This window comes from Equus quagga, chromosome 2, assembly GCF_021613505.1.
Source record: "Equus quagga isolate Etosha38 chromosome 2, UCLA_HA_Equagga_1.0, whole genome shotgun sequence".
Classification (NCBI taxonomy): domain Eukaryota; kingdom Metazoa; phylum Chordata; class Mammalia; order Perissodactyla; family Equidae; genus Equus; species Equus quagga.
The window spans coordinates 167,388,445-167,532,623 of NC_060268.1; the positions used below are offsets into that span (position 1 = coordinate 167,388,445).

The 144,179-nt window shown below is 39.2% G+C and overlaps 2 protein-coding genes across 2 annotated transcripts in view; one reads left to right on the forward strand and one right to left on the reverse strand.

Annotated features, from left to right (window-relative positions):
* Nucleotides 1-43,000: 43,000 nt before the first annotated feature.
* Nucleotides 43,001-97,255, reverse strand: CCDC186 (coiled-coil domain containing 186). Its single transcript, XM_046653581.1, has 16 exons — nt 97,042-97,255; nt 86,653-87,348; nt 84,441-84,567; nt 77,597-77,725; nt 72,473-72,685; nt 71,158-71,277; nt 65,875-65,979; nt 65,314-65,412; nt 65,056-65,142; nt 64,030-64,172; nt 54,565-54,820; nt 53,460-53,649; nt 51,969-52,049; nt 49,984-50,194; nt 47,864-48,083; nt 43,001-47,184 (listed from the first exon to the last, which is right to left on the reverse strand). Exons 2-16 carry the CDS (start codon nt 87,312-87,314, stop codon nt 47,101-47,103), a joined length of 2,727 nt encoding a protein of 908 aa, XP_046509537.1. The 5' UTR covers nt 87,315-87,348; nt 97,042-97,255; the 3' UTR covers nt 43,001-47,100.
* Nucleotides 97,256-100,458: 3,203 nt separating this feature from the next.
* TDRD1 (tudor domain containing 1) overlaps nt 100,459-144,179 on the forward strand; it is a 43,937-nt gene continuing 216 nt past the window's right edge. Inside the window, exons 1-25 of the mRNA XM_046653830.1 lie at nt 100,459-100,530; nt 106,995-107,325; nt 109,389-109,447; nt 116,698-116,842; nt 118,935-119,040; nt 119,757-119,820; nt 120,873-120,974; nt 121,207-121,389; nt 121,915-122,058; nt 122,866-123,037; nt 124,127-124,213; nt 125,752-125,919; nt 126,041-126,148; nt 127,294-127,464; nt 128,867-129,109; nt 129,509-129,646; nt 132,652-132,762; nt 133,567-133,737; nt 135,923-136,210; nt 136,747-136,866; nt 138,112-138,228; nt 141,091-141,258; nt 142,051-142,278; nt 142,877-142,923; nt 143,004-144,179. The exon at nt 143,004-144,179 is cut by the window's right edge and continues 216 nt beyond it. Coding sequence (XP_046509786.1) covers nt 107,025-107,325; nt 109,389-109,447; nt 116,698-116,842; nt 118,935-119,040; nt 119,757-119,820; nt 120,873-120,974; nt 121,207-121,389; nt 121,915-122,058; nt 122,866-123,037; nt 124,127-124,213; nt 125,752-125,919; nt 126,041-126,148; nt 127,294-127,464; nt 128,867-129,109; nt 129,509-129,646; nt 132,652-132,762; nt 133,567-133,737; nt 135,923-136,210; nt 136,747-136,866; nt 138,112-138,228; nt 141,091-141,258; nt 142,051-142,278; nt 142,877-142,923; nt 143,004-143,096 — 3,534 coding nt within the window. The 5' untranslated portion in view covers nt 100,459-100,530; nt 106,995-107,024 and the 3' untranslated portion in view covers nt 143,097-144,179. The remainder of the gene's footprint in view (nt 100,531-106,994; nt 107,326-109,388; nt 109,448-116,697; nt 116,843-118,934; nt 119,041-119,756; nt 119,821-120,872; nt 120,975-121,206; nt 121,390-121,914; nt 122,059-122,865; nt 123,038-124,126; nt 124,214-125,751; nt 125,920-126,040; nt 126,149-127,293; nt 127,465-128,866; nt 129,110-129,508; nt 129,647-132,651; nt 132,763-133,566; nt 133,738-135,922; nt 136,211-136,746; nt 136,867-138,111; nt 138,229-141,090; nt 141,259-142,050; nt 142,279-142,876; nt 142,924-143,003) is intronic.

Consider the following 144,179-nt stretch of genomic DNA (forward strand, 5'->3'; position numbering starts at 1 on the left):
AAGAAAAAGCTCACGTAAGCAACCTCAAACGACACCTAACAGAACTAGAAAAAGAAGAACAAACAAAGCCCAGAGTCAGTAGAAGGAGGGAAATAATAAAAATAAGAGCAGAAATAAACGATATTGAAACAAAAAAGACAATAGAAAGGATCAATGAAACAAAGAGTTGGTTCTTCGAAAGAATTAACAAAATTGACAAACCCCTAGCCAGACTCACCAAGAAAAGAAGAGAGAAAGCGCAAATTAACAAAATCAGGAATGACAGAGGAGAAATCACAACAGATACCAATGAAATACAAGAGATCATAAGAGAATACTATGAAAAACTATATGCCAACAAATTGAACAACTTGGAAGAAATGGACAAATTCCTAGACTCCTACAATCTCCCCAAACTGAATCAGGAAGAAATGGAGAATCTGAATAGACCAATCACAAGTAAGGAAATAGAAACGGTAATCAAAAACCTCCCCAAAAACAAGAGTCCAGGACCAGACGGCTTCTCTGGAGAATTCTACCAAACATTCAAAGAAGACTTAATACCTATTCTCCTCAAACTGTTCCAGAAAATTGAGAAAGATGGAGAACTCCCTAACACATTCTATGAAGCCAACATCACTCTGATCCCCAAACCTGACAAGGACAACACAAAGAAGGAGAACTACAGGCCGATATCACTGATGAACATAGATGCAAAAATCCTCAACAAAATTCTGGCAAACCGAATACAGCAATACATCAAAAAGATTATACACCATGATCAAGTGGGATTTATACCAGGGACACAGGGATGGTTCAACATCCGCAAGTCAATCAACGTGATACACTACATCAACAAAATGAAAAACAAAAACCACATGATCATCTCAATAGACGCAGAGAAAGCATTCGACAAGATCCAACACCCATTTATGATAAAAACCCTCAGTAAAATGGGTATAGAAGGAAAGTACCTCAACATAATAAAGGCCATATATGATAGACCCACAGCCAACATCATACTCAATGGACAAAAGCTGAAAGCCATCCCTCTGAGGACAGGAACAAGACAAGGGTGCCCACTTTCACCACTCCTATTCAACATAGTACTGGAGGTGCTGGCCAGAGCAATTCGGCAGGAAAAAAAAATAAAAGGAATCCAAATAGGTAACGAAGAAGTAAAACTCGCGTTGTTTGCAGATGACATGATCTTATACATAGAAAACCCCAAAGAATCCACAGAAAAACTATTAGAAATAATCAACAACTACAGCAAAGTAGCAGGGTATAAAATTAACGTGCATAAATCAGTAGCATTTCTATACACTAACAATAAACTAACAGAAAAAGAACTCAAGAACTCTATCCCATTCACAATCGCAACGAAAAGAATAAAATACCTTGGGATAAACTTAACCAAGGAAGTGAAGGATCTATACAATGAAAACTACAAGACTTTCTTGAAAGAAATTGACGATGACATAAAGAGATGGAAAGACATTCCTTGCACATGGATTGGAAGAATAAACATAGTTAAAATGTCCATACTACCTAAAGCAATATACAGATTCAATGCTATCCCAATCAGAATCCCCAGAACATTCTTCACAGAAATTGAACAAACAATCCTAAAATTCATATGGGGGAACAAAAGACCACGAATTGCTAAAGCAATCTTGAGCAAGAAAAACAAAGCCGGCGGAATCACAATCCCCGATTTCAAAACATACTACAAAGCTACAGTGATCAAAACAGCATGGTACTGGTACAAAAACAGGTCCACAGATCAATGGAACAGAATTGAAAGCCCAGAGATAAAACCACACATCTATGGACAGCTAATCTTCGACAAAGGAGCAGAGGGCCTACAATGGAGAAAAGAAAGTCTCTTCAACAAATGGTGCTGGGAAAACTGGACAGCCACATGCAAAAGACTGAAAATCGACCATTCTTTTTCACCACACACCAAAATAAACTCAAAATGGATCAAAGACCTAAAGATTAGGCCTGAGACAATAAGTCTTTTGGAAGAGAATATAGGCAGTACACTCTTTGACATCAGTTTCAAAAGAATCTTTTCGGACACTGTAACTCCTCAGTTGAGGGAAACAATAGAAAGAATAAACAAATGGGACTTCATCAGACTAAAGAGCTTCTTCAAGGCAAGGGAAAACAGAATTGAAACAAAAAAACAGCTCACTAATTGGGAAAAAATATTTACAAGCCACTTATCCGACAAAGGGTTAATCTCCATAATATACAAAGAACTCACACTGCTTAACAACAAAAAAACAAACAACCCGATCAAAAAATGGGCAGAGGACATGAACAGACATTTCTCAAAAGAAGATATGAATATGGCCAATAGACACATGAAAAGATGTTCATCATCGCTAATCATCAGGGAAATGCAAATCAAAACTACACTAAGATATCACCTTACCCCCGTTAGATTGGCAAAAACATCCAAAACCAAGAACGACAAATGTTGGAGAGGTTGTGGAGAAAGAGGAACCCTCATACACTGTTGGTGGGAATGCAAACTGGTACAGCCACTATGGAAAACAGTATGGAGATTTCTCAAAAAGTTAAAAATAGAAATACCCTATGACCCAGCCATCCCATTACTGGGTATCTATCCTAAGAACCTGATATCAGATATCTCAAGAGTCCGTTGCACCCCTATGTTCATCGCAGCATTATTTACAATAGCCAAGACGTGGAACCAGCCTACATGCCCAGAAACTGATGATTGGATAAAGAAGATGTGGTATATATACACAATGGAATACTACTCAGCCATAAAAAAAGACGAAATTGGCCCATTCACAACAATGTGGATGGACCTCGAGGGCATTATGTTAAGCGAAATAAGTCAGTCAGAGAAAGACGAACTCTATATGACTCCACTCATAGGTGGAAATTAGTATATTGAGAAGGAGATCTGATCGGTGGTTACCAGGGAAAAGGGGGGGTGGGGGGAGGGTACGGAGGGGGAAGTGGTGTACCCACAACATGACTAACAAAAATGTACAACTGAAATTTCACAAGCTTGTAATCCATCATAACATTAATAAAAAAAAAAAAACAAAACAAAAAAAAAAAATGCAATGAGTCCTAATCAGCCTGGATATTTATGTTTTTATTTCATGGAGCTATTTTATTCAAATGAAAGCGCTTTAAAGATGAAAGCACGTTTTTTTCCTCCCAAAATTAAATCATCCCATCCTTCATCCCACAAAGTTCGTTAAAGTAGAAAAAAGTAAATACTACGTTCTTCCCTTTTTATGGAGGTTCAGCTTACTTATGTTAGGGCTTGCTTCAATTTTATTTCCTCATTTCTTATCACAGCTTGTAATTCCCCTACAGTGAAAGTTATTCTTTTTTCCATCTTTTAAATTATGCAAAGTAGTGGTCTGGAGGGAGGGCTCATTAACTCTATTTTTTGTGTGTGGTTTTCTCTCACTATTTCATTGCAAGGCTATGTTTTTTAAAAGACCTCACGCTGGTGAATGCAAGCTGACATAATAGAGCATAACACTGTTTTTTGGAGTCTGAAGATCTGTGATGTAAATACCCAAGTTTGTTTTTAAAACGTTTTCATAATCCACTGTATAAATATACATATTTACATAATTTCCAAAACATGTACTTTGAAGTGACAATCCTTCCAGCATTATCTATCAGTAACCAGTAAATGTGGGATCTGCAAGCTTGAATTCCAACGTATCACTTTATCATTTTCAAAGTTTCTGAGAGTTCAAACTCAGAGGACAGACTTGCCCCCCCATCTTGCTTCAAGAAAACATCTTCAGCGTGTCATCCACTCTGGAGGGAAGAAGATGCCCGAGTTTTGATAAACTTGACCTCTGTGGAGTCATACCAGAGGGAGCTGAAGTGAAATCAATGTCTGTAGGCATTGAACTTTAAACTTGTCCTTCTAGGCAACATTTTGCAATTCCTTCTGTGATCCCCTTTTTATTTTGCCCCCTAACTTCTGATCAGGGCCAAGGGGGTTTCAGTGGAAGTCAGCAAAGACAACACACACTCCCCTTCGGAAATGTGGAGGGATTTCCTGTGTCTGAGTGGTTTCCTCTGGGCTTGATCTACCCTGGCTTGGAGCAGGGGAGCTCAGACAGAGAGGGAGAGGGCTGATAACAGTTTCAGTGGAGTTTTACTTATCTTTGCTTGCCAGGGAAAGCACCTGAATGTGACCTCTCTGGGTATTTCCAGCCTCAGATGCCCACCTGTGGCTGAAACCAAAGAACAAAGATAGCCAGAGACACCTTGGACCAAGCCCTCCGCTAGGTCTTCACTAAAGCTTTTACCTGGCCCTCTATAAGTTTCTCCCAAGAAGAATTCTTTTTGATCATTTGCTTCAACAGCCTAGGTCACATGTTGGTATATTCTAGGCTTTCCAATTCAACAGAAGGGCCTTCTCTTGACCCGTGATGGACTTTCATTTTTTACTACATTGAAAATTTTTTTGGTTTGTTATCTTTTATTATAGCTTCACTTATTGAAGTTTGTTTTACTAATGTTTTCTCTGCATTTTCATCTTTAAAAAGTAAACTGGAAACAGTAAAAATAAGTGGAAGAGATTCAAAGGAGGCCAAACGCCAACTGTCCCCCAATGTGCTCCGCCTTGCTCAACCCTTCCCGCCTGTCAATGGATCTCTCATTTCAGTTCCAGATGGTCTTCTGGACCTTGAAGACAGCTTTCTGGGAGAAGTTTCAAGTCTCACACCTAAAATCATTATTCTTGGCAGCTCAGTGGAGGATACAGGCTAAAATATTCTCTCTGGGGAACTGTAATCTCAGCCCTAAAGATGGGTTAGTGGGGCCTGAAGCACACTCTCTTATCTCAAGATGAGTAATCTTACCAATTAAAATTCTTGATTTCTCATCTGCATAACTTTCTCACACTGAGGTGGTTGAGAGGAATGTTGGCTATCCAACATTCTGTCCCTCTAGATCACTTTCCGTCTTCTTCCATCCAAATCTCGCCTTCTTAAACACTCAATGTAAGCAAAACCAGAAAAGGACCAGAGCATCCAGTGTCTTGATACCATCATCATCATGATCATCATGAAACACTTACATAACACCTGTTCTTCGCGGGACCCTTACAGTACACAGACGTGTAAGAAGCACTTCCTGCCCCGGAGGTGTCCCTAATAGTGTGTGACTATAGGGCACACATATATTGGCATAAAAGGAAAAAATAAATAGATTTCAGGAGAATGTTATGAGAGGTGTCCTCTCAACGAAGCAGGCAATAAATACTGCAGGAGTTCAGGAAAGAGAGACACCGCAGAGCCTGGGGAATCCAAAAATGATCTCAGTAAAGAGGTGAGACTTGGGAGATGGCAGGAGTGAGATTAAGAGAGAGAAGGACATTCATTCTTCCAAGCAGAAGCATGTGAACAAAGATGGAAAGAGGAAGGAACTCGACCTGTCTGAGGCCACTCAATGGACCAGAGCTTGATGCCCAAGGTTTGTTTCACCTGCAGGGCAAGGACTGCCTTCTTTCTACTCGTGCTGTATAGCGTCCAGGCCATTTGGTGTCTCTGGGGAATATTGAATCACGATGTCTGGGCCTCTGTTATGGAAACAAAATTTTACCATTTGTCTCCTGCCCAGTTTCTAACAACAGTGTGAGTTTACAGCTTGGAAAAGATTGAGAACTGTATTTATTTTAACTTACTTAATTCTGATAACACTAGCACATATTTTTCATCATTTAAAATTAATACATACAGTGGTATGTATGTATTACATACATGAAAACTCACTCTTTTCAGCAGACAGCCCTGCAAGTTTTAACAAATGCATACAGCCGTGTAACCACAACCACCATCAAGATATCAAACAGTTCTATCAGCCAGAACATTTCCCTGTGCCCTTAGCAGGAAACCCTTCTCCCTCACCTCCAGCTTCTGGTAGCTACAGATCTGTTTTCTGTCCCTACAATTTTGCCTTTCCTCGGATGTCATATAAATGGAATCACACATCCTTTTGAGCCTGGCTTCTTTCACTTAATGTATTTGAGATTCATCTCTGTTGTTGCATTTATCGGTAGTTGATTATTGTTTGTTGCTGGGTAGTATTCCATCGTATAGATGTACCAGAGTGTTTATCCATACAAAAGCTGAAGGACATTTGACTTGTTCCTACTTTTTGGGCAATTACAAATAAAACTGCTATAAACATTCACATACAGGTATTTGTGGGAATGTAGTTTTCACTTCACTTGCATAAATACTTAGGAATGGGACTGCTGAGTCATATAGTAGCATATGTTTAGTGTTATAAGAAACTGCCAAACTTTTCCAAAGTGGCTGTACTATTTTGCATTCCCACCAGCAGTGTATAAGACTTCCAGTTTCTCTGCATCCTTGTCAACACTTGATACTGTGATTTTTTTTTTAACACAGCCATTCTTATAGATGCGGGGCAATATCTCATTTTAGCTTTAGCTTGCATTTCTCTAATTACTAATGATATTGTGCATCTTTCCAGCACACTGGTAGGTTTTTTGTTTTTTTGTGTGTTTTTTGAGGAAGATTAGCCCTGAGCTAACATCTGCTGCCAATCCTTCTCTTTTTGCTGAGGAAGACTGGCCCCCACAACAATGAGTTATCCATCCCAAAATGTCAACAGTGCTGAGGTTGAGAAATTGTACTAGAGTGTTGTCAGAAAGATTCCAACATAGGCCACCCTGGAGATTATGGGAGCTCTTTATGCTATATTACATTTCACTAAATAAAAATGAACTTAGAAAACCATTTTCCAGTTGATCTTAAACCTTGTTTTAACTGCCAGTCTGCCCTGGGGGTCATGTTTCACGGCCCTCGGCTTGTTACTTCCCATGGCAAGCTTTCTCTCAGGTTTAGACGCACGCTCTGCTAACTTATGTGTCTGCCCTTCCTCTGACCTGAATAAACGTCAAATCATTGAGGTTTTCCTTTGCGATGGAGTTCATTTTAGTGGTGAGACTTTGTATTATCAAACTTTGGCCCAAAGTAAGTTACGTTTGCCTTGTAAATCCTTGAAAATGGTTATAATTTATTACCAAAAAGGCAAGTCACTTACTCTTTCTGCGTGTCAGTTCCTCTGCCGTGAAATAAGAGAACCAGAGAGGCAGCTCATTGCCGAGGGCCCTTCGAGCTCTCCTGTGCTTTGATTCCTATCGGAGACTCTTGGGTGCCACTGCCATCCAGCAGCACCATGAAATCATTCATGTACCATTTGTAGGCACCAAAGGTATACATTGATTTGACAACCCTTGCCTCCAAGCACCTCCCAAAAGATAATTAACAGATATACAAGACTACGTGATTGGTCCAGCACGAGTTTGGCTTCCTTTAAAGACTCCTTGTAGATCCTAGTCGTTTTCAGATTTGGGTTTTTATTTAAGTTCAGAAGCAGAGCCGTTTCCAGTCCGTGTTTGCGATCCCGGAAGTTCATATGGTATAGAACGGGTATAGAAAGATCAGAGAGGCAGAAAGGCAAAGACCGGCAACTGCTATCGCCAAATACTGCTCTCAAATTTTTATCTCATTTTTCTTACCACTAATGCAAAACAATAACTTCCTTCAACAGGTACATATTGTGTGTCTACTCTGTTCTCAGCACTGTGCCAGAGAGTTAAGTAGACACTAAAGAAGATTAAGATATGGCACCTTTCCTTCCACAATCTGTCTTGACACAGGGAAAGACTGGACCATCACCCTCAAATCATTAGCAGGAAATACCAAGCCTGGACTGTCAGCTCCTCGGAGATTTGTGTCCCCAGAGCTGACAGCGGCCCGGACCAGGCCCTAAGGAAATATTTCATTGATGAAGTGATGGAGTACCAAGCAGTCCTTCTCAAATTATCTCTGGTAAAGGACCATTTTTTAAATTTCCAATCCATTAGAGACCATTGCATTAGTAAAATGTGATAAAAATGTGCTTGATGTCACAACAATGCCAAGTTGTTACGCAAGTTTTTAAATGCTTTATCGTAATCCTAATCCTGTGAAAACCACAGAAACAAAGCACCCCATAGACCAGCACTGGTCCCCAGACCACACTTTGGCAATAAGAGGAAGAGAGAAAAGAGTGACTGAATGATCGAGGGTGCGTGAACCCACAGTTCACATTGATTTCATCCACTAAGTCTGGGATTTGATGCAAGTAAGAAATTGAAACGATCAGAATGACTTCCCATCCTCAAAACCCACCCAGACTTGAATTGTTTCCCCAAATCCTCCTTCTCCCAAATCTGTCTTCTCTTTGGGCATTGGATAGGGGCAGAAATAAAAGTAAAAAAGGAAGAGAGGCAGATGTGGGACTCTGGGGTGGCGATCCCCATTCAGAGTCAGTTGACAGAGAGGTGTTCCCAGGCCCACCCAGGCTCTCCCTCACCTCAGCTCACTCAGGCTACCTTGCATTTATTCAGTTCGTGGACTTCAATCACACTCAGCTGTGAGCTGAGATTTGTAGACTGTAGCTTCTCACGCCTCCCAGATTAGTCACTGGGCAGGACCCGTCGTACAACATCATGGTCAAGCCACTCTCTAAAGACATTCCAGCCACTGACCTACAACCTAATGCTTCTCTAATTAGTGTTTCTAGCTCACTGAAGCATCCAGTTACGGCGATCAAAGACGCCTCTCCTTCCCTTCCATCTCGCCCACGGCCCCTGCCAGCCGCAGTCACCATAAGGTGGCTGTGACTTTCCTTTCCTCTCAGTCTGGCCAACTGCAAACCAGTGACCTAGAGAGGAGTCCCCGCCTCCCATTAGCAGCCCCGGGCATTCAGCTCTCTGCGGAAAGCTTTTTATTTTAAGAACTGGAGCAAACTGTCATTGTAATAACTCTTCCACAACTCAGGATGAAACTTCATCACAAAACCAAGCGCCTGCTGGAAAAGGAAAGCAACAAGAGGTCAGTGTTCTGAACTTTACGGCCGCCCAGCTTTGGATTCGGCCATCTCCACCCAGCTGCTGAGAAAAAATGACGTGTGAAAAGTCTTCTGTCTGTCCCAATACTTTTGTGGATGGTGCCGAATATTTTGCAGGACATGGTAACAGAAACACATTCTGCTGCTAAGTGAGGCGTCATCGAAACTGCTGTCATGAAAGGATACAAAAAAGAAATATGCATCAGACTTAGCTCATCGGGGGGATGTTCAGAGTGATCCTATCAGCACTGCATCTTTTCAATTACTCAAGAAGTCAGGAAATTAATTTGACCTGGAAACAACCAGAAGCAACCAAACTTCGTGCTTCCTGACACTTTGACATAAAACTTTGAGTAAACAATATTAAAGTTGAATGATATTATTTTGAGAAACAGTTACTGGAATTGCCTCTCAGCTGTTCTTCCCACCTTCAGTCTCTTCTGACGTCTATCTACCCTGCATATTAAATTAATCTTCCCCAATACTCCCCTCATATTCCTCTTTTGCTCATGAATCTACAATGGCAGCCAATCACTTATCTCAAAGAGCCATTGCCTTGTAGAGCAGAAGGAATCTCAACCATTTCATCCAGTTTCCTTATTTGCAAGGTGGTGAAGTGAACGTCCAGAAAAGGTGATTTACTCATAGTCACTCAGCTAGTAATTGACAGAAATAAGAACTGAAACTTCAAATCCAGGGCATGGCGGTATTTTTTTTTTTTTTTTTTTGCCTTAATTCCTTTGAAAAACTTTCAAAGCACAATTTGACCCCACGTTCCTAGAGAGTTCCCAGCTCAGCCTCACTGCTGTGCACAGACCTTACTCTTTGCTTAGGCTGGACCTTCAGCCAGAAGGTGCCCTCCCTCCATCCCTGTGCTCTTTCCACCACGCTTCTCCATGAAGCCCAGCCCCAGGTCTCTACTCCTCCTTTCTGGCTCCTCTCGTACTCATTGGCTATACTTTGTGGTTTAGCACTCAATCACATACCATTTTGTTCATTAAGTGTTCCTTGGATCTTTTCTTCTTAATTAACATCACAGAGTCTTGGGAAATTAGAGATGAAAAGTATCTAAAAGTCATCCAATTGGACACCATACCTGTACCGCATTGCTGACCAACTCTTTCGGAACACTGCGAAGAAGGAGAAAATTAATACCTGACCCCAAACTGCTCATTTCAAGTTAGACAATTCTATTTGTCAGAAAGCCCCTCCTTATGCTGAGACAAAAATCTCCTTCCCACCCATCTCCACCAAAATTGACCCTATTTCTGTTCCCCGGGATGACACAAAGTAAATATAACCCCTCTTCCATATAGCATCTTGTCAGATATTTAAAGACAATTTTTATGCATCCTCTCTTCTCCTAGCCCTCTCCCTTCCCCAGGGGTCTCTCTTCCAGTCCAAATAACCCCATTCATCCCATTCTGCCCATGACGTGGTCTTGAGCATGCTGCTCACAATGCTCTTAAATTGTCATCAAAAAGATTTGAACACAATATCAGAAAATAGGAAGTTAGAAAATAGTCTTTTGATGGCCTAATAGAGTGGCCCAATCACCACCTTTGTTCTGAAAAGCTACACCTCTACTAATGTGTCCTGCAACCTCACCAGCTTTCTGAAGCCCACATCACACTGTGGCTCCACAGTGAGCTTGTGAAAACTATGATTTAGGGGCTGGCCCGGTGGCACAGCGGTTAAGTTTGCACGTTCCACTTCGGCAGCAGGGGGTTCACCGATTCAGATCCCAGGTATGGACCTATGCACCGCTTGTCAAGCCATGCTGCGGCAGGCATCTCACATATCAAGGAGAGGAAGACAGGCACGGGTGTTAGCTCAGGGCCAGCTTTCCTCAGCAAAAAGAGGAGGAATGGCAGCAGATGTTAGCTCAGGGGTAATCTTCCTCAAAACAGAAACAAAAACAAAAACTATGATTTATTATCAGGGCACATCTTCTCTCTTTAGTATACGTGCAGGTAGATTTTCAGATTTTTGCAGACTGTTGCATTTATTCTTGTTAAAATCATCTCTTCCTTCTTTCGTTGAATAAGTCATTATTGAATTTCTTGGCATCCTGTGAGAAACAAAGGATCAGACACTGGTCCTTCATCAAAAGGTATTTATAGTAGGTAAGGTAAGACACCCATAAATAACTTTATTCTAAGATAAACAATAATGTACTTTTAATGAATTTCAGTTATGGAACCATGGGAGTTCAGAGAAGAGGAAACTGCTCCCATCCAGGGGGAGAGAAGACAGAAGGCTTTGTGGAGCTTTGACTATGCCAAAGTGTTGGGAAGGAAATTCTCTGTGACTGGAACAGGATGGACAGAGATACAGAGGCAAGAGATCAAAGAATAGAAATGTAAACACAGAGGGTAAGAGTAGAAATCGTGAGTTTCACTGACACCTCTGATTCCAGACCCATCTCACAGGGCGCTTCCTTGCTTTCCCCCATTCTATCTTTGCACATCTCTTCCTCACAGTGAGGACTTTGGCTCCCAAAATATTGACACATTTACTCATATGCTCATTTCTACAACATTCATCGCCACACCTATGTCACTACAAAAAACAAATCTACCAAAAAGAATTCAAGATTTGTTGACAGTTCTTTTTTTTTCCCCCTAGACTGAGGGTACATGGTCAAAGAACTATATTCAAAAATTGCCCTGATAATTCTCGCCCTCCCCCACCTCTATTCAGCATGGCTGTGCTAGTCCTTTGAAATACAGATGGTTCCTTGGTTTCTATTTGCGTTCAGTTTCGGGTTTTTTCCTCTTATTTTTCTTGATTTGACTTTATTTTCCTAACATAGTGCTTGACCAGTACTCATGTGCTTGACCAGAGACTTTATTTTATGCCTGTATTCTCTGGTAGCTTACCACACCTGGCAAACTAGACCATTCATAATAAGCAGTTGTTTTTTGATTCACTCATTACTGAATAGATAGTTAGAAATTGTGTATAAATCAGAGATACCCAGTGTTGAAGGGGGTCTTAAATTGAACCTTCAGAGCTCATGTAAGCTCAAGCCTTTGATGTCCAATTATGGTAAAGTCTGATATGCCCAAAAAGTCTCAAGCTAACCAAGGGGGTACACCCAGATGGCAGCCCTTGGATGCCCCAAAGGAAGGTACTCCATCTGGGATGCCATTCAGTGGTACCCTGGGGAAACATGTCCTGGGGCTTTGTCCTTGATGTCATAGTAGCTGTTGAAAGATTTTTAGAAGCAGCACCTGCTGAATAAACGACCCCAAATGAGTGCTGCTTCTTCCACTATGGGCAAGGCTGCAGGAAAGAAGAAAAGCTTAATCTTCCTCGGAGGTTTGGACAGATCTGTGAACACGCTGCATTTCTTGGGTGCAAATAGGGCACCTGTTTTTGAGAAACCTGGCAAATGAATTGCAGCCAGACTGGCCTCTCCCGGGAGAAGAGATAAGAAAGATGTGATCCTTTAAATAAATCATTATGAAAAAAAGGGCTCTAGTTAACAGGGATCTATTTGTTTCATTTTAAAATTATACTTATCAATCACTATAAATGTGATGATTAACCAATTATTTCAATAATTGGCTCTAACATGCAACACAGGACCAAAAGACAAACTACTTGTGTGAGTGCTGCCAAAGACTAACTTCAAAATTACAAAGCTCTTTTTTTCCCACGAAATTCAGTGGCAGGTTCATACATTAAGCATGATTTTCCTCCTTTCCTCTCCACGGGAAGGGGGAAAACATGTGCAGGTTTATTGGTAGCATCTAGAAGTGTGCTTTGCTGAGTGCCTCATACCAGCAGTGCCTGGTGGGAACCCACAGACCGACTCAGCCCAGCAGCCTGGAGGCTCCTGTGACATGAATCCTTTGGTAATTCAGCTGGTAGCCAGGCTTTTCCCCAAAGCCCTCAAACCATCTCACTGGAGAGCAGAATGCAGGAAGGGACCTGAGTAAACTTCTCTCGTTTGAAGGTTGAAAACACATTTCTGACCATGGGATGCAATTAGAGGGAAAACAGAACTCGTCAATATCATCCATTTTTACCTAAACCTGGTGATATAAGAGAAGATCTCCGGTCTAGAGATAAACTTGAGTCATAGACAGATTAAATGCCGAGCCCTAACTTTTCCATCCTATTTCTCATTCTGGACCTCCTTCAATAAAAGCTACAGGAGGATTCATTTATTGATCACATAGTATGTGCAGAGCAAAGTGCCATATGCAAACGTAATGAGACATTTGACATAGTGTGTCAGTTACCTGTTGCCACATAATAAACCACCTGAAACTGAGTGGCTAAAAACAACCACCATTTTATTTGCTCTGGATTCTGCGGGTCAGCAGTTTGAGCTAGGCTTAGCCGGTGGCTCTTCAGCTGGTCTGGCCTAGAGTCATTCATGCTGCTGAAGTCATCTATCTGGCATGCAGCTGTGGCTGGGTGGTCTAAGACAGGCTCACACGCGTATCTGGAGGTTGGTGTTGGCTGTCAACTGGGTCACGTGTCTCTAACAGGCGAGCCTGGGTTTCTTCACACGGAGGCAACATTCTGAAAGCGTTGGTACACAAACACTTTTCAAGCTTCTTATGTCATATTTGTTGATATCCCGTTGGCCAAAGCAAGTCCTACAGACAAACCGAGAGTCACTGTGGGAGGAGACCACCAAGGGTGGGGAGGGGGAATTCACTAAGGACCATTACTGGGATAATCTGCCACACGTGGTCATGTAAGGAAAGAGACTATACCCATTAAAATCAAAACCTCAGTACAAGCCTTACTAGGGCTTCTCAAGACTCCAGGCCAGGACTCTTTCTCTACCCTACACCACTGTCCTCACCAGTCTGCCTCCGCTGCCTGATTAATGTGCCAATCCCATCAGGCTCTGGTAGACTCAGGGATCTACAAGACTTCGAGACCTCGTCTCCAAGACTCTTAGTCTCTCAGCCTAGCACCCATTTTGATCCTGGTCAGCCAAATCTCTTTTTTTTATTTTGTTTTAACTAGCTTAAAAATATAGAAAAATAAAATACATACTTAGTTTTTTTTTAAAAAAAAACCTAACTAGCACATAACAATAAAAATGAAAAGGAGTTCTTCAACCCTGTCTACACAATCGTCTCTTCTAGGTTTTTCTTCAGAAGACATGCCAGCATTATCTGAACTCCCAAGTCCTTCTCATTTCCCACTCAGGACTTTCAAGCTACAGGAATTCCTCGGGTCTGCAAAAGCGGGCAGGGGTCAAGTGGGTCTTCCAGCCTCCACAGATGTCCTGCAATCTCCTGGGTACTCCCTCCCGGGCAGCTGTTAAGTCTGCATTTGTTAACCTCAGAACTCTTGAGCAGGGGGTCCCCTCCATCCTCCCGGAGCTTATCCTCGGGGAGCTGGTGACGAGACCTCCCTGCAGGGGCCGGTGCAGCACTGAGCGAGGCTTCCATGCTCGCGTGAGAGCAGGCACGAGTAATTCAGTGGGAGACCCAGAGCTCCAGCAGCCAGGAGGTTTCAAAGGTGTTACACGGGGAGCATCACCGAGTCCCTGTCTCTGCCTCCCAGGCATACATCTTCATCTCAGATTCCAATTAGAAATTTATTTTCTCCAGCAAATACCACAGTTAACGCACTCCATTGGCATAATATACGCACACTATAAAGAGCTAAATGTTGTACCCCAGAGCAGGTAGACACGGGACGGAACACACACCCGGGGCAAGCAACAGGGACAGGCAGGCAGACACAGCGCTGGCCTCGGTGAGAAGACCGTACTTAAAAAGAACTGTGAATAAAGGCATCGGCAGAAACTGAGACTAGTAATGATGACCCTGGTGCTCAGACCAGCATGGGAGCTGCAGAAGAGGAGCAGCCGTGCCTGGACATAGGCAGAAGAGAAACCCAGACCGGAGCAAAATGAGCACTATTCTCTCAGCCACGCAAAGCCCAGAGTTTTCATCAACTCCCCTGTGCTCAGGAAATTAATACAATAATCATCGATATCAGAGTGCAGGCTACATATGCACATGAAATGCATATGCACAGTATAAATTACTCTTCAATTCATTGCATTCAACTGCAATTCGCATTTAATAACAGCGGTTTCCAGTTATTCTTATCAGATCTTTTTTACTGTCTCCCTAAAGCCCCAGATTAGAGAACTCTTGCAACTATTGTTAGAGGAAAACGTGTGGGCTATGCAGACACTCTCTGAATATTGCTGCCAAGGTGCTGATGGCTAGAGGGAGAAAGGCCCAGGCAAGCCTCTCTCTTTTTCGAATCTTGCTTTAATAAGGCTTTTTTTCTGCCAGTTCTTGGGACATGTCGTACTTCCTTGAAAGGTCTGAACTCACCCTTTCTAGGAAGATCCACATTCCCCCTCACCTCTTTTCTTAAACAATAGCAGTTCTGAGCATCTTTTCCCTGTCTCTTTTTGCTTCAATGCCACTTTCTCCTAATCCTCAATCTTGTTTTGAAATAATATTTATTGTTATTAAACTTGCCCCTTAATCTCTTCTTTATTCTTCCTCTGGGTTCTGGGAGAATTTCCCAATCTTATCTTCCCCTCCACTGATTTACGTTTCTGTGGTATCCGATGCCTCCATTGGGGTTTGCAATTTGGCAATCACATTTTCCATCTCCACACCGCCCCTCCTGCTCTCAGATGTCTCCTCCTCAAGATTGCTTTGACTGTTTCCCCAGAAGCAACGTTCTCTCGGATCTTACTGGGAACACAGATTAGACCATCTTTTGCACTGAGTTTATTTCATAGTTTATTTTGCATATTTGCTAGATTCCTCTGCTGGGGTTCCCTTCGTTAGAACTGTGGGGTTCTCTGTGTCTCAAGCATTCCGTCTGAGCTGAGCCTTCCAGAGAGACATGGACGAGCTATTGGGAGTTGAGATACAATCTTTCAAAATGATGGAGCCTGATTGAATTTTTCACAAGTCAAAGGATTCACTCTGGTTTCACCTTGCTAGGTCAGAGGTCAGCAGCTTCCACAGAGAGTGTGGTGGGGATTGGCGAGAAAAGAAGGGAGGAAGGCGGCACCATGGCCCCTTGGGCAGAGGGTTTCTCCTACCTGCCAGAGACCCCTGTTCATGTTTACAGCCACACACGTGCTTTGCCGGATGCAACTGTCCTCCGAGCAGGCAGCCCGGATTCCCCGACTTTGCCTGGCGCCTCTGTCTACTCCAAGTGCTGCAGCTGGAAAGAATTGCTCCCCTAAGATTCTAGGAGCTGGGAGAATCTCAGTGTTTCTCTCCCTCCCTCGCCTGCCCCCACTGCCCCACATGCTCAACTCCAGCCCTGACCCTCAAATTTGGTGGACGTGTGTGAGGATCTAAGACTCTTCCGCTTCCTAGAGAAGTGGTACCTTTACATGCGTGTGTAATGAGATGGAGGTGGGGGGTATCGTAGTTACCAGAATTCCTTTCAGGGAGAGCACTGTATTTGAGAGAGAGAATTCGACAGGCTGCTTGGTAGAGTGGATGAGACTCCAAAGGTATATTCTTATTACTAAAGGTGATTGCTTGACTGTAGACCATGAGACAGGATGGGGAATTTGTTTTGTTCCTGAGAAGTAACAGAGAGCGAAAAAGAGAAAGAAAGAGAGGAAAAGGAGAAAGGGAAGTCATAGAGACAGCAAAACCCCATGCACTGTGTGATGTCGCCAGTGCCCTGATCTTCACATCTTCAGTTAAGGCAGTTTCTCAATGTCAACACCGTTGGCATTTGGGGCTGGATAATTCCTTGCCTTGGGCGCTGTCCTGTGCACTATAGCATCCCTAGCCTGTACTCACTAGATGCCAGTAGCACTTCCCCTCCAGTTGTGACAACCGAAAATGTCTCCAGACACTGCCAGATGTTCCCTGGGAGGCAAAATTGCCCCAGTGAAGAACCGCTGAGTTAAGACCACTAATCTCATTAAGTGCCTGGTCTGAATGAATTTTTTGGGAAAAGCATTGAAGGCTTTGAGTTTCTGACCAGCCTGATATGGGGCCAAGCAGAGACAGCATGAGGGGTAGGGGGCCCAGAAGCAGATGGCTGGTGAGAATAGAAACCACAGGAATTCACACATAGGATGGGTCGGACTTTGAAGTTTTATGGGCTGTGGGCTCTGGGGGTGGTGAGTTTGCCTGATGTCTGTGTTACTGAGTCAGTCCCAGATCAGATCATCCCTTCCTTTAATCTGGTTGGGTCTGAGCTGTAGATGACAGAAATTCCTCTGTGTTCCTGGTGCATGGTAGTCAGTCTTCCTTAGTCTCCAGCTCAAAGACTGGCTGTTCCTGTTTCTTTGGTGGGAATCCGGGAGAGACCTAGGAGTCGTCCCACCCAGAAGTTGTCCTGTTAACCGAGTCTCCATGCCAGTTTTGAGTCTCCTCCAATAGGCGAGACACCAGTGGGCATTTATGTTGACACGAATGGGGAGTGTCTCGTGCAGGAAGATGGGCATGGCTGATAGTCACACTGAAGGACCTCAGGACAGTGTTTTTCAAGCTCAAGTGGAGTAATGTTTTTTGGTGGCTTCCTTCAAGACAGATGTGTCCTGAAATCTTGTGTGGCCAACTGCTTGCTTTTTTTAATTTAAATTAATTTAATTTTTTGTCTGGGCTAATCAATGCCTAACTCCTAGGGATTTAGGGCTTCTGTCCACTTCCCACCAGCCTCTGCTCCCTTTTCCCACGGGAGAATTCCGACTGGTTTGTTCTGCAAGGCGCCCACCTACTTTTCTTCAGTAAGCACCATGATCTCGTTTTCCAAAATTTTCCAAAATCACTTCCTTCTCTTCTGCCAGATTACTATTCTCTACAAGATTCCTACCACATAGGTGGATTACCTGTTAATTTAAATCAAGTCAGCAAATACATGTTGGAGGGTTGGAACAGAATGATGAGGACCTGGAAATCATGACTCCACCATTTATCAAGCAATTATTGTGTGCTCTCCAATACTTTAGGGAATTAATTGAATAGCAAAATCCCATTTTAAAGATTAGGAAACTGAGGATTAGAAAGCTTAAGTAACGTGCCTGTTATCACAGTGTTAGTGACTCTACAATCTGCCTGTAAACCCTTTCTCCTTACTGTATTGTAAAATGACAAAAAAGAGGAGAGAGCATCTGATAAAATTTTGTGGTTTTGGTCCAAGTTAGCATACATTTATTGAAGGAGAGTTCACTTTTTTTTTTTGAGGAAGATTAGCCCTGAGCTAACTACTGCCAATCCTCCTGTTTTTGGGAGGAAGCCTGGCCCTGATCTAATGCCCATCTTCCTCTACTTTATATGTGGGACGCCTACCACAGCATAGCATGCCAAGCAGTGCCATGTCCGCACCCTGGATCAGAACCAGCAAACTCCGGGCCAACGAGAAGCAGAACGTGTGCACTTAACCGCTGCGCCACCAGGCCAGCCCCGGGAGTTCACTTTTAAAAACAGGGTTGTAATCTTTGAAATTCTAGCCTTTAGATAGATTCCTAAAGGTGGAATTTGGGGTCAAAGGTAATGAACATATTTTCAAGGCTCATGTTATATATTACCAAAGTCCCTTCTTTTCAAATCTTTGCCCCTTTGACAGGTGAAAATATGCTATCTTTTCATTTTATTTGCATTCTTTCTTTATCGCTAAGATTGAACATTCTTTTACATTTATTGGGTGACTGCACTTCTCTTCATGTCCTTTGTCTATTTTTTTTTGGTGCACTTTTTGCTTAATATTTTATAAAGTTTGCTTGTAAAGTAAGGCTATTAACCCTTTATCATAGTGCTAAAATATTTTTGCTAAGTTGTCATTTGCCTGTTTATTGTTAGTGTTTCTTTAGACACATAAGAATTTCTTTTATTGTATTGAAACATCTAATTTTTTTCATAGTAACTTATTCTATTGATATGATACTTAGAAAGTGCTGAATTTTGATGTTTTCTTCTGCTTTTTAAAAGGCTTCTTGCCTTCCTTTTATGCTGATCACCTGTAATGTATTTCAATATTTTGGGTGAAGCTGTAATTTCAATCTTTTACAAATGTAAACCAATTTTTCTACCACTATTGGAATAACCCAAATCTTCTGCCATTAATTCCTTTATGACTCTTAAATATTTAAATGTTCTGGAGTCTCTTTCTGGTTACCTATTGCGTTCCGTCTATCCATTTACCAGTTCTTACGCCCAGAGCATTGTGTTTTAAAGTAGCTTTCCAATCTCCTTTAATATTTAAGGCTCCTTTCTCTTCCCATTACCCTTTCCCAAAACTTTCTTAGCTCTGTTGGCATGTTTATTTTTTCAATGAAGTTTAATCATTATGCCTTTTTTTTAAGAGAAGCAAAATCTCGTTGTTATTTCCATGGAGGGTGGTGGGGCTGGTCGCCTGCAGTTCCCCCAGCCTGCCTCTGGGCCTTTTAACCCTCTCTGTCCTTGCCTGGAATGCCCTTCCCTCCCCACCCCACTTCATCTCCTGGGTAACTCAGGCCACCAGATTAATTGTCCAGTTGTTTGTCTGTCCGTCCCACGTCACCCCCTCCCTGCCTCCACGCCCTCTACACTGTAAGCTTCTCAGGAGCAGAGCTAGACTCTTGTTCTGACGTTCTGTACGGCAGTCTGCCTTCCAGCACAAAGTGTTGAATAAAAGAAAAGGTGGAAATAGAGCCAAGTGGAGATGGACGTGGGCGGTGAGCTTCAGCCTTGATCTTGAGGAGGCCTCTGGGTGCTTAGCTGGGCCGTCCTGAACTCAGCACCCCAAGGCCCCTTCCTGATCTCCACAGTCTCTTCAAAAGACTTCCATCAAATCTACACCTCATTCCAGCCTTCTGCAGAACTGCTGGAACACAACCCACGTTGAAGGAATGTCATGACAAGATTTCTGTTAAGAACCCAAGTCAAAGAACCGAATTTTAATTTTGACAGCACAAAGTGTGAATAAACATTACCATGCTTTATTGCTCTAAATCTGTTGCTAAATTCCTTGCTTCTCTACGAGTCAGAAGCCCAATAAACAACTTCTGCAGTGTTCCAATAACTACTTTGTCATTCCAGATACTCTGAATGATTCAGTCTTTCTGCTGATTCCAACCACAGAAGTACTTTCTGTCAAAAGCATTAAACCTGAAAATCCATAACTCCCAGGGTCATTGGAAGCAGTTGGGAAAATAAGAAATGCTTGAAGTGATATCTGGAGCTGAAACTGGCTGCAATAGGACTTGGGAGGTAGCATCTTTCGATTTGGTGAGAACGAACTTGAGCTGGGTGTTGTATTTCCCTATCTATCCTTATGTAGCTTCTGATTTCAAAGACGTAGAGAAGGTCTTGCTCTTGAAATGGAGTGACTGTCTCACTGGGAACACTTTGCACTTGAAATAGAAAGGGTGCTATATTTCTCTCTAACTATGCTCTCAACCAAAGATGCTTAATTTGTCTTGGGTAAGCAACCATCACCCCTTCTAAATCTGCACTCACAACCTGCGTTAGAAAATAAGTGATGGGATAGTCCCTCATTCGTGTGTAGGTGTGTAAAGCTTTCAAATCTGTACCAAGATATTATGAACAGGCTACTCCATGCTCTGGCCCTATATATAGGCAGAGGAGCAGGGCACTGCCTGAGGGGTAGGACTGAGAACGCTGCTTACATTTATCGCCCAAGCCTACACGCCCACACCCAACTGTCACAGAGCCCAAAATTCATACCATTACAGTTACTACTTTTGGTTGAGGCAGAGGGCTTCAAGAAAACCCTTGTTTAAATATAAATGTAACAGGCAAGAATTGTTCCATGACACTCCATTGCAAGTAGCGTCACATTTCTTTATTTTTCTATTGCAAATAAAAAAGGGTTGCATGCCTTATAAAGAAAAGGATAGGGAAAGGGAAATAGTGACTTTACAGTGGTGAGAACTGGCAGCCACCACCTTCACCAAATGATGAGGGCTGACATGATCCATGATGTCACGTGCGTGCCACGGACCTTTGGACAGGATGCGATGTGACGTGATGAGAAGACAATTCACCCTTGTGGTATTCTTCCCCAAATCCGATAACCCCAGTCTAATCATGAGAAAAATACCTGACAAACTCCATTTGAGAGACATTCTACAGGATAGCTAGTGAGTACTCCTTAAGACTGTCAACATCATGAAAAACTAAGAAAGACTGAGAAACCGTCACAGACCAGAGGAGACTGGAGATATGTGATGATTAAATGTAATATAGCACCCTGGATTGAATCCTGGAAGAGAAAGAGGACATTAGGGGAAAAACTCATGACATCCAAGTAACGTTTGGAGTTTAGTTAACATAACATACCAACCAATGATGGTGTCTGAGTTTTGACAAATGTACCATGGAAATGTGACATGTTCACAATGGGGCAAATTGGGAGAAGCGTAGACATGCACTCTCTTTACTACCTTTCAACATTTTGGTAAATCTAAAATTATTCCAAAATAAGTTTTTTTAAGGGTCAGGGAAAAGTCCAATATCCATTATATTCTTTGGGGCTCCCACTCCCATTCCTGGACTGTACAAGAACCCTGGGAACTTAGTCGTGCCCTAAACAATTCTCTAAGTCTGGGGTCAATACTCAGCTGGTTCACCTTACATCGCCTTCGGTACTTGTGCGTTCAGTCCCCTGCTGTCTGTCCAGTACTGAGCCTCACTTGCTCCATGAGCCCAGACCAGCCTGGTCCGGGTACTGGCAGGCAATTAATGCTGAGTGCACCACTCCTTGCATGCCAGGCTCAGTACCAGGGACACTTGTCTTGGCTGTTAGAGGCCTACACTTCAGGATCTGATCCTCACTGGCCTCCAGGGAACTAGCCTTTGTCCAAGGTGTTAGCTTTCACAAGATGGTGCCTGCCAGCTGGGGCAGGTCTTCACCATTTCAGAACCTCACCTCCTTCCATTTGGCCAGCCTTGGGGCTCCACCCCCTTTACCCTCCCCTTCAATCCACAGAGCCCTTGTCATTCCAGTGGGTTGAGTTCTGTCTCCTGCAGGAACCTAGACTGTTAAAAACAAAGGCATCTAATGTTCCCCTGAGAATGGAGAAGTCCAGATATCCAGGACGCAGGATCTGGCTCCTCTCTTGGGAGAAGAAGGAAAAAATACCTCTCATTCTTTCCTGATGAGCTTACAGCTGAGAAAAAAAGTAGGCATAGTTAATTCTCAAGCTAGTTATTCTGCCACATTAAATGTTCAACACATGGCCTTGCACCATTAACACGTGGAGGGTGACACATGACACAGTAATGGGAAGAAGTGGCATCAGGCCCTGTACTGCCTCCATTCCCAAGAGGGAGATGAGAACAAAAGATGGAAGAGTCTTGACCATAAATAGTCAGCCAGGAGCCCTTGCCAAGGACGTCAACTGGAATAGCCAATAGAGGGTCCTTTACTATCTTGAGAGACTCCAAGGAGACCACTCTGCATAAAAATAAAGTTTGCTGTCTCTGCAGGAAAAGAGCCTTGCAATGTATGTGAGAATTTTCTTTCTTGATATGAGTCTAGACTATATTGTCCCTTGAGGCTTAATATTTGTCCCTCCTCTGGAGATATGTGTGAGTGTGCTCTAACTGGTCAAGCAGTCAAAGAATCAGGAGTGCCTGCCATGCTCATGGCAGAAATGGGGACAAGGAGATCTAGCCCAGAGGACTCAGTTACTATGGGGTCTGGACCACCTCTTCTGACATCACTGACCATCGAGCTTCTGAAGTCCAAGGTACCATTCCAGACAGACAACTCCAACCTGAGCACAAGCAACTGGGGCACAGTTTGTGTCTATTTAGGGGGGATAGTTCCAGAGCATGAACCCCCGTGGATAAGGTTGAGTCTCCCAAAAGAGGTGGAGGGAGATTCACAGTGAGATCTTTAGAGAAGGAAAAACAAACCTGAGGACCAGAGGTGCCTGGTTAGGATTTGGGGGCATGCCGGTAAGATGGTGGCCACTGCGGCCAGTTTATAGAGGATGCAGAAGTTTGTCCAATGTGAGAAGAGGTCACAGGGCAAGTGGCAATCTCTTTGTCCAGAAAGAAGGCAGTGGAATATTTCCAAGAACAGTTCTAGAATTGATTTGTGGAATTGTTGCTGGCTGCATAGCCTCCAAGCTTCATTCCCTAGCCCTCCTGGGATTCTAGAAGTCATCTAATTCACTTTAATAAATCCCTTTCTGCTTTATGGGGCCAGACTTGATCTCTGCTATTTGTCATTAAGAACCCTGATGGACACATGTTAACTCCTTTAATCCTGAATTCACATAGATAAATGTCACATGGAAGTGATTCCCTTGCACATGAAACAGTAAATTAAAAGGATGTCATGGAATCAGGCTGCTGTTTAGGGAAAGAGATTAAAAATATGTTTTTGTTTCCTTCTTCCATAACACATATTAAATAACCCCATCTTACATTACTTCTGAGCCTCAGAGACTCAAAAACCACCAATAAGCATACGAGGGTTTGTGAGTTAATTATAACAGCCTTTGCTCGGTTTGGCTTGTGGTTTTCCTCTTATAATGAAATGTTGAGAATGGGGGAGGTGAGCTCTGTCGTGTACTGCTGCTAATGGTTTTAACCAAAGATCTAAGGCTGTTTGATATTTTTGGCTTCCTCATTCCCATTTCCAGTCCCCTTTTAGAAACAAAGCAAGATTGAAGTCCAAAGAAAAGGAGTCTCTCAGCTACAAAAGAGTCTTTTGGTCCAAGGTAAAAAGTTAAATTCCCGAGGTCTGTCTTCTTCCCACTCTTTTGAGTGTGCTTCTTTCATGCAGCAAGCTGTGCTCTCCTGATGCTCTTTTTTTTTCCTTCCTGCCTTCGTACTGGAGGCTAGTTTCTGCTTCAATTATCACAGGATTTGTTTGGAGGCTGTGGTCTTCTCATTCTTGACAATCTTCCTGCATGATGAGACTTCAAACTCGGGACTTGGCACCACAGAGAAATCAAGATGTCACTGCTTTGCTCTTGGATACCCAAGGAGGGGATAGCCGTATTTCCCGTCTTGCCCACACCCTGTCATATGAAGTAGAACCCAACAGACTAGGGGTTCCCATAGCTGAGATTGGAGACTCCAGCTTTGAAGTTTCAAACTTCAAGACAGAGATGAAAGGTGCATGACAATATCTTTCCCCTCTAGGAGCAAAAGGCACCCTTCAGCACAGCTTTTACTAACAGTAAAAAATACCAACACTACTTTCTTTATTCAAGGACAGGTGCAAGCTTTTCTGGCTTCTGTGCACTCCTCTGTGTGTGTGTGTGTGTGTGTGTCTCACTGGTCCTTGTTTTTCATAAACCCAGGTTTGTCTCACTGTATCAGATATTTAGCCTTTAAGAGTGACAAAATCTGAATTTTTTTCCAGCCTGAGTTTACCCCTTGTCACCCCAGTCGCAAACCCAGGGTGACCTCCAGGTTCTTCTAAAACTCCACATCCTCAGTAGCCTTTGGTGACTGATGAAGGAAGAGGCAGGGGGAAGTTGTGGAAGGCAAGAGACATTTTCGGTGAAGTTCCCCATAAGCTGTATAGAAAGACAAATTAGGAGTCTTCTCTTGATTTATGAAATTGCCTATAAAATTCATCCAGCCAACGTGCCAACTTGCATCATCTGTAGATAACGGATCACACTGACCCAGTGCTTGGCAGAGTAGGTGTGAAATCAATGGTGATGAATAAATAGATGAGTAAACGATTTGCATCATCACTCTGGGCTCAAATTCCTAAGAAGACATGATCTTTAGAAGCACATTTGCCACTCTATCTTTTCATGGGGAAGTTGGCCTATAATCTTGGGTGTATACAGAGAACGCGACTTTCACACAGGCCTGTAAGATACATTTTTCTAAGCTGCCTAGCCCACTCCTGTAGGATAACTTGCTTTTGTATAGCATTTGACACCCTCCAAAGTCCCTTTCCTTACTTTATCTCACTTGAGTTCAAAAACAAGGAAGGAGGAAGTTTTATTCCACTCCTACCAGTGAGGATACTGGGGCTCTGTTATGGGCTGAATTGTGTCCCCCAAAATTCACGTGCTGAAGCTCTGCCCCCAGGATGTCAGAATGTGACTGTATTTGGAGATAGGGTCTTTAACTAAGTTCAAACTGGGTCATCAGGGTGGCCCTAATCCAATATGATTAGTGTCATCATACAAAGAGGATATTAGCACAGAGACAGAGAGACATCAGGCACGTGCATGCACAGAGACGACCACATGAGGACACAAGAAGGCAGCTATCTACAAGCCAAGGGGAGAGATCTCAGGAAAAAACCAAACCTTCCGACACCTTGATCGTTGATTTCCAGGCTCCAGGAATGTGAGAAAATAAATTTCTGTTGTTTAAGCTGCCCAGTCTGTGGTGGGTTGCTATGACGGCCCCAGGCAAGGAATGCAGGCTCAAAGAGGTTAACACCCAGGAAGAGGCAGAGGGACGTTTAGCCCATAGGCCCCGATGTGAAAATCCTGTATCAAATAAAACAATTTACTCACAGGGAAAAACCCTTGCTTCCCAGCTGCTAATGCATAATGGGCCTCTGATTTACTTACTACTTCCTCACCCGAGGGGTAATACATACACAGACACAAAACAATATTTCTTTCATTTCAGATGACTTTTTGTTCAATTAGTATGTATAGCAAAATGTCCCTTTAATCCTAGGCAGCACTGGAAAATAATTCAGGGTCCCCTGTCCCCTCCCTTATTCCCCCCACAAGAAAGCTAAAACATCCCTCTTTATCTCTCCTTGTTTGTCCAATATTCATATTTCCTATTTGAGCAACACAGAGAATGACAAAGATTCTGAGAAAAATTAGACTTCTTCAGTTAGTCCTAATTCCAGTTAAAACAGCCCCTTGGCCCTGACGCGTTGTCTTTGGGGATAACTGAAGAGCGCTGCCCCCTGCCCAAGCCAGAAGGGACTGCTCACTTAGAGGGGGCCACTTGCACTTCTCTTGCTGCTTTCCCGGCCTCCCGGCTCCCTCTGAGAGGCTCGAGCAGCGCCCTTTAATGCTCTGCCATTCTGAAACAGAACCGAAACTTGGGCGCCAGCAATGTTTTGCAACAGGACCCGGTTCCTCTTTTCCTCCCTGCCTCCAGAGGAGACCCTCACTGGAGCTTCGACTGGGCCTGGCCTCTGGGGAAATCTCTCAAGGCAGAGGGAACAAGAGCCTCTCAGCCACAAAGGCGGCTCTGGAAAGGGCGGCCCAGGAGCCAAGCTCTATTCTGGGCAGAACACTCCCCTGCTGAAAGGGCTGGAAACGCATCTGTCACTGCTGGGGAGTGAGGGGGGCGGAGGACGGAGGCCGCTGACTTTCCCCACAGGCAGAGATCAGGCACTACCTGGTTAAAATAGTAACTGCGGAAAGTGACAGTGACATAATCCATGTGTGTAGCCACCGCCAGGGCGGTCACATTCCGAGTTCTCCAGCCACGCTCTGGCTAAGGACTGCCCTGGATGATGATTTTGCACACTGCCCAGCCCCAGGACCAAAACCTAAGTGTTTTGAGAATTTGTATTCCTGGTCATTAATTTAAGTACTATATATTAACTGGATTGGTTAAAAATATGCCTTTGTGTTTTCATTATTATCATCTTTGTAGTTTTCAGGATGATCATTAGATCCTTATCAATACATGCACAATTGGCAAGGATTCCAGTTGCGCCAATCAACGCCAACCTCAATCTGTGATCTTCATGCCAAGTGGAGAAGATGGTGTCCCACCCAGACTGCGACACAGGGGCTCGGGGGATGTGTGAATCTTAGACGTGTCAGGCTGTAAGTGATTCAGCTCTTCCCTCTCTTCCAGCCGCCTTTCAAGTAAAGCAAAGTTCAGTCTGCTGATCCTCAAGCATCATAAAATGAGGTGTGGAGACCCCGGGGTGGTGAGTGAGTGACCATCTTCTAAACAGCCATCCCAGAAGGATGCACTCGCTACTGGTTCCCAATATAGCACAACAGCATCCTTAATAGGGAAAACCATGTTTTTCACTCACCATGAAAAGCAAGCTTGCAAATTTCTAGATATGCCCCAGTATTATTATCAAAACCCCAGAAATGCACCTAGCTACAACAGCAACTACCCTACACCAAATGGAAATGGCTCCTTGAGAAAAATTCCCCGAATATTAAACCAGAAACCCTCTGGGACCAGAGAAACAGAAATGAGCGTGGTTTTCCCTGCTAGAGAGAAAACCGCTGAGAAGAGGCGAGGTTCCCAGGGGCAGGCAGAAGCCTGCTCGGCCTCCGCGGGGGCTGCTGGGGGCCCCCGGCCAAAGGGTGAGATGGGGCTTTGCGTCCAGAGAGGCAGGATGGCAGAGGCGCGGACGTTGGGCTCCAGAAGGGAAAAGAAGGGCAAGGCAGTGGTTCGAGCCACGGGGAATTTGCGAGTGATGCTCTGGGAAGAGCGGGGACTGGCAGCCGCGGGCAGAATGAAGTGGCTGGAAACTCCTGAGCTGTTCCCGGCTGGCTGTCTACTTCCATGGCACCTTTCAAAGCCCTGCCTCGACACTTGGACAAAGAGATGAGACGGCTCAGGAACGAGGGTGCGGCTCCTCCTCCGCCTTTGAGCTCTGCACAGCCTTCGCGCTCCGCCTCCGCCGCCCCTGCCCGTGGGCAGGCTCCGCTCGCCCGGCTTTCTTTGATTCATGGATGGCCGCGCTTCCAGTAACTCTTTAGAGGAAGCCAGAGGCGCCGAGCGCTCAGCTCCCGGCTTGCGGGAGTGCAGGGTTTCTTTAAAGAAGGAAATGATTGTGTTGACTTAATTTGGAAGCTCCCGAATTTAATTTGCCCTTAATTTGAAAGCTGGGTTTTCTCTCCCACTTTCTTCCCAAAGCCAAGAAACAGACCCTCTTCTGGAAAGTTCTGCTCACGGAGGAAGCATATGGCCACCGTGGCAAACGCTGACGGAGGGTCTGGATGGATAGAAAATGTTTTGCTAACGTCTCAGCTAACACCCAAGGCTAGTGGCTCATCAGTAAGAGAACGGGCCTGTGTCAGAGATGGAGACCCTGAGGGATCCGGGACACGTGGAGAGCTATTAACTGACAGTGCTTGAGGCACAGGTGGGAGGAAGGGGTCCCCCAAGAGGACACACTCTCGGTTCCCACCTCCCAACCCAGCTCCCTGTCGCCTCGATAAGGTGTCCTTTCAGACTGTAAGGTCCTCATCGTCTCTCTTTACATGAATCCTTTTCAGGCCACACACGCTGCTGTCATCTCAGCTGGCCCTGCTCCAATCTTCAGTCAGCATCTGCCATGTGGGAATAGAAGGGGAGGACTTGATTCTTAAAATGGCCTCAATTAGCTACCTTTGATTTTCCTCCGGAAATTAGAACTAATTGGGTGGTTATAAATGACAGTGGGAAAGTTTTGTTGTTGTTAGCAAATCATACTGAATATAATAAAATTCTAAATCATAAAGCAGAACCTGTTGGATTTCTGCTTCATGAGGTGATGACATGACATGAAAGCAGCTCTTTTTCCAGGAGGCTGTTTCCCCTCTGCTTACAAGGCTGCTTGATCAATCTCATCCTGAACTCCCTCCAGACAGGATGTAGCTGAGCCAGAGCTCAGAAGTAAAAAGAGCTCCTTTCAGCTCTGGCTCAGACCCTTATCTTTTAAATAATGAAAAATAAAACCCATTGATTAAATCACTCAAGTTTAATCCAAACTAGCCTCCCAAATTTTGGAATGTTAGAAACTGTACTCAATATCCAAAAAGAACGATTTCTGAGATTAAGAAGTTGAAGATTTAGAAAGCAACAGAGTTGTTTGCCCCTCCTCAGAGTGGGTAGGCTGAGAAGTGGATCTGCCCGATGTAAGGAAGTGTGATGGCTTCACAGCCAATGGACTCATCTTCTCGAAGAGGTGTCCTGTAAGGCACCTGCAAGGCTTTTGCCCTTTCTCCTGAATGTCTAGCTCTTGGAGACTTGGAAATCAAATTTTCAAAGGTTGGGAAGCTTCTGATATTTTCTGCTGAGGGATTCGGGTAACAGTAGCCTCTCACTCATGATATGCTAGATTATGCTAGCTCCCCCCATGCAGGGGCTGAGGACGTGGAAAGACGAGGACTAAAAGCCCAAGTTACCAGAAGGGCTCTCAGCATCCCACAGCCAGGACGCCCACCAGGGGTGAGAGGGCCAGACAGCTGCACCCCTCCTCGTCTGGGACGACTGGCTGCTTTCATAACATTCCCCTGCCACCTAGTGGCATTTAGAGCCTGAACTTAAGTCCCACAGAACTTTCTAGGAGTTCCTGTGTCAGGGAGGACTAACCTGCGAGACATATGAATGATCTTTATTTTTTACTCAAACACATTTCAAAAAATCCCTCATGAGGCTCATCAGATCAGTGAGAACTGACTTCAGGTCTGTGTTGGTGTGTTGGGGTGATGAGCTGAAACCGCTTTACCATGGCCATTTGGTCTGACAACTTGTAGCAGGTGACAGTTTATTTCTTCATAATAATGTGATCCACAGCACAAAAACTACACACACACACGCGCGTGCGCGCTCAAGTGCACGAATCCTTGTTATCTTTATCACTGGAGACAAGGAGTTCCACAGACACTCCATGAGTACGTCTTTAGTACCTGAGCAGCTTTTGGAATTCTTTCACAAAGATAAGGCCAAGTCTTTCATTACGTCATGCCATTTGCATGACTGCTGTTTTTGGCCTAGTGCCTATGACCCGGAACTGTTCTCAAGCCTGGAAGAGCCATGTTTAAGGCTGGTGTTCTGAACGCTGCCATTATGACAGCTGACACTTATTCAGTGCTCGTATTATGTGATGGAGTACATACCATGCTCTAATGTGCTCCATGTTCTTTATCTCATTTGAATCTCACAACAATAGACACCTGCGATCACCATCATTCTGTATATGAGGAAACTGAGGCACAAAAAATCAAGCAGTTTGATCAAGTGATCAAGCCCAGGTGGTCTGATTCCAGAATGTACCCTCTGCCCTTTGGCCACAGTTTCCTTGAAGTTCGTATCATATCCCCACCATTTGAATTTTGGGTGTTGCAAAAGTTCTTCTGTCTAACTTTTCGGGCAGATCAACTTGCTTGATTAGTAGTCCAAGCTCGTCCCCACGCATAAATACGAGACCTCTCAGCATCGAACTCCAGCCTTGTTCCAGGAGGTGGGTGTCGTATTTGCATTGCGTATCACATGTGTCAAGGACTCCTTAGCACGAAAGCAGGGGCCTGGAAGTGAATTACACAACTCGAAGACTGTAGCACATTCCAGACTAGCAAATCTCAGTTAAGATTTCCCAGAATCATTCCAGGGGAAGAACTCGTCAGTGACAGATGGTGAGAAGAAGTGAAAAGAGCCCAGATCCAAAGTCAGACACTGGGCCCCTTGTATGCAGTCAAACGAATTAGAAACCTAACTTTATTAATGACTATAAATCATTCTTTTGACAAAACTGAAAAATATAGAAATAAACACTGAAACTTAAAATCTTAAGCAAAGTGTGAAAGCATAAAAATAATACTTCAATTTTCAGATTTTCAAGCGAGCATAGAATGGTCTTTTAATGATTTGACATAAACTAAATCATTCGGTTTTGTGCCTTTCCATTTTTAAAGCCACTTGAGGTTTTAAGGCTTAGCGTTGCCAACTCTGTTAGATCTTCTTGTCATTCCGGGGTGCTCTGTAAATCATTTTAAATTAGTTTTCATTTAGAGGAAAGTACACTCTGCTGAGGATAGAGTGATGAGAATGATCAAAATTAATAATATTAAGGGGAACGTACCCCAGAAAAACTTGTACTCATGTCACTTGCGGTTGTTTAAAGTTTTTTTTTCAATTTTCCTTTTTAGTGATTATGTACAAGGCAGTAATTGGTATGCCCATATGATTAATTCTGTAAGTCTCTATGTGACTATTTCTTGGTATCTCCTATGTACCTTTCACAACAGACATTTGATCCACGTCAATTAATTGGACTAGAATAAGAAATGTCAATAAGTGAGTAACTGTACGTGGTCTTGAAATCTTGAGTCTATCTAAGCAATATTTTTTTTTTGACAATATGTAATGGAACTTTAAAATAGTAATCCTTTCCCACCCAATGAATGTGGAAGTTCGAGAGCTTTCTCATTGGTTCTTGGCAAATCCATCCACCAAGGTAGTTAATGCAAAAATCTTTTCTCTATCATTGCATTTTTAGCAAAATTTCTGCCAAGGGAGCTTTTCAGTACAGGCAACAAAAATTTTAAAAATATAGAAATATATTTATAAGCAGAAGATATATTTAAAAAGATAATTTGAAGCAGTCCTCAGACAACATTGCTACTACGTATTAAAACACGATGACAACATTCTGCCGCCTTTCAGCTAAAATGTGGCCCAATATTAAAGGACAGTCCACTGCCAGGACAGTCCTTGTCTTTGCTGAAGGCAGTGTCCACTGCTGTATCCTGCTAGCTGATAAACTGGCAAAGAGCAGAAAGCTTTCCTAGAAAGTCTAACACATTGGCAAGAAATGCATCCCATTTTTGTGTATTATAACAATCCAAGCATGGTATATTCTTTCTCAATAACCTGCAGAGTAAATTGTGTCTTGGGCTGCACAAATTAATCTGAACTACCCAGGGAAAATGTGACCAGTACAGAGATCTGCTGTGATATTGTTTATATGCCCACGTTAATTTTTCTTTGCCACTGTGTAACATGGTCTTGCAACTGCTTAGACAAATAGTTGTTAAGAGAACACTGAACAATTTATAACTCATTCATTTATTGGATAAGTGGTGGCTGTGCCTTCTCTTTGTGTCTGGACTGTGTTAGGGCAGAGGAACCTGGTGACTAGGAATTTGGTGTCCTAGCTGAGAGCATAACCTCTCAAGTCAAATGGCCCGGATACAAATTCTGACTCTGCCACTTACTAGGTGACCTCAAGCACGTTGTTTACCTTGCTTAGCTTGTTGATCTTTAAAATAGGTTTTTTGCAAGAATCAAATGAGTTAACAAACATAAGTCATCTCAAAGAGCACCTGAGTTACAGTCAGCATCTGCCATTGCTATCCATACAGCAATGGACTGGAAGGCTGGACAAGAGGTACTGCCTCTGTCCTTACGTAAGCCAGCAGGAAAGGTAGGTAAGTGTGAAACTGCTAGTAGTCCATTGTCAGGGAGGCATTTGTTTGGTAGTGTTGTCATATTTACTGATTTTATTAAAATTTCGCTGTTCGAGGCCACGATCAATACCACTGAAACTCTGATCTCATGTGGGTCTCAGAGCAGCCCACGTGCCTCAGTGTGATGTGTCCATTGCATTGGCTGCAGTTTGCTCTGCCTGCTAGGAGATGTCTTCTCAAAATGCCTTGCTCTATCTTGCTCCACTCTATGACGTTTCCTCTAAATACAACGCTCGCTAACCACCATGATTTCTCACAACCAGTCTCCATTTAACTCACTTGCTTTCTGGAATCACCTGAACTCTCGTCATTTCCCCCGACGGTCCTGGAGAAAAATATGAGGTGGAAGGATGCTCCAAGGCACATTGTCAGAAGATTGGGATTTGCTAACCAGGCCCTGTCGAGTCTCTTACTGCTCCGTAGGCCCCTGCAGACCAGGCCCCAGGTCACCTTCTCGTCATCTTGTGTGTTACCTTATTTACATTCTGTCCTCACTTTTCCTATCCCCGCTCCCAGCTATGTGCCAGTTAAGCTGTGGAAAAACACTGAGCATGTAGAGCTCACAGTTTCTTGGTACACTCCTCACTAACTGAAAGCAGCTCAACGAAGCTCTCCACTTGACGTGACAACTTGTCGCCAACTAATTTAGAAGAAACAAATTCCTCTCTTTGGGGCAAAATACTTCAAAATAATTTGAGAAATTATTTTTAACCTTTAACCTGAAGTTACTTGCTTTGTGCTAATATTTTAATCTTCATAAAAACGTTCACTGCTGATATTCCCAGCACCTAGCACAGTGCTGGACATGTGCTCAGTAAATATTTGTTGAATGAATTGAAGTACAATGAACACGATTCTAAATATTAGGGTGGTTAGGAAAAGAGATGGAAAATTATATCAAGGGTGTCCTGATGTGAGAGGATACGCTGAACTATATCGAGAGTAGAATTTATTCGTTCATTTGTTCATACATTTATTCATTGAATAACACATACAGCACTTAATATTTGCCAGGCACTATTATAAGTGATTTATACATAGTCGCTAATTTAACTAGCATTTCCTCTCTACAGGGCTGAATAATCAGATCTTAGAAAATGAAATGAAGTTTGAAAAACAAGAAGTATATAGATTTCTACGGGTACGTTGGAAGAAATGTGCAACTGATTGTGTATTTCATAGCAATAACTCACTGCAGCCTTACTCACTCTAGCAGCGCCGTGCTAGATGCTTTATATAGTAAACCCCTTTCATCCTCACAGCAAACATATGTTGTAAGGGTTTTCACAGATATGAAAACTGAGGCTCAGAGACGGTGGATATAGGTCCAAAATCCAAAGCCGCAATGTTAAGAATTTGAACCAAGACATATCAGATTTCAAAGCTCTTGCATACTTGGAAATCATCTTGTTCTCTTATTTACTTTCTGCCCTCTTTCTTCCTCACTCCCCCTCCCACTTAGATTGTAAGCTCAACCTGCTGGCAGATAAAGCCTGTTTTTACACTGCAGTATCTCTGTGTCCAGATCAGCACTTGAGAAATATTTGTTTGATAAATGAATAATTGAATGGACTTCGGACTCCTTGCAGGGGTGCTACGCTGCCTCCCTGAGACCACCAGTTTCCACCGAAGTAATTTATGACGATTTCCAGACTTATTTCTCTAGTTAAATTTTTATTAACTAAAGCATACATTTTGCGTGAGATACTACCTTCAGACTTTCAGGAACCAGTCTTATTAAAAGAACATAGGCTTTGAGAAGACATACAAATGGCCAAAAGGTACCTGAAAAGGTGCCAACATCACTAATCATCAGGGAAATGCAAATCAAAACCACAGTGAGCTATCACCTCACACCTGTTAGAATGGCTATTATCAAAAAGACCAGAGATAAGTGTTGGCAAGGACGTGGAGAAAAGGGAACCCTTGTGCACTGTTGGTGGGAATGTGAATTAGTGCAGCCACTATGGAAAATAGTACGGAGGTTCCTGAAAAAATTAAAAGTAGAGCTGCCATATGATCCAGCAGTCCCACTTCTGGGTATTTATGCAAAAGAAATGAAATTGGGACCCCCATGTTCATTGCAGCATTATTCACAAAACCAGGACATGGAAATAACCTAAATATTCATCAACAGATGAATGGATAAAGAAAATGTGGTATATATATTCAATGGAATGCTATTCATCCTTAAAAAAGAAGGAAATCCTCCCATTTACAACAACATAAATGAATCTGGAAGACATTATGCTAAGTGAAATAGGCCAGACACAGAAAGACAAATAATGCATGATCCCACTTATATGTGGAAACTAAAATAGTCCAACTCATAGAAGCAGAGAGTGGAATGGTGGTTGCTAGGGGTAGAGGGATATTAGATGTTGCTCAAAGGGTACAAAGTTTCAGTTATGCAAGATAAATGAGTTCTGATAAGATAATAGCCATATACAGCATAGCCACAATAGTTAATGATACTATATTGCAATGTGCTGAGAGGATAGATCTTAAGTTAAATCATCTCGGCACAAACACAATGGTAAGTATGTAAGTTATGTTATTTAACTTGATTGTAGTGAGCTTTTCATAATGTGTACATATATGAAAACATTACGTTGTACATCTTAAATACATACAATTTTTATGTTAAAGATAGCTCAATAAAGTTGTTTAAGAAAAATAAAACTGATATATAAGCACTAAAAAAAATAAGGCTTTGAGGACAGGCCGACCTGGACTCAAGTCCTGCGCTATCTTCACAGTGACAAGGCCTCGGTGGGCCCCTGAACCTTGTGGGATTGCTGCTACTTGCTGGGGCCCCGGAGACCTATCTCATTCCTCTTTACCTGGCAACTCTTTAGCTCTCTGGAGATAGTGCTCATATCTCCCCAGAGTCTTCTCTTTTCCGGGCTAAAAAAGACTTTCTTGTTTTCAAGCATTTCTTAAAAACATGGCTTTCAGTCTTCATCCTCCTGGTCACCCATTCTGAATGGTCCACACCTTTTTAGTGTCCCCTTTAAAAAGTAACGTCCATGGAAAATAAGTGTCTACTGGGATATACAGCAACTGGGACTCTTACACGCAACTAGTGGGTATGCAAATTGTACAACTCGCTTTGGAAAATTGTTTGGCAGTATCTACCAAAGCTAAACGTGTACGTATCTTATGATGCAACAATTCCACCGCTAGGCACATGCGCAGTGAAAATAGGTCCACTTGCTTTGCAACAGACGTGTGCAAGAACGTTATAGCAGCTTTCTTCATAGTAGCCCCAAACTGGAAACAAACCCAAAACCCATCAATAGTAGAATGGATGAATTGTGATATATCCACACAGCAGAATACTGTACAGCAAAGGGAATAAATAACCTACAGCTATACTCAACAATATGGCTGATTCTTATACACAAAATGTTGACTCCAAAGAATGCATACTATATGAGTCCTTTTATATCAAGTACCAAAAAATCAGGGAAAATAAATCAATGCTATTAGAAGTCAAGATAATGGTTGCCCTTCAGAGAGGGGTAATTGAGAATATGAGGAGAGTTTTGGGGTCTATTGGTCAGGATCCAATCAGGAGAAAGCAAACACTGGGTGATTATACAGCTGTCTTCATTTGTGGCAATTTATCAAGCTTTATACTTAGGATATGTGCACTTTTCTGAATGGATTACCATACTTCAGTAAAGTTTTTTTTTTAATATCATGACCAGATTGTCAAAATACTAGTGTGCATGGGACCTTGACCTGTGGCCTCCTGTTGAAGCCACTTTTCTGCAAATCCAGTACTCAGTTTATCGTTTGTGACGTTCAAGGCTGTTCACAGCCTGACTGCTGCTAGATAACTTTCTAAGGTCCCTTCCATTCCTACGCATCTTACCGTTGGTTGCTGAACATGTTAAATGTTGGCAATGGCAAAATAGACTCCACCTTTTCGTGCCGAGAACATGATCCAGATCAAGTTCTAGCCAAGCAGAACTACTAGCTATTCCCTCTACATCTTCCCTGTTAGCACCTCTGCAACACCTGTACTGCCCTAGCAAAGGGCATGGAGGGTTCTTCCATCTGGACTTCCCCTCTCATTTTCCTTCCATATGTTCAATTTCTACCCATCTATGAAGACCCTTCTCAAATGATGCTGTCTCTTCTAGGCCAAGTCTGGTCCTCTCCCATCCCCATCAATGCAATCTTAGGGCACTGGTCTCTTCTCACCTTGGTCCAAGGATGGTACTTGTCTTATCTCCCTTCTACATAAATAATGATGCTATATGAATTTGTTAAATAATAGAATGAGAAGAAATGATATTTTTAGCTTTTTAAACATTAAGTTTTTGAATATCAAAGAGCAACCTCTTGTGTTTGTGCCTTTTCAGAAGGTTGTATGAGGTACTTCACTCTCGCCTTCAGTAGCAATCTGGGTCCAATCAGGAGACAGAAATAACACAGCAGGTTAAACAGCGGTTTAATACAAAGAACATTAACTATGATAAAAGAGTAACTACAAGATTTAAAGAAATTCTACATGGACCCTAGACCTGAGGGAGAGGACCCAAGGAAAGACAAACTTGGAAGGTGTTTAGACCTCATTGGAGAAGGCGTGGTTCAGCCCACCGGGTAACAGAGCTGTTAGCTGGTTTGGCCAGGATGGAGCTGGTGGGCAAGCAATAACTAGGCTACTCTCTGGAGTGTCAGCAGGGGAGTAGGCAGACAGCAACCAGTGGTGCGGACGTGCAGTGGCTATTCTGTGTGTGACTGCCTGGACCACAAGCAACGGTGTGTAGCCATATGGAGGCTTTGGTTTCCATGTTGAAAGGACCACGCAAAGGTTATCGCCAAGTAGAGGCTGCAAGCTTGCAGAGGGATGGTTGGGACAGGCTTCACTGCATGTCCTCACAGGCACAAGGCTGACACCAGCCTCTGCCAGAAACTTTTGGAAGCCTCTTTGTCCTGTGATGTGCCTCCGTGCCTTCTACTGAGGAGGTTTAACACCATGTTCACTTTAAAGGAGAAACGGTTAAAGGAGTTCTCTTGTGTATCACAGAGCAGATACTAAAGGGTGCACTGGGAGCTAAGTACTACGTCAACGACCCACACCCTTTCCATCTTCAGAGCATCCTTGATTCATTTGGTTCCAAGGACCTAAAGAACCATAAGAGTGTCAACATTAACTGTGTTTTAGGCACTATCAGAGTCATTAGTGCCTGTAAAGCAAGGAAAATGCTGCTAAGGTGTGACCTCAGGCAAACCACTTCCTCCTCTGGGCCTCTTTCCTCAGCTATATTCAGGGGTTGGAGTAAATCAGTGGTTTTCAAATGCCAGGCTACAGCGAGGTGAGAAAAACAAATATAGTGTTTTATAGAGCTAAACTCATTCAATTTAAAAGCTGAACCTTTCAACCTTTTATTTTAGTGTTAAAACATCCTCTTTTATGATATCATGGTGATAAATGATAATTGTTTTTGATCTTACTTAGCAACATAAAAGTCAGCAAGCTCAGAATTTTGCTTTTGAAATTTTACTAGTTTGTGGAACCTGAAAGTCTGGTCACTCTGGGACTACGTGTTCTCTCTCGAGGCCTTCCTTTATCTCTGAGATCTGTGGTTCTAAAGGGCCTCTTGCTCTTTGCTTCTCTTCATCCAACTCTAAAGCAGGCAGAAGAAAATCGAGAGAAAGTGCGTCGTTCAGCAGCACATGTAGTAAATTTGAGTCCATCGCAGAAGATTAGCGCGGCCCCTGCACAATAATGACTCAAACTACGTGGAGCAGTTCATATTTTCAGATGTTTTGTAAACTAGGGCAACCACTAAAACATTGTGAAAAGAGGCAAAACTCATAAGCCAATAGTAGAAATATAATCGAATCATACAAAATAATCCAAAAGCAGGCAGAAATCCAGAAAAGGGTGGAAAAATTGTTTTGCATGTGTATCTGTCTTGCTTAGCATAATGGCCAAGTCTTAGTGGTGACAAACAGACTGAGTTCCACGAAAACACAAATTATCTGAGTCCACCACAGAAACTAAACAAAATCTTGATGGAGCTTTCTTAAACTTCAGAGAATGAGAGGCAGCCACATGGCAGGGCTGACACGCGGTTAGGGTGCCAGCCACCTGTGCGCCCTCCTATCTTTATCAGCACCCCACTGCCTGTGCGCCAAACAGAGTGTGGCTGGAAACTAACACCATCAGGCCTCCTTCACCCGAGAGGTTACAGGATGCAATTCATGCGACCCCTCCCTTTGTTGGGATGAGTACAATTCCAATCCCTACAGCACTTTTCTCCCTTTTCTTCCTCATTCCTACGAAGGGGTAAAACACTCAGAGTGTTCACAATGGAACTGGGCCCTCAGGACGGAACCTGTGGGAGAATATCAAACAAGTAGTCACTGAAAGGCTGCAGCCATCTCAACACTCCCCCTGCTGACAGCTGGCGGCTGTGCACACAAGGATGGGGCTGGGCTGAAGGAGTGCTAAGTGCACACGGTACTTTCATTCTTCTAGAGTGTTTATTCTCCCGACACAGCTGCAACACCCACTGCTCCATCTTTAGCAATGGCTTTGGGCTGCAGGTGTCTCTAGGTAGCTGCCTGAAAGTAAAAAGAAGGTCTGAAACCAGACTTGGATTATAGGTGTTTTCAGGGGATGCTGCTCGGATGAATGCTGCTCCTTGTTGGCAGTGACCTTCTCCGGCTGCTTTCCAGACTCAGTCTCTTTCAAGAGAATGACAGAACTGAACAATAAGATCTTTGCAGGCGATAAATACGTGCATCTACAAACCACTATCTCCACACCCCGCTCCCTTTTACTGTGCACTCCTATAGCGCCAAGCATGAGATGATTCTTAGAACAAAGTTTTAAAAGTTAACTGGCAAAAAATACTACATACCCATTGAAAAAATTTTAGAAACAGGAGAATATAAAGTGAAATATGAAAGTACACCACTCCTCAGGGGAAACCACTGGTGAGTCTGATACGGATCCATTCAGAACTTTGTCTTTACATAAATGCATAGCAGGTATATATAACAGTATTTTTTCACTTTGCTGTAAAGGTTATTCTACTAAAGCAAGAATTTTTACAATATACATATATATGCATCCTTCAACATTTTTAATAGTATTACTTATCTAAGAAAGAGAAATTCCCCCTTTATTCTGAAAGATTTCCTTTCTATGTCCCTCAGAGCTTTGCAGTTTACAAGGTTATTTCCCATGCATTATCCTACTTAGTCCTCACTACAGCTCTTCGAGTGGGTTTTAGCATCCCCATTTTACAGATGAGAAAACTGAAGCTCGAAGAGGCAAAGTGACGTGTCTAAGGTTTCACAATCGGTGGGCCGGGGTGGTCCCAGTCCAGGTCCAGAGTACTTTACAGCCCTCAGCGTTCTCTGGTGGCCTTAGATGGAGATGGGGCAGGAAAGGGAGGCCCTGCTACAGTTACCAACAGGGCAGCAAGGAAAGGCATACCCGTAGGTAATTCAGAAACTTACGGAACACCTATTTATTACCCAGACTGTCAAGAAAATCATAACATCATCTATCAACTGTGACTCCCCCACCGAACCGTTACTGAGCTTAAGAGGGAACAAAATGACTGATTTTATTTCTGTTCTTCTCTGATTGCAGTTAGAGGATGAGCTTACTCAAAAGACGATCAGAAAGAGGAAGAAAAGAGAGGCACCAAGTCTCCAGCTTAGAGTCTGTTTAATCACACATGTCACATGCCCATCTTCTTTTAACTGACAGATCATCAGTCTTTTGTTTAAACCATGTCAGTGCAAAGAAAAAGAATCTATATATGACTTTAACCCACTCACTAAGGTATTACAACTTTGGCTTTTGGGAGGAAGCAGAAGATAGTGAAAGGCACCCCCAGCCTGGGTTCAAATCCCTGCTCAACAGATCCCTCGCAGGAAAGTCCTGGGAATCAGTTTGGCCTGTTTCCCACCTCAGGGCTGTCTGAGCCTCACTCAAAGAAGTCCCTGAGCATTTGTTCCCCGTCCCTGCCTTGATGTGTTTGTCGTTTAATTCAATTGTGTTCCTTATCATTTCAAAGGGAAAACAAACATTCTTAAAATACAAAAGCAATACAGTACACTGTATTTGCTCTGTTTCTGACCAGAATAGCTCCTGAATGCTACTTTGCTTTCTAAGTAAATATACCATTGGGTAAACTCCTAAAACACATAAGAGCACCTTGGAGGGCCAACTGTGTCCATATACGAAGCTACTTTTCTTATGCTGAGAACAAGTGTCCAGAACCACTCCGAGCGCCTTTTGACTGCATTGTGGGATGGGTCATGTAGACAGCTGTACCAGGAAGTGAGAACTATGGCCCTCGAGCTAAAATACCCACCACTGCAGACTTCACCTCTACCTCAACTTGTTCCTCATCCTCCTCCACCCCCCAAAAAACTGGCAAGGTCTCTGCTTCTCATTTCCACAGACTACAACACCCATGCCACTTATTTCTCTCTTATTGAGCATCTATGGCTTTTTTAACTTTCCTAGAAGTCAACTTCAAATTACATAATACATGAATATATTCTTTAAAAACTGGAACAGCCCTCTAACCACTCCACAAAATTCCCTGCACCCCCACCCCAACCCCCAACACGCATCCACAGAAGGTCACTTCTGCTAGGACTTCAGTGTTTAACTCTCCAGAACACCCCCCCCCCCCCTTAAAAGAATACCTAACAACACATATGTTAAGCTGGTACATCTCCAGTTTGACTTATAATTACAAAAAGGTACAAAGTGACAGCAGGAATCACCATGGGACATAAATAGCCACATGACATCAGTCCTGCTTCCTGTGGCACATAGTCCACAGCATAGGCAAGCCCATGAGATGGAGCACTGTCACTATTGAAATCGGAATTTGACAAATGTAACAAGGAATCTTGCCGAACTTACCTCTTTTCCCTTTCATCTCTTCCTCACTTGACCAATCTGGTAAATAAAAGCCCATCTAATAAGCAGGATGATGAAGGAATTAATGAAGGTTGGAAACCCAGAGACAGCCAAACCAACTCTGGGCAGGTAAAGTGTTCTGGTCATTGTTCTGGGTGTATGTCTGGTGGGTGTGTGTGTGGGTGTGTGTGAGTGTGTGTCTGTGAGGGCCAGGGAGGGGGCAGTAGAGACAAAGGGAAAGATTTTCTTCTGCCCAAGTTGTTGCTGAAATGGGAACTACATCGTACCCGTAGGCAGAGTGTGATTCTTAAAATCATCAGTGACATTTGTGCTTTACGCTTGGGCTCTGACACACAAGTTACTAGTATCAACTACTTAAAAACGCAGAACACCTTCGTGAGATGGTAGGCTTGGCTCATCCAGGTTCTCAGAAGGCACCTTGAACTTGAGCACGTGAACATCAGTAACCACAAACCTGTGCCTCCAGGCCTCTGCTTCAACCTTTTTTTGAAAATTGATGCCTTGGAGCTTAGAAGGCATTTAACCATATAAAAGTAAAGGAAGAGAGTAATCAATGTTTCAGGCAAGCACATAAAGGCTTTTACTCCCACAGATTTTGACTAGACTTAAGTACCCACTATTTAAAGTAGGAGTTCCAGAAGAAAGTCAGTTCTGAAGTCCAATTAAAACACCAGGAACCCTTCCCGCCCTGCTAGTCTCTGCAGGGTCTCCCTCCAATCCCTCCACCCTCATCCCAAATTAACACACAAATGAAACACAATCCAGGAAGAGGCTGCTTCAGAGCCCAATGCAGCATCCTCTTTCAGCACGCACTCCTAGGGACCTAGTTCTTTGAAGAGATGGGATCTATGGGGGCTCCAGTGGATGCAGAACAGACACTCAAAAGTGTTTCTCCCATGTAGGTGGACGGAAACACAGCTTGAGCAAGGGCAGCAGGGGTAGCAGGCATTTGGGGGTGTCTTCCCTAGTCAGAGTTCATAAAGAAGAACTTGCCTAAGAAACATCAGGTAGTGTGGCAGGTTTAACTGACATTTCCTGACACAAGCAAAGTGGGAGCGTGCTGAAAACACACACACACACTACTTCCTGCCCCTGGGCCTTCAGTGATTAAAATCAAACAAAACTACACAGTGAAATGGATGGTGTGGAAAGCCATTCTAGCACTTAATGTATTTCCCAAGTTAATCTAACTAGCAGTTGACTATCAGTAAGCTTAACTTTTTTATTTCAGTGGATCCTAAACTTTTAATAGAACTATCTTTGCACTGAGTTAAATGGTATAGATTCCTCTCTTGAATCTAACATCTATCCCCTTTTTTGAGTGCAATTTGGGGCAGTCTGACTGGCAAAAAGCATGGCCTTTGGGCAATCAAAAAAAAGGCTGAAAATTCCTCAGAAATAGAATACTTCTTAAATGTACGCTTCTCTTAAAAAATAAGAATCAAGTCTCTTAAACGTAACTTAGGAATTAATAGTGCATGTCTATTGCAGGAGCAGGAACATCAAGCCTTGTCACACTGTTCTCAGAGGGAATCAGTAAAATGGCATTAGCACTGATCGGCCAGAAGCATCCTCCCAAGTTGCTGGTCCTGAAGAAGTGTGTTCTCGTTCCACATTCACTGATTACAGCAGACTTTATTAGAAAAAACAGATTTGAATGTAAGTTCACTGGAACAGTCTTTCCGATCTCATGACTGCGGGTCACACTAACCAGTTACGAATCTCAAGCCAGTATCTCTTTTCCCTACTCATCCTCTTCCCATGTATATTCCTTTCTCCAGCAAACAAATCCACAGGCTACCGAAAGCAGACTATTAAGGATGTCAGGAAAGCTTCCACTAGTCTATTAATTTTACCCTTACTCCAAGGCTCCTGACTTCAGGGGATTCTTTCCAACAGTGAACTCACTAAGTTATGTGGCATAATTGGTGTTCCAGAACTGTTTGAGAAATGGAAAACAACACACTGCGTTGTGAAATATCCATCACACAATCAACTTCATGAAATTAATGCCATTTCAATATCCTTTGATTGAACATATTAGATCTTTATTCTGAAGGCCAGATAATTTGGGCAAATAAGTTCCATAGTTTTGTGGAAAATATGAATATATTAGTGGCTCATCAAGTTCAATGAGAAATTTTCACAGAGGCATATGAAAGCTTGCCTTTTGTAAAAGGCCAAATTTTGCTACCACCAATTTAAACAAAAATTTAAAACAACCTGGCATTCAATTTAATCTGCTTACTATTGTTCATTGACTTCTAATGATAATTGGTAGAATAAAGACAAACATGGAAAGCAAAAACTCCTAGTCTGGTTTAAAAAAGAAAATTCAAGTGATTTGAATCAGCCTTGCCAACAGTCTGGAGAATCAGTCTGTTTAGCAAGTAGTGTACGTAAATAAATAATCAAAGATGCCATTAAAATACAACTTGGTAAACAGGCATTACCTATTTAATAAGTACAATATATACATAGAATTCTCTTGAAAAGCTTCATTTTATACAGAAATATATTTACAAAATGAACAGTGTGATAAAATTAAAGATTATCTGTACAGTACACACATATGTGTATATATATATGAACTTTGGAAGATAAGCAAGTTTCATCATTGTAGTCAAAATGGACAGCCATATGCATTTTAGAAAAGGATTCCACTCTAGAAGAAAAATACATCTTTAATATACAGTTATGTTTTTCATTTATTTTCCTGAAAATTCATAATGTTTGATATTTTTTCGATTATTTTCTCTTGTTCAGTCTTGAAAAGCTTCAGGTTTTTAGTTCCACTGACTGGTGTTAAAAATTAACAATCTTAGTGTCAAAAAAGAATTGTTTTGTTTTAAAAAAAGGTTATTGAAAATAGGCTACCGGAGTCAACATTCATAAGGCAAATTAATCACACTGAATAACAACATGATGAATAAAAATATTTCCACCAGGGTAGCATATATAATATTTATAAAATTAATGGTTTCTAATGTTTTTTTCTTCTACCGATAAATCTTGGTCTAAATTATATGGAAAAATCTTTAGAAAATAATATACTGCAAAACAAAGTTTGGAAACACACATGACAACATGATTAGATTCATTTTTATGAGCAGAAAGTAGGCATTAATAATTTAGTAAAATGGCAAAAATCAGATGCCATTTTATCATCTTTGGATTTTCTTTCCTTTTTCTTAAAGAATATTTAAACATCAAACTGTGACAAAAGTTAAGAATGTGCAGAACCGTCATGAAAACAGCAATCTGCTCTCAGTGTACCTCAGGAAGGACTCAGTTCCCGAAGCTACATCTCAGAGTGAGACCTGGGGCCACCTACTTGCACAAGTGGATTAACTCTCCCACAGGGGCTGGCTGTGAGCAGCAGAGGCTCACAGAGCTGCTCCTACTGTCTCCTATTTATCTTCACAAGACCACAAGCTCTGCGAGGACAGGAACTGCCCTGCCTGCTCTGTTCACATATCAGCACAATACCCTGTATGGTTCCTGGCAATAGTAGGTTTTCAATAAATGTGTTTATTAAATGAATAAATAACATGTTGGTAGCTTAATAAAATTTAATTTTAAGATAAATCACTTTAAATGATTATGAAGATAGAAAAAAAATAATAAAACATGAAAGTTCAAACTCGTTGTTCTGCCCAAACCCAACACTTTCAATCCTTAAAACTTAAGCTAAAGTTTGAAGTGGTGTGGGAAAAAGGGAGTCACAGTAAGTATTCACTTTAAAATTAAAACCTGGTAAAGTGTATGCATACATATACATACACATAAAAGTCATTTCCTGCTCAAAGAAATCAAAATAGTGCTAAGAAACCAAAACACCCTTTGATGTGTACAAATAATAATGAATATATAAGACACATTTTCCCCAACATCTCAGGTTTATCCAGACCATTTTCCTTTTCCGGACACCCCAATCTTCTCTCCATGTATTCAACACAGTAAGAGGAGAAGGCCCTCTAAATCCTCACATGAGGAGCTGTTTGTGAATCGGGACAGAGACAGAGATCTGATATACGCACATTTTGGTACATTACTTTGCTCTGTCCTGATCCCCATACAAAAGGATACAGTAGAAACTGAAGAACAAAAGGAAAACAAAGCATTTTCTTCAAAAGTTTTCCATAGTTTCTTACATTTATGGGGGAAAAAAGTAACAAGTCAAAATACGATTTATAATAGCTTTCTTCTAAAATTGTTTCACCATTAAACTCCAAATGATTGGTGGCACAAATGTTAATACTGGAATTTCATTTTTGTATGTAATAAATGTATATATTTTTTAAAAGTGTACAGACATAGGACACTATGGATCTAATCATTATTTGGTTTCCACTAATACATTTTGTGTCTTGGAGGAAAAAAACAAGTATTTTAGTCTATGAATCTGTATCACACAAGAAGCTGTAAAAATTTAGTCAGGGCGACTTGAAGTAGTTTTTCGGAGTACAACAGTATGTCTAGAAACAAATGGGGAAATAATTCAGATTTGATTGCACTTACCCTCTTATTTTCTTTATTTTGATAAATTACTGGTAAAAAGAACATTACAGCAAGACTAATACTTTCTACAGCTATTTTAAAAATAGAACTTTTTGAATTTATATTTCCATTTTGAAGTGAAAAGATTGTGTTTTTGGATGACAACATATAACTCAATATACAGAAAAAATAAGACACTATATTGAATCATCTAATCCTTAGTAAATAATCTTTTTAAACAATGTTAAATTGACCAAAAAATGTTAAAATACATTAAAGGGCCAGTGCCACCACAGGCCCAACTTTGAGAGTCATACAATTCTTTAAAGGCTTTTAATCCATCACCCCCAAAGCTTACTTCTCTTAAGGGATAAAAAAGGATGCGAAAATCCAAAACAGAAATGAAGCTTGCTGCAACATCTGCATATGAGCCAAGGTATCCTATTATAGAAATGATCTGAATATGGTGAAATGTGAAAACCACACAGAGAAATCAGAACATGTGAGAAATTATAAGAGGTGAGAAAAAAAGTCAATGACAGAAATACTAATACTATGGCAACGTTTAAGTGCACATCTTAAATAAAAATTGTAAAAACCCAACAGGATACATAAGGTTTGGCTCTAAAATTTCTTTGGTTACAAAGATGTAATTATTTTGTTTTAAATAAATATACTGAAACATACCATATTTGGGGATAAGATCACTTCACTATAATATACAATTGTATCAATGGTAAAGAATGGTGCTTAAATGAAACGGTGAACAGTGCCATATGCTGCATTCTCTTGGGAACTGGTTCTTTAAAAATATCTTAAACATTTATCTTTATACTTGATGTCAGTAAATCTAAAGTATTTCAGTTTCAAAATTCACTATTCATCTCTCTGTTCTAATGACTAATCCATTTCACATTTTAAAATATAACTGAAGTCCACAGGAATTTTCTAAAGGAGCATGTTATTTAAAATCATATTTTATGTAACCGAAGATTAGAAAAACTAGTTAACTCAAATAATTCGAATCTGAAAAAAAGTACCTAGCACAGATAAGGAAACCTGACAGAGGCACACAACGCCTGAACACTGTCAGTTACCAGGAGCCAGCTTTCCCGTGAGCTCCCACTGAAATGGAAAGATTGAAGGCCTCACCAGCAGCTCTAAAGCACAACCAAAGGTTACACTGGACGTCATAACAAAGATTCTCATCATTTCTTTAGTTTCCTTCACGTTGGAGAAATAGTATTTTTCTGAATGATTAACACCTGTTCTTTCATGGATAACTTTAAAAAGCTGAACCATTTTTGACATTCTGTATTTTAAAGGGAAGAAATATGGAGAAGGGGTTTTCAAAAGCCCTTGTAGTAACATTCAGCACTTTGTATGACTGTTAATAAGTTACATTAAGTTGTTCCGATCCCATGACAGGCTGTCACCATACAAAAACAAACTTCCTCAAAGCTTACACTCTTAGAGCACACACGGCAATGCATTTGTATTGTAAAAGGATACTTTCTTATACAGATAAAGCGAAACAAGTTTTTTACTGGCTGACACAAAATGCAGGGGAAAGTTTCCCAGATCCCGGGGAGTGGCACCTGTTCCTCGCGTGGCTTTTGTCTGTTTACTGAGCAAGAGCTTTGTATTAGGTTTTCTTCGGCCTTTGTTCTAGTTCATGCTGGTGTTTAATAAGACGTTCTATTTCTGTTCCAAGTGTCTGCAGATTTTCCTTTACCAGTTGGAAAAATGGGGAAAAGAAAACAGAACTACTGAGTATAATAGGTAAAAAGATTCAGTTTGAACTATTTTTGCCTAAATTTTGAAACTGAAAGGATGCTGAGCCTTAAATGCTATGTGATCAATTAGGCAGAGTTGTTTTCAGTAAAGCAGTCCTGCATATTTCAGAGTCAGACAATCTTTTTACTGAAAATACAACAAATTTTAGTGCACAAAATTACTGCTTCCTAGATTTAAAAAATTATTTTTTAAATCCCATACTTAACTATCAAGGCCCAACACAACACAGAGAATAGTTGGGTCAGATAATAGATGCAAAAAATAAAATAAACATGGAAAATACATTAGAAAATAAATGCCTCTATGTTAAAAAATGTCTCGGTGATCAATTATAACTAATTATAATATGTCAAAGGTCACCCATTGCAAAGTGAATGACCCATCTTAGTGTCTATCCAATAGCTAAGCTGATTTTTTTCTCTATTTCTTTCTTTCCTTGCTAGTTTAAAAAATTGTACTTTTCAAAAGGGAAAAACACAAAAACATTATCTCTGGGTAAAATGGCTACTTTGCATTAAAGAAACAGTCCATCTACACGCTAGATCAAACTATGAAAAAGGCACCATTGTACCGTGTTTATTAGTTGGTAGATGAATGAGAAATAAAAATACCTTCAAAGTAATATTTTTCAGTAATGTATCCTCCAAAACAGCCTGTAATTTTCGGTTGATCTCCAAGGAGAGTTCCAATGTTAATCCGCTGTCAGCTGGATGGGATGTATATAAAGAAGCCATGATGCCCCCCCGTCTACTTAAATGGACTTTGTTAAAATCAGATGCCTCTGAAGAAAGCGTGCCTGATTCTTCTCGTAAAATATAACTTTGAATTATTCTGCAAAATAAAATGACACTATCAGTTATACACCTCCAGAATTAAAAACATTGGAGTCTGCAAGGGTCAACTAATCATAAGCCTAAAGCTGATTTTGTTGTCAGTGCCATCAAGTCAATTCTGACCCCCAGTGTCCCTGTGGACAGCAGAGTAGAACACTGCCTGGTCTTTTTGCGCCATCCTCTCACCTTCCAGCACTGTATAAGACAATGCTCTGCTGCTATTCGTAGGGTTTTCATGGCCATTTTTCAGAAGTGGGTGGCCAGGTCCTTCCTCCTAGTCTGTCTAGTCTGGAAGCTCTGCTGAAACCTGTCCACCATGGGCGACCCTGCTGGGATTTGAAATATTGGTAACAACTCTCAGCAACACAGCAAAATGCAGCTGCCACAGTATGATGGCTGACAGATGAGCGGTGTGGTTCCCTGACTGGGAAAAGAACCCGGGCCACAGCAGTGAGAGCACTCAATCTTAACTACTAGACTGCCAGGGCTCGCTTAAAGATGATTAGCATAAAACAAATACTTATTAGGTTAATAACAGAACTATATTAGAAAATAAAGGAATTTTCCTTATTCAGATGGTTTCTTAAATGATCCCATTTTTGTTCTAACATGGTATTTAGATTAAAAACATATAAACACTGCTTTTCTATTTCTTTCCTTATTATTTTTTTTGCTAAGGACGATTTCCCCTGAGCTAACATTTGTTGCCATCTTCCTCTTTTTTTTAATATGTGAGCCGCCACCATGGCATGGCCACTGACATACGAGTGGTATAAGTCCGTGCCTAGGGACAGAACCTGGGCAGCCAAAGCAGACCACACTGAACTTAACCACTGGACCAGCAGGGCTGGCCCCTCCCTGTTACTTTAATCAAAACATTTGGGAAATTTCTTTATTGCTCCGATTTCAGTTAATATTTTCTATTTTCCTGTTACTAAACTTAGAACCGTATTTTACTCTTTTTTTTTTTTTAAAGTCATGGGCAAATTTTTCTCTAAGTCTAAAATTCTTTTTTCTTTTTTAAAGATTGCCACCTGAGCCAACAACTTTTGCCAATCTTTTTTTTTTTTCTCCCCAAATCTCCCCAGTACACAGTTGCATATTTTAGTTATGGGTGCTTCTAGTTGTGGCACTTGGGACGCTGCCTAAGCGTGGCCTGATGAGCGGCGCCATGTCTGCGCCCAGGATCCGAACCGGTGAAACCCTGGGCTGCCGCAGTGGAGCACAAGAACTTAACCACTTGGCCACAGGGCCGGCCCCTAAAATTATTTCAAAATAAAAATTAAGAAGTCATGAGGAAAGACCTGTAATATTAAAAAAAAACTCTTAAATGAACATGGTATTTGTAAGAGGAACTTGGAGTCAGTCAGAGCTGGGTGGTCTGTCACTTACACGATGAGTGGACTCCGGAACATTTCATAACTTAACCTGAGCCCCAGTTAACTTATCCACCAAAGTGAGAACTCGCTCTCTCCCTGAGTTTGTAAGAAATCATGAGATATTCGTAAGTCACAGGCACAGTGCCTTGTACTGAGTAGGTGCCCAATAAATTACCTATGTCCTACACAACAGGAAAGATAATACACAACCACATGCATCTCTTAGAATCACTGTCACAAAAATAAAAAGCTAAGCAGCACTATCTTTTTTTAAGTCCAAAGTTATTTTAGTATCTTAAAAAAATTAACATCTACTGAACTCTGTATCACCTTTTGGAAGACCAGTGTTTTCTTTCATCTCTGGGCTCTGTATTCCCCAAACCAGAACACAATAAGTGATCAACAAAAGATTGGGAACTGAATGACAGGCTCTTGATATGATTAATTTTGAAAACAGTAACTTTACCATATGAATAACGGTATTTCAAACACAGATTATGTTACCATAATAATACATACTTTGTTTTTTTCCTAATTTCTTCCACCAATTGTTTGATGTGATCCTCCATAAATTCTATCTTTTCATTTTTCCGAGCGTGTGATTTTTGCAGCCTTACTATCCTCTCAATCAGCATGGCCTTGTCTACTTCTGGAAAGTTATCCACAGCTACTGACGACCCAGCATTTTCTGGAGATCGATCTTCCACACTGCTTCGAGCATTAAGGGATCCTGAAGACAAAAAACCAGTTTAGGTATTGGACTTAGTCTAGAGTCATCGCTAATCTCATATATTATTTCTTCGAGTATCACTTTCAAATATTCCATCTAACAGAGTTGGGCACGGAACACAAGTCACACCTGGACTGACTTCTTGTTTCTGAATATACTGATGACAGAAGTACCAAAAGGGTCTATTATGTCTCTCGTGAACAGGATGAGGAAGTGGCAACAGAGAAACAAGAAACTCAAGAAAAAGTCAGAATAAAAAGTCTGAAGTAGGACCAAAATTAAGCCGAGAGAGAGAGATAGAGAGAGGCAGAGACAGACAGACAGACATAGACAGAGAGAGAAAACAGAATACAGCCAGTGGGTTAAGCTCTGGAGCCAGTCTCCCTGGTTTAAATCCCACTCCTTCCCTTTCTAGCTGTGTGACTTTGGGCAAGTTACTGAACTCTCTGTGCCTTGACCACTTCATCTGAAAATGGTAATAATGTTATTTACCTCAGACGATTGTTGTCCTCATTTAAATGAGTTAATATATGTGAAGTGCTTACAACAATGCATATAATAAGCAATAAATGTTAGCTATTATTTTTACCAACATCAGTTGAGAAGAATTTCTGATACAAAGATATAGTTTGTTTCAACCCCATTTTGAGGATTAAATCTACAAGTAATATATCTTATCCAAGGTCATACACTAATAAATGGCAGAGCTGGAATCTAAATACTTATGTGTAATTTCAAACCCATTTCTTTCTACTACACATTTTTCCCAGTATTGTAACAGTTGATGACATTTCTCCCCTAATGCACAATTCCTGGGAGGCAGTGTAGTGAGTGGCATGCAAGGACTCTAGAGTCTGAGATTTCTGTCACTGTGGAGTTTGAGCAAGTCATGGAACCACTTCAAATCTTAGTTTCCTCATCTGTGAAATGGGAATTATAATACTTACCTCACATGACTATTTGGCAGAGTAAATGATATGTTTAAAGCATTCAGCATGATTCATGGCATTCCCAAAATGATAAATACACTGATACTTTGCTAATTATCATTTTCACAATGCTATCAATCATTTTATAGATCTAATCATTTTTACTTTAGATCACAGGCATATTTACCATGATAAAAGCTAAAAGATTAAAAAATACATGTGTATATATAAGAAATCTGATATATAATGATGAAAATTTCATTAGTTCTCAGGTGCTAAAAGTAACATAAAAGTAAAATAAAAGAGAGAGAGACCACACTACACTAAATCTCTCTATATGGATGAATACAAATCTGAATTAAAAAATGTAAGGGGAGGGGCTGGCCCAGTGGCATGGGGGTTAAGTTTGTGCACTCCACTTCGGTGGCCCAGGGTTCGCCAGTATGGATCCCAGGTGTGGACCTATACATCACTTATCAAGCCACGCTGTGGCAGGTGTCCCACACGTAAAGTAGAGGAAGATGGGCACAGATGTTAGCTCAGGGCCAATCTTCTTCAAAAAGAAAAACAAAAACTGGAAGAGGAAACTGTTGCACAGAATACAGAAGCAGCAGGGAAGAAAAAAGGAAGTAGGAAAAAAATGATACAGAACCACCCGACAAACCTGAAACCTTGGGTAATGATTAGAACTTAAACATTTAACTGGAAATGTTCTTACCATATAATTATGTACAACTACCACTTTTTAGAATTCAAAATGAAAGAAAAAGCATATCAATACTTCTTAAACAGTGCTATTTCTTTTTAAAATCAATCACTAAATAACTAAAACCATTAGATTTTACCTGATGAACTAGAACGACTTCCCATGCTGCTGACTTCTTTATCATAGTTTCCATTCTCAACCTGATCTAATTTTCTTCGTGCTATAGGGACAAGAAATAGATTACTTGTGACAATTATCATGACCATTTGCCCCCACTGTCTCTGATCTTAAATGCTAAAAATCACTTAGGCCAAAATGGCATAAACAACAAGAAATTTCTGGAATACACACTTTAGACAGGAGAACTGTAGGTGTCACTCATATAAAAATGACATCTAGAAATGTGCAGGTCAAATACAAAAGATATAGAAAAAACATTATGATAACAACCGATACTGGTATCATTTAGGTACAGTGAACATAACTTTTGGAGTACTGAAAGATTTAGTAGATCTCTATAGAGTACCAGAAATTTCCCTTCAATCACATCTATAAAAACAAACTGAAATCTTATGGTAAACATCTGAATATACTCCTATTAAATAAATGCTAAGTCTCTTTTATCTTATTACTACATTTCACCCTACTTTAATACACATAAAGCAATGGGGAAGAGTAGAGGATAGGAAGTCAGAATACATATCTTATTTATCTTTGTATCCAAGCACATAGCACAGACTCCCAATAATTGTATGAATTTTTAAATGAATGAAATGTGGGTTCCAGTTCTAGCTGTTAATGATTGTGTTCTGGTAATTTATAACCTTTCTAGGACTCAGTTTCCTATAAAATGAAGTGTTAGGGTTTAAAGATCTCTAAGTTAGAGGTCTACAAGGAGGGGTTCAGGTACTGTAGATACTGCACAAAACTGACAGACATGTATAGGCAGAAAATAGAATTTCTATTTACACTTAGATTTAATTAGATTTTTTTAAATTTCTATTTTCATGTGTTTTCTAATGTACAGAAAACAGAGTAACAGATGTTTAAAATTTATAAATATATATAAATTAAAGAACAATGTTTAGTTTTTACTGATAGAAGTAGGTGATCAAAAAACCTTAGACAGGGGGCTGGCCCCGTGGCCGAGTGGTTAAGTTTGTGCGCTCCACTGCAGGCGGCCCAGTGTTTCGTTGGTTCGAATCCTGGACGCGGACATGGCACTGCTCATCAGACCACGCTGAGGCAGCGTCTCACATGCCGCAACTAGAAGGACCCACAACGAAGAATATACAACTATGTACCGGGGGGCTTTGGGGAGAAAAAGGAAAAAATAAAATCTTTAAAAAAAAAAAAAAAAAACCTTAGACAGTACTGTGCTAAGGTACTTGCCAATTCTTACAGCTTGTGCTTCTGTCAATAAATGTCCTTTAGCATAGAAGATACTATAGACTATTCATGGAACCACAAGAAATTTAGCAATGTGGGTTATAAACACTCACACATTAAAAAGAGCATACAGCTCTCATCAATGTGGTAGAACCTGATGTAAACATATTTTTTTCTATAAATCCTTAATGATTATAAGAAACAAAAACACGGAAGGTCTACACGTGGAAGGATTGTGCACCTTGCTGGAGCTGTTTGGTGAGATCCTTGACACTAGAGGCATGTTTACGTCTCTGCGTCACCAGCTCATCTTTCAATTCTTCAACCTGGGTACTCAATGCTTTAACTTCTGTTTGTCTACAAGTGAGTTCAGCTTGCAGGGTCTGGACTTCCTCTTTTCGCAGTTCTTCCTCTTTCAACAATCTACTTTCCTAAATATTAAATAAAATAAAAAACACCAATTTTAATAACTGACTGTTTGCACTATTGCTCACAGTTTAAAACCTTAAAACTACAAAGTCCCTCAAGACAGCCTTGATAGCCTAGTGGTTAAAGTTCGGCGCGCTCCACTTCAGCGGCCTGGGTTCGGTTCCCAGGCGTGGAACCACACCACTCGTCTGTTAGTAGCCATGCTGTGGTGGCAGCTCACGTAGAAGAACTAGAAGGATTTACAACCAGAATATACAACTGTGTACTGGGGCTTTGGGAGGAGGGGAGAAAAAGAGAGGAAGATTTGCAACAGATGTTAGCTCAGAGCAAATCTTTCCCAGAAAAAAAAAAAAGTAGTTTCCTTATCAAAAAAATATATAAGGTCCTTGATAGTAGATTCTTCTATCATCACTCCTTACCAGGTTTTGTTTACTGGGCTCTGCAAATTCCTCATATAGTAATACAGGGGGATATATTAATGCATTTGCCATTCTATATATGCAAAACAACATGTGATAGAGGTCTCTGTATTTTTTGGACTAAAGTCTCAAATTATTTTTATAAGTAACTTGAAGACACTCTCATAACATGGAAATAATAAACCATATTTAAACTATAAAAATATAGAAATTTAAAGTACTTTAAAAAAATATATAGTAATTCCAGTTAGGAATGACAAAAACCCTGCTTTTCTTATTTTCAAATGTGAAATACTACTTCATAATCATTGTAGGGAGAAATCTTATAAGGAATTGCACAAATTGAAAGGAAAAACTGATACTTCTTACAGCATTTGAAATTACCAGAAAGTTAGTGCCAATAAAAAAAAAAAAAGCTTCAGTCAACTACCACTAGGGAAATTTAATTTGCACTTCTTGCTATATTGCTTTAAAAGTTAAATGTACATTTATACTTACCAAATTAATATTTGTCTGTTTCATTTGTTCACACTGGCTTTGTAACTGACTTTCACTACAGGAAAGTTTATCAAACTGTGACTGCAAAGAATTGGATTCAGATTGAAGTTGTGCATTCTTACTAGTGAGCTTTTCTGTAAATAGTAGTAGCTCAGATTCTCTTTTCCTACTGCCTTCGATGTCTTTTTGTAGGTCATTAATCAAAGAATTAAGACTTTCCACTTCTTCCTTCAAATTTTCAATTTCTTGTTTACCTCTAAAAAACAAAGTTTATATTTAAGAAAAAAATTAAACTATTAAAAGACATTAAATTAATGGTTTGGGAATTTTCATCGAATGAAATGCTTATAAAGCTACTTTTATTCATACATCCAAATATTTGGATTTTTATGAATGCCTAACATACATTAGGAATTAAGAGCTGGGAATATAAGCGAGCAAGACTGACATGGCCTCTGCTTTCAAAAAGCTTTTAGTCAAATAGGGAAATTATATGAGTGGGATAAAACATTTTTGATGATGAAAGCACCAAGCTTGTGTAAGTGATGCTTAAACTAATACTTGAACTAGCAGTTAGCAAACTTCTCCTGTGAAAGACCTAGACAATAAACAATTTAGGCTTCTGGGGCATATGGCCTTTGTTCAACTCTGCCGTTGCAGCATGAAAGCAGCCACAGACAATACATAAAGGAATGAGAATGGCTGTGTTCCAAAAAGTTTTTACTTATAAAAAGAGTCAGGGAGTGACGTCAGCATCATGGCAGAGTAGGTCTCTCAGAAATCTTTCTCCTCCAACATACAATGAAAAAAACATCCATACTCCAACAGACGACATCCAAACTCAACACAAAAAACGTCAGAGAGGTCCATACAGCCATATGACAGAGGGCAGAGAGGCTAGAGCCCCCTTGGAGGTGGAACGGGGTAAGAGAAATCTTTTCTTCCTCCCCTAAAGACTGCAATCCAGGACCACTGGAGGCCTGCGAGAGGGAAGGAATGGGACAGGGGACGGTCATTCACGAGAACATCAAAGATCCCCAGTAGGCCCTTGCAGCCTAGAGGGAAGTCCTCTACCAGGGCAAAAGCTTTCACGGGGTGGGTGGATGGGACACCTCATCAAGCCAACACCCCAGGAAAGCAGAGTGAGAAAGCCCCAAGAGCACGCAGGAGAAAGCGCCCCTTCCACCACCCGCCCACTGGGGACTCCAGCCCCTGGGATTTTGGAAGAAGGCAGAGGACTCAGAATATGGGGGTCTTGACCTGCACCCAGTGGCAATAGGTGGTACCTGCAACCTAGTAATGCCAGGATGAAAAAAAACAGAACCTCTAGCAATATCAAACACTATATTAGATCTCCAGGCCAGAAAGAAAATGACAAGTACCCAGAAATCAGTCCTGAAGATGCAGAAATATGTAATCTAAATGACAAAGAATTCAAAACAGTTGTCATCAAAAAACTCAACAAGGTAAAAGAGAATACAGAGAAACAATTCAACGAGTTCAGGAGCTACTTCACAAGAGAGATTGAAACTATAAAGAAGAATCAAGCAGAAATATTAGAGATGAAAGACACAATGGAAGAAATAAAACAAAATATGGATTCCCTGAATGCTTGAGCAGACACCCTAGAGGAGCGTATCAGCATAATCAAAGATAGACATGTTGAAATGCTCCAGATAGAGGAAGAGAGAGAACTAAGACTAAACGAAGAAAGTCCCCAAGAAATATCCAACTCAATTAGGAAATGCAACATTAGAATCATAGGTATTCCAGAGGGAGAAGAGAAAGAAAATGGAGTAGAAAGCTTGTTCAAAGAAATAACAGCACAGAACTTCCCAAATGTAGGAAAGAAAATCCATGTGGAAGAGGATGGCAGATTTCCCAAATATGTCAATGTAAAAAGACCTACTGCAAGGCATATAGTGGTAAAACTGGCAAAACTGAATGACAGAAAAAGAATACTAAGGGCAGCAAGGCAGAAGAAAATAACCTACAAAGGAACCCCCATCAGACTTTCAGCAGATTTCTCTGCAGAAACCTTACAGGCTAGGAGAGGCTAGAATGACATATTCAAATCACTGAAAGACAAAAACTTTCAGCCAAGAATACTCTATCCAGTGAAAATATCCTTCAGATATGATGGAGAAATAAAAACTTTCCCAGACAAACATAAGCTAAGGGAGTTTGTAGCCATGAGACACACCCCCAACCCCCGCAACAAGAAATCCTCAAGAAGGCCCTCATACCGGGAAAAAAAAGGGAGAAAAGGGTTACAAAGCACCGAGTAAGGAGTTAAATAGATAGAATCAGAGCAGGATAGCAAATACTCAAGTATAGCATTAAAGACAACAGTAAGGAAAACACCAAAAACAAAGATAATCTTGTCATGTTAACCACAAACTCATAACACAAGATGGAATAAGATGTGAGAAAAACAACTTAGGAAGGGAAGAGGAAAGGGACTGAATTGGTTTAGTCTAAGGAAATTAGAGACCATCAGAAAAGGGACTATCTTATCCACAAGATCTTGAATACAAACCTCAGGGTAACCATTAAACAAAAAAGCAGAACAGAGACATAAATAATAAATAAGAAGAAAACAAACACAACATAAAAAACTACATAACTCAATTGGTAGATCAAAATACACAGGGCAAATAACAAAGGAAATGCAGGAGAACCAGAAAACGAGTGATAAAATGGCAGCATTAAGCCCTCATATATCGATAATCACCCTAAATGTAAACGGACTGAATTCTCCAATAAAAAGACAAAGAGTGGAGAGATGGATTAAAGAATAAGATCTAACGATATGCTGCCCCCAGGAAACACATCTCAGCTCCAAAAACAAACACAGGTTCAGAGTGAGGGATGGAAGATGATATTCCAAGCTAATGGCAAACAAAAGAAAGCAGCTGTTGCAATACTTATATCAGACAAAGTAGACTTCAAGACAGGTAAAGAGAGACAAAGAGGGGCAGTATATAATAATCAAAGGGACATTCCATCAAGAAGAAATAACACTTATAAATATCTATGCACCCAACAGAGGAGCACCAAAGTACATAAAGCAACTACTAACAAACCTAAAAGAAGATATTAATAATAACCCAATAATAGCAGGGGACCTCAACATTCCACTCACATCAATGGATAGGTCATCCAGGCAGAAAATCAACAAGGAAACAGTGGAATTAAATGAAAAGCTAGACCAGATGGACTTAATAGACATATATAGAAAACTCCATCCAAAAATAGCACAATACATATTCTTCTCAAGTGTGCATGGAACATTCTGAAGAACAGACCGCATGTTGGGAAACAAGGCACACCTCAATAAATTTAAGAAGACAAATAATATGAAGCATCTTTTCCGATCACAATGCTATAAAGCTAGAAATTAATTACAAGAAAAGAGCTGAGAAAAGGACAAAGACATGGAGACTAAACAACATGCTATTGAATGAGCAATGGATCATTGAAGAAATTAAAGGAGAAATCAAAAAATATCTGGAGACAAATGAAAATGAAAATATACCATACCAACTCATATGGGACGCAGCAAAAGCCATATTAAGAGGGAAATTCACTGCAATACAGGCTTACCTTAACAAACAAGGAAAAACCCAAATAAGCAATCTCAAACTACACCTAATAGAATTAGAAAAAGAACAAACAAAGCCCAAAGTTAGTAGAAGGAGAGAAATAATAAAAATCAGAGCAGAAATTAATGCTATTGAAACAAAAAAGGCAGTAGAAAGGATCAATGAAACAAAGAGCTGGTTCTTTGAGAAGATAACTAAAATTGACAAACCCCTAGCCAGACTTACAAAGAAAAAAAGAGAGAAAGCTCAGATAAATAAAATTAGAAATGAAAGAGGAGAAATAACAATGGATACCACAGAAATACAATGGATAATAAGAGAATACTACGAAAAACTATATGCCAACAAAATGGACAATCTAGAGGAAACGGATAAATTGTTAGACTCTTACAACCTCCCAAAGCTGAATCAAGAAGAGATAGAGAATCTGAATAGACCAATCACAAGTAAAGAGATTGAAACAGTAATCAAAAGCATCCCAAAGAATAAAAGCCCAGGACCAGACAGCTTCCCTGGGGAATTCTACCAAACTTTCAGAGAGGATTTAATCCCCATCCTTCTCAAGCTATTCCAAAAAGTCAGAGAAGATGGAACACTTCCTCACACATTTCTACGAGGCCAACATCACTCTGATACCAAAGCCTGACAAGGACAACAAAAAAAGGGAAAACTACAGGCCAATATCGCTGATGAACATAGATTCAAAAATCCTCACCAAAATATTAGCAACCCAAATACAGCAATACATCAAAAAGATCATATATCATGATGAAGTGGGATTTATTCCAGGGACACAGGGATGGTTCAACACCCACAAATCAATCAATGTGATACACCACATTAACAAAATGAGGAATAAAAACCACATGATCATCTCAATAGATGCAGAGAAAGCATTTGACAAGATCCAATAGCCATTTATGATAAAAACACTTAACAAAATGGGGATAGAAGGAAATTACCTCAACACAATAAAGGCCATATATGACAAACCCACAGCCAACATGATACTCAATGGGGAAAAACTGAACGTCATCCCTCTGAGAACAGGAACAAAACAAGGATGCCCACCATCGCCACTCTTATTAACAGAGTACTGGAGGTTTTGGCCAGAGCAACTAGGCAAGAGAAAGGAAGAAAAGGAATCCAAACAGGGAGTGAAGAAGTGAAACTCTCACTGTTTGCAGACGACATGATCTTATATATAGAAAACCCTAAAGAATCCATCAGAAAACTATTAGAAATAATTAACAACTACAGTAAAGTTGCAGGGTACAAAAGCAACTTAGAAAAATCAGTTGCATTTCTGTACTCTAATAACTTACAGAAAGAGAACTCAAGAATATAATTCCATTTACAATCGCAAAAAAAAATAATAAAGTAACTAGGAATAAATTTAACTAAGGAGATGAAGGACTTATACAATGGAAACTTTACGACATTATTGAAAGAAATAGATAATGACATAAAGAGATGGAAAGAGATTCCATGCACATGGACTGAAAGAATAAACATAGTTAAAACGTCATACTACCCAAAGCAATCTACAGATTCAATGCAATCTCAATCAGAATCCCAATGACATTCTTCATGGACACAGAGCAAAGAATCCTAAAATTCATATGGGCAACCAAAGACTCCGAATTGCTAAATACTGAGAAAAAAAGAATAAAGCTGGAGGCATCACAATCCCTGACTTCAAAATGTACTACAAAGCCATAGTGATCAAAACAGCATGGTACTGGTACAAAAACAGGCACACAGATCAATGGAACAGAACTGAAAGCCCAGAAATAAAACTGCATATCTATGCACTGCTAATCTTCGACAAAGGTGCCAAGAACATACAATGGAGAAAAGACAGTGTCTTCAATAAATGGTGCTGAGAAAATGGGACAGCCACATGCCAAAGAATGAAAGTAGACCATTATCTCACGCCATACATACAAATAAACTCAAAATGAATCAAAGACTTGAAGATAAGTCCTGAAACCATAAAATTCCTGGAAGATAATATAGGTAGTACATTCTTTGACATTGAACTTAAAAGGATCTTTTCAAATATCATGTCTTCTCAAACAAGGGAAACAAAAGAAAAAATATGTGGGAGTTCATCAGACTAATGAGCTTCTGCAAGGCAAAAGAAAGTAGGATCAAAACCAAAAGACAACCCACCAACTGTGAGAAAATTTTTGCAAATCATCTATCTGATAAGGGGTTAATCTCCATAATACATAAGGAACTCACACAACTGAACAACAAAAAAGCAAATAGCCCAATCAAAAAATGGGCAGAGAATATGAACAGACATTTTTCCAAAGAAGAGATACAGATGGCCAATAAACACATGAAAAGATGTTCAACATCACTAATCATCAGGGAAATGCAAATCAAAACTACACTAAGATACCACCTACGCCTGTTAAAATGGCTATAATCACTAAGACTAAAAATAACAAATGGTGGAGAGGGTGTGGAGAGAAGGGAAGCCTCGTACTCTGCTGGTGGGAATGCAAACTGGTGCAGGCATTATGGAAAACAGTACAGAGATTCCTCAAAAGACTAAAAATAGAACTATTACATGACCCAGCTATCCCACTACTGGGTATCTACCCAAACAACTTGAAATCAACAATCCAAAGTAACATATGCACCCCTGTGTTCATCGCAGCACTATTCACAATAGCCAAGACATGGAAACAATCCAAGTGCCCACTGACTGATGATTGGATAAAGAAGATGTAGTATATATATAGAATGGAATACTACTCAGCCATAAAAAACAACAAATTCATCCCATTTACAACAACATGGAAAGACCTGAAAGGAAATAAGCTTAGCAAAATAAACCAGACTGAGAAAGACAAACACCAGATGATTTCACTCATATGTGGAATATAAACAAGCACATGGACAAAGAAAACAGTTCAGCAGTTACCAGGGGAAGGGGGGTAGGGGGTGGACACAGTGGGTGAAGGGGAGCACGTATGTGGTGACAGACAAGAAATAATGTACAAGTGAAATTTCACAATGATGTAAACTATTATGAACTCAAATTTTTTAAAAAAAAAGAGGCTAGGGGCTGGCCCCGTGACCAAGTGGTTAAGTTCGCACGTTCTGCTTCAGTAGCCCAGGGTTTTGCCAGTTCAGATCCTGGGTACAGACATGGCACCACTCATCAAGCCATGCTGAGGCAGCCTCCCATATAGCACAACCAGAAGGACCTACAACTAGGATATACAACTATGTACTGGGGGACTTTGGGGAAAAGAAGAAGAAAAAAAAAAAGATTGGCAACAGATGTTAGCTCAGGTGACAATCTTTAAATAAGAAAATAAGAGGCAGGGGCCGGCCCCATGGCCTAGTGGTTAAGTTCAGCACACTCCACTTTGGCAGCCCAGGCTTGGTTCCCAGTTGTGGACCTACACTACTCATCAGTGGCCATGCTGTGGTGGCAACCCACATACAAAATAGAAGAAGACTGGCACAGATGTTGCCTCAGGGCAAATCTTACTCAAGCAAAAAGAGGAAGATTGGCGACAGATGTTAGCTCAGGGTGACTTCCTAAAAAAAAACCTCGGGACAAAAAAAAAAAAGAGGCAGTGGGCTAGATTTGGCTCTGGCCCATAGTTTGCTAATTCTTAACCTAAAGGAAAAGTAAGAGTGAGCAAGTGGGAAAACAAAATATGTTCCAGGTAGAGGAAACTATGTGCTAAAGCTGGGAAGGGAACAAGAGAATGCCTTCGTGTTGGTACTAACAAATAGATGTTCAATACTGATGAGGATAAGGACTGTACTATACATCTCTACTAAGCACTTCACACAGGGCTTGGCAGCCAGGAGACAATCAATCAACATTTGTTAACCAACTATTGCTGAAACACAAAAGTGAAAGAGGATAAGGTGCAGAGGGAGAAGCAAGGTCATTAATGATCTTCCAAGCATGTTTAAGGCATTGAATTCACTAGGCAATACTTGAGGCTATGGGAAATCACGGAAAGGTTTTGAGAAGATTTCTTTTTAGAAAGATTTGCTAATCACAGCGTGGGAAATGGATTAAAAGGGAAATAAGCAAAAAAACCAGTTTAGAAGCTGTGGCAGTTTTCCAGATGAAAGCTGATACCAGCTTGGGCGATGGCAGCAGCAGTTGGGATGTGAAAAGTAAATGGACTTGAAAGATATTAACGAGTTAGCATCAACAATACTTTGTGACTGCTTAGATGTGAGAGGGGAAGGAAAGAAGAGCGAAGGGTGCCGCCCGGGAAAATCATGGGGATGCTACTCATCTCAGGAAACTCAGAACGGCGTATGTGTGAGAGAGAGAGATGAATCCACTTAGCCAGGTTAAAGTCTGAGGTGTCTGATACTTGTTTGTCTGCAGTGCAGCAAAAAGGGCTGAAGGTAATGATGTGAAGGTCCTACAGCATACTAGAGGAATGGTTAGGATCACCCAGGGGTGTAATCAAATAAAAACAAAAGAGAGCTTTATGACAGAAAGAGAAGACTGCCGGGGAGACTGAGAAAAAGTGGCCAGGAAGTAGGGAGGAACACTAGTAGAGCATGAGGAAATGAAGCCAAAGAGCAGAGCACACCGAGAAAGATAGTGGCCTCAGTGGTGTTAGTACTGAAAATTCAAGCAAGACTTAGTCTGAGAAGTGTCTACTAGACGTAAGGAAGCATTAGCAAGTTTCAACCTAATGTTGGGGCAGAAGTAGAATTCAGTGGAAAGAAACAGAAGAACAAAGGGAATGAAGAAGTGGAGATGAGCAAAGCCGATTCTGTAAAGACATTTAGTAGTGAAGGAAAGGAGAAAGGTAGGGGAAGGTCATAGGAGTTTTGATGTTTTTTAAGATATAATATTTAAACGTAGAAAGAAAAAAAGTCAGGAGAAAGAGAGGTAAGAGAGAAAGGATAAGGAAGGAACAATCAAGAAATAATCAGGAACAATCAAGAAAGACCCTGAGAAGGCAGAAGAGCATGGGATCCACAGAAGAAGTATAGAGAACAATTCAATCCGAGGAACGGGAACATTTCTTTCATAATAACAGGAGGAAAACAAAGAAGAATGGTTGCAGATGCAGCAAGTTCATTAGGACTGACAGCCAAAGGTTGAGAGAACTGTCACCTAACAACTCTCATTTTTTCTGTGAAGTAAGAGTAAACAGTGACATGAGAGGGAAGACCAGAAGTGTGAAGAAAGCAGTAAGGTTTGGAATAGATGCTAAGAAGATGGAGGAGAAGGCACTGACTAAGGACACACGGCAGGATTACAGGTGTATTAATATTCCCAGTTGAAGTTGCTAAGCATGAATTTATAGCAGCATCAATATGGATGATGGTGAGGATTCCTTTAGCAACACTCAGCTGTACTGTAGCTTGGGTATCAGTAGGGTATGAAAAAGAAGATATTTGGATTCAACCGGAATCCAGGCTCTGCCAGGTAATGTCATGAGTAGCGTTTAGCTAAACAGATTTATAAGAAGCCAAGCAATAATGTCAGCTCCTGACCTTAAGCTACATACATGCAAAGATATCGATACAGACACATATCTACCTTTTAGAAGAAAAATAAGTATGGTGCATAAGTAACAGAATTTGAAAGCTAAGGAATGGATGAAGAAACTAAAATCCATTCTGTCTTATAAAATGTTTAGGGAATATAAACTTTGATTTTTAGAAGCCATGATGAGAACTTCAAAGATAATTCAAAAAAGTTCAAATGAAGATAAGAATAAAAATTTCTTAGCTAGTAAAATTGTAAAATTATTCGTTTAAGCAATAATTGCACTTAAAAATAGAAACCTGAGATAGAATTAAAAAGCCTGTTGATTAGCACAAACAGAAGTTGCTCATTTTATACCTTTCATGCTGCTCCCGTATCTGATCCACAATTTTCACTTTGTCCAATAAATTCTGAATTTCAGCTTTTTGGCGGTTAATAATTTCCTTATATTTTGATAATTCATCCTCTGTTCTCAGTCGTTCATCTTCTAGACATTTCACCTATCAAATAACCATAACCAAGTTAAACTACAAACAATATTTTCTTGTTTCTCATTAACTATTTCAGATAGCGGTTACATATTACCAATCTAAGCTGAATTCTGAGGCAGTATTAATTATTGTGAAGAAAACACAATGGGAAGTGAGCAGTCCTGGGTTTCAGTCACAGATTCCTCATGATTTAGTCACGGGAGGTTTAGTATGTCACTTTATTTTTGCTGACTCTCTATTTCCTCACCTGAAAAGAGGAAACACCTTCCCTACCTACCTCAAAGAACTGGCATGGAGAACAAATAGAAGGATACATGAAAGACACTTTGAAAACTATTAAGTGATCACCAATTCAAGGTGGTTACTTAAAAACCTATTTCTAAATAAATGAATGATACACAATGATAATATTTTTCACATTCATATTAAAAGGGATCCTATTCTTATGAAAAAGACATAAACACTGGAAAGGATTTCATAGATTGTTAGAAATTAAAACTCTACACAAGACTAGTAATTATACCCAGGAGAAATATTAAGACAGTCTTTCTATTATTTTCTGACACTCATAGTTTTAAAGTCCAACTATCTTTCGAATTAACTTGCTGATAAGACTGCTTTTAGATCAGAGGCCCAAGGATAAGTTATAGACACAGCAAATGTGAAGGAGGAATGTTTGGCAAACACTTCAAAGGGACTGAAGTGGAAGACCTTTTCATCTCAACAAAAGAGTCAATTTTGTGCTGGGGAACTGATACTCTATTCCTCTGAGTTCTTTTATTTTGGAAAATTTCTATATAAATATCCTTTCGCCAACATTAAAATATCAGAATGAGTCCAAAATTAAAGATATTTACCCTTCACCTGGAGTCGTCACTAAAGATTCAATTACCTTTGTTCTCAGTGTTCGGAGTTCATCCATGCCCTCCTTAAATGTCCTCTTCAGATCTTCTAGTTCTTTTATTTTGGCATGATGCATCTTTTAAAAGTTGAAAAGAAACCACAAATCATTATGTACTAAACTAGATGTAAAACTTATCGCCTGCTCCTTCCAAAAGGCCTTAAAAGTAGATGACAATAAGTACGTGTCATTTCCCTCCTTCTATATTTATTACACAGTCCAGGGTATGCAAAGAACAAAACTCCTCACCTCTAGCTGGTCTGATTTTTCTTGCATTTGTTTCTCAAGTTCTCCTTTTGTGACTCTAAGCTTGGCATCAAGCTCATTTGACTTAATTTCTTCTGACTCCTAATGGAAAAGAAATTTTAAAAGCATGACAATTTTTAAGGTTTTGTACTTAGAAAAGTGAAGAAGGCTTTGGCAATTAAGTTTACTAAGAGTGAAATACATAGCTTATGTATCTAAAAATGATGACTGCCTTGAAAGATTTTAAATATGTCAATTTTGCATGAACAAGAACAGCATTTTAGACATGTAACAATACAGAGGAGTTTCTTTTTTAAGTTATACATTTCCTTGCACTCTTCATTCTTCTGACATTGTGTAGTATTTTTATTTGGCTAAAAACTTCTCTAAGAAGATCTCTATTGAAGCTGCAAGTACTTTAACATAGGAAATAACCTGTATTTCACTGCCCTACCAAATACATTCCACACCTCAAATATTGCAGATACAAAAATTTAACAAAACAAGAGTAGTACTGATACTTAGCATAATTTGTTACTAATCTGTTTGAAAAGTTAAGCATACCTGGTACGTTTTTATCATATCCTGACAATTTTTTCGTATCTGATCTGCTTCTTCCTTTGCTTGGGTTAACTTAGTTGTTGTTTCTTTGAGTTTATCTTTGGTTTCCTGCAGTGACATAAACACAGTGACAAGGTTGGGCACACTGATGTGATGACTGATAAGAATGATGACCAGAGTAGGGAAAGTTCTTGTCTTAGCACTGCCACTGAGGGATTGGATACTATTCCAGTAATAACATTTTATGCTTCTGACAAAAAACTCAAGTGTCCTGTGCAGTTAACGGAAAGACAATACATAAAGTTAACTTTGACAGTTTTCAGCAAATCACTAGAAGACACTAACCTGATAAGAGCAAAGTTCTCTGGACACACACATAAAAGACAGTTTTTTGGCTTATGGCCATGGTTTCTATTCAAATCTGCTTTTTTATAGACTGATGCTGCAATTTGGTTTCTGTTCCTAACCACTCTCCTACAATAGCAATTCTGAAGGTTCGCAGGGACTACTCTCTCATCAAATCCAATTACTTTTCTCATTTCTTATTCTTGACTTACCTGCTCCAGTTCTGACCACTCTTGACTCTTTAAATATCCTTCCTCTGTTTCCATTACAAGACAACATACTCTTGTTTTTTCCCTCTTCATTGCTGCCTTCCCCATCTCCTTGACTGGCTTTCTACTTCCTGTGGTGATTTTCTAAGATACAGCCCTGGCCTGCAGCTCTTTCTCCAAAATCCTCCTTCAGAGTAGCCATCCAGTCCCATGGTTTTAGCTACCATGTGCATTTCAAATGAGAGTTTAGGTATCATCTCTTCCTAGTAGCTTCCCTTCAGAAAGGAGCAGATGCTGCTATTCTGCCTTCCCACAGATTGAATCCAGGGCATCCAAGATTATAACAATTAATATACTGTACTGCAGCTTATGTGTTTTCTCCATTGAGGATATAGCTTCTGGACAGCACCCAGCTCAGTACTTCCCACATATTAATTGTTTAAGTAATATTTGTGGAATTAATGAAGGACTACCTAATATAAACCTTCTGCTCTAGTTAGGTTGATCTTCCCAAACACTGAATATTCACCTCCCTTTTTTCTTGTTGTTCTTCCATGTGAAATGCCTTTCCCTTCATCTCTTAAACCATCTAAACTGCATCTATCCTTCACACACTGTTTCTTATGTCATTTTGTTTTTAGATAAATCTACCATATATTTAAGCATTCAGTTATATAGTTTCAGTTGCTAGTCTTTTAATAATAATTTGACTTGTATTAAAACTCAGTATCACTTTTAAAATATAAACATTTGGAGACGTTTTTCAAATATCGGTTTTTAATATTCAAATATTAGCTCAATGAGAAGAGAGTGAAAGAGAAACTTTACCTGGTTTTTTTTCTCACTCTTATATCATTAATAAGTATAACATAGCCTAGCACATAGTACGTACTCCAGTCACTCAAAAAATAGCAATTGAGAGATTCCTATCTGCCAAATAAATATTTATTAAATAAATAATTGAATAAAAGAAAAGCAAGAATCACATTAAATGTGTTTTGGTTAAGGTACTGACCATGCTTCATTCATTCACTGAGTCATTCAGCAATTCACTGAGCACCTACCACGCACCAGGCACTGTTCTATGTTCTTGGGAAACTGCAGCGTGAGAAAACAGCTAAAACCTCTACTCTCATAAAGCTGATATTCTAGTGATGGAGACAGATAAGTAGAATACATAATTAAAAATATGTTATATTAGATAGTGACAAGTGCTAAGGAGTAAAAGTAAAGTGAGGACATGAGAAAGTCTGGGGGAGGTGAAAGTTTAGTAAGGGTAGCCAGGGAAAGTCTCATTGAGAAGGTGATACATGGGTAAAGACTTAAAAGAAGTGAGCAAGAAGATTTGCTAAAGGCCTGGAGCAACGGAGCATTCCTAAGCAATGTAGGAAAATGGCACACCATCTACTCAATTTTAGACATGTTAAGTTTAAGATGCCTCTTAAGTCATCCAAGATGTCAGATGTCAAGTAGCCACTTGAATATATGAATTTGGAATTCTGGGTAGAAGTTATAAATGCGGGAGTCATTAGCATACAGTTTCTACTACTATATTTTCATGTTTGTCAAGTTTCATGTTTTTCAAGTTCACTAATGTTGTCTTCTACAGTGTCTAATCTTCTGTTAATCCCATCCAATGTATTTTTAATCTCAGACATTATAACAATTTGGCCTTTTTCAAATCTTCCATGTCTCTCCTTGACATACTCAGGCTGTATCTTTTTTTTTAATATATGGGTTTAATAATAGCTGTTTCAAAAACATCCTTGTTTTCTAATTCTATCATCTATATAATTTCTGGCTTTCCTTCTATTGATTGATTCTTCTTCTCTTCTCATTATAGGCTATATTTTCCTGCTTCTTTGCATGTCTGGGAATTTTTTATTGGACACCAAACATTGTGAATTTTATGCTTTTAGGTCCTGGCTATCTTTGTACTCAAATATCTTGGGGCTTTGTTCTTGGACATAGTTAAATTATTTGAAACAATTTGATTTGAGGCTTTCTCTTAAAGCTTTGTTAGGTGGGTCCATAACAGATTTTATTCTAAGGCTAATTAGTCCCCACTGCTAAAGCAACACCATTCTGAGGACCACTTGATGCCCTGTGTGTTAAGAGGGTTTTCTCTTTGCTGGTGGAAACATGAACAGTCTCTAGTCCTATGTGAGCTCTAGAAATTGTTGTCCCTACTCCTTTCTGATTGTTCTTTCTCCACTCCTGTAGTTTTCTCACACACATATACTGATTAGCAGTGTGCTAAAGAACTGAGATCTCCATATGGAGATCACACCGCAGATCGGCATATCTTTCTCTTCTCTGGTACTCTGCCCTGTTTCCCATACTTCATACTCTTGTCTCCTCAATTTAGGGAGACTGCTGGACTCCGTTTGGATTCTTCTCCTTTTGCTGTAACCTGGAAACTCTCCAGGTATTACATCTTGCTTGTTTCCCTTCTCTCAGGGATCACTGTCCTACGCTGCCTTGCATTGTCCCAAGTCTAAAATCTTTGTTTCATACAGATATTTTTTTAGTTTTTTTAAGGTAGGAGGGTAAATCTAGACCCTGTTATTCCATAATGCAATAGAATATACTTATAGAAACGAAGAGTTATAGAACAGAACATAGAATATAGTTTTACTAGGGGAGATAATAGCAAAGCTAATTAAAAGTGAGCCCTAGCTTCTAATTAGTGGGCCTTAGGAGTAAACAAACCATTTAACCTCATTCAGCTGTCATTGACAACATACGTAACCTTGAGAGGAGAGCATAGGAAGCGGCAGTCTTGTTGAGGGAATACATCACAAAACATACCGACCCCTGGTCGCACATTAGGTCTGCAGTCTATTACATCCTGCTGGTCTAGATGTTGCCTTGATATCTAAGACTCCACTGCTCTAGTTTTCTCTAAAGCAAAACTATCTGGCAGCACCCAGCACAGTCAAAGAAGAATCTACTGCCACATCTGTTGCCAGCCGTATCCATGCTCCAGTGAGATTATCTTATCCTGAGACCAGATATATAGGTAGCAACCAGGTAGGTGAACAAGCATATGAGGTATACTTGGGGGGAGTCCTTCTTCTTTATTCACTACACTCAAAAGGCTTTTGTTTTTAGAGGGTAGGGGTTAAAAACACATTTCAGTTTAACCTCCGAGGGAGTTTATAAAAGAGAACAAGTAAGTTGTTTCTATTGTTTGACCCTACTGATGATTCTACTGATGATCAGGGTATTCAGTCTACCTAGTCTAAGACTTAAATTCTGGTAATAGTTCCTGGAGGTATGATCAGAAGCTAATGATCACAATGAATCCAGTAACCCCCAGGACTCCAGTATTAATATCTAAGCCCTGATGGGCAGGGACTAGAAATTGGAAAGGGTGCCTAGAGAAAAACTGACTACGAGTCCTGGCTCTTGTCCACATCTTAAGAAGTGGTCTACACTGCCCAGATCGTGATTAAATCTTGTCTCCTTTGATCCAGAGACTCCCTCTCACATCCACTAGGTAAATATGTAAAACAGGTAACCAGGATTGCATCCCAGACACTCTTTGAAAGTAATTACTGTGTCTTCTATGGCTTTTACATCCTCCATATTATTCAATATAGTGCTGTGCACAGAGGGAGACCCAGTAAAACGCCTGCTGGCTAATAAACGCTTTTAAAAAGAACCGGTAAATTTCTAACATTCACATACCAGGTCAATATGCTCACTGTTTTCATTTTCTAGCAGTCTATACCATGTAACCTTATCACATCAGCCTTAAACCTACTTACAAAGCATCTGGTTTCATCTGACCTCAAAGCTGCCATTAAGTCTGTTATCACACATTCTTTGAACACATGGCACACAGAAGACCTAACTAAATAGTCTTACTCCTTGATGCTAGTATTCTAATAGGTTTTAGGATCCTGTCTCTTAGGGACTATAGATGAGGACGAGGAAAGTGCCACACACATTAGACATGAGCAGGTATTATGTTCAGATGTTTAAGCAACTCAGGTAGTTACGAAATCATTACCATGTCACAGGATTTGGAATTTTAATTTCCAGTTCTATAACCCAAAGTAAAAGGGAAAACTTTAAATGGTTTGTAGCCCTGTGTGAGCTCCAGGGATTGCTGCCCCTGGTCCTTTCTCGCAGTTCTTTCTCTGCCTCTAGTTTCCCAACACTCACGCACTGATCAGCAGTTAGCTCAGAACTGGAGGGAAATCCACCATTCTCTAACCTGTCTTTGACCACTGTCAACCCAGACAACTCCCCTAGTTTACTCTGATAATACTGTATACAAATATCCAAAAGTTGTTAACAGTTCTACTGACTTAGAATTATTTAATGAGATAACCCATGATTATAGCTTTAAACAGTATCATTAAACTTATTTTTGAAAACTTGGAAATTATTATTTCCAGAGTTTACTTTCAATTTTGATAATCTACAGATTCTCCTCTTCCCCTTGAATTTCTGACAATGGTTAATATAAAATATAGCATACCAAAAAAATGCTTAAAGAACGAAGTCAATTTGGGGGTTGTAAACAACAAATGATAAAATTTAACACTCTATCCAATTTAATATGTAAATCATGCAAGGAAATATCTTTCACACTCATCAATATTCAGGCCCAACCTATCCTACAGATGTCACTAAATTAAGCTTTATGCCTCATTAACTATTACTGCATTCGCTGTTAAAACTGATTCTAGTAATTCTTCCACTGCTTTATAATACTTACCTTATGTGAATCCACTTCCGCTTTTAATTTGTTTTGTGCCCATTTTACTTTAATGATGTGAGAGTTGATATCTTCCTTTAATTTGTCTATCTCTCTGATGAGTCTAGTAGTTTCACCTTCCTAAAATGATATCACTAGGTCATATTTTTTCATTTAAACAATCAAGTAATTAGTGTACCTTTTATATATCCTCAAAATAATCAAAGCAATAACTCTATAATTCAAGGGCTGGCACATTATGGCCTAAAAGCTATAAAATTGATTTAAAGCTTAAATCATAAGAGAGGAGTAAAATACTAAATCCAATTAACAAATGTAAGATGATCAACATATATATTTTAACCTACTAGAAAAACTGTGAGTACAAGTATACCTTCATGATTCTTCCCAGCTGGCTGGCATTAAGGTGAACTACAAATTAAATTGGTTTTCCCAGAATTCCTGAGAATAATGACAGTATTCCTGAACTAAAAGTTAATTAATAAAAAATAACATTCATCACCAAGAAATGATAATCCACTGGAAACAAGACCAAGCCATGAGGCTGCTAGTTAACAGCAAGGGCTCTGAACAGCTCAGTAATTAAACCTCCTTGGACAGCATCTAAGAAGAATATGTTTTTCTGCAAGAAAAATATAAATTCTATTCTATGATGAATAGTGTTATATTAAGATTCTGGTCAAATTATACTTTTGGCTCAAAAACTATTCATATTTTGACACTACTATGCATATATCTTACCAAAATAAAATCTTCCCTTGAGACACAAACTCATTTCTTCAACATACAGATTTTAAAAGAAAGTTTTAAAAAAAATCTATCAAGAAAAAGTTATCTAGGGGCCGGCCCAGTGGCGCAGCAGTTAAGTGCACACGTTCCACTTTTCGGCGGCCTGGGGTTTGCTGGTTCAGATCCCGGGTGCAGACATGGCACCGCTTGGCAAGCCATGCTGTGGTAGGCATCCCACATATAAAGCAGAGGAAGATGGGCACGGATGTCAGCTCAGGGCCAGTCTTCCTCAGCGAAGAGGAGGATTGGCAGCAGATGTTAGCTCAGGGCTAATCTCCCCAACCCCCCGGAAAAAAAAAGTTATCTAACAAACAACATGTTTCAGTGTCTCACCTTTCACAGCAAACACTTTTTGCAGACAGGTAACAAGACACTGTAATTACTAAAGCATTCACGTTCTTAGAAGGCAAACTAATTCAAACAACTTTATGTCTAATAGTAGTTTAACCATGTTATGATTACTTGATTAAATAAGAGAAAGCAAAGAGAACAAATTTCAAATACAGTACGAGAGCGCAAGCTATACCTTTGTTTCATACAGCTGGTGCAATCGTCCTTTCTCCTGAGAAAGCTGCTTAATTTTGTTAGTGTTTTTCTCAGATTCTTTATTTGCATCTCTAAGTTTTCTCTCAAGTATCTCTTTTTCCTTTCGAAGGTCTAAAGATTCCTTCTCACCTCTTACATACTTCATTACCATTGCTTCTTTTTCCTGGCGTGCCTCTTCACATTTCTTATTGGCCTTTGAAAAAAAAATCTAGCATTAATAAAAAATATTTTTTGAAAATCAAAATAAATAATATTTTTGTATAATATTACCAACGAATTTCTTGGTTTTTGCATAACATTCCCAGGACCCGTTTCATGAAATTTTAAAATGAAAGGAAGAATTCAAAATTATACAGAAATGATACAATAAATAAATTAGTCACTAATATTTGCTTTTACCCTTTCCCATTCCTTTTACTCTGGTTGAATGGTTGCTCTTTTCTGTTTAGTCCTCCAGATCCACTCTCCCACTGTTCCCATCCACCCCTGTGCTCCAGGAAGATGACCCTCAGGGACCAGATCAACAAGTTTCCTACCCTCATACTTCCAGTTGGGTTCAGCCGACAGGGAGCACTAGGCAGAGGACCAGGAGGGTAGGCAGAGAGTGGGATGTGGCTCCTCCAGAGTCACCACAGGATGGCTGAAGGCCACTACTCCGGTCAGGAGCCCTCTCTAAACTACCTTCTCTAGGTTGCACTACCTGCATCTTATCCTTATTCCTTTAGCCCAAAGAGTGATAATGCCTCCTCCAGCAGACCCAGAATCCTGCATTTTCCCTTGTTGGACTCCCTAAATCTTGCCCATATCTTTGAGTAAAGAGCCTTTTTATTAAATTCTCCCTCAAATAATCAGTTCTTGTTTTCTGCCTGAACCCTGATTGAATGGCTGACAATTTCTAAAATCTATAACCTTAGTTCATTCAAAAAAAAGTAAGTAGGGGCCGGCTCCGTGGCTGAGTGGTTAAGTTCATGCACTCCGCTGCGGGAGCCCAGGGTTCGGATCCTGGGCGCGAACATGGCACCGCTCGTCAGGCCACGTTGAGGTGGCATCCCACATCCCACAACTAGAAGGATGTGCAACTAAAGATATACAACTGTGTACGGGGGGGGGGGGGGGGGTTTGGGGAGATAAAGCAGAAAAAAAAAAAGATTGGCAACAGTTGTTAGCCCAGGTGGCAATCTTTAAAAAAAAAAAAAAGAAAGAAACAAAAAAAGTAACAATATACTAATTAATGATCATTTGATTTCCTATATATGAAAAGCTTCTTAAAGTATTTTGCACTTAATAAGAAATACCTAATTGGATTAAGTGTGACACCTATATACCCATTTAAAATTCACTCTTAGTATAAGCTGGTACTCCATATTCTGAAATTTCATACAACGAAAACTTCTACAGATAGCCTTTAATTTAAGTAAATTCATAGTATGCAAATGTGAAGTTGCAGTCTTAAACTTTAGGGATTTTGAATGGTATCTAGTGGTAAATGCCAACTGATACTATAACTGAATTGAAGAGGGCATAGTGTAGAAAAAGCTCCTCTGCTCTGATGACGCCGAGGAGCTTTGTCTTTATGACAAAGTTTCATGAAGTTCTGGTACAGCTGATAAGTACATCTAGTAAACACTCAGAATACTAAACATACAAGTAAGTACTTTTTTAGTCATCCAATTGGGATTTTTTTTCCCCACTGAAATAGCCTACTAATTTTCAAGAAAAATTAAGGAAAACATTGGAATAGGGAAACCAGAGATCCCTAAGGATTTGACAATGTGCTTGTGAACAAGGATTGAGAAAATTGTGCTGGAATTGGCTAACAGAATTAGCTAGACTTTTAGATAATTGAATAACTGTACTTAGAAAAAAACAATTAATGGTAATGTCAACTTTAAAAGAAGTCTGGTTTCATGAAAACTTAATGCTCAGATATCATATTAGCTTTTGGGAACACAAAGAAGAATAAGTCATGGCTTCTGTCCTGGAAGAGCTCACTACCTAGTAAGAACAACACATAAACAAACATTATGATCCAATGTAATTTCTAGTGAATGAATGTACAAAGTTCTCTGAAAAGACAAAAATATTAACGTTTCCTGGGAAGAGCTGGCATTAAGGGTGAAAGATGCTGTACTTGGACGAGGTGCTATACTTGAGCTAGACATTGAAGGTTAAGTAGGATTCAACAGAACACAAGGAGTTAGTCAAGGAAAGAAATTCAAAGTAGAGTGATTATCATGTGTTAATGCCTAAAAGTATAAAATAGCATGATATATTTAGAAGATATTAAGTTATTTTCTAAGGGTTAAACTTGGTGTGTTGGTTGGAGTGGGGAGGAAGTAGTTATAAAACAGAAAGAGAGGTAGCGATTAAATCTTGAAAGCAAGAAGGGCTTCTCTTGTAACGCTAATGATTTGAGATTTTATCCTACAGGCAATGGGAAGCTGAAGAAATATTTATAGATCAGAACCTTTTATTAAATGTGTGTCTTAGTAAGATAAACTGGTGGTAGCATGAAAGTTTCATTAAAGTTGAGAGATAAGAAGTAGAAAAAACAGAAAAAAGACAATTACAATAGATGCAGTAAAATATTATGAGGTTCTTGACTACAGCAGGGAATGTTCACCAGAATGTCCTGTTACTCAGTCATCCATGGGTCAGCTGCAAAGGAACAACCTGGGGTGTTATAAGTTTCCATTTCTATGTCCCATTTCATAGGATCGTTGGGAATATTAAATGAGATAATACAGCGACTACTATTTAAGCTTCTGTAGAAAGTCAGTCCATTTACAGCACAGATAAAGAAAGAGAAGTCAGTAAAGTCTTTGGATTTGACCAGTTTAAGATGTTTATCGTTGACTTGGATGAAGCTAAAAGTAGGAATAAGATAGTTAATAGGATTCAACAGTCAGTTAAAATTAAGGTAACATCTAACTAGCTCTGCTTCTCGAAATATAGCAGATAAACCCTCCCCATTCAAAACACCAAAAATTTTAGAAGAAATAGAGCGAACATCTTTTTAATGTACACTTGAGTTCACAAGAAAGTATGGGAAATCCCCATGGCCAAAAAATCTAAGAGGAAGTAGGAAGGTCTGAAACCTTCTTTTACCAATACCAGGCCACCGGGGATGAGTGGGACATGTTATAAAGTCCCTGAGAATTTATAACATAACCCTATCCTCCTGTAAGGGTGAGGTTCAGATTCATTCTACCTACCTGGTCTGAGAAATGAAGAAAACTCAAGCTGGAAAACTAAATTGGGGAGAATATGCGTTTGTGTGCATGAACAAGTGCACACACATGCTAGGAATCCACTTCTAAATAAAACTGACCAGGTTTGGTGACTCTACGTGAAGGGTAAACAAGCGTTCATTTTACTATTCTTTTACCTTTTCTATAGGCTTGAAAACTCTCAAATTAAAAAGTTGAGAGGAAAAGTTAGAAGAAAAAAGGAACGAAGCAGATCTATAAATAATTAAATGGAACAATCTCCAAAATCTACTTAATAATACCCATCTCTTAGGGTTGTTGTGAATATTAAATAAGTTAATACCTGTCAAGTGTTTTACACATGGGAAGGCATATAGCTTGCAACTCATTACCTTAGCTACTATTATTAACCTCACCTACACTTTTCCTCATTAGGGAGGAAACAGATACACAGTAGTGAGTGTAGTGTGTTGCCATTTGTCAAAAAAAAGAGGTAAAGAGGAGGGAGAAAGGGAATATATGCATGCCCGTCTATGCAACAAACATTTGGAAGGATACACGGGGACTGGGAATGAGTGGTTGTCTCTGGGAAGGGGAAATGGGAGAAAAGGTGCGGAAGATTTATCTTTTACTGTTTGAACTGTTATCATGCACGTTACTATTACTTTGTTTTTATTTTAAAATATAATCTCTGAAGAATATTTTTTTTAAAAAGCTCACTACGTGATTCTAACGAAGTTATGTTTGGGTCCACTAAAACCAACAACTTCTTAACGTCTTATCCTCTAGATTTCCCTTCAATTAGTATTAAAGGTTTGAGAACCGATAGTGTGAGTTTTAAATATACAACACATTTCCAATGCTAAGAGGCAGTACATAGTAAAGAATAACAGAAATAGGGGCCAACCCCGTGGCCGAGTGGTTAAGTTTGTGCGCTCTGCTTTGGCAGCCTGGGGTTTTACCAGTTTAGATCCTGGTTGGAGACCTAGCACCACTCATCAAGCCATGCTGAGGCAGCGTCCCGCATGCCACAACTAGAAGGACCCACAACGAAATATACAACTATGTACCGGGGGGCTTTGGGGAGAAAAATAAAATCTTTAAAACAAAAAACAAAAAACAACAGAAACAAAGGTTGAAGATATTCTGTTTCTTAAACTTCTTCCAGAAAGCCACTTATGGTAGTAGCTTTAAGGTATAAAGGACTGGATCCATCTCATTCAGAGTGTGAGGAGTCAGTTAACCCCTTTGGCTTCAATTCACTGTGAGGACTGACTGTTAGTCAGGCATTGGTGCTGGTGTTGTGGATACAGAAAAGAAGATGAATAAGATCCCATCCTCAAGGAGTTCAAGCAATAATAATAATAATAATAAAGCACTGTTTAAAATCACTTCTTTTCAAAAACATATATATTAACTCAAAAAGATTACCAAAGTATGTTAAGTAGGGGAAAAAAGCAGGTTACAAACAGGAGAAAAGACATACAGTAAGATTCCAATCTAGTAGGGGAAAAAAGTATATGAATAAGTACACATAAGCACGTGTGATTTATATACGCATCTGTGGTAAGACACATAACCAAAGTATCAATTTTTAGCTATGGAACAAGGAACAGGATGTAAAGGGATTGGAGGCAGGAAGCGAGAAGGACAGATGAAGGGGGACTTTCATCGTTTATTCTATACGCTTCCTTAATTTATTAAATATTTTTTTGCAGTTAGCATGCATTTATGTATTGTGTTAGTATTTTTTTAAAAGTTTAATTTTTACAGAAATAAAATTACTTATTCCTAATACGCCACTGTTGACCAAAACTGTCTAACAGGGTTAGTCTACTTTAATGAACAAGAAAGAGTCATCAGAAAGTTAATAAGGATAATAACTTGAAAAATACCTGTTCCATCCGCTGAGCCATCTCTTTGTGCAATTGCTGAACTGCATTTTTAGCTGCAATGTCTTGAGCTACTAGTTTATCTTTGGAAGATTTAACTTCTTTATTAAGTTCCTCTATTCTGGATTCTAACTGTAAAAAAATCATTTCCAGATAATTTTTATAGCTGTATCAAACAGACCACCAATACTTCAAAAATAAATATAAACAATGTAAATAAAAATAAACAACACAGTAAATACACTTCAAGCATAGAAATCAAATGTTAGCAATGTTTCTATACTTCATCAGAATTGTTAGTATAAATCTGAAGCAGATTCTGGTAAGATAGATGTTAAGCTCTAAAGCAATTACTAAGGAAATAATTCAAAAAATATAGTGAAAATATCATGAAAGAAATTTAAATGTTACATATTCACTTAACATAAAAGAAAGCAGTAAAGGAAGACTAGGGGAACAAAGACATGAGACATATAGAAAATTTCAAAATGGGAGACATAAAGGGGGCCGGCCCTGAGGCCAAGTGGTTAAGTTTGCGCACTCCACTTCAGAGGTCCAGGGTTTCACTGGTTTGGATCCTGGGTGCAGACATGGCACTGCTCATCAAGCCATGCTGAGGTGGCGTCCCACATGCCACAACTAGAAGGACCCACAACAAAAAATACACAACTATGGGGGCCATCCCAGTGATGCAGCAGTTAAGTGCACACGTTCCGCTTTAGCGGCCCAGGGTTCACCGGTTTGGATCCCAGGTGCGGACATGGTGCTGCTTGGCACGCCATGCTGTGGTAGGCATCCCACATATAAAGTAGAGGAAGATAGCCATGGATGTTAGCTCAGGGCCAGCCTTCCTCAGCAAAAAGAGGAGGATTGGCAGCAGTTAGCTCAGGGCTAATCTTCCTCAAAAAAAAAAAAAAAAAAAAACCACAACTATGTACCAGGGAGCTTTGGGGAGACAAAGGAAAAAAAAAAAGGGGGGGAGACACAAATCCAACTATCAATAATAACAGTAAATTAGTGAATTAAATAACCATATCAAAACACAGAGATTGTCAGACTGAAATAAAAAATAAGATCCAAAATACGCTATCTACAAGAGTTGCTTAAGATTCAAAGATATAAATAGACTGAAAGTAAAAGAATAGAAAAAGATATATCATGCAAATAGCAATTATAAGAAAGCAGGAGTGGCTACATTAATACCAAACAAATAGACTAAAATAAAAAATGTTACTAGAGATAAAGAGGGACATTTCACAGTGATATAAAGGGTCAATCCAGAAGAGAGATACGAAAATTATAAATATATATGCACCTAAAAACATAGTACCAAAATACATGAAGCAAAAACTTACAGAAATGAAGGAGGAAATAAACAGTTGAACAATAATAGTTGGCGACTCAGTACTTCACTTTCAATAACAGACAAAACTAGACAGAAGATTAACAAGGAAACAGACTTGAACAAAACTAGAAAACAACTGGATCTAAAACATCTAGATAACATTCCACTCAGCAACAGCAGAATATACATTCTCATCAAGTGTATATGCACTATTCTCCAGGATAGAACATATGCTAGGTCATAAAACAAATCTCAATAAATTAAAATATTGAAATTATATAAAGTATCTTCTCCAATCATAATGGAATGGAAGCAGAACCCATTAACACAGAAAGAAATTTGAGAAATTCACAAATATGTAAAAATTAACACCTAAATAAGCAATGGGAGAAATCACAGGGGAAATTAGGTGATGAATGAAAATAAAGACACAACATATCCAAAACTTACGGGCTGCATTTGAAAGAGTGCTTAGAGGGAAATTTATAGCTATAAACACCTATATTAAAAAACAAGAAAGATCCCAAATTAATAACCTAAACTTCCATCCTAAGATACTGGAAAAATAAGAGCAAACTAAACCTAAAGCCAGCAAGAGCAAGGCAATAATAAAGATTAGAGAGGAAATTAATGAAATGGAGAATAGAAAAATAGAGAAAAATTAACAAAACAAAAAATGGTTCTTTGAAAAGATCAATAAAATTGAAAAACCTTTAGCTCGATTGATCACTAGAATTGAAATGAAAGAGGGACATACTGACCTTACAGAAATAAAAAGAATTATGAATGAATACCATGAACAACTTAACTTAGATGAAATGGACAACTCCTAGAAAGACACAAACTACCAAAAAAGCATCAAGAAGAAATAGAAAATCTGAAAGCACCTATAACAACAAAACAGATTGAATTAGGAATCAAAAAATAAAAAACTACCCACAAAAAAAATTCAGGCCCAGGTCACTACATAGGTAAATTATACCAAATATTTAAAGAATTAATACCAAATGTTCACAAACTCTTCCCCCCAAAAAGGAAGGAACACTTCCCAACTCATTCTATGAGGTCAGTCCTACCCTGACACAAAAAACAAAGACATCACAAGAAAAGAAAGCTACAAGACTAATCTCTCTTATGAATACAGATGGAAAAATTCTCAACAAAATACTAGCAAACCAATCATGCAATATATAGAAAGAATTAGATACTACGACCAAAACGGATTCATCCTAGTAAGGCTAGGCTGGTTTAACACCTGGAAATCAATTGGTGTGACACAATATACCAAGAGAACAACAAATAACACACGATCATCTCAATAGATGCAGAAAAAGCATGTGATAAAATACAACACATGTTCATGATAAAAACACTCAACAAATTAGGAATAGAAAGAAACTTCTTCAACCTGATAAAGAGCATTTGTGAAAAACCCACAACTAACACTGTACTTAATGGTGAAAGACTGAATGCTTTCTCCCTAAGATCAGGAATAAGAGAAAGATACACACTCTCGCCACTTCTATTCAATATTGTTTTGGAGGATCCAGCAGGGCAATCAGGCAGGAAATGAAATAAAAGGCACCCAGATTAGAAAGGAAGAAGTAAGTGAAACTGTTTGCAGATGACATGACCTTGTATTCAGGAAATCCTAAGAAATTCACAAAAAAAATTTTTAGAACTAATAAATGAGTTCAGTAAGGTTACAGGATATAATATTAAAAAGTCAATTATTTCTACACTTGTAATTAACAACCTGAAAATGAAATTAAGAAAAGAATTCCATTTACAATAGCATTAAAAAGAATAAATTGGGTGTATGGCATAGTGGTTAAGTTTGTGTGCTCCACTTCAACAGCCTGGAGTTCACATGTTCAGATCCCAGGCGCAAACCTAGCACTGCTCATTGAGCCACACTGTGGTGGCATCCCACATAAAAGAGAGGAAGATTGGCACAGATGTTAGCTCAGCAACAATCTTCCTCAAGCAAAAAGAGGAGGATTGGCAACAGATGTTAGCTCAGGGCCAATCTTCCTCACAAACAAACAGATAAAAAAGAATAAATTACCTTGCAATAAATTTAACAAAAGAAGTACAAAACTTACACTCTCAAAACTACAAGATATTTTAGAAAGAAATTAAAGATCTAAATAAATGGAAAGATATCTCATATTTGTGAATTGGAAAACTTACTACTGTTAAGACAGCAATACTCCCCAAATGAATCTACAGATTCAATGTAACCCCTAACAGAAACCCAGTAGGCTTCACTGTAGAATGACAAGCTGACAGTAAAATTCATAAGGAAATGCAAGGAACTGAGACTAGCCAAACAACCTTGAAAAAGAACAAAATTCAAGAACTCACACTTACCAATTTCAAAACTTACTACAAAACAATAGCAATGAAGACAGTGTGGCACCAGCATAATGACAGACATACAGATCAAAGAAACAATTGAGAGGCCAGAAATAAACCCATGTATCAGTTGATTTTCAACAAGGATGCCAAGACCATTCAACAAAGGAAGAACAGTCTTTCCTACAAATGCTTCTGGGACAACTGGATAGCCATATACAAAAGAGTAAAGTTGGACCCTTACATCATACCATATACAAAAATTACCTCAAAATGAATCAAGAACTAAATATAAAAGACAAATTATAAAACTCTTAGAGGAAAACATAGGGGTATATCTTCATGATCTTAGATTTGGCAATGGAGTCTTACATATAACATGAATTGCACAAGCGGTAAAAGAAAAAAAGTGATAAATTGGATACCATCAAAATTTAAAACTTTTGTGCTTCAAAGTACACCATTAAGAAAGTGAAAACAGGGGCTGGCCCGGTGGCGCAGGAGTTAAGTGTGCACATTCCGCTTTGGCGGCCCAGGGTTCGCCGGTTCGGACCCTGGGTGCAGACATGGTACTGCTTGGCAAGCCATGCTGTGGTAGGCATCCCACATATAAAGTAGAGGAAGATGGGCACGGATGTTAGCTCAGGGCCAGTCTTCCTCAGCAAAAAGAGAAGGATTGGCAGCAGTTAGCTCAGGGCTAATCTTCCTCAAAAAAAAAGAAAAGAAAAAGAAAGAAAGTGAAAACACAACCCACAGAATAGGAGAAAATACTTGCAAATCATATATCTGATAAAGGGTTATAATCCAGAATATAAAAAGAACTATCACAACTCAACAACAACAAAAAACAATTTAAAAATAGGCCCAGGACTTAGACATTTCTACAGAAATATCTATCTAAGATATATGAATGGCCAACAAGCACAGGAAAAGATGTTCAACTTTACTGGCCATTAAGAAAATGCAAATCAAAACCATGAGATACCACTTCACACCCATTTGGAAGGCTATAATCAAGAAGTCCAATGACACTAAGTGTTGGCAAGGATGTGGAGAAACTGGAACTCTCATACACTGCTGACAGGAATATAAAATAGTCCAGCCACTTTGGAAAACAGTCTGGCAGTTCCTCAAAAAGTTAAATATAGAATTATCATTTAACCCAACGTTCCACTCCTGGGTATATACCCAAATGAAATGAAAGCATATGTCCCCACAAAAACTTGTATATGAATATTCATAGCAGCATTATTCATAGTGGCCAAACAATGGAAACAACTGAAATATCCATCAACTGATGAAAGAATAAACAAAATGTTGTATATCTATACAATGGAATATTATTCGGCCATTAAAAGAAATGAAGTACTGATACATGCTACGACTTGAATGAAACCTTGAAAACATCATGCTAAGTAAAAGAAGCCAGACACAAAAGGCTACGTATTGTATGATTCCACTTACACGAAATGTTTAGAACAGGCAGATATATAGAGACAGAAAGTAGATTAGTTGTTCCCTAAGACTTGGGAAGGAGAGAGGAGAGGGGTTGGAGGGAAATGAAGAGTAACCACCAATGGGTATAGGGCTTCTTTTTTGGGTGATAAAAGATTCTAAAATTGTGATAAACATTGCACAACTAAAAACCATTGAACTGTATACTTGAAATGCATGAACTGTAAGGAACCTAAAAAATCATATCCCCATAAAGCTGTTTAAAAAACCCTCTATGTTAGCTTATAGTACATGTGTACTAATTTTCCTCATGACAAAATGATCTAGACCAACACTCTCCAATAGAAATACAAGCTACATGTGTAATTCAAATTTTCTAGTAGCCACATTTTAAAAAGCAAAAAGAAACAGGTGAAATAAATAGCATGTTTTATTAAACCCAATATATCCAAAATATTTCAACATGCCATCAACATGAAAAATTGAGCTGTTTTACTTTCTTTTGTCCTAAGTCTTCCAAATTAACTGTGTATTCTACCTCTTAATTTGGACCAGCCACTATTTAAGTGCTCAATACTTAGATGTGGCTACTAGCTGCCATATTGAATGGTGCAGATCTAGAGATAAAATGAAGAAAATCCTACTATACTGGCTAGCAAAAGCAAGGTGAATACAATTTTCTCTCTTAAAAAGGCACAACCACTACCAAGCTCATGAAAGGAACATCTCTGGTTCTCCCATCTATTCAGCCTGAAGTTTCTGGTCATCAGGAGTGATCTGTCTACCAAAATATGGATTCAGCCTATTATCAAGGCTCCCTCACACTTTAAAATTCTAAGTTTGGTTTACATGTGGTGGCTCTAGAGCACATAAAAACCAGGATTAAATATGCAAAATTTACACATACAGTCACCTTCCAACTGTGTAAAGGTTCGTTAAGTATACCAAGGCATAAGTAAGTGAAACTTGGTTCAATTTTTTATTATATTATTACCAATTGTTTACTGTTATTTTCATTATATTGCTTTCTGTGAAAAGATGAGACACAAGAAAAGACTTTTAAGGCTAGACTGCTTCTAATCTTGTCCACAGAAAAAAAGCGGCTCAGAAAGATAAAGAGCAGCTCAAATAGCTGTTTTGCTACCAGTCTGAATATTCACTTTGTTGATCCATGCATCACAGAATATTAAAAAAAAAAAGAAAAGAAAAGAAAGAAAGAAAGGCAAGGCAAGGCTGGGGAAGCCAGCTAGCCAGATGAAATCTAAGTGGGAGAGGCAATCTTCACAGTGTAGTTCACAAAACATTGAGAATGAAACCATATTAAACTATGAGCTTAAAAACATTCTAACGCTGGATATAAACTTATAGGTGTATACTGCTTCTTCCCTTAACTGGTAAAAACAGTCCATTTGACTGCCAAATCAAATTGTCTTTTCTTCTCAGATTTCTATATATAGTAGAATATAGTCACACATATCACATAAAAATATAAATTTACATGAAAGAAAAAAAACAGGCTATGATTCCCACTTCATAAAAGAGAGTCCTTTACATATCAAATAATCCTCTGTATTTAAAATACAATTTAACTTACAGAACTCCAATTTATACACAGATTTTTCAGGAATGTATTTACATTATTTTATAAATTGAAGTATAGTCTTTAAAGATTTTTGTTTGTCTTTTTACCTGTTTAATTGTGTTCATGTGCTGCTTCTCTGTTTCTGTTCTTTTTTTTAGTTCTTCTCTTAAATTGTCTTTTTCTGAACAAATGCCTAAGATGAGCTCTTGATGCTTCTTATTTTCCTTAATTAGCCTAAATATAAAAAGGGCAGTATAAGTAAAACATCATTAATAATGGAAATGTGGAATATAACCTGTTTGCAGACTACGGTGTAGATACTTATGATTAATAAATCAACATTTCTAAATAATCCTTTTGTAATGATACATTATACCTTGCAAAACTTTCTCTGGCCAGCCAGGCTATTAACTTTGTCCTAGAAATTTGTATGCTTCCAATCAAGTGAAATATAACCAGGTAAATAAAAGTACACTCTTTTAAGTTTATGTCTTTGAGCATCTCAACTATGCACTTCATCCTTTCAGCACCTGAACCCCTTCAGGTCAGTAGAACTCACCCAGGGGCAATTTTGCCCCTTCAGGCATGTGTCTGGGGACATTTTTGGTTACCACAATAGGGGTAGGGTTGCTCCTGGCTTCTTGGGTGGAGTGGAGGTCAGGGATGCTGCTAAACATCCTACGCTGCAGAGGACAGCTCCACCAGCAACAAAGAATGATCTGCCCCCAAATGTCAATAGTGCTGAGTTGAGAAATCTTGCTTTAGATTTTCAGAATATTTTAATAATATTCTCATAGCTATAGAAGAGTAGTAAATGTAAAATAAAATAAAAGTTTAAGCAGAAATTTCCAGTCCCCTAGACAAATGTAAATAAAAGCTTAAAAATTACCTGCAAAGTACTCAGAACTATAAAAAAAGATACTTCAGGTTAACAGCTAATATTTTAGGATTATTAATAGCAATAGCTATTACTTAATAACATTTACTGCACAATTACTATTTACTAAGTTTAGCTTTAAGTGCATTATTTCATTTAATATTCAAGTCTATGAAATTATCTGTTTTATGAATTAAGAAAAAAATGTTCGAGGTCATACAGCTAGTAAGTGGTTGACCTGAGATTTGGACCCAACTCTAACTTCATACCCCAGGCCTTTCCATCTTCTACTTTCAAGATCCCTCATTCACTCAACAAATACTTACTGGGTACCTACTATGTAGCTATACTATTCTCCATGTTGGGAGTATGTGAGCAAACTGTCTCTGCCCTCATGGAGCTTACATTCTAAGGGAGAAAATGAAAATAAACAACAAATATTTAGAATAAAATGTCAGGTAGTGATAAAGTCCTGTTAAGAAAACTAAAAGAGGGCTGGAGGACAGAGAGTGTAACTTGAGCTGTGATTTAGACAAAGTAGTCAGGGTAGGCTTCTCTGAGGCACAGAAGAATGCAGCGAAGAAGCAAGTTATGCAGATGTTTTGGAAAGAGAAAAATGTAGAACGCAAGCTGACTCAAGCCTTTTCTGGCACAGTGGTTTAACCTGGATTATTTATATGATTAAGGTGTATACTCAAGTTGTTGCAGAAAACTACTTGAAATACAAGAACCTTGGCCACAGTTCATAAGTAAACAATTTAGGATGGGAGAAGTAAAGAGCAGCAAGCCCTCAAACTGTTATTCTTAGATGCCCAAAGCACATCCTATACACAAATAACTGCTCTTAATTAAAAAGTCTAGTTGGGACCTTCAACAGTAATATTGATATTAGAAAATAGGGGAATGGATGTATAAACAAAGACATTTGGAAATAGACGCATTCATGAAAATTTAAGCCAAAGGAATTGAAAGGTTGTTTTCTTTATGGAAAATTAAATGAAAGCAAAAGAAAAAAAAACTAGCTCTTTTAGAGCTGAGTCACAAAACATTTCATTTGGAAATAAAGGTATTATGTGGATAACAAAAAATTAACTTTTTAAAAAAGAGAATCAGTCTGTATTTTAGTGATGGCTAGCATGTTTTACTTTCCTTTGTTAAAGGTTACAAAAGAGTAAACCTATGCATCACTTACATATATAAATCTAGAATAAAAATACAGGGTGATATAATAAAGTAAAATGAAATCAAACTATAGTTAAAATAGAAATTAACTCCACAAACTGACATTTGCTCAATTATTCAGTAAATACATATTTGTTGATCAACTACTATGTGCATGGCTCTAGTGCAGAATTAAAACTGGACAAAATGATACCCTCCTTTAAAAAATCAATCTTTAATTCTTGTGGGAAAAAAATAACCTCAAAAAATAAAAAACTTACTTCTTTATGGTGTGCTCCTGCTGCAAATACTTATCTTGCACACACTTTTCAAAGATAACTAACGCATGTTCTCCCTTATTCATTCCATTCGGTACTTGGTGTTCTTCTGCAAACTCTGTAGATAAGAGCTCAGATTCTATTTCTTCCAACAAATCCTCTGATGCTGAAACAGTCTTTATTTTTGAAATAAGTTTCTTGGTACAGTCTGTATCATAGGGACTTTCTGAGTAAGTCTTTTGATTAGCTGCTTCTGTAAATGTAGATGACTTTAATTCTGCCAATATTTGTGTTACTGTCTGTTCTGTTTCATTTGTTTTTGAAACTTGCTTTGTAAAATCTCCACCAGGAAAATTAGCTATTTGTTCAGAATTTTCTGGGTATGTGTCTGTTTTAGCACAAGAATCCTCACCTCCACCATGATCTGGAATATAATTTTCCTGTGCTTCAATGTGCTTATCGTGTTCATTAGGCGGACATAAATTTTTATCAAAGTTTAATGACAATAGTTTGGACTCATTTTCTAAGCTGCTGCTTTCACCACCAGAAAACGAGTTGCATGAATCTTCCTTTAATTCAGATGTTTTCCCAATATTTTTATCAGAGGAAATGGAGGCTATGTGCTCTGTCTCTGACATGCTGACTGGTACCAATTCACTCTGCATTTCTTCAAATCTCTCACTGATCTTCGTTTTACATCTAAGAAAGTCAAAACATCAAAATTTAGAAAATTTTTAAACCAAGACACCATATATATTTGCAGACAATCCATGATGTGGAATAACTAAGGCCACAAATTTTACCACTAATAATTCTCTCAAAAGCTTTTCCTTGAGGGGAAATAAAAAAATCAGAACAGCCAATGCAAGAGTGCCACAACAAGTAAGGTACTACAAAGCGTCATTCTCTTTCCTCCTTCAATTCAGTCATGTAACTTCATTTCCGTTGCAGTTTAGCATTCCCCTATCACCCCCATAAGATGTTGGGTATGGAATAATACTGGTAAAATACTGGAGAAATAAGGCAGCAATGAAAACACTAGGAGAGAAATAACAAACCAAGATAATAAAACGATGCACATTAATGATGATAAAAACTTACTGAGAAGGAAAATTAAACAATAACAAAACACAACTACCTATAGCCCAGACACCTAGAGCTGAGTTCAGAAAAGTCAGGGTGTAAAGGATCCCTGACAGGAATTCTTCTTTCATCCAGGCAAGGATCCAGAAAGTACGATAGTGATTTCCAAACATTATCATCAAGAATAAGCAATGTTCAGTGCAATTCAAATGGAGTCCATAGGCACTACTTAGGTCATAAAACAAACATTTACAAAACTAATTCAACAACACTAGAATACATATTTTTATGCTGTTTATGAGGGTTACTATTCTAGCTATTTTCTGAAAATTAGTCAACATCAAAAATTATCCTAAGACAGAAAAATACAAAATATTCCAGCAATCTTGATGAAAAAGAATTGTCAACTTCTTTGGTCAAATATCAATAAAGCATGCATAGGGTAGATGAGTTACCAGAGTCATCTGAGGTTAGATAAAAAAGCGGGCAGATCACAGTTTTGACAGAAACTAGGAAAGAAATAATTCCCGATGGAAGGAGTACTTATGGAAAACAAAACAGAAAGATGAAATTTTTGAATTAATAGAAAGATATATGTTTCAGTCTGTGATGGAGGTGTTAGTGGGAGGATGGTGAATAAAGGTAAGAGCAGATGATCAAGCAGAATCCTCAGAATGATATGCAGGAGTAAACTTTGTTAAAGGATAATAATTCATGATAGGCTTGTAGACTTGATTATACTATAGAGTTTCTAGCACATAGTAGGTTCTCATATATTTGTGGAATTAAAGCACAGAAGTGATACAATAAAACTAGTATTTGAGGAACATAATTCTAGGAATGCAGAAAACAGGAAGAATAATTCTAAGAAAGGGAAAGATGACCAGCTTGTTTGTTAAATATCCTGGCATTTAGTTTAGACTGCCTTTTGGGGCATTAACTAATATAGAAAGTAGCCTTACTACTATAAATTACCTATGTGTATAACATGGTTCCAAACAACCAAACCAAAATTATCGTTATCTTGCTGCATATATAACTAAGACAAAGCCTACACTAGTACTACTAAAGGCTTGGCTTAGACAATACAAATAACTGCAGTAAGTTTATAAAGGGCCTCATTAAGCATGCTATATTCCAAAATCCAGGACAAAGCAACATAATTCTCACAGAGGGGCATTAGCCACTGACATTACCTTCTCCAAAGACTCAATTTAAGATATAACTTGTAAATGTGCTGCTGCTGAATTTGAAATCTTAATTTAGAAATCAATCTAAAAACTAATAAAGGAAGTAGTTTTAAACATCATACCTAGTCAATACTATATTAACTGAAGTTGAACTCAGAGGTGACCAAAATGTAATAGGCAGTAGATAAAGAACCTACTTAAAAGAGATTAAGTCTATAAAGGCATTGTGATTCCCCAGCACAGACAGACCAAGTGAGAAGAAACTTAATCATTCAAGAACTTCACGGCTTTTGTCTGTGTGCCATACTTTGTCAAGAGAAAAGCACTGAACAAATATTGGTTACTATCCTCTTATTCAACTTTCACATTCCCCAGGGTTCAGTCCTCAACTTTATTTTCCCTCTTAGAATTCATCAACTTTGATAACTTGAATCAACAACTCATAGTTGATGCCCACATTATTTTCAGTGTGGTGTTCTTGAGTTACAGATAACAAATTATCTATCTCTTCAGGGTCGTTCTATCTCCATATCTATGTTAAAATCTCCACCTGAATACAGGCATTTCCAATGGATGTTCTACCATAACCTCAAACTCAAAATGGCTAAATCCAAAGTCACAATTATAGCTCCTATAATTGTGTACCCCCAGCTAATCTTTTGTGTCAATGGTATCATTTTTCTTAGTTACGACTCCTTCCTTTCCTTTGCCCTCATATTCTTTTACCAATTTCATGTCTCCTGCAATTATACTCTCTTTCCTACTGTCACTGTCCCCTATCTGCAACTCAACCCAGGCCTGATCACTTCGTACCTGGAACACTTGAATTGTTTTCTCAGTCTCACTCCATTCCTCCCTCTTGTTCTCCTTTCTTCAACTCCAAGTGAAGGAGCAAAAAGGTTAATGGGAGGGCAGGTGACTTGAGACAGCACCAGGGCAAGTGTCATCCACTCTAGAGATGAGGTTAAAGCGTGTACTACACTGGATCTGCCAAAGAGGTACAGGAGTTGCTCCATGAAGTTGGTCCTCAATGGCAGACGGGGCCAGGGATCTAAAACACTGCCCCTAAAAAATCCACACATACCACCTCCAGAGAGACCACCATCAAATGCAACCAGATGAAGCAGAGTGAGGCCAGGACTACCTCTTCCCTCTTGAGAGGTTCAGATAATGAAAACTCTGCCTCCACTGGCTGGTCATCTTCCCCCAACTCCAAAAGGGCTAGCTAGAGAAAGGAGAGGGAATATATTTTAGACCCAAAGTACAACTCCTCTTCCTTAATCCAAGCAGCTGGGAACTAACGGCTTCAACCTTTCTTCAGGGAGAAAGATGAGTTTGTGATTAAGGTTTTTAGTTGCTTATTTTTGTTTTTTAAATGATTGAAACCTGTGAATTTCTGGAGTAAGTTTTCTCTGGTAATCAAAAGTAGCAGAAAAGTTATGATATCAAACCAAGACATTATTAAGGGACTGCACTTCAGAGGGAAGTGGAGGGGACAGGGGTGTTGTACACAGTATGATTGGAGATCCTTTAAGGAAAAAATAAAACCATTTCAAGCTTATACCTCAGAGCTGCGATTCCTCACTAAACCAGTTGCACTACTTTTCCAATCTCATCTCTCAACACATTCCTAAAATCCTAGTACTTCACTATACTGTACCAGTGCCTGACCAGTCTGCTTAAGATTCCTCCAGTCTGCACATTAACCTTTCCATGGCTTTGCTCCCATCTAGGACGTCCTTCCCTTTAGTCTATCCAGAGCCTAATTATACTTAAAAATTGACTCTAATGCCAAATCTTCCTCCAAATTTTCCCTCATCAAGTACAAAAATAATCTCTCATGTAAATGAAAACAAAGTGCACTTATGCTCATCAAGCACACAGTCACAGCCTTCCTCAGGACCTTTCTGAAAAGGCAGTTTCCAGCCTTTTAAATGATCTCTGTACTTGCAAGGAGGAGGAACCTTGCTCTGAATCAAACTTCTTAAATCTCAAGCAATATAATGGTAATAATAAATAGATAAATAAATCTAACAAATACATTCTCTACCACCTTTACACACATTCTTGCAAATGCTGTTCGGTGGTCCTCAATAAGGGTGGGACCCACTGGGTTTACACAATGATCTGGGGGACTGAACAGCATTTAAGGTAGAAACTAGGTTGTAAGAAGACTTGCAATGTGCAAGACAGTGCAGAACAACAAAAATTTGTCTCATTCTGCTGGATATTCATTTAGGTAAAACAACCTGTTTTTATAACTACCTCAGCTTAGACTCTGTTTTACATATTATCCTCCTATAAATTAAAGAAGGCTCTTTTAACCTCAAAAGACAAGTACTTTCTATATTGTTGCTCAGTAATATACCCACAACCTTTGAAAGAGTCTTCATATAAATTTGCACCTGATAACCAGTCAGCTTGCAAATTTAGTTTTCTGATGCTCAAATGAACGCTGACTGGAGGCAAAAAGAACAGGAGAGGGTTTAACGAAGAGCTATGTGTATATATGTAACAAAGCCGTCACCGAAAATTAAAAACAGTACAAGAACGGTGGGGGGAGGAGGGCCACCATGAGCTTGATTATGTCCACAATTAACCAGGGGAAAAAACAGTCAGCTGAGTCCTCTTGTGGGCCTCCAGGTGGCTGATATAGGCCAGTTTGGTTGGTGTCCAGGATTTTTCCTGGGGCAGTTTGAGTGGGGGAGTTGTCATCAAAGTAACTGAGGATGGAGCAGCCTAGGAGGAGATTAAAGAGGGTGGATGTAAAACTAGACATTCGTTTACAAGACTATTGTAATTACTAAGTGCTTGTACAAATCAAATTCACACTCATATATATAGATACAGTGATTACAATTCTAGATTATAGTATCTGTTGCTTTTCTGAAGTGAAAAATAACAGGTTATTTGACTTTTTAGCGACTCTTACTCATTAGGGGAAAATACAGTACTTAGAACAGTCACAAATTCCTCCTAATTCAAGCACTTCTTTTTCAGTTGTTTCTGTTTCTGACACAGTACTACAGGACCAATTCACACTCCAAAACTGTTTCAGTGGAGTGAGAACTGGTTTCGCTCTTACTGGAGCTCATCAGCTGTAGGCAACTGGTCAAGAAACATTTTTTATTGCGTTAAAACCGACCACTATCCACCTTGGATTTTATTTCTTAATGAAAGAACTCACATTTCAAGAAAATAATTTCCATACATGAGCCACATAAATGAAAACACTGTCTTTAAGAGTACTATTTCTTGTTTTCCTAGTAATTAGCAGTATAAACAACAACAACAAACTTAAGCTTATTCAATAAACTGCAAATAGAAATGATTCTAATCCACAGATACTTGGTAAAAGGTGTGCAAACAAACAAGCCTCATACAAAGGTATCAAGTCAGAAATACATTTCCAAACTAGAGATTAATTCGTTCCCCAAACAGGTACTGAGCCAGTCTTTTTTTTGTTTTTTTAAAGATTGGCACCTGAGCTAACAACTGTTGCCAATCTTTTTTGTTTTTATTCTTCACCCCAAAGCCCCCAGTACATAGCTGTATATTTTTTAGTTGTGGGTCCTTCTAGTCATGGCATGTGGGACCCGATGAGCGGTGCCATGTCTGCGCCCAGGATCCGAAGCAGCGAAATCCTGGGCTACTGGAGCCCAGCCGGCGAACTTACCCACTTGGCCATGGGGCCGCCCCCGAGCCAGTCTTAAGTGCAGACACAGTTCCATGTGTTGGGAACAGGGCAGTGAATGAAACAGACATCCCTCATGGAGTTTACATTCCAGGGTGGGGGACCAATATATAAAAGCTGGATGTGAAATCTTTTACTCCTTTTGTTTACAGCATTTTAATTCGAGGGTCTGTCAGTGTTCCATCAGATATGCCTAAGTGTTTTAAGTCCAACAAAAAAATCTGACTCAGTTCAGCACAGATATTTACAACAAACTACAAATTTTTAAATTACAAACTGTACCATCTGAGTCGCAAATAATACCAGCTGTATACTTATCAAACAACGTCCATTAAGATAAGCAAGTTGAGCCCATGAGAGCACTCTTATTCTTTAATATAATGGTTTACTGTCCTTTGAAGAAAAAATAAGCACATTCAAAAGTATTTTATATATTCCCCAAAAACACTTTGAAAGTAGCATAAACAAAATAACTTATCTTTCTGACCAGTTCTAACAAGGTTCTGATATGGCAATTAAAGTCAGAAGCAATAAATCAAAAAGCACCCATAGTTCAACACAATCTGATCACAACCCCCAAGTGACTGATTTTTGATAGATACTAACTTTAAAATACTAATACTTTCCTGGATAAGGCTTCTAAATATAGAATAAAATAATAGAAAAGAACCTGTGTAAGAAACATGAAAACCTTGTTTCACCTGATAAAAATATCTGACACTGAAGTTCACGTAAGGTGAATCTGTGCAAATCAAATTCTACTTTTAAAAGATTAAAAACTGAGCTGGCTATTTTAAAGAACTCTAGATTCGTCCTACCAAAAGGAGGAAATATTTTGTAAAGTAGTCAAATTCTACTTAAGCTTTTGGGTAAAATTTAACTTAATACATTGAGTTTCCTTTCCATGAAACATATCACTAAATTTTAAAAGTGGCCTTTAGTCCCTCAGTTTAAAAAGTATGTTCTATGAGGCCAAGGTCAATTATCCCTGTGAGGGTTTATCTTTGCACCCAAGACTTAGAGCAGGTGAATTTTACAGTGTGTGCACTATATCACAGAAAAAGATGTTAAGAAGACAGATTCAGGGAGCCAGCCCCGATGACCTAGCTTCAAGTTCCGCGTGCTCTGATTCGGCAGCCTGGGTTCGGTTCCCGGGCACAGAACCACACCCTCATCTGTCAGTAGCCACTGTGGCTTACAGAGAAGAACCAGAAGGACTTATAACTATACAGAACTATGAACTGGGGCTTTGGGGGACAAAAAGGAAGAAAAAAGGAGGAAGATGGAGAACAGATGTTAGCTTATGGCAAATCTTCCCCTGCAAAAACAACAACAACAACAACAAACCAGGCTCAAGGCAACAGACACAGAGGGACTCCCCGCAAAATAGTACCAAATCCTGTGACAGGATAACAGGAGAAAGAGAAATTATGATCCATGAAGATTCCAGGCAAAAGAGGATAAGTGGCCACATCGTATATCACATTATCAAGTTCTATGTCACATTATCAGTTTGGTATCTGAGATCCGTGCAGTTTTACATGTCTAATACTAAGTTTTAAAGCAGAAAGTTATTAATATAGAAATCTTATTTTGAAGCTACTTGTATAAAGCTCACTATTTGAATTTTAATGAGTCTAAGAAAACGTGAAAAGTATTGTCAGCTATTTTTTTTCCCAAATCTGAAAACTAAAAGAAGGAAAAGGGGCTGGCCCTGTGGCTGAGTGGTTAGGTTTGCGCGCTCTGCTTCGGCGGCCCAGGGTTTCGCCAGTTCAAATCCTGGGCAAGGACACGGCGCCATTCACCTGGCCATGCTGGGGCGGCATCCCACATGCCACAACTAGAAGGACCCACAACTAAAAAATACACAACTATGTACCGGAGGGCTTTGGGAGAAAAAAGGAAAAAAAAAAATAAAAGCTTTAAAAGAAGGGGAAAAAATTGACCTATAGCTCCCTTTTCAAAAAGGCTAACGACTGCAAAAAAAAAAAAAAAATTTAAAGATAAGTTGCACGTCTGCCTTATATTAAGGAGTTCTGGTTAATGTTTAAATCTTGAAACTACCTTTGGCCTGGGCTTGGTTAATGTGGTATGATGTAGTTTACAAAAAAATTAAATTATTCCTTAGCACTTACTATATAATCATCCCTACAGCAGACCAGCAGTTCCTGTGTCTTAACGACAGACAAATATACTCACAATCCAACCAATACTTTCCTTCGCTGGGTTTGATTTCCATTTTGTGTCAATTGCCCCTTCACTCCCAATATTTTTCCTTCTGTTTACTTCTTAGCCCAATTAGATTTTTTAAATCTCAGTAGCTGAGAAATAAAGTTCAAAGGAGAAGTTTGAAAGAATATGATAAGATTAGAGGGTTATTTGTAAACTGAAATTATCTATGCTCCCACTGTTGCCCTGAATTGAATACTAAATATAACACTAGCAATACTGTAAGCCCGGTGACATGTTTATGAGAAATTCAGGATCAGCTTTAGTTATTTAAAGTTAGAGGTAAGGGATAGAAGCAAAGCATAAGTTTTATTGAAAGAAAACAACCCAGAACTTCAGGTTAAGGATTCTTACTTTAACATGAAACTGTTAGATGAATTTGTAAAACTAATGCAGATTACTACTTGCTCTTCAAAGGGAAAGACGATTTTTCTAAATCTCTAAATAATGCTGCTTCGACCTATCATCTCTCCCTAAAGAGTGAGTACTGTTTTACCTTCACTCTAATGACGTCAGCATGTAGCTATAAACAGATGTTTTTAAACTGAAAATACTAAGCAATCATCAACAGCTATGCTGCCATTGTATAGCATCAAAGGACAACTGGAGCTATGGATGAAGGAACTAAAAGATTTAAAGAGTGGTTACTGTGCTACACCACTCCTTTGTGTGAGCAATAAATAAGACTCTGAAATACTGATGACACTCTATGGGATCTCCAGTGTTTAAAGAAACCTCTAAGGTTATATGCAGGTATTCTGAACTGGACAAAGTCTTAAAAAGAACAAAACCAATGTAAACACAATCCATGCATTTCCAGGGAATAAAACCAATATAAACACAAGCCAGGCATTTCCAGATTGCCTATTACAGTGTAAAAAGGAGTTTTAATTCTTTATACTGTAAGGTTTGTGAATTACTCAATAACCTTCACTGAATTTAAAACAACATGAAAAGACCAAAAAGGAAGGGGAAAAAAAAGAACTTGGCCAATCGTCACTGTTTTCAATTTGTGTAACGATAAAGAAGTGAAAAATAGCTGTACAGAGAACAGTAAATCTTATACACACACAGACAGTTCAGTTTCACTATCAATGTCTCTTGAAACTTAATCTTTCCCACAAGATCAACACCGCAAATACAAACCTGCAGTGAATAGATGGGAAGGCTACACCCAACACCGAGCATACCTAAACACTTAATATCTTTTTTTTTGAATGACTACCAGCACACCTCTTGAAACACTGTTCTACTATTTTACTGCACATTTTCCTTAGAAAAACTCTTGGCTTATCATTTTGGAAGAAATAAAAAAGCTGGGCAACAAGGCACACACGCAGAGAAAACTGCCAACCTCCTGGGACTGCACGGCGTACTTTCACTCCCTATCTAATTTCTATCACCACCAAGTGAAAGAGGCAGATTCTAATCCAGATGTTCCGACTCCAAATCCAGGCCTCTTTCCTCTAAAGAAAATCAAGATGTGAATATTAGCGCAAGTTATTAAACTGTTAACAGCTGACCAATAATTACACCTGCACTGTTCCCCAGGATTTCTACCGGGGACAGGTAGAAGGGGCTTTACCATTTTACATATTTGATAGAGACAAAAAATTGAAATACCAATCTTACCAGCCAAGGTTTATCAAATGCCTTGATGTCCTTGGAGAAAAGGCAACATAAAAACCAAGAACAGTATCTCAGATATCCACGATCCCAAAGAATCGTCTCTAAGTTACTTAAAATCACAGTAATGGAAGTGTTTGGAAGAGGGTAAAAAGTAGCTACCAACAGTAAACATAAAACACACACACAGTCAACTTAGAGACGAAAAGAGAAACAGACGATTGAGTCTATGAAAGATCGCCGAGCAGGTGGGGCTTAGCAGCAGTTCGCTCTGGGAGACCACGCAACCGGCCCAAAGTCGGCCGTTTTCTAGGCACTGCTCAGGGGGCGCGGCCCCACGACCCCCGCCGACCCCTTTCAGCCGCCTAGTCCCCTGGCGGCCCGCGTCCGATGGAGGGAGGCAGGGCGAGGGAGGGACTCCGTCCCCGCGCGCTCCCTCCGCGCATCGCCCCCAGGACAGGCTGGGGGGGAGCCGCCGCGGGACCTGCACGACGGCTCGCGAGGTGGGGAGCCCCGCCGCGCAGCCACCGCGACTCCCTGGTCCGCCCCGGGCGCCCCTCGGGCACTCACCCCACTTCTCCGAGCCTCGGGCCGCACCCCTAACGAAGCCGCTGAAGCTCCGGCTCAGGGGATAACTTCTCCATAGCGGGGTGCAGCAGATCAGGGGGCGTGAGGGGAGGCAGCGGTGGGGAACAGGGCCGACCCCGCGCTCCCTGGGTCGCGGCTTTCCCAAACCCCCGCGGAGCTGACACATCAACAAAGATGGCGGCAACGCTGAAGCCGGCCCAGCTACAGCTGAAGGGGCGGGGCTCCCTGGAGCAGCCAATCAGTGCGGCGAGGATGGTGTGACGCGGCGCACCTTGGAGCCCGAGTAACCTGTCTGCAGTGGGCGGGGCCGGCGCAGCCCCGCCTCCTGCCCGGGCGCTCCCAGCCGCGCGCTCAGACTGGCTGGCACCCACGCCCTGGCGGACCCGGCCGGCCGGCTCGCCCGCGGGTAGTGCTGTCCTCCCTCCCACGCCCCTCCCCGACCCAAGCGGGTTCTTTCTTTCCGTAGGATGCGCTCATTGCATATACTCCCTCCTCACACTTTGGCCCTTCTTCATATGAGTCATGGGCTTAAAGCAATCAAAGAGAATTAGAAATTGTGACTTAGCTCTAAAACTCATACTGTGCACCTGACGTGGGCAGAGTCAGCAGCAGCAGCCCACCTGTCCGTCTGATAATTTATCCCTGGGAGGGACTCCAGGGTTTCCATGGCACCACGTTCGTGTCCACAGCGTGGCACCTACTGCCATTGTTCAGTAATAAAGCGTTGGTGCGTTGGTCTCTGGCACGAGACTGTGAGCGCCTGGAGCGCGGGAAGTGGCCTCTCTGGCTGGGTACCCAGCGCGCAGCGTGGGGTTTGACACGCAGGAGCTCTCAATAATAAGCAACAAAAAGTGTATGGGGGTCGGGGGTAGCTCGGAGAGAGCGTACTGAATACGGCTGCCTAATCCAGTCCAGAGAGGTAAGGTGAGCAGTTTCAGTCTGTGGAGGTTTTGCAAACCTACTCTGTCCGGTGAAGAGATGTTCTTTGGTTTAGGGCTTCTTATGCACAACTCATGAATGAAAATATTTGATTCTGACAAGTCATCAATGCAAGAGTTCATAAAAGAAAACTTGCTACCGTTCTGTTAAACTTCTTTGATACTAACTGCTGGCAAAAAGAAAAGAAAAAAAAATCATTGTGTAACTCTGTTCCTCTTTCCTTTTCAACAGGAAATGGCACCTCCTTCCTTAAATGAAGATACTGCATTAAAACATATTTTGCAATTAAAGTGTCAGTAAAGAAATGACTTGAGTTCAAACCAATAAATCAGCCAAACATTCCTAGTGAGATATATTATTCCAAGGGGAAAATAATCAAAGAAACTATAAACTTTTTTCAGTACTCATATTGTCAGTAATAATATTCATATTGTTGTTTCTGAAAGATACATTAGTATAAAGCATACAAGTAATCACATCTTTGGGAACCAAGATTTTCAGTACTGGGGAGAGGAAATACAAATAAAAAATCAAAGAAATTAAGTAAAAACTCTGCAATTTTAAATTTGAATTTAGAAATATCAGTATGAAGTCATGGTGCATTTACACTTAGAATCAGCCCTTAATCTCCAAGAGGAGTCCAGGTGACTTTTAGTGGGAAATTACATTTAGAGATGATAGTCTGCAGAATAGGGGTGTGCACTGGATTGATTATTGTTCTAGGCCTTTTCAGTGGACAGACTTTATTTTTAATGAAAAACTTGACTTGAACATACCAATTATTAAAAATCATTTGAGACTCTGGAATTTTTAAATACTAATTTTACAATATTAAGAAATTATTAAAGGTGGGATAAGTTTTGGTGATATTTTTTAAAAGTCATAATCTTTTAAAGAAACATACTTAAATATGTATGATTGAAAAGATACAATGACCCAGAAAGTAAGAAAGTGCCCTAAATAAATAAATAAATAAAAACACCTCACATTGATAGGAGTATGTCAAAGGAGAACAAGAGGCAAAAGAGCTCCCAATGGCCAAAGCTGGAACAATTTGAGCAAGGAAATAGTGTTGGATTATAACCCAAAGTATAAAATAAATATCCATGAGTCCATACTGATACATATAGAGAGATGAATGAATATATTAATAAATGGAGAAGAGACAAATCTCCCATGCAAAAGAATTTCAATTAATTTCTGTAGGTACTCTGCCCTTAAGGACAGGAACTGTAACTCCCTTTCCTTAGGTATAGACTGCATATAATGATTTCCTTCCAAAGTGTATAGCATGGGAAAGGGAGGGGAAAAAAAGAGTAACTTTATAGTAGAGAAACTTGACAAACACTAGACAGGTGATGGTGGAAAACATCAACTGTCATAAATCATGTTCATAGGACATACACTTGACGATGCAATACAAACGGCGCTTTACCTCTGTAGCCTTCCTTCCAGTAACTCCAGTCTTATTATGAGAAAAACATCAGACAAATTCCAACAGTGTGCTTTTCTACGAAACGCCTGGCCAGTACTCCTGGAAGCTAAGGTCATCAAAACAAGGAAAGTCTGAAAAACTGCCACAGCCAAGAAGAGCTTAAGGAGACATAACAACTAAACGCAATGTGGTATCTTGAATGGGATCCTGGTTCAAAAAAAGACCAATGGGTAAAAACTGAAGAAATCTAAGTAAACTATGGACTTTCGCAATAATATCAATATTCGTTCCTTAATTGTAACAAATGTATCCTTAATTGTAACCTTAATAACAGGAGAAACTGGGTGTGGCTTACATGGAAATTCTGTGTATCATCTTCTCAATTTATTCTGCAAATCTAAAACTGTTCAAAAAAATAAAATGCGTTAAAAATATACAAGTCGGAATTTGCTTCAAAACAATGGGAGGAGAGTGTGTGAGGTACAGATCAGTCAAGAATGACTAAATTGATAATGTTGAACCTGGGTGATGAGGTACCTGGGGGTACCACTTCTTAATTTGTTTGAAAGGGACATAGTTTAAAAAAATGTTTTAAATATTTTCTTTGAGCAACACCAACATATCACATGCTCTCAGTCAAGAAAAAAAAGTCAGATGTTTAATTTCCAAGACCAGGCAGTCAATGGATTAATTTGAAAAACTTTGTAAGACTTTAAGGGGTTAATGTGACCCAGGTGACCTTTGCAGGGACAAGATCTGTGTCTTTACACTCAAAATTTCCCCTCAGAGCTCCCAGGGACACCTTTGTAGAAGAAGCTAGAACAGCTACATTAAGTTTCCGCTGAGGAACTGTCTAAGCCCGTGGCCTTTGCACCCCCGCTGGAGCACAAAGACGCGCCTCCGCGGCCAGAGCGCAGCTGCCCCTCCCGCGAGCGCGCGCGTGGGCGCTGCGGGGCGCACGTGGGCGTGCAGTGCGCAGGCGTCGCGCTGGCGCGGGAGGGCCCGCTGGGCAGCGGAGGTGAGGTGAGCACCGAGAGCGTATCTGGGCGGCGGGGCTCCTGGGTACCGGCCATCGCCGCCACGGCTAGGCTTCAGAGGTGGGTTAGGGTGAGCGACCCTTTTGCCTTTTTCCAGGTCAGGGTTCCCACGTGCATGGTGGGGAAAGGGACTGCATGAGGGCTACGGAGCTTCGGTCGTTGGGGGCCGGACGTTCGGCGCTGGACGTTGAGGTCGGGCGTTGAGCGGGTACAAGGGGCCTGGATGTGGAGAGGATAGAAAGGTGGAGGAGACCTTGGAGTCTAGTCTGGGAAGGGCAGGTCGAGGGTTGGAGGTCTTGGTGTGGGAGCATCCTTATCGGGGAGAGGGACGACGAGAAACGTGGGAATTGCATCCCATTGGAGGATCTCTTTCCCCTTCTCTCTAAAAGAAACTGGTTTGTGGATTCAGTGCCTTCGTTTAACTCAAAGCTACAGTGCAAACGATACTAATACTTATTAGACTTTTTTCCCTACCTGCTACCTCCTCCAGGAGAGGAAGATGCACTGTGGCTCTCGCTTAGATAGGGGGTGAGCCGGCTCTGGTTCATTTAACAAATGTTTCTAGCATGTCTGCTATGTGCCAGTGGCTTTTCTTGGCACTCACGCCCCTGCTGTAAATAATGCTTGCCCTGTTGGCCTCTGGGGTTGCAGAAGATGCTTCCAGTTCCCTTATTGAGCCCTCTGGGTGTTAAATGGGAAATTGTACGGCGTAGGAATCTGACCGGGATTTTCATCTCAGCTGTGTAAGGGCCCTGGGCCTGGGGGGGTTTGGCGAGTTGCTTGCCCTCCTCACGTCTGCTTTCCTTATCTGTAGGCATAAGGAACTAGGAATACGTTAATCCTCAAACTATTTCCAGCTTCGATGTGCAAACTAGTACCACACGAGCAGAAGAAATTCTTTGTGTGTGGGAGTGGCATAAAAGTAAAGTAGAAATATCGCTGCCTTTTAGGTACTTGGTAGGCACCAGCCACTATGCTAAGTAGTTACGTCCAGTCACACATTTAATCCTCATGATTGGGAATTATGAGGAAGTTACTGCTGGCCACGTTTTACAGTCACAGAATCCTCGAAAGGTGAAGTGATTTGCTTGAGATAGCATAGCTAAATGAGGAAGACGAGATTCTGCTCAGACTTGGGTCTGACCGACTTGGAAGCTCTTCTACTGACCCATTGAGCTTCCCAGCTTTAAAATGGAGTGGGTTTTGTTTGTTTTGTTTTTGAGTAGGCATTCTTTCTGAATACGTGGAGTTACCAGGAAGACAAAAATAAACATTAGAGAAGAAAAAAAATTACAGCTGAGTACCTGCTGCATGTGCTTTCGGTGTTAAAGGAATTAGCTCACTGCGGGTTTCCTCTAGGCCTGAGGCTGTGGTCTCCAGGGAGGGAAGGAGCGGAGCGGGCTTAGGTCACTGCAGGGTATCCTGGGATGCTCCCAGCTATATGGGGAATGGGGAGCAGGATTCCAAAGGAGTAAAAGAAAGAGTTTGCCACTTAGGGAGCTTCACATCTTATTGAAAGCATGAAGCACAGAACAAAAGGACAGTACAAAGCCGAAGCTTTGTTTTGGCTTGTTCAACTAGAGAAGTTAGTCACTTCCATTCTGCTGCTCTTTTATTACGTCATTTGGGGACCCTTCTAATTAACCTGTGTGTTAGCTAAGGAAACAGCTAATTACTGTGGATTTGAGGACTATTGGAAATACATTTATCACCAGTAGCATGTTAAAAAATAGTGGATTGTATATGGAGGAAACTGCTTGTTTTAAAAGTGACTGAGGTTGGCCTATGACATATTGTGACTCTTGCAGCAGTGTGTCACCCCTCTGCACACGTACAGCAGAAGTCTGTGGTCCAAGTTTGGGAAGCACAGCGTTAAGATATAGAGCCTGCCCCGCTCCAGATTCTGGTATGCCCAGTGATTGACACAGAATAAACCCAAGAAGGCATAAATGCGAATTCTTACAGGTGGTTTTTTAACGTTGAAATTCAGTCTTAAAAGTCTGTTCTGTATCCCAGTTGCGGTTAATTCATAGAACTGCAAATCAAAAGAAAGAGGCAATTTTATGGTATAATAATTACACATTTTTTTAAAAAATTAAATTTCAAAAGACTTTAGATGACTGGAAGTTTTATGTGTACTCAGTAGTCCTGGCAGCCGCTCCAAAAGCCCTGAGCCTGGTAATGAAAATTCCTGAATAGGGTGAGGCAAGTGAGGTGTCCTTCTAACCTAAATATTCTGCTATAGGTAGAGCTTCTTTTAAGCTTAGATCCTTTTTATTCGCTGCTTAAACTTTACATTGGATCCAAGACTGATTCTATTGTTCCTAAAGTCAAATATATTGACTGATTTTGAGACTTTAGAAGAGTTGACGTAAGACATGATATTCGCTATTAAATTTCAGTAAACCTCATAGCATGATGTAATCCTCCATTTAAGACTGCCAGAAGTAATTTCAGACAGTGAATTTCGTTTTCCCGGTCCAGGTTCTCATGGAAACATTACAATAGTGCATTTTTAGTTTTATCATATGAATATCTTTTGAATGCCTCATTGTACAAAACACCACGGTAGGTGCTGTGGGAAATCAGAGGTTTTATTGTTAAATTTTTTCATAAGATATGGTTCCTGCTCTCAAGCAACTTAAAATAATCTAGAGACAGACATAATTTATGTATGGGTAGTTGCTGTAATACAGGGTAGTAAGGAGCTGACTGTGGATTGACTGTCAGCCTCACCATTTAGGACAAAGATAGGTAAAGCTATTTCAGGAGCTGTGTGCTGCATCTTGAGGATCCCACTGATGTCTTGAGAAGATGACTATTCCCTAGTTTTGTGGTTTAAATATTACTATGATCCTTTACTCGATTTAGAATTAACCACACTTTAGGGAAACAAAGTGTAATATGCAGTGATTTTAATCTTTACATTCTTTTTCCTATAAAAGTAATTCATCCTGAATTTGGAAAACGAAAAATATTCCCTCATAGACCTATCAACCCCAGAATACTCACTGTTATTTAAAATTTAATATATTTCAATCTTTTTTACATGGAATTTTTTTGCGGTTATTATTATATTGAATATACAGTGTTTTTCTGATTTTTCATTTGTTGTAAGACATTTTACATTTTTGAAAACTAGGATTCTAAATGGTAATAAAGGCATCACAGTTTTTTTTCTTCTTTTAAATGGACATTTATATGTGCAGGATTTTTTGACGTTTAGAATTTTAATGGGATGATTTGTAGAAGTAGAGTTACCAGATGAGTGGCTAGGAACATTTTTAAGACTATATATGTGTATTCATATATCTCCAGATTGTTTCCCTGAAAGAGCAGATTAATTTACGTTCCCTTCAGTAATGTGTCCTTTTTTTTTTTTTGAGGAAGATTAGCCCTGAGCCAACTGCTGCCAACCCTCCTCTTTTTGCTGAGGAAGACTGGCTCTGAGCTAACATCCATGCCCATCTTCCTCTACTTTATATGTGAGATGCCTACCACAGCATGGCCTGCCAAGCAGTGCCACGTCCGCACCTGGGATCCGAACCCTGGGCCGCCAAAGTAGAACATGCGCACTTAACTGCTGCACCGCCAGGCTGGCCCCATGAGTGTCCTTTTTAATTGCACCCATGATAGAAAGAAAATAACACAGTTATTTCAATGTGAATTTTTATTACAAATGAGGTTGAACATTTTCCCCCTTATGTTTATCAACTAATTGTCATTTTCTATGCATTCTGTTCATGCTTTTGCTCATTTATTTTATTGCTAAGTATCCCTTGGGCTGCAAATAACAGAAGGCCCATGGGTTTATGTGTCTGATGCCCCAGCAAATCTATGCATAGGTAGATCAGGACTGGTGTGACAACCGTAGGATATGGCCAAGGGCATCAGGCTCTTTGCATTTTCTGTTCCACCACTCTTAGGTTGTGCTTTCTTCCTTATGCTTATTGCTTCCTGGTTGCAATATGGATGATATACCTTTAGGCCTCAGATCCACATCGCAGGAAAAAAGGGGCAAAGAACCCTGCTTGCGGCGCCTGTCCCTGTTCATCAGGAAAGGACAGAGCTTTCTGAGAAGCCCCTCTCAGGAGAACGCTGATTTGGGCCAATATGTAGTGACTGGCTCAAGCTGGCAAATCTAAGGTGGAAGATGCTGTTTGGGTCAGTCAACCGCAGCGTCCGCTGCAATATGTTTTTACTCTTTATCCCACTTTTTTGAAGGTATCAAATTTGTAATTTAATAATACTTATTTCCTGGAACCTTTAGTGTGTTCTGTAAGTTTTTGACTTTATGTCATCGTGTTTGCTCTCATTTCCTTGGTAATATTTTACCACTTTTAAACTAAAACAAAAACATAACCCTTCACCCTCCAGTGTGGTGTTGCTGGCTGATTCCCTGGGAAGGACAAGCTGAGATGGAGATTTTTGTGGTGTGATGAGTGTATGTGGGCTGTATGTTACCAGTGTTTTTGGAGTTAGTTGAGGTGGCCTTTGTAGTCCAGTACATGCTCAGTGCTGGAAAAATGAATGTTCTTGGTTGTTTTGGTCTCTATTAGATCAAGTTTACTATGTTACTAAAATATTTATCACTGCTTGTTTTCCATCTGTTGACTAGTGTAGGCAGGCGTGTCTTTCTTGTGGACTGTATTTCTCCTCCAGTCAGTTTTTGCTTTATACATCTCAGAGTGACATTGCTGTGATTCAAAGATTCCTGGCTGCTCTCTCTCCTGGAGTGTTTCTTTTATCAATGTAAAATATCTTTCTTTGTCCTAATATTTTCCACCTTGGGTTCTATTTTATCTTCTATTAATATTAGCATTCCACCTTTATTTTGGTTATTTGCAAGGCAGATGTTTTAGTCCTTTTATTTTCAGCAGTACCATATAATTTTGTTTTATGTGTGCCTTTTGTGCATAACACCTAGCTGGATGTTTTTCTTCCTAGGTCTATCTTGCTTTCTTCTCTTTTCTCTGAGACTAGGTCATTGATACTTAGATTACTTGGGCTTGGTCCTGTCATCTTATTAATGTTTTCTATTTACCATGCTTGAATGTTTTTTTTGTTGGATTGAGATTTTTTTTTCTTCTGTGATTTTAAAGTTATGCATTGTTTCTGTTGTTGTGGTAGTTACCCTAATATTTAAATGCATGTTCTTTATATTTCCTGTATAAAGTCTAGGGTTACTCAGTATTCGTATCGCCACCCAATTTCCCCTGGAGGTTATTTTCCTTTTGTAATTTCACAGTATCCCTCTCTTTTCATACTGCATCCGATATTGTATTTCTCAGTCTGATCCTTCAATTTGTGCGTGCTTCTTGCTGCAGGTGTGCTTTCTCCGACAGCTGCAGGATCTCCCACCCAGCTGCTCGTCTGCAGGCTTCCTATTAGGGTCCTTCCCAGGATCCGGTCCACTCAGAGTTCCCCACCTTTGAGTGTCCCTGTGTATTTCTTTTTTATTATTATTATTTTTTTATCTTTTCTGGATTGTCATTGGATTAGGCCAGGCCTAATTTAAAGAAAGAATTGAGATGGAAGTTTTAAGGCACCAAGGAGGAGGATTTTTTTGCTGTCTATCTTTTATTCAAAACAGGGTTAACATTTAGATATTACTCATGCTAGTTTCAGCTCGCCAGTGACTTTTTTTTTCCTAGAGCAGTTTTGGGAGGATAGGCCCAAGTTTTGCCTGCAGGCTACAAACAAAGCTGTAGGTCACTACTTCAAACAGAGGAGTTGTTTGTCTGCTTTTATTACTACCCCTGGGCAGGACTCGCAGTGTTCCCTAAGAGTAATAGGAAAACAACACATAATGTCTCCGTAGAGGTCTCTCAGAGGCACTTTGCAACAATATGTGCATCTTATTTTCAGAGAAAGGTGCACACAGATAAGTTCTTAAAAGCGATGGATACAAGTTACAATTTATGGAAGCTCAGCTGGAAATTATGAAAGCAGAGGACTTGGGGAAAACTCAGAATAGAGGTCAGCTGAGGCAAATTGCGACAAGGGAGGAAAGTGTTTACCAGGCGGGTGAGAGAGTGGACCTTTCTGGGTAGTGTGTTCCCCATGTGCAGGGAGGTAGCGCATAGCATGACGTGGGGGAGGGTAGAGGGATACTGAGAGGCGAGACAGGTAGGTGATGACCCGATTTAAACAATAACCTCTATTGTATTTCCCCGTTAAGTTGTACACTCTAGCTTGGAAATAGTTCTTTTAAAACATGAAAGTCCTTTTGTGTTTCTTTCAAAAGCTTTTTAAACTAAGGAATGGTGTCAGCGCTGAGATTACTCCGTCAATGTCTCTCGAGTTAATCTTTCGTTGTCTGTTGTTGAATTCTGTTAAACTTGGAGTTTATACTTAGGGAATTGTTTTCTTGTGCCCATAGGGCCAGGCTTTGATAGCACGCTTAAGTCTGCTCTGGAATCATTCATGAGAATTGTCTGTTATATAAAAAGAAATCACCTGGGCCTGCAGTGCTTCTACTTTTGTAATTAAAAGTTGCCTTTTAAATACATTTCTTCCCTTAGACTTCTGTGAATGTTAAATTGCCGCTTAAGATGATGTCAAGAAATAATCTGGAGACATCTGCTTGTAAAATGACAGAGCCATTTAATTTTGAGAAAAATCAAAGCAAGCTTCCATCACATGATTCTTTAAGAAGTCCTGGAGGACATGCTAACCATCCTAATTTCAGGTTGAAAAGCCCAGAGAATGGAAATAAAAAGAACAATTTTTTGCTTTGTGAGCAAACCAAACAGTTTTTGGCTAGTCAAGAAGACAACTCAGTGTCTTCAAGCTCTAATGGCACCAGTGGAGAAGTGGTTGGATCCAAGGGAGACAGGAAGACACTGCCAACAGGTGAGTGAAAACTACAGGCTTAATACTTCTTGATTCTGATGGTCTCTTTGACTTGTCACAAATATGAATAACTACACACCGGTGGGTTCGCAACAGAACAACCAAATGGCTACCTTAAGTATTTGAGTTTAAATGTTAGTTTAGAAGGAAAACCCAGATGCCACGTAGCTCCCTTTGGCTAGATTAATTGCAGAAAGGATTCCTGAGGAAAGAATGTCTACAGATGAGCTTTTTTCCCCCACAATCAGAGAACTGTGCTAGGAATGTAGAAAGGAAATACGCTCACTTTTTACGAGTGTTCTACAGATTGGCTGTATTTTAAAAATACTATGCAAATTCTGTGCATGTAATAATCTAAGAGATTGTTTCATTTGATTTTTTTTTTATCATTTCTTTAGTCCTAATTCTAAACACCTGCTTTTTAAGGTGGCTGGGCCCTGGTGGAATTTGGCCTCTGTGAATGTGTATGAGATGTGATCTTTGAATATTATGGTGATGGAGTTCTCAGAGTTTCTGAGATCCTCTGGGGTTTCCCAAGAGGTCAAAACTATTTTCCTAATAATATCAAAACATTATTTGCCTTTCCCCTGTGCTGACTTTACACTGATGGTGCAAAAGCAAACGTGGGTAAAGTGCTGGCACCTTAATAGCTCAGCTTTAGGCAGGGACACCAGCCTGGGCTAGAGGTCATTGAGTTTTTCATTTACATATGTTTGTAGTTAAGACAAATGAAAAAAGCCAGAAATGTGAATTTTACTTAAGAATGTCCTTGATAAAGCAGTAAGAATTATTAATAAGTCTTGACCCTTGTGTACAGGTATTTTTAGTGTTTTGGGTAGCATTGGAAATTACCCCTGACTCGTGCTGCATACTGACCTGTGAAAGCGCATGTGCGAGTGTTTGAGTTGCGAGATGAATGGAAACTTTTTACTTGGAACATCATTTTTACTTGAAAAGAATGATGAACTATGGTTATTCAGAGTTATCTGGCAGTCACTTTCTCAAAAATGAACAAAGTGAGCCTGTCACTTTAGGGAAAACAGCTGACAGTATTTTGTTGCTAGCGATCAAATTCAAGCTTTCAAGGAAAAATGAGAATTTCAGGAAACTTGTGTCTGCCACTCTGAGCTTGACACCTTCCCAATACTTAAAGACTTTTCTGGTGATATGCGTGGGGATATTAACACACATGATTTTTTTGATATTGCATAATGAAATGTGTCAACATTTGGAAGATCTGTATTAACTCAGAGTTTCTCAGTCTTTTCCAAATGACCAGTGCATGATGTTGTGTAGCCATGCATGGGTGAAAATCCATTCGACGTGCAAGATAAATCAACAGATTCTAATGTCACAGTATGAAAAGTTTATTGATAGGGTTTTAGATTCCACTAACCCTTAAACTACCCCTTGAGTTTCAATGTGATATTAAGGGAAAGTATCCACAGTTATCTGAGAAGGCTGTTAAATACTACTTCTTTTTGCAACCGCATATCTGTGTGAGGCCAGATTTTCTTGAGATGCTTCAACCAAAGCAACAGACCACAACAGATCAGAAAAGCAGATATGCGAATCCAACTATTGTTAGTTAAGCTAAACATTAAAGAGATGTACAAAAATGTAAAACAGTGCCACTCTTCTCAATTTTTTTTTTGCTCTGGAAAGCATAGTTTAAAAAAAAAGAGTAAATGTGTAATGCATTTACTATTTTTAAGTAAATGTTTTTAAATTCTTAGTTTAATTTCTGAGCCACATAAACAAAAACTCTTTGAAGTCCTCAGTGATTTCTAAGAGTGTGAATGAGTCAGGAGTTCAAAAAATCTGAGAACTGCTGCCTTAGTGAAGAAAGGAAAGTTCACAATGTGAAGAAGAGTAGTCGAGGAAATTTCAGACAAATCCTTATTTTTCATTAAGAAAAGTAGAATGTTGCTTATTTATAGTGTAGTTTTAAGACTATTATGATACAGACTTACTATTTGAATATTACCTAGTTATGATATTGTACATTTTCAGAAATAAAATAATATTTGGCTCTTATTAGACATTATGTTTTTCCTTCCCAGGAAACTCAGTGTCACTGTTAAATGTTGGAAATAATTTACCACCCAAGGAAGTAAATAGTGTAAGTTATTTTTTTTTTTTATTTTGTGTTTTTATTTTGGGTAAAAAATTCTAAACATTTTTGTATTGTGTGAATAGAGTTATTCAATTTGCAGGTATTATTCAAAGTCAAACTTCATTTCTTTAACCTAGTACTTGAAAAAACATTCAACTCTTTCCTTTTAGGTAATTGTAGATAACATAAAATTGTAAGAAATAGTAGAGAATCTTGTGTAGCGTTTTCCCAGTTTCTCCCTATGGTAACACACTGCAGAACTGTAGTATAATAGCACAACTAGGATATTGACATTGATACAGTCAAGATACAGATGATTTCCATCACTCCAAGGATCCCTTATGTGCCTTTTTATGGGGCCTTCTCCCCCTCCTTAACCCCCGCTGGTCACTGATCTAATCCGTATTTCCACAATTTTGTCATTTCAGGGATGTTGTATAAATGGGATCATACACTATGTAATCTTTTGGGATTGGGTTTTTTCACTCAGTGTAATTCTCTGGCGATTCATCTAGGTTGTTGTATGTATTAATAGTTCACTTCTTTTTATTGCTGGGTGGTATTCCATGGCTTATTTAACCATTCATCCATTGAAATACATCTGGATTCTTTCCAGTTTGGGGCTATTACAAGTGAAACTGCTATAAACATTCACGTGCAGGGTTTTATGTGAATATAAGTTTTGTTTTTTGTTTTTAGCTCAAAGATAAATGCCCAGGAGTGCAATTTCGGGGTCACATAGTAGTTGCATATTTAGTTTTTTAGGAAGCTGCCAAAATGTTTTCCAGAGCAGCTGTACTATTTTACATTCCCACTAAGAATGTGTGAGTGATCCAGTTTCTCGTGGTCCAGCATCCTCACCAGCATTTGGTTACTGTTAGTATTTTTTTCTCCGTTCTCACAGGTGTGTGGTGATATCTTAGTGTGGTTTTGTTTTCCTAATGGTTAATGATAAACATCATTTCATGTGCTTGTTTACCATCTGTATATCCTTTTTGGTGAAATATTTCTTCATGTCTTCTATCCATTTTCTAACTTGGATTATTTTTTTTACTGCTGAGTTTTGAAAGTTCTTTGTATATTCCAGATTCTAGTCCTTTGTCAAATATGTGATTCACAGATATTTTCTCCCAGTCTGTAGCTTATCTTTTCGTCATTTTAACAGGATGTTTAGAAGAGAAAAGTTTTTAATTTTAATGACATCCTGATCAATTTTTCCTTTTATGGATTACGCTTTTGGTGTCGTCTAAGAACTCTACTACTTTGTTTTGTTTTTTTTTTTTTTTTGGAGGAAGATTAGCCCTCAGCTAACTACTGCCAGTCCTCCTCTTTTTTGCTGAGGAAGCCTGGCTCTGAGCTAACATCTGTGCCCATCTTCCTCTAGTTTATACGTGGGACGCCTACCACAGCATGGCTGCCAAGCAGTGCCATGTCCGCACCCGGGATCTGAACCAGCAAACCCCGGGCCGCCGAGAAGCAGAACGTGTGAACTTAACCGCTGCGCCACCGGGCCGGCCCAGAACTCTACTACTTTAGATCCAGAAAATTTGTTGGTTTTTTTTTCCCAAGAAGTTTTACATTGTTTGTGGTCCATTTTGAGTTAGTTTTAAGTTATGAGACTTAGGTCAAGCTTGGTTGGTTTGTTTTTTTCACCTTGGGCTGTCCAATTGCTCCAGCACCATTTGTTGAAAATGTTCTCTTTCCTCTACTGCATTGCTTTTGCACTTTTGTCAAAAATTAGTTGGGCATAATTTTGTGGCTCTATTCTGGATTCTCTGTTCTTTTCCACTGACCTATGTATGGGTTTGTCCCTCCACCAATACCACACAGTACTTAAGCTATGTAATAAGTCTTGAAGCCATATCTAGAGTGATCCCTCCCACTTTCTTTCTTTTTCAGAGTTGTTTTAGCTAGTCTAGTTCTTTTGCCTTCCAATATACACTTTAGAATAATCTTGTCCATATCTACAAAGAAATCTTGCTGGCATTTTGATCGGAATTGCATTAAACCTCTATGTCAATTTGAGGATTAGTGACATTTTTGCTGTGTAGAATCTTCCAATCCATGAGCACAATCTGTCTCTCCATTTACTTAGTCTTCTTTGATTTCTTTCACTTTGTAGTTTTCAGCTTACAAGTCCTGTGCACGTTTTGTTAGATTTACACCTAAGTAATTTTTTTAGGTGATTGTAAATGCTATTATATTTATTATTTCCACGTGTCATGTTCATTGCTTATATATATATGTATATATATATGGTTGATTTTGCATATTTATCTTGTATCCTGTGATCTTGCTGAAATCACTTGTTCTAGGAGGTTTTTTCTTTGTAGATTCCTTGAGATTTTCTACATAGACAATTATACCATCTGCAAATGGGGACAGTTTCATTTTTCGTTTTTCAGAATACATGCTTTTGATTTCCTTTTCTTGCCTATTGCGCTGGCTAGAGCTTCTAGCACTATGTTGAGTGAGAGTGGTGACAGTGAGCATCTTACTTTGTTTCCAGACTTAGGGGCAGAGTATTGAGTCTTCCACTGTTAAGTGTGATGTCAGCTGTAGGATTATTATAGATATTTTTATTAAGTTTGTGAAGTTTTCTCTATTCCTCCTTTTCTGTTTTTATCATGAATAGGTGTTGAATTTTTTCAAGTGCTGCTTCATCTATTGATACTGTGATTTTCTTTTCCATTAGTCTGTTAATTTGGGGGATTACATTGACTGTTTTTTGTTTGTTTGTTTTGTACTAAGGAAGATTTGCCCTGAGCTAACATCTGTGCCAATCTTCCTCTGTTTTGTTTGTGGTTTGCCACCGCAGCATGGCTGACAAGTGGTGTAGGTCTGCACCTGGGATCTGAACGTGCAAAACCAGGCCGCTGAATTGCAGTATGTTGAACATAATCACTACACCTCGGGGCCAGCCCCTCCCCCTTTTCTTCTTTTAATATTTAACCGGACTTGCATTCTTGGGACACCTCACTTGGTCATAGTGTATAATTACTTGTATATATTGCTGAATTACATCTAGTATCATTTAATAAGGATTTTATATCTGTTTTCATGAGAGATCTTTGTAATTTTCTCTTTTTTACTATCTTAGTATGGGTTTGGGTGTCAAGGTAACACTGGCTTTCTGGAAGAGAGGTTGAATAGAACTGGTGTTGATTTTTCTTTAAACATTTGGTAGTAGTCTCCAGAGAAAACCATCTGGGCCTGGAGATTTTTGGGGAGAGTTTTAAAATTACGACTCAATTTCCTTCATATTTGTAGGGCTAGTCAAATTATCTATTTCATACTGTGATAATTTGTGATTTTTTGAGGAATTGGTCCATTTTGTCTGCATTGTGAAATCTACGTGTGGAGAGTTCAAAGTATTCCGTTAGTATCATTTTTATGTCTTCATGGTCTGTAGTAATATATCCCTTGTTTCATCCCTGATATTGTTAATTACTGTCTTCTCTGTTTTCTTCATTGTCAGTCTTGCTAGAAGTTTGTCAATTTTATTGATATTTTCAAAGAACCAGGTATTTGTTTCATTGATTTTTCTGCAAGGTTTTATTTTTAATTTCATTGATTTCTGCTTTTTCTTTATTGTTTTCTTCCTTCTACTTCCTTTGAGCATGTTTTATTCTTATTTTTTAGGTTCTTGAGAATGGGAACTTTGATAATTGATTTGAGTCTTTTCCTCTTTTCTAACATATGAATTTAGTGCTATAAATTTCCCTCTTGGCAATGCTTTAACTGTGTCCCACAAATTTTAATATGTTGTATTTTTGTTTTCTTTTAGTTCAGTGTCTCTTTTATTTCCCTTGAGATTTCCTCTTTGACTTATGAGTTATTCAGAAGTGTATTGTTTAGTTTTCAAATGTTTAGAGATTATCTGTTATCATTTTGTTAGTGATTTCTAGTTTGAGTCCATTGTGGTTGAAGAACACCCTCTGTAGGATTTACATTATTTTAAATTTGTGGAAGTTTGTTTTATGGCCCAGGATGTGGTCTATCTTAGTATATTTTTTGTTGGCACTTGAAAAGAATGTGCATTCTGCTATTGTTAGGTAGAATGGGTCTATAAATATATAACAGAACCTGTTGGTTGGTGGTGATGTTGAGTTCTGTATTCTTGCTGATTTTCTATCTAGTTCTATAAATTGTTGAAAGGAGGATATTAAAGTCTCTAGCTATAATTATATATTGTCTGTTTCTCTTTTCAGTTGGGTTTTACTTCACACATTTTTCAGCCCTGTTGTTTGTTTGGTGCATACACATTTATAATATGTCTTGTTGGATTCACCCTTTTAGCATCGTATATTGTCCCTCTCAATGTCTAGTAATTTTCTTTGCTCTGAAATCCACCTTATCTGATATTAATATAGCCACTCTTGTTTTCTTTTGATTAATATTTGCATGATATTTATTTTCCCATCCTTTTATGCTCTCTATATTGTTATAGTTGAAATGAGTTTCTTATAAACAGCATATAGTTGGGTAATGTTTTAATCCACCCTGTCAGTCTGTCTTTTAATTAGTATATTTAGATCATTTAGGGCCACCCTGTTGGCACAGCAGTTAAATTTGCATGTTCCACTTTGGTGACCTGGGGTTCACCGGTTTGGATCCCAGGTGCGTACCTATACACTGCTCATCAAGCTATGCTGTGGTAGGCGTCCCACATAAAATAGAGGAAGATGGGCATAGATGTTAGCTCAGGGCCAGTCTTCCTCAGCAAAAAGAGGAGGATTGGCGGCAGATGTTAGCTCAGGGCTAATCTTCCTCACACACACACAAATAAATAAAATAAATAATTTACATTTAATATAATTATTGATAGTTGAGGGTTTGTCTCCCATTTTGTGTTTTGTGTTCTGTTTTCTTTTTCTTGCCTTATTGTAGGTTATTTGATACTTTCTATAATCCTATCTTGATGTATCTATAGTGTTTTTGAGTGCATTTCCCTGTATAACTTTTTCAATGGTTGCAAGTATTATATGTGCACAATTTGTCACAATCTACTGGTGTTATCATTTTACCAGTTTGAGTAAAGTATAGACACCTTACCTGTCTTTATATCCATTTACTCTTCCCCATTTATATCTTAAATATTTTCTCTGCCTAGATTTAGAACTATTTCAGACAGTGTTGTAATTTTTGCTTGAATTAACAAACATAATTTATAAAACTTAAAAGTAGGAAAGTCTGTTGTACTTACCCATATTGTTGCTTGATGTGTTCTTCCTCTCCATTCATTCCAACATTCCTTCCTTTATCATTTCCTTTATAATTAGAGAACTTCCTGTAGCTATTCTTTTAGGATAGGTCTGCTGCTGACAAATTCTTAGTTTTCTTTCATTTGCAATGTCTTGATTTCATCTTCATTCCTGAAGGATACTCCTGGATAAGTTTCTCAGTTAACAGTTCTTGTCTTTCAGCACTTGAAAAATGTTGTGACACTTCCTTCTGCCCTCCGTGGTATCTGAAATCTATTCTCTTTTTAATTGTTTTTTCTCCTATAGGTAAGATGTTGTTTCCCTCTCTCTGCTTTTTTTCCCTTTCTCTTTAGCTTTAAGAAGTTTGACTAACAAGTGTCTTGTGTATATTTTTTTTAGTTTATTCTGTTTGGGATTTGTTAAGCTGCTTGAATTTGTAGATTTATATCTTTTGCCAAACTTTGGAAGTTTTGGCTAATATCTGAGTACTTCTTCAGCCCTGCCTTTTTTCTCCCCTCCCCCTGGGACTCTGAAGACATGAATGTTAGATCTTTTGTTATAGTCCCATAGGTCCCTGAAGGTCTGTTCATTTATCTTTTTTCCCCCATTCTGTTTTTTCTCTGTTGTTCAGATTAGGGAATTTCTATTGTTCAATCTTCAAGTTCACAGATTCTTTCTCTGTCTTCTCCATTCTCCTGTTGAGCCCACCCATTGTGGTTTTAACTTTTGTGACTGTACTTTTCAGGTTGAAAACTTCATTTGCTTCTTCCTTATCTCCTCTGTTTCTTTGTGAGAGTCTCTTATCATTTGTTTCAAGCATGTTCATAATTGCTTGTTGAAGTATTGATGACTGCTTTAAAATCTTTGTCAAATAAACTTAATATCTCTGTCATCTTGATATTGACATTTTTTTTTTCATTCTGTTGTGATTATCCTGGTTCTTACCATGACAGGTTATTTTCTATTGAAACTGGGACATTTTGGGTATTATGTTATGAGACTCTGCATCTTATTTAAACTTTCTATTTTAGCCAGCTTCCTCTGACACTGCTCCATCAGTGGGAGGGGGATGCTGCCAGGTGGGAGTAGATATCCAGATTCTCCACTCACCCTCTGTTGAGACCCAAGTGGGTGCTCTTCCTTGCTGCTGGGTGAGGGTGGTAGTTCCAGCTTCTCACTAGGCTTCTTCTGATACCTCCCTGGCTGGGAGTGATGAGTGCCTCATTACTGCTCCCCATATACTCTCTACTGACACAGGGGTGGGGTGGGGAGAGAGTGGGTGGGCCACAGGAAAGATAAGAGGTGGGAGAGTATGGAGACACTCATCATTGTTGAATGGTGGTGAAAAGTCCTGACTGCCCTCTAGGCCTCCTCTTAACCACCTTAATGGTGGCACTGGGGGGAGGGGAACACTCATTACTGCCAGGTGGAAGTCCAGGCTCCTCATGTGGTCCCCACAAGGAGACTCTGCAGGGATGAAGTGCTGGCTCCCTACTCTGTTGGCCTTCTCTCATACCACCCGGGTGGGAGAGTGGGGATACCTCGTTATGGCCTGGTGAAGGTGGAAGTCTAGGCTCCCCACTCCCCCCTTGCTGTTGGGAACGGGGCCACAGTTTTTCCTATGGTGTTTGTCTGGAGTAGAGCAGTTACTGATCAAAGTTTCTGTCCTGCCAGGCTACCCCTTCCCTGGTCTTTTGGCTAGAGAGAACAGGTTTTTCGTTGGGGTTTTTATTGTCTGTGCCTTTTGGCATTTCTGGGTTGCTGACTTCTCCAGCACCCTCTCTGGGATATATGAGGCAAAGAGAAAACTCAGGAACGCATCTCCTGTTCTTCTCTGGATCCTAAGGTTCCTAGCTGGTCTGCTGCCTTCTTCCCCTGCTTTCAGAGTTGTCTTATATTTGTTTTCCGTATAAGTGCAGGGTTTTTACTTGTATTTAACGGGAGGGATAGGGAAAAGTGCATATACTTTCTCTTCCCAGAAGAGGAAGTCCCAAATCTAGTATTTAAAAAAAATTATTATCCAGTTCTAATATTGCTCTTCTCTTCTCTTAGAAGCCGAGCAATAATGTGCTTCCTGCAAAGTCAAGAAAAATACATACATTGGTTGAGAATTCCTTATCCGTAAATAATCCGGCGCTCTTCAACTCCTTAGGACCTCCTCTTCGGTCAACAACTTGCCATCGCTGTGGCCTGTTTGGTAAGCATATTGCTCTCAGGTGTCTGAATATTCCTCCATACATTAGAAAAATATTTTTGTTGTGGAAAATTTAAAACATACAGTGTAAACAGAATAGTATATACATACCATATACCCATCTCTCAGCTTCAGTAGCTACCAGCATGCTACCATTCTTATTCATCCATACCCCCCTCCCCTTAACTGCTTCTTTACTTGGTTATTATTATTATTTTTTCTGGTGAGGATGATTGTCCCTGAACTAACATCTGTTGCCGATCTGCCTCTTTTTGCTTGAGGAAGATTGTTGCTGAACTAACATCTGTGCCAGTCTTTCTCCATTTTTGTATGTGGGATGCCACCACAGCATGGCTCGATGAGCAGTGTGTAGGTCCACGCCCAGGATCCAAACCCACAAACCTGGGGCCGCTGAAGCAGAGGGGGTGAACTTAACCACTACGCTACTGGGCTGGCCCCCCTTGATTATTTTTTATAGTTTTATTTTTTTAGTTTACGTGCATTGAGATACATAAACTCAAACCCCTATCAAGATAAAAACTGTTTCCGTCTTCTCAGAAAGTTCCCTCATGTCCCTTCCTAGTCACCTTACCTTTTAGAGGCAACTACTGTAGTTTTTTCACTGTAAGTTAATTTTGCCAGTTACAGAATTTCATATAAATGGAATTGTACAGTATGGACTCTTTTGTATAAAGCTTTTTCAAGTAGAATAATATTTTTGAGGTTAATCTTGCATGCACATTTTTTGTATGTTGCTGAGTCTTCTGTTGTATGATTGTACCACAATTTGTTTCTCTCTTCTTTTGTTGATCACTTTGCTAGTGTCCAGCTTTTGGCTATTTTGAATAGAGCTCTCTTCACATTTTTGCACAAGTCCTTGTGTGGACATAGATTTTCATTTCTCCTGGGTACATATCTAGGAGTAGACTTGCTAAGTGAAAGGGTAGGTATATCTCTAACTTTATAAGAAATTGCCAAACCATTTTCCAAAGTAGTTGTCCCATTTTATGTTTCCGTTGGTAACAAGTTCTGGTTGCTCCACATCTTCATCAACATTTGGCGTTGTCAGTCTTTTTAATTTTTGCCCTTCTCATGGATATGTAATGGTATCTCTTTGTGGATTTAAATTGCATTTCCATGGGGCTGGCTCCATGGCCGAGTGGTTAAGTTCGTGCGCTCCGCTGCGGTGGCCCAGGGTTCGGATCTTGGGCGCAGACATGGCACCACTTGTCAGGCCACGTTGAGGCAGCATCCTACATCCCACAATAGAAGGACGTGCAACTAGGATATGCAGCTGTGTACCGGTGGGGGGGCGTTGGGGAGATAAAGCAGGAAAAAAAAAAAAAGATTGGCAACAGTTGTTAGCCCAGGTGCCAATCTTTGGGGGAAAAAAAAAGGAAGATTGGCAACAGTTGTTAGCCCAGGTGCCAATCTTTGAAAAAAATAAAAAATAAAAAAAATAAATTGCATTTCCTTCATGGTCAGTGATCTTGTGCAGTTTTTATGTGCTTACTGGCTATTTAGATATTTACCTCCTTTGTTTTTTCCTATTTCTATTAGAGTAGGGGCATTCAAGGCCAGCCTGGTTTGGTTTTTGTTTCTTTCTCTGTTTTTAGATAACTTGTTTTCTTCTGCCTGGATCCTGATAGGATTTTTTTTTAAGACTTCATTTCAAAAACTTCCTGGGTGTTTCTCTTCATTGGTTTTTGTTTTGTTATTTTTTTAATGGTGCAAAGTAAGCCATGTCAGAGTCTGCTTGCCCAAGTCTGTTTTCACTACCACAAAATTTTCTGTTTCTTTTTGATTGTTCCTTTTATAACTTGTGTTCTGGGCTTTGCTTGAGGAAGGTCAGTTATGTTTCCAGTCTGTCCTCCCTCTCATTTTCATCTTTGCAGTCCTCCTTGTCTGCGTTTTGAGAGAGCTATGAAAGTTTAAACTTAACACCTAACCATAAACAGCATAATCTTCTTCATATAATCGTCTTGATGTGATTAGTAGAATGGTGTTTGATATGTCTGGTCTTTGAAAATGTCTTGCTTTTGACAACAAATACTTGGAATCTAACCTGGGTGATGTTGCGGGCTGTGTGCTTCAGGCTCGCTGAGGTGTTCACAGTGCAAGCAGACCTACTATTGCTCCAGAGCGTGCCAGAGACGAGACTGGTCAGCACACAGCATCATTTGCAAACCTGTTCAGCAAAAGTAAGTGTGTGTGGTTTTTTTTTATTCATTGGAAAATATTTTAAAATAAAGGTTTTTTTCCTGATAGTTTGAGGATCAGATCAGGTAAGCAGGCCATATCTCTGTAGAAATTGTTACTTTTTACTTATTTATTGAGGTATAACATAAAGTGTACAAGTCTGAAGTGAACAGCTCTACAAACTTGAGTTTTCATGAAGATAATTTAATTAGATAGTATATGTTGAGTTGAACCTTAAGGGAGTTTTTTTTTTTTTTTTAACAATTAGAGCTTTAGAAAGCCTTACTTTTAGTCATGTATACTTCCCTGAATTTTGATAAGGTGGGACTCTCATGGTGCCTTGTGAATTGAGATTTTAAAAAACGTAAATCTTACTTGCATGGCATTTACCAGTTTACAAAATAGTTTCACTCTTTGCTCCTCAGAACTTTGTTTAAGTAATGTAGGAGTTATCTCCACTTTACAGATAAGAAAACTGAGCCTGGGAACTGTGGCTGCCCGCATTCGTCAGGTGGCCTTGGAAGAAGCAGGCCTGTGCACAGGGTGGACCACGGTGTAGCCAGCATTGGGGTGTTTTACCTTGTTACTACTGTGATTCTCTCTGGAAGAAGCTGTTTTGCTCTTTTTGCATTTTGTTGATTGAGAATTTACATAATTGTGGCCCCTACTCTTAAATGACTCTGTACTATAAGTATTATAATCAGTTGCTTTATTTCAGTTTCCACAAACCTGAAGATGATAAATCGCCTTCTGAAACAAAGAACGTGGAAGTGAAAAATGAGGTATGATACACATACTCTGCCTTTCAAGTAAATTTTGAATGACTCATCTTTACTGAATTAAGAGAACTTAAGCTAAATAAAATACTTATGACTTATTTCTACATTTCATCAGTGTTGATTTAAAAACAAAAGTTTCCTATTGAGTAAGTCTGTACACCCTAGTGATTGATTTGGTGAGTTGTTGGGGGTCTTTGAGCATTGTTTACGCCCAGCATTTTTCCAGAAAGGACTTGCGATGGCTCTCGCTCAGTATAAAATCGTTTGGACTACCGAGAGAGTCCCTTCTTTGTAGTCCCTGCATGTTCACGTTCTGTAGCTTTGTGTACTGGATTCTAATGGGGCCCAGATATCTAAGGAGCATTTTTTGTGTTAATACGTGTCTTCCATTTACATTACTATATGGGCTAAAAAATTCATAATCTGAAAAATATTGGTCGTGTGCAACTCATTTATAGAAAATTTTTAGCCTCCTCTAGCTGGTCTTAGCTTCTACCTTTAAAGCTAATTCTTCTGTGCGCATCTCAGTGGAGTTCCTGGGAGTTGTGTTCTGTGCAAGTGCGGGTCTTGTTCCAAGACAGGATGGCTGTTTCCTCTGTCCTTAAAGACAGGTCCCAAGGTCAGGGGCCAGAAAGGCAGTCTCCTCCCAGCTCTGCTGCGAATGCTGCTATGCTGCAGTGTCAATAAACCAAAATCCTAAAACCCTGTCCTGAAAAAGAAAAAACATATTTATATAGTCTGACTTCCTCAAATATTTATTCGTCCGAAAGCGTTAACAGGTGGAAACTTAAAAGCTTACCCTCCCCCCCGTTTTTTTAAAAATAAATTAAACATTATCTTCACCATCCTGGCCTGATTCTTGGGTGATCCAGTGCTGTGTACACTTCCTGCGAACAGTGGGTTTTAGTGACTCTTGAAGGTGTCCACTACTTCTCTACTCTCTTATTTAAGCCTGAGAGTCAGGTTATCTTGGCCTTGATTACAGCAAATAGTGGTCACAGTATCATTGAAACATGTATTTGTATGTAACTCACATATGTGTTTTTTCAAACCAGAGTGACTATCCCCTTGGAGTTCCTGAAAAAGCCATTTGTGCTGATAAAATAATGTTTTCTGATTTGAGAAGTGTACAACTCAGGAAAACCATGGAAATAAAGGTATTTTTTGTTTAATCTCCATAGACAGACATTCAAAGAACTATAGATTTTTGTTTCCTTATTTCCTATTTTAATTTGAGTTCATAAGGTAGCTACAAAATAGATCTGATGAAATTGATGAAGGTTGTGAAAACTGTCTGCAGCACTTTCTGTGTCTTAGTTATAAACCTTTAAGAAATTTACATTTCCTTGTGTTCCCGGTGAATTATTACATCTTTTCTGTCTTTGAAAGGGTACAGTTACTGAATTCAAACACCCAAGTGACTTTTATGTGCAGCTATATTCTTCAGAAGTTTTAGAATACATGAACCAACTCTCTGCAAGCTTAAAGGAAACACATGCAAATATGGTGCATGAAGAAGATTATATTCCTGTTAAGGGGGAAGTTTGTGTTGCCAAGTACACTGTTGATGAGGTAACTCCTAATGAAATGAATTATTTAATAAGGTGTTTTAATTTACTTTGATCGTATCAACTTGACACCAGAGCTTTTAATAATGCATTAGATGGCTTAAAGCGAGACCCTGGTCACACTCCTGTTTCTATTCCTCCATCAGTGTTCCAGATCTGTTCACTTCCTTCCCCCCTGCCCTGGCCCTCTCCAGCTCTCTTCATACGCTCCTCAATTGCTGGTTACAGACTGATTGCTAGTTGTAGAGCTTGTGTTCAGTTGTGTAGCTGAGGCATTAGTGTGTGATAGTCCACAGGGCTAGAATAGCTTGGGAGTCGTTGTGCATAGTCAGGTGTCCTAAATAGACAATTTTAGGGATTTCTTAGCAAGATTATTTGAAAATTAAGTTAACTTGTTAATTGAGTGCCTCAGAACAGAACAGTAGCCTTTTGCTTTGCGTGTTCTGTAGACTGGTTGAGAGTTGTTAAACCTAAGATTGTGAAATGCTGTTTTGAAGCAGTGTACCATTATACTGTATTTCCCTTTCAGACCTGGAACAGAGTAATAGTACAAGATGTTGATATGCTGCAGAAGACGGCTCAAGTCTTATATATTGATTATGGAAATGAAGAAGTAATTCCAGTAAAGAGAATTCACCAATTAAACAGAAGCATAGACTTGTTTCCTCCTTGTGTGAGTCTCTTTTACTTTCTAAAAATTCCTAATAGTGTCCCAAAGGAGCTGTTTTTAATGTTTTAATGGACACAATATTTGCTTGTCTGTTCTGCCATGGTTCTTCTTTAAAATTACCTATTGTATACCTTTTACTACATAAACACCTATTAGCTTTCTTGGCTCCATTTTATTAGGTCTTATTTAGTGAAGTACTACCTCAGGTGAGAAACTTAGCATTTTTAGGGACATCTTATCAATCTGCTCTTTAAAAACAATCGTTTTTATATTTATTACATTATTTGGAAGTAACCTGAATTTATATGTAATTGAGGGATAATTATTGTCCTTTCATGAATTTCTCAAGCTTCAAGTCCCAAAAGTAAAAGCATTGTGGATAGAGTACCAAGAGAGGCAAATAATTGTTTGTCTGGTTAGTACTTGAAGATTCTTTTTTTTTTTTTTCCCTGAGGAAGATTAGCCCTGAGCTAACTACTGCCACTCTTCCTCTTTTTGCTGAGGAAGACTGGCCCTGAGTAACATCCATTCCCATCTTCCTCTACTTTATACATGGGATGCCTACCACAGATGGCTTTTGCCGGGCGGTGCCGTGTCCGCACCCAGGATCCAAACCGGCGAACCCCGGGCCGCCGAGAAGTGTAACGTGCGTACTTAACTGCTGCGCCACTGGGCCGGCCCCAGTACTGGAAGATTCTTGATAAATTTTCAGTATGAAATAGATTGTCTTTTTAAAAAATCTTCACATAATTAATTAGAGTGGCATTTTCAAATGTTAATTTTTTTAGTAATTTCCATAAAATCTTTCAGGCCATAAAGTGCTTTGTGGCCAATGTTATCCCAGCAGAGGGGAACTGGAGCAATGATTGTATCAAAACCATTAAGTCACTGTTAATGGAGCAATACTGCTCTCTAAAGATTGTCGACGTCATAGAAGAGGAAGTGCTTAGCTTTGCTGTGGATGTTATGCTGCCAAGTTCAGGTAAGCTCTGAGTCTTTCTTTTTAAATAGAGCGCTTGGTATGTTATTTAGTCTCTACCTGTCGCTCAGAGAAGAGATAGAAACATGAGGTGAGGCCAAGTAAGCTCATCTCCGGAGTCGTTCAGATCGTTACTGAAAGCGTGACTGCTCTTGGCAGTTGGCAGTTTGTCAAAGACATGGCACAGATTCATAGAGTCAGGTGAATTAAAAGGCTGCATCGAGGCTTAGTATGGGGATAACTATATTATCCTTTTGATATGGCCATTATAATATCTACTCCTGATTTCTGCTATATATTGAGAGAAATTCAAGAATTTCTCTATGAATTCGTCTGTCCTTATCATCATCGCGTTTTTCTTTGCACAACCTTCACAGAACTGCGTTTTGTTAGCATTGAGACTGTAAGTACGTAGAATTTAAATAGTGGAAATGGAAACACTTTGAAATCCTGTTCTTTTCTGACTTTATATGTGTTTGAAAAGTGACTTCTCAGTGTGCTTATAATTGCCTCTGAGTTTCCAAAGTATTAGTCTGCTACTTTTAGAGACCCAGCGTCGGTTGGTGACTTGGCAGAAAGTTCCATTAATCTTGTTGTGAAATTAAGTATAAAATCTATTTATTTTGTTTCTTTGCTCTGTATTTTCATGTTATGACTTAAGCTTTGGGGTACTATTTCGGGGAACTTGAAATTTATGTCGATGCTTGCTAACCCTTGTTTCAGCCATACTTGGAGAAAAAGTAGTCTTGTGTCTTAAATTTATTTTTTCTCATAAATGTTGGTCATACTAAGCATGCCAGTGTGTTGGTAACTAAATGTTTCATGTTATTCAGGATTTTGAACTGAAATATTTTCATTATATTTTCTGTCAAGTGATGATGGGAATTTTGCCTCAGTTTTTAAAGCTGAGCATTAATAAACTATATTTTGCACATAGATAACTGAAGTGGTCAGAAATATGCCAGTGTACTAATAACTGTAATCTCCAGATCACGCGATTATGACTCACTTGTTTTGTGTTTATGTTCATGCTTTTACTCTCATACTTGGTATAATACCTCAATGGAGATAAATTTTCTTAATCACTTTTAGGAAAACTCTTAGACCACGTGCTTGTAGAAATGGGATATGGCTTGAAACCCAAGGGACAAAACTCTAAGAAGCAAAGTGCAGATCCAAGTGAGTATACAGGTTAATATCGAACAGTACAGTGACTTCAGTTATTGAAGAACATCTTCTCTACTAAACGAAGAAGGCATAACTGTCACTCTGTCTGACGTAATAGAAATGATAACCATCCTATAAACTTGATGTAAGAAAGATGAGACTTTTTTGTTTAGTAGTGTATTTTCTTCTAATCTTAGTCTTCCCTGCCTATTTTCCTTCCCTGTCTGTCTTCCAGGTTAATCCTTGACATGATAATTATCAGAGATTATAAAGTAGTAAATATCATGATCTTTTTGATTGAGGAATTTTTAGCTAATATTTCCTTAGTTTAATTTGTTTTTCTTCCTTACTGGGTATTCCAGCAATAATTAATAGGGCTATAACATTCTACTCTAGGAGGATGGTCGGTCTGAAGTTTTTTACTTCTCATTTAATTGTGTGTGTAGTTTTTAGTCTAAGAAGAGAACCAAGAAGTTTTACTATCAGCCTTTTATTTTCTCGTTGACTGGTCCTGTGTTGGTTTTTCTAGTCTTTCTTTTACTTTGCTCCTTTACCAGTTACTTTACATGTAGACATTCTTCATTGTCTCTTGTTCATTCATCCAGAGGTGATGGCCAGATTAACGGTGCCATGATTGGACGCATCCTGTCACATAAACAAACGTGACTTATCCTTAAACCTGCTTTCTCCCTCGCCTCCCATCCCTTGCCCCTCATTGGTTGCCATGTCTTTATTGATTCTTCTTCCTAAATATCCTTTGTATCTGTCTTTTTTTTTCCTCCTGCCATTTTTCTAGTTCAGGAATCCTTATCATTCATGGATAATTGCAACAACCTTCTGATTCTTTTGTCTTCTGTGTATTCTTACAGTACTGCCTATATGATATCCCTAACACACAGTGTTGGTGTGACCACCCTGCTGAAAAGCTGTCAGTAGTTTTTTGCCGTCTAGGGGAGAAAACCAAACCCTTAGTGGTCTAATAGTAGTCATGGTTGAAACAGTAAATGGTGGTGGTGTCTTAGGAAGAGTGTGGAGTGAGGAAAAGTAGTGAGGGAGATAAACCTGAGGCCTACAACAGCAAGTGAGAAGCCATGATGGGAGAGCTGGGAAGGGAATGGGGAAAATGTTGCCAAAGCCACAGCAGGGTGAATGCTTCTAGGAGGGAGTCATCAGGAATAGCAAATGCTGCAGTGGCATCCAGTGGCAGGAACAAAACATCTGCTGACCGATGTCTGCTTTCCTCAGGCACTGTGGAGGTGGGGAGCACAGGCACTCGGAGAAGAGGTTATAGAGCCGTGTGGTAGAGGGGGTGCCGGGTGCATGCGAGCACCTGGGAAGGGCCCTTCGCCCAGGCTGGGGGAGAAGACTTGTCAGAGTGACAGCACACTGAGCAGGAAATAATCAGCTTTCTGGGGGGTTGGGAGTGTGTTCCAGGAAAAAAGAGCAGCATGTGTTAAGCCCTAGAGGTGTGAAAGAGCATGGTGGTCCTGAAAAACTGAAAAATTGGATTAATGAAACCAAAATGGCTTAGTTTTCTGTTTTCTGATAAGGTGATCCTGAAGACGTTGGAAAAGTGACAGCTGAAAGCAAAATCGTAGTAGACAGAAGCGACCTAATCCCCAAAGTGTTAACTTTGAATGTAGGGGATGAGTTTTGTGGTGTGGTTGCCCACATTCAGACTCCAGAAGACTTCTTTTGTCAACAACTACAAAGTGGACGTAAGTAAAGTTTCTTATTTGTGCCATCAAGATAGCATACTTCAAGAGACTCAGCATGCAAAAATGAAGATAATGTGTAGACTTGTGTTTCTTTTGTTTAAGATGTGATCTATATCTACAGATAAGCTCGCTGAACTTCAGGCATCCCTTAGCGAGTACTGTGGTCAGGTGTCTCCACGCTCGGATTTCTATCCAACCATTGGTGATATCTGTTGTGCTCAGTTCTCAGGTAAGGAAAGAGAGTATCATTGAATTTTTTTTACTTATAATTAAGTAAAAACAAATGAAACAGAATCTTGCATTTGCACTGGATGGCTGCATTTGAAACTTGGATATTAAAATGAACCGATTATGTTTTCAAATATGTCCAATTAAACTGAATCAAAATGTGTAAGGGAGCGGGCTGGCCCCGTGGCCGAGTGGTTAAGTTCTTGCGCTCCGCTGCAGGTGGCCCAGTGTTTCGTTGGTTCGAATCCTGGGCGAGGACGTGGCACTGCTCATCAAACCACGCTGAGGCCACATCCCACATGCCACAACTATGAAGGACCCACAATGAAGAGTGTATACAACTATGTACCGGGGGGCTTTGGGGATAAAAAGGAAAAAATAAAATCTTTAAAAAAAAAAAAAAATGTAAGGGAGGAGGGCCCATGAGTGTCAAGGAAGTGGGGGGATGGTAAAGGAAGTTTTTATTGTCTTAGCAGCCCTGAAGATTTTTGGAGACTGGTGCAGATAATTCTATTTACATCATTATGTGAATGTGCCATCTCCCAGGGTCGTGTCTTCACCAGTTTTCTTTGGAATAAACAGCCAAAGGGTCTGGAAGCACAGAGCTGTCATGGCACAGCCTCTGTAGCTGCACAGGTCTTGCCTTTGATGACTGGGTTCTGTTATTCTTGGCTGAAGGGAGGTCCAGTGGCCTCACAGAAGAGGAGATACAAGTATGCCTCTGGTAAATTGATTGCTTGGTTGGTGGAATCTGGTTAACCCATACTGCCAGGTATTCTAGAATTAGCCCTGCTTGATGCCTTAACCAGTGGTTCATGTATTGATCAAAACCTTGTGGATTCACCTGATCAGGACATGTTCTCTGTCCTGATAAGCTAGTGCTCTGCTGGGGAGACAAAGCATGTAAATAAAATGACAGCTTACCGCATTAGTAGTCCAGTAAGGTGTGAATAAAGGTGACATTTAGGAGTTGAAGGCTTCTGGTAAGCAGAAGTAGCAATGTTAAATAAGCATTCATTGTTCAATAAAGCTTGATCTTATGTTAAAATAAAATCTACAAATGATAATCTCTAAATTTTGGAGGAAATATTTTTGTTTATATCTCTGTTGGAAAATCATTTGAAACTGAGTCTCTCCTATTTTCAGAGGATGATCAGTGGTACCGTGCCTCTATTTTGGCTTATGCGTCTGAAGAATCTGTACTCGTTGGATATGTGGATTACGGAAACTTTGAAATCCTTAGTTTGACAAGACTTTGTCCCATAACACCAAAGTTGTTGGAACTGCCAATGCAAGCTATAAAGTGTGTGCTGGCAGGTATGAAATTTTTATGGTCCCCATACTCTTAAAATACTAAAACCTAAAGTAGGAGCATTGAATTGAAATTACTGATATGATAAAGGAATGTGCTTAGTCATAACTTAGTGCAAAATAATTCTTAATAGAACATTTAGTAAATACTCTCTGTAATAAAATAAAATTTAATGACGTCTCGTTGTGGAATCGAGTGTTCTTTTTGCTATTTATAGAGCCTGCATTATTGATAAATATCACAGGTGCCTATTAACTACATGAAGTAGGAGAAAACCTAGTTGTAAAAACAATGAGAACATTATGATCATATGCTTAGGAATCACTATATGTCCCCTTAGCAAAAGGGGCTTCTTTCCATGTCAACAAATTGCCTTCTACAGTCTTCATTCAAACTTACCGTAATTTAGCTAGTATCCAATTACCAGAAGACTATTTCCAAGTTTTTGCTGTTAGTAATGTTATTTTAACTGCATTTTGCAGCCTCTTCAAGACCATTTCCTTAGGATAGGTTGCAAAATGTACTTACTTTGCAAAATATGTCTGGAGGGGGAATGGAGGTGTTCATGGGATGCTTCTTTTCATGTTTGGGGTACATATTGTGAATATTCTCCAGAAAGGGTTAACTAGTTTATACATCTACCAGAAATGTATGAGGTTAGTCAATTCCTTCCCCCATTGGTGCACCAAATAGATATTTCTATATTATTTCATCTTGGCCAGTTTTGATAAGCTAAAACTGAAATCGTTTAAATTTGCTTCATTACCAGTGAGGCCAAACGTTTTTTTGTAGGTTACTTGGCTCTTAAATTTTATGTACTTACCAGGCATAACCTTGAGGTTGCCGATTTGTAAGTGCCTTTCAGCAAATGCTACAGATATTTCATGTATTAATGTAAGGGACCATTATTTCTTCCTGGATTGTTTTATACTTTTGTTTATGATTTTTTTTAACTTTATTGAGATATAATTTAAATACCACAAGATCCACTGTCTTAGGTATACAATTCAGTGATTTTTAGTAAATTTACTAAGTTGTACAACCATCACCTTAATCCACTTTTAGGACATTTCCATCCCCCCTGTGAGATTTCCTGTGCCCATTTATAGTTAATCCTTGCTCCCCAGGCAACCAATAATCTGCTTGGTCTTTGTGGATTTGCTTTTGTGAACATTTCATAGTGATGAAATTGTGGTTTTTTACCTAGAAGTATAGAAGCTGTTTACAGGCTTTTTCTTTGTAATTTTTCTTTCATTTCGTGTTTAGAAAACCCTTCTCAGATGGAACTTTTTGGTTCCAATGTTTATCGTAGATTACTTAAGTTTAACTTTGTGGAAATTAGGAGGTAAATTTCTAAATGCATGTTGTAGGAAATATTTTAACATTCTCTTAAAAATTCTTTGTTAGGAGTAAAGCCATCATTAGGAATTTGGACTCCAGAAGCTGTTTGTCTGATGAAAAAAAGTGTGCAGAACAAAATGATGACAGTGAAAGTAGTGGACAAGTTGGAAAACAGTTCCCTGGTGGAACTTATAGATACATCCGTGACACCTCACATCAGCGTTGCTAAAGTTCTCATAGACACAGGCTTCGCTGTGGGGGAAACGGGGGCCCTGACAGATAAACCCAGTGACAGGAAAGAAACTAGTGGTGAGTAAAATGTCTACCTGATAATGTCCGTGCTGGAGTTCAGATGGTTTTGTGATTATGTGGGTTCTCATACTTTCAGAATTGATGTGAGTACCTGTCATGTCAATTTTTAAATCAAGCATTCATCTAAATACATTTAAGAGTGTGTTTGAGAACTGAAAATTTGTCAGAAGGTTTATGGCAGCTGAACAGTCAGAAATGTGAATTTGGTTTTGAAGAAGAACCAAATTTTCAGTGAGGTAGCAATGGTTAATTGTAATACTGTTTAACTTTCCTCAAATGTTACTAAGAAAATCATTGAAAGTTTAGTTGTTCTTCAAAAGCAGATTCCCCAGCAACCCCACCTCCTAACCCAACTCTGGCCATTTGTTTTTACAAAATGTTCATCTGTTTTCACAGTTCCCCCAGGTGTAGAAGCAAAATTAAATCCATTGGTGTGGACGTGGGTTGAACTTGCTGTTGACCAAACAGTAGATGTTGTGGTCTGTATGATATACAGTCCTGGAGAATTTTATTGTCATGTGCTTAAAGAGGATGGTAAGTTGACTCTTCTCGTTTCTTTCTTTTTACAAATACGTTGGTGTAGATGACAACTCCGGATGAGTTTACTGAGTGATAAAAGTACTTTCTTTCCAGGAAGGGCCAAGTGGGTATTTGTACTTCCGAGGAAGATTGGGTTATACTTAGTTGACTTTTATTCCATTTTAAGCCATTGTTTCTTTTTTCAGCAATCTCTAAACCAGTTGAGATTTCAAAGACTGCCTCCTGAATTCATTTTCGAAAATTAAATTTAATTGTTGATTCCATTGAAGTTTAACTTACATATGGATAAGTGGAGAAATAGGAGTACAGCATAACAAATTATCACAAGTCAAAACACTTACATAACCAACATCTGGGTCAAGAAATAAAACGTTACCAGTAACCGGGAAGTTTCCTTGACGTCTTCTCTGATTACTGCTCCTTCTCGCTTTCAAAAGAGAGATACTATCCTGCCTTCTAATAGCATAGATTAGTTTTTCCTGGTTTTGAACTTCTCGTAAATGGAATTACACACTATATAGTCTTCTGTGCCTTGCTGCTTTTTTTCCACGTTGTGAGATTGGGCCATCATTTTCACATGTAGCTGTCGCTCATTTTTCATTGCTGTATCATGTTCCATTGGGTGAATGTACTATAATTTATTATTCCTTTCTACTGTTGGACGTTTGGGTTGTTTCTAATTCTGAGCTATAAAATAATGTTGATATGAACATTCCCTTACAAATTTAGTGAACATGTGCATACGTTTCCATTGAGTATATTCCTAGGAATGAAATTACTGGCCATATCTTAGAGAACTTGTATATTTTCAGCTTTGGTCAATGAACGCCAAAAAATTTCCAAAGTGGTAATAACAGTTGTCAGTTTAAGAGTTCTAGTTGCTCCACATCCTCACAAACACTTGGTGTTTTCTGTCAGCTTCCTTTGAGCCAGTCTCATGAGCATCATTGATTTTAACTTTTTCTGAAGCTTTGTTTTTCTCTCTGTCAAATGAGGACATTAAACTAGGTAAGTCCTTGTCTGATTCCCAATTTGTGAGATTTGTTATCCAGAATCATCTGGGAGATAGGCCACTATTTCATAAAGGATAAAATTCAAAATTTTTAAAGTTACATTTATTTTCATAGGTGATCGTACAAGCATATGGCACAAGATTCATAAGTTTAAAAAGTACATGGAGCCAGCCGAGTGGCACAGCAGTTAGGTTCGCATGCTCTGCTTCAGCAGCCCAGGGTTCGCTGGTTTGGGTCCCAGTTATGGACCTAGCACCGCTTATCAAGCCATGGTGTGGTAGGCGTCCCACATGTAAAGTAGAAGAAGATGGGCACAGATGTTAGCTCAGCGCCAATCTTCCTGAGCAAAAAGAGGAGGATTGGCGGTTGATGTTAGGACTAATCTTCCTCAAAAAAAAAGAAAAGTTACAAAAGTATATGTAGTGGAAAATAAGTTTCACAGTTCCTCTTCTCAATTTTCTAAATATCTTCTCAGAAGTACTCTATACATATGCTTGTATGAATGTATATATTCCTTTTTATGAATGCATAAATGGGAAAATACTGTAAATAATTTTTGCACTTTGCTTTTTTCTCCCACTGTATCTTGGATGTCAAATCACATGGTATTTTCTCCATTTTTGTAAATACATTTTTCATTTTGGAATAATTTTAGATTTACAGAAAAGTTGCAAAGGAGGTACAGAGAGTTCCTGTATACCCTCTCACCTAGCTTCCTCTGTAGCTAACATCTTACATAATTGATACATTTGTTACAAGGAAGAGACCAATACTGGTACATTTCTCTGAACTAAACTCCAGACTTTATTTGTATTTCACTAGATGTCATTTTCCATTTCCACTAACATCCTTTTTCTGTTCCAGGATCCAGTCCAGGATACCACATTGCTGTTTAGTCTCCACTCTTTTTCATGGTTATGTGGTATTCCACTGTGTGGATTTATCCTAATTTAATTAACCTAGGTGTGGATAAATAAAGGTTCACCTTTCCAGCCTTTTATTGCTAAAACAGTCCTTGTACTCTGTGCCTTCATTCTGAGAGTATGTCCTTGGGACAAATTCCTAAAATTGTAATTATTAAGTCAAAGGCTATGTGTGCTTGTGCCTTTGAGAGAGAGTGCCCTCCAGGAGGTCGGCCAAGCTGGTTCTCACCAGCAGTCCTGAGTGTGCCTTTTCCCACACTGTTTCTGATAGTTGCCCTTAAACTTTTTTGTTTTGGCTACTCTGGAGGCGAACATTCTAACTCATTGTAGTTTAATTTCCATTTCTGTGAATGGGCCTTTGTCACATATTTAAAAGACATTTGTTTTTCTTTTCCTCTTCTGCTGTGTTGAGATTCTGTTACTTGCTATCTTAAAGTTCTCCATGGTGTTTTTTTCCAAGCACATCTCTGGTGTTTTTCCTTAGTGGTTCACCTTTCTACTTCTCTCCTTGCCAAAGGGCTCCCACCACTTGTTTTTGGCTGCTTAATTTGTAATTCTATACTTTGCTCAGAGCCATTTCTTCCTTCTGGAATACCCTCTCCTTTTCTGTCAAATGAGCCATACTTCAAATTTCTCTAAGAAACCTTTGGTGAGCACAGAGCTCACCTCCCTGAATTTCTTAAGCAGATGTTGTCCATGCCATCCAGTTAGTAATTACGTACACTCCTTCTGGACAGCTTGTATGTAACCTTTCAGTATACGCTGTACACTGTTTCCTTGTCCACATGCAAAGCTCATGCTCTAGCACACTGATACTGCCATTGTCATGTCCCTGTGCCCAGTGAATTCTTGGTATGCAGTCTACTGAAGCATTAACTAAATGACTTATTTGCGCCATCAATTTTTCAATAAGGAAAAGGGATAAAGCATTTGGTGTACTTAATAGTTGTTTGGGGCATGTACCTGAGATTTTGTGATCAAACCATTTTCCAGTTTTACAGGAAAATCTATGTTCTATACATTTTTAAAAATATTAAATGCCGTATGTGTATTGTATTTTCAGCTTTAAAGAAACTTGATGATTTGAATAAATCTCTAGCAGAATATTGCCAGCAGAAGTTGCCTAATGATTTTAAGGCAGAAATAGGGCAACCTTGTTGTGCTTTTTTTGCAGGTAAGTTGCAGTTGGTGCAATATTGACTTTTTTAGAAACTTTTGTTTCTTGACATTCACCCCTTGTTTTTTTTAATAAGTCTAGTTAACATCCATCACAATATATAGTTACAAGGTTTTTTTCTTGTGATGAGGACTTTTAAGGTCTTCTGTCTTAGCAAGTTTCAAGTAGGCATTAAATATTTCAAATATTTTTAATGTGTATTTTTTTCCTAATGTTTGAACAAATGTTTTTCGCAATCAAGATGAAATGAGTTCTTAAGATATATTTTTTCTTCTTTCTTTGTAACAAGGTACCTCCAATGATACTTTCTTACCTCAGCTTTGCTAAGTTTGTTAAATGCTTTTCTTCCCAGAATTTCTGATAATGGAAGAGCTGCTCACTGCTGACCCGTTGTTTCTTGTGGTCACCCCATGTGTGCTTGTTTTGAAAATATGTTTGATGAAACACCTTAATTTCATCACAAGTTTTTCTGCTGTTTATATTTTATATTATTTTACCAAGTAACAAGTAGAACAGTGTCATTACTGGTGAGAGTAACATTCTGTTTATTAGGTAGGTTATGAATCACATCCTTAATATATATCAGATGTAAAAGTGTGGTGCTATAAAAATTTTGGTAGATATTCTAAAATGCATTTTGAGAATTCTTATAGGGATTTCTGAATGAAAAACTAAAAGCATCATCTGGTGAAGAGAGCAAATTCATTAGTTACTTTAGGCAAAGGATGTCTTTTTGAAGATAAATTACAAATGCTCATAGAAGGGAAATATTCCATGTTACAAACTCTGTGTTAAATTTAGGTGATGGTAATTGGTATCGGGCTTTAGTCAAGGAAATCTTACCAAATGGAAACGTTAAAGTACACTTTGTGGATTATGGAAACAGTGAAGAAGTTACTGCAGATGAACTCCAAATGATGCCATCAACGTTTTTAAAGCTTCCGTTTCAAGGGATTCAGTGCTGGTTAGTAGGTATGGTGCAGAATAAGAAACTTTCTCAACGGTCTTCTAATACTTAAGATACATAAACTTCTAAGTATTAACATCTGTAATTTTAATTCTCTGTATAAGTTAAAAGATCCTGCTTCATAGTATAAAATTCAGAAAAGTATTTTTAAAGATATGGCTAAAATGTCAAAGTAGGGAGGCAACTGCTTTTCTCTTATGATGAGAGTGAAAACCAGTGTTTTCTCCTGAAGGCGTCTTGCAGGATTCCTTAAGAGCCTCAAATATTCCTACCTTTGGTGTTAGCAATTTTACTTCTCATAATTTATCCCAAAGAAATGATCTTGGACTTTCACAAAGTCACCTACAAGGAAATTTATTACACTGCTGTTAATAATAGCAAAACAATCCAAATAGCCAGTAATAGAAGACTGGTTAAATAATGATCCGTGTAATGGATAAGGGATAAAAACCCTTGACTATAGGGTTGTCAGCGTTAGATGAAAGTTTAGAATAGGGCCTGTTACTCAGTTCTGTTTAAGTGTCTGCTGTTACACAGAATTAAAATGATGTTAAATACGTGTTATTTATATGTAGAATTGTTCATGATTTAAGTGAAGAAAGCAAGTTATAAGAGAGATACAGGAGAGCATCGTGATTGAGACAAACTCTAAAACCAACTCTGCTACCCATGAGCTGTGAGACCTTAGGCCAATTATTTAAACTCTCTGTAGTTCCATTTCCTCATCTGGAAAAAATACTACTGGCTTCCTCCAGGAGTCATTAAGAATAAAAGAGATAGGGGGCCGGCCCCAAGGCCAAGTGGTTAAGTTCACGTGCTCCACTTTGGTGGCCCGGGGTTTTGCTGGTTCGGATCCTGGGTGCGGACATGGCACCACTTATCAGGCCATGCTGAGGCGGCATCACACATAGCACAACCAGAGGCACTCGCAACTAGAAAATACAACTATGTGCTGGGGGGCTTTGGGGAGAAGAAGAAGGAAAAAAAACAAAGAAGAAGAAGATTGGCAACAGACATTAGCTCAGGTGCCAATCTTTAAAAAAAAAATAAAAAATATAAAACACTTAGTGCCAGGCATTATACCCATAATAGCTATTACTATTATAAAAATTTCTTTATAAAAGAAATGAGTATGTATGTGCATGTGTGTGTTTCCACGTGCACATAAAAATTGTGGAAGATAGGATGCCAAAATGTTAATAGTGATGGTGTCTAGAAGCATAGATACTTTTCATTTTTTCCTTTGCCTGTTTTCTTTCTACTTATTTTACACTATGTTTCAGATTGTTGTTTTTAATTACCATGTTTTATGTCAGTGCTTCTTAAAATGTGGCCCCCAAACCAGCAGCATCAACACGAGAGCTTGTTAACAATGCAGATTCTAGGGGCCAGCCCCATGGCATAGTAGTAGTTAAGTTCAGCACTCCCCGCTGTGGCAGCCCGGGGTTCGGGGGTTTGGTTTCTGGGCATGGAGCTACACTACTCACCAGCCATGCTGTGGTGGTGACCCACATATAAAGTGGAGGAAGATTGGCACAGATACTAGCTCAGAGCTAATCTTACTCAGCCAAAAAAAAAAAAAACCACCACCAGATTCTCAGTCTGTAAACAAGACCTTCTACTATATTGGAAACTCTAGGGTGGGACCCTGAAATCTTTTTTTAAGGAGCCTTTTAGGTATTCAGTTGGATACTGAAGTTTGAGAATCAGTGTTATGAAAATAAGGATATAAGCCAAAGTTATCCAAGAAAAATAATTTTTGATTAAGTAATTTAAAATGACATTTTGAAATTATCATTAGAAAACTGTCCACCGGGGTGAAGGTGTATTGTTGACATCTTTTACCAGCATAATTGGTACTCGTCATTGTGTGTGTAACAGAACACAATGGTGGCTCCTAGACGAAATAATAATCCTGGTTTTGCCTATTGGAAAAATGCCAGGTGACGATACATTAGTAGGGAAGGCGAGGAAAGGTCCTGAGCCTCCCAAAACCCTGGTAGTATATTTGCAAATCCATTATCTGTAGTTAAGGCATGGAGAGTGTAGATATATAATTGAATATTGAAAGAGATACTCAAAATTGCTGACCTGAATGGTAAACTTGGCAAGGACCCAGTCCTGAATCCTGTTGAAGCAAAAATGCAGCTTGGGCACGGAATTCTTTTTAATGCTGTTTTTATTTGCCAGATATACAGCCTAGAAACACACATTGGACTAAAGAAGCCATTGCAAGATTTCAGATGTGTGTTGCAGGGATAAAACTCCAAGCCCGAGTGGTGGAAATCACTGAGAATGGAGTGGGAATTGAACTCACTGATCTTTCCACTTGTTATCCCAGAATAATTGGTGATGTTCTGATTGATGAGCATCTGGTCTTAAAAGTAGGTTCACCATGTAAAGACTTGCCAAATAACAGCCCTGTTAACAAACATGATCTTCAAATTGACCCTCAAATTGACACCCCAGGGCTACAAGGTAACATTTTAAAACCATTGTTGTTTAATTCATGTTATCCTTTGCTTTTGTAGGCTATGAAAATATTTCTATCCTAAATGACACATTTTTCTTGTGGAAATATGCTTTGTGGAAATAGATTAATAATAGGTTGTTAAAGTTAATATTAACTTGTTGAAACATGGTTTTATTAAACACTGTACTCATTTTTAACATAGTTATTTATCAGGTGAACTTGCATCATATAACCATGTATCCCTTAAAGTTGGAATAAATTTTAAGAATTATGGTAAATATACTACAGAAATGGAAACATACCACAGAAATATACTACAGGAGTACAGTAGTTCAAGGATTCTCCTTATAGATTGGACTTTGTGTAACGCCATAAAAATCCTTCAAATTGAATAGATTGTTGCATGAAAAACAGATTTTCAATTTGGAAATGTTGATAATAGCTGTTGATGAATAAATTATTGAGTGAGTGAATCTGTTACTGGGAAAGGATACTAAGTTTAATTTATTTTGTGCAAGACCTGTGTTTTGTATGTTTTTAGCCATCTCTTCAGCTGAGCAGTGGAAGACGATAGAATTGCCAGTTAATAAAATTGTGCAAGCAAGCATATTAGAAATCATAAACTTAAACTTATTTTATGCACTACCAAGTGAGATGCCTGGTAAGAAACCAAAATTTGAGATCTATTTGTGCTGATCTTTTTAACTGTGTGATGAAAGTGCTTATCTGAACTCCTTAGGAAATGAGGAGAGGTGGGTGATAATTTTTGTTTCGTTCAATGTTTTAAGGAAGAATTGGTCGTAACATTTAAGGCAGATTTACTTACAAAAATACAAATGTGAACATGAGGGGACTGCCCTTCATTCAGCACCTGCTCGACCGGGTCTTGATAATCTACTGCTTTTTATAACAAAAGTGTCTTTAATTACTGTGTAATTTCTTGTCTAAAATCTCGACTGTCTATATTGAATTGCTTTACTAAGCTAACCTTCTACAACCATTTAAGATCATTTGAACCAAAACTGTTTTAGATATATTGAAAGAGTACTTTGTAATCAGTCTACAATCATAGTGTTTCTATATCTTAGAAACTTAGAGAAATGTTTTACAAACAGGATCTGATAATGAAGAAAAGTAGCGTATAAATGTTTTCCTTTTTTGTTTCATGGAAGTTTACAATTAAGGCATTTCTCCAATCTATTTGAGTTTATCCTTAGTATCAGAAGGTGAGTTAGTGTGAGGTGGGTGGTGGCTACTCAAAGTAATTTGCAGGTACCCTAAAGCTGAAAAAATGAACTTTTGTTTCAAATTGTCAAACCTTATTAACTGTAACAGCCTTGCTGAAAAGTATACTGAACAATTGTAAAAATAGAACGTGTTAAGTTTTCGTAGAGTGAACACACTAGTGTAACCACCTGGATCAAGAAATGAGCCCACCAAAGGCTTCCTTCTTGCTCCCTCCCGGTATTGCATCCCTTTGGCACAAGATAACCAGTAGTGGTTTGATTTATTTTTTAAAATATAAATGTGTACTGGGGCCGGCCCGGTGGCGCAGCGGTTAAGTTCACACGTTCCGCATCTCGGCGGCCCAGGGTTCGCTGGTTCGGATCCCGGGTGCGGACATGGCACTGCTTGGCAGCCATGCTGTGGTAGGCGTCCCACATATAAACTAGAGGAAGATGGGCACGGATGTTAGCTCAGAGCCAGGCTTCCTCAGCAAAAAGAGGAGGACTGACAGTAGTTAGCTGGGAGCTAATCTTCCTCAAAAAAATCAAAAAAATATATATATATGAATGTGTACTTTAATACACATGGGTTTTTGAGTGATTAGATTTGACATTCTTTTGTATACTGTTTAAATAGCATTGAAAATTTCTTCACAAAAGATTGCTTTTATATATTTTAGAAGATCAGGAAAAACTGTGTATATTGACAGCTGAAATGTTAGAATATTGCAATGCTCAGAAAAGTCGATCGTCTTACAGACCAAGAATTGGAGATGCGTGCTGTGCCAGATACACAAGTAAGATTCTTTTAGGTAAAATATTAAAGGGAAAAGATTTTGTCTGTTCTCTTTTACATGAGATTATGTGGATTTTGTTATTTTAGATGTAAATTTCATTTGGTTACAGAAATTAAGACAGACAAGGTCATGGGTTTAATTCATATATTGGAATCATTTGGCTTTTCTGTTCTATAGCCATAGATGGTAGTTAGGGAAGGATGTATGTAGAAATCTGCAAATCTGTCACTACTTCTAGATAACCAGCTCTAGATAACCATACTTTATATGGTGAGTCAATAACATGTTTGTGTATGGAGGGATTTAAATAATTTATAGAACTCTGTGAATGTACTTAAAGACTAAAATGCCTCAGGGAGTCAGACCCATTGAATCAAGGTACAGCAATCATTCTCCTGTTATTTAATATTTCATGTTAACAAATTTCTTTTGCTAAAATACATATATAACACTTGCAGTGAATATTCTTGGGCAGAAATTTGGTAACTATGAATACTATAAGATGAATTTTCAGGGATGGAATTTCTGAGTCAAAGGCTGTAAATTGTTTTCTAGGTTCTGGAAACATTGCTCTCTGGGCATCTTAAAGAAATTTCCGTATGTGCCAAAAATTTGTGAGCAGGCCACTGTCATCATCCCCTTGCCCACGATGGATTTAAAATGCTTTTTGTCTGTTGCCCAAATAGTGTTCATTTTTAAATTGAGATTTACAGTTTTAAAGTACAGTATGGTTAGTTTTATTTTTCTTTCGTGTGACAACTGAATCAACACTTTCCCTCCCTTTCTTCCCAGTAATACGTTATTATTTTTGGTTATGTAAGTGTTCTGTATTACTTTAGTAGGCTTGCATAAACACTATTCATAGCCTAGCCATGTGGGGTACTATGATTACATTTCTCCCTTGCTGCCTTTGTTGTTGTTGTTCTTGTATACTTTCACTAATTATCTCCAGTTCTCTGCATTAGTGTAAACACTTGATGTACTTTATCAACTTTTATCATGTTAGAGGCATCTTCAGGCTTCTGACCTGCTATCTAGACTGCTTGTCCTCCAGACCTGAGCTGTCATCCTGGAATTTTTCCTTCACCATCATGCTGGGCACTGTTTTAACACCATCCTCCTCTGTTTCTTGGATTTCTCTCCCACCTCACTTTATTGGCTAGATTTCTCCCTCCCTCATCTCACAGTGTTTTCTGGATCCCTTACTTCTAATTTACTCTAGTATTTGGGTATATCCCATCCTCCAGAAGCTGAGAAAAGGTACATGTAAGATTAATTTTCTCTTATCTCCATTGTTTGAACAAGTCTTCATTCTACCCTAATAGTTCATTGATGGCTTGCCTGGTTATAGAATTCTAGGTTGGAAATCATCTTTCTCTTAAGATTTTGAAGGCATTGTTTTTCTTGTCTTTTAGTTGTTGGTGTTGCTGGTCAAGAGAGAAATGTCATTCAGGTTCTCCAAACTTTGTACATATTTTGTTTTCTAGAACTGTTAGTGTCTTCATCCCATGTTTTGAAATTTATGTTGTGACTTATATTGGGGCCCTTAAGTCTAGAAATTCATGAGCTTCAGTTTTGAGAAATTTTCCTGAATTCTTTTCTTCTTCATCTTCTTTTTCTTTAAGGAACTCTAAGTAGTCTAATATTGGACTTGAGCTTTTCTACTAAATTTCCTCTTTTCTCTTTCATCTTTTTGTTCTGTTTTTCAAGAGATTTCCTCAATTTTATTTGAGTATTTAATTTCTGATATCACATATTTAGTTTCAAAAGCTTTTTTATTTTTCTCGTGTGTGTTTTTAGTACCGTCTTGTTTTTGTTTGAAGGATGGAAAATCATTTCTCTGAGGATGTTAATATCATTCTTTTAATTTTCATCGTCTTCTCCCTTCCTTGTTTCTTTTTCTTTGAGTTCCTATTTGTTTTCATCTTCTCTTTCATGTTAGAGACTTTCTTCATTTAAATATCTGGTGATCCTTTGCTGTTCACTTATTTAAGATGGGGCACCAAGAAGTTAATTGGAAGTTTCTTTGTGCATAGGCAGAACTTATCCACTGGTGGCCTTCACTGTAGGGTGATCTGGCTCTGCCCTTTCACCGGGGACTCCTGTGGTTGGTCTCTTGAAGTGCTTTCCCTTGAGATGATTGTCTCCTGCCTGGCGTGCATAGCCTCCCTGACAGTGTTTTTAGTAACTTTCCTCCTCTGCTCTGCCTCATGTTCCCTAGTCCATGGTCTGTCTGGCTCATCCTCTCTGGAGAAGAAACCTCTAGTCTTCTGCCCTGGGGTAGGAGCAGTTTCTTGGAAAGAGGGAAGGTATTCTAAGCTTTATTAAAACATGTGAACATAAACCTGATCATTCTCTTTCACAACTTTAAAAGTAAGTATCATGTCTAAATGTGTTTATGAACTAAAGTCTATTCGTATGTCTTGGGAAGTAACTCTGCTTACTTTCAGTTGTCATTTTCAGCTCCATCTTCACTCCTACTTTTGAATGGGCAGCACTAAGGATTAAGCCTTGGGGATTTGAGATGCAAATTGGGATGCCTCTTGGCTTCCCCACCGCCAGCTTTGGTTGAGCTCTGCTAAATCATTTCCATTCATGCATCTGCTTTCAAGCTTCCAATATTATATTATCTTCTTTCTTGTTCTCTAGCCTCGTGGTTTTGTGCCTTTTTCTTTTTAATCTTTAATTGACTTTTTGGTAGGATCTGGAAGGAGTAGAGATGATGCCAATATTTAATCTGGACTCTAACCAGAAATCTTGGCATGAATTTCTAAGTAATGTAAATGTGACTGTGAATAACCATCTTGAGGGAGGGGGGTCATTGAATGTAACTTCTTACCTGAGATTCCATTGTATTTTCAGATGATGATTTCTGGTACCGAGCCATTGTTCTGGGGACTTCAGATACAGATGTGAAAGTGCTGTATGCAGACTATGGAAACATTGAAACTCTGCCTCTTTCCAGAGTGCAGCCCATCTCCACCAACCACTTGGAGCTTCCTTTCCAAATTATTAAATGTTCCCTTGAAGGTAAGCAATTAAGTCACTTTCCAGTTGGGATGTCGGTGCAATTTTTTTCTCTGTTTGTTTTATAGCTAAGTCTGAAATGGGTATTTCAAGTAACTGCCCAGATTTCTAAATATCAAATTTGTTGTATAAATTACAAATAAATTTCTTATCTTTTATTCTTTATTTCCTTCTCACAAACATCATATTCCATCTTTGTTTTACAGATTAGTTTCAGAGCATCAAGGTTCAGAGAGTCTGTTTTGCCCCAGGTTGCAAAGCTAGTAAGTGGCAGGGCCAGCATGAACTGGGGCCATCTGACCTCTTACTCTGCTCTTCAGAGACTAGAAACATTCAAATGACACCATTTTGGTCTACCTTACGAGGCATATTATCTGCATATATTCAGCTCTTCAGTTGGAGTTTGAATAAAGGGAACTAAAATGCTAAAGCAGCTTTTCACTCTGACTCCTGCTTTCTTTACCCAGAGGTCCCTGCAGATAATAGCACACTGATTGCCTCGTAGTCTGCTTTGGTTTTGACCTGGAGAGACAGTTGGAAAATTATCTTCGTTATTGTTTGCTTCTCACTTGAGGATGTATGTCCAGGACAGCAGACGCTTATCTATTAACACCTAATAGTATCAATGAATATTTATTGAATGTTTGATTTTTTTTTAATGCAACAGCAGTAGTCCATCAAAGCATGTGTAACCCAGCTAAAATAAGTGAGCCTTTTCCTTATTATTGTTAGATAATTTATCTAAATATTTTTTAAGGGACTTGAAGATTAACTCTAATATTCAATTTTTTCCAGGACTAATGGAATTGAATGGAAGCTGTTCCAAGTTAATAATAGAGCTACTAAAAAATTTCATGTTGAATCAGAATGTAATGCTTTCTGTAAAAGGAATTGTCAAGAATGTCCATACAGTGTCGGTTGAGAAATGTTCTGAGAATGGTACTGCCAGTATAGCTGATAAGCTGGTGATGTGTGGACTGGCAAAAAACATGACAGCTAAAAAGCAAAATGCTTTAAATAAAGGTATGTTTTTCAAATTTAATTAATAACAGATCTAAGTGTCATTAGGAACAGATGTAATCAATTTAGGTGACCTGATCTTTCCTTCCTGTCCGTGGCCACATTCCCTTTGTCCTCCTCCTTTATAAATCCAGCGGCAGGGCGCTGATTCATGTTGCCACCTCAGAGGAACTGCCTGGATGGGAGCAGGCCTCTTAGTCCAGATTTTCTTTAGATCAGACTCAGCAACACTGACGATAGAGTTGATGCTGACAGCTTTGGAGATATCCAGCATTCAGAGTTACTCCCAACTTACTTTTGATCCTGATCAAAGTGAGAACTCATATTTTTGAGATTGAATCATACTAATATTTCGTAAGATGATTATTTGGCAGACCTGCTGTCAGCCGAAGAGAGAAATCCCATATATGATATATGATAGGCGAATGACCTGAACTCTGGGAGATGAGGGCATTAATTTGGTAAAACCCATGACGCAGTAGTAGATTACAGTAAAGCCCAAATGATCAAGTCATTTGTAGTCGGAACCCATTGGGGAGGCAGAGCTGTTTGCGCTCAGACTCCCATATGTTATCTAATGGCTTTTTGTGTTTGCTTTTAGAAGAAACATACAGGATGAATTACTGCTGCACAGAGTTACGGAAGCAAGTGGGTAACATTCCTTTCAATAAAATTATACTCCCAACATTTTTGGGAATGAAATAATACTATTTCTGTTTCACCCATAGGTTGAAAAACACGAACAGATTCTTCTCTTCCTCTTAAACAATCCAACCAATCAAAATAAATTTATTGAAATGAAGAAATTGTTAAAAAGTTAAGTTAAATTGGATGTTATTGCCACTTCTGTAACCAGCAGTAGGGTATCTCCAGTCGTGTTATCAGGGTGGAGCTAATTGGGGGAACCGTGTTGTGAGGCTGTACTTTATTTTGTGATCTCATGATCTGACGTCTGGTTGTAGTTTTTGCTGTCTTCCTAGGTCTTATTTGATAATCTTCCTTTGACACTGCTAATGGAACTGGGCCCAGGGCTGTGGAGGTCCCAGTTACCTTTCCTTCTGTGTAATTTTGAGAAGGCTCATGTTATTGATATGTGGAGGGACTTGTAAAAGTTGTTGTGAGGTAAAGCTTTGCCTCAAATTCCTTGTGTCTGGAAGTAATATTAACTCTCCCTTGTGCGCGTTGCTCTAAAAATGTTTAGCACTTTTTGTGAAGAGGCGCCAAAGGGCCAGGAATGGAAAGTGGGCTGCCCTGATGGTATATTTCATTTCAAAACAAAACATACTCTCCTCTTTTGGCTGTGGCGATTCTAGTGCTCAGACACAGTATTGGTGGGTTTTAAATAGAGGTTCCCCTGCTTTTTTATGGTCTGGGATGCTTTCTTCTAAGATAGCCCACAGAAATTACTTTATGATCCACAGCCAATTAGAATTTCTGAGGCAAATGAGATTGTCCTCCTTACCGTGTTGAGTTAGTATAATTCCAGCCAAAAGCAAAGGATCTTTGATTTATTTAATTTGTGCACTCTTGTTGGCTAAGGAGCATTTTGTAAATCAGAGTGTTTGCAAACAGCTCACGAGGTGGTCCTGCTCTCTGAGGGTCTCTGTGGGCCTGGTAACTCTCAAGTAGGGACCTACTGTGTTCAGACATACCCTCCATGTGGTAATGTATCATTGTTTTGTTTTTGTTCCTAAGAAAGTATGGCTAAATTCTAAACTAAATGTCATTAATGCAAGATCAACAGTTTTGATTCTCGTAATTTATTTCCTTTACAAGTTTTAGTTTATCTTTAATAAATGCTGACTTACAATTGCAATTACAACGGTCAGTCCTTTCTGATACATTGTTTTAATACTGACTGCTGTTTTGTGTACTTGAGTTTAAAATCTTAAATTTAATGATGA

What these genes read in the sequence shown, in the direction of transcription:
- CCDC186 (XM_046653581.1), bottom strand. Translation starts at nt 87,314, where the DNA reads ATGCAGAGTGAATTGGTACCAGTCAGCATGTCAGAGACAGAGCACATA. An exon ending in ACATGAACACAATTAAACAG is followed by an intron (nt 77,726 to 84,440) that starts GTAAAAAGACAA and finishes ATTTTTTTACAG; the next exon opens with TTAGAATCCAGAATAGAGGA. An exon ending in ACCAGCTGTATGAAACAAAG is followed by an intron (nt 71,278 to 72,472) that starts GTATAGCTTGCG and finishes ATATCATTTTAG; the next exon opens with GAAGGTGAAACTACTAGACT.